The sequence below is a fragment of the Symphalangus syndactylus genome, chromosome 19 (assembly GCF_028878055.3).
Source record: "Symphalangus syndactylus isolate Jambi chromosome 19, NHGRI_mSymSyn1-v2.1_pri, whole genome shotgun sequence".
Taxonomy (NCBI): Eukaryota; Metazoa; Chordata; class Mammalia; order Primates; family Hylobatidae; genus Symphalangus; species Symphalangus syndactylus.
This window is the reverse complement of record NC_072434.2, coordinates 81110795-81237103: the sequence shown is the minus strand read 5'-3', so window position 1 is coordinate 81237103 and position 126309 is coordinate 81110795. Positions and strand designations below refer to the sequence as shown.

At 42.5% G+C, this 126309-nt stretch overlaps 1 protein-coding gene across 12 annotated transcripts; it reads right to left on the bottom strand.

The window, feature by feature from the left end:
- Window positions 1–28793: 28793 nt before the first annotated feature.
- On the bottom strand, window positions 28794–103785 carry ACTN2 (actinin alpha 2). 12 transcript variants are annotated; one of them, XM_055234430.2, is made up of 22 exons: window positions 103455–103785; window positions 73332–73446; window positions 72289–72408; window positions 71113–71199; window positions 65322–65409; window positions 63576–63654; window positions 60043–60124; window positions 56740–56825; window positions 54066–54158; window positions 51722–51952; window positions 48189–48336; window positions 46458–46608; window positions 43473–43581; window positions 41974–42114; window positions 39597–39779; window positions 37179–37313; window positions 36064–36243; window positions 35095–35241; window positions 34975–34978; window positions 32951–33093; window positions 31563–31721; window positions 28794–30277 (listed from the first exon to the last, which is right to left on the bottom strand). In XM_055234430.2, the coding sequence occupies exons 1-22, from the start codon at window positions 103578–103580 to the stop codon at window positions 30119–30121; spliced, it is 2766 nt and encodes a 921-aa protein (XP_055090405.1). In that variant the 5' UTR covers window positions 103581–103785; the 3' UTR covers window positions 28794–30118. The 12 variants fall into 12 exon arrangements, with proteins under 12 accessions (XP_055090405.1, XP_055090401.1, XP_055090400.1 ...); XM_055234426.2 differs by lacking the exons at window positions 34975–34978; window positions 56740–56825 and adding an exon at window positions 55561–55646 and having other exon boundaries at window positions 32951–33016; window positions 103455–103784; XM_055234425.2 differs by lacking the exon at window positions 34975–34978 and having other exon boundaries at window positions 32951–33016; window positions 103455–103762.
- Between the last annotated feature and the right edge of the window lie 22524 nt (window positions 103786–126309).

Below are 126309 nucleotides of genomic sequence, written 5' to 3'. Positions count from 1 at the left end.
TAGCTGGTGTCCTTATGAGAAGGGGAGACACACGAGGAGAAAAGAGCCACTTGCCAACAAAGGTGGAGACTGGAGGGAAGCACCTGCAAACAAAGGAACTCCAAGGATTGCCAGCAGACACCCAAAGCTAGAAGAGACAAGAAAGGATTCTCCCTTGTAGGTTTCAGAAAAAGCATTACTCTGCCTACACCTTGATTTGGGACTTCTCGCTTCCAGAACTGTCAGGTAATAAATTCCTGTTGTTTTAAGCCACTCAGTTTTTGTATTTCCTCGGAAACTCTAAAGCAATCCTTGGAAACTAATACAACTATATCCGTGGATGGGCTGGGACTAACGAGGCTCTCTATCTCTGTAGGAGAGAACCTGCTATTTTAAGTTGGTGATAGCCCGCTAGCCTGCTTTTTTCCCCCTCATTAAGCTCATCCTCACTAAACTCATCCAACACAAACCCATTGTTTAGAGGTTAGGGTCCAAACAACCTCTTGGTGATTTGGGACTTCTTTCCCTGTGGATTTGTCTTCATAGATAGAAGTGGAGATCAGTAAACCTAAATATCCAACTCCTACTGTATACCAGTAGCAAATTGACATTCCAGCTTTATGCATTATTCTCTGGTCTTGGTGGTTGTGTCAAACCCATTGGGTGGCCCTTTGTGTCCTGCTAGTCAAGAGTCTTGCAAATAGAAACTGTGGGCCAGATCTGGAACAAGGATGTACTACTGGAGTCTACTGGGGTGACCACGTGTTTTCCCCCAGAAGATCCCTCACAAAGGTGAGCCCTGCTATTTCCTTCCCTCAAATCCCTTCATAGTATTGTTGACAAAAAGAGTCAAACTCTGTAAAATATTTGAAGAGATTTATTAAGAGCCAAATATGAGTGACCATGGCCCATGACACAGCCCTCAGGAGGTCCTGAGAACAGGTGCCCAAGGTGGTTGAGGTGCAGCTTAGTTTTATACATTTTAGGGAGACATGAGACTTCAATCAAATACATTTAAGAAATACATTGGTTCGGTTCACAATTTAAGAAATACATTGGTTCAGTTCAGAAACACGGAACAACTTGAAGCCAGGCACAGGGTGGGGGTGGGGGGCCTTCCAGGTTATATGTAGATTTAAAAATTTTCACCAGGCGCAGTGGCTCACGCTTGTAATCCCAGCACTTTGGGAGGCCGAGGCGGGCGGATCACGAGCTCAGGAGATCGAGACCACGGCGAAACCCCGTCCCTACTAAAAATACAAAACATTAGCCAGGCATGGTGGCGGGCGCCTGTAGTCCCAGCTACTCAGAGAGGCTGAGGCAGGAGAATGGCGTGAACCCGGGAGGCGGAGCTTGCAGTGAGCCGAGATTGCGGCACTGCACTCCAGCCTGGGCGACAGAGCGAGACTCAGTCTCAAAATAAATAAATAAATAAATAAATAAATTTCTGGTTGACAATTGGTTGAGTTTATCTAAAGACCTGGGATCAATAGAAAGGAGATGTCTGGGTTAAAGGATTGTGAAAACCAAAGTTCTTATTGTGCAGAGGAAGCCTTCAGGCAGCAGGCTACGGAGAGAATAGATTGTAAATGCCTCTTATCAGACTTAAGGTCTGTGTTGATGTTAATGCTGGAGAGGTATAATGAGGCATGGCCCAGACCCTCACTTTTGTTCATGGCCTGAACCAGTCTTTCAGGTTACTTTTTTTTTTTTTTTTAGATGGAGTCTTGCTCTGTTGCCAGGCTGGAGTGCAGTGGCGCGATCTCCGCTCGCTGCAACCTCCGACTTCCTGGTTCAAGCGATTCTCCTGCCTCAGCCTCCCTAGTAGCTGGGATTAAACAGGCATACGCCAGCATGCCCAGCTAATTTTTGTATTTTTAGTAGAGATGGGGTTTCACCATGTTGGCCAGGTTGGTCTCGAACTCCTGACCTCAGGTGATCTGCCTGCTTCGGCCTCCCAAAGTGCAGGGATTACAGGCGTGAGCCACCACACCCGGCCTCAGGTTACATTTTAAGAGTGCCCTAGCTGAGCGGGAAGTCCATTTAGATGGTTGAGGGCCTTATCACGTAGGTCAACAACCATTATGATCACCCATATGGATTGTACTAAATAAGCTGAATTTTGAATCTGTGGGGTATGGCCCTGGCACCAGGTACAAGGTAAAAAGCAATGTCATTTTATTGTAACCAATAGCCCTGGAAGGTCTCGCTCTCCCTTTCTTCCTGCACTGAGGTAGAGACTTGCTGTCTCTCTCTCTGTAAGACTTGACACCGGAGGGTATCAATTGGCTGAATTTGTGCCACCTGTTCCAGGGACTCCAGAAGGTTTTTTTTTTTTAAAACTTCACCTGGACAGAAGCATTCTTAATTATCCAAAGACAGTTCATCTTTTACCTAGCTAACTATGCTAGCACCTAAATGTAGACAGGACTAAAATTAAATGCAAAAATGGATTTTAGCTTACATATACTGTCAGATGAATTTCTAAATTATGTACAATCTCATATTTAATCTTCACCCTATAACATAGAGTTCATATTGTGAAAGGAAAATAAACCTTGGAGTCAAGCACAGATTATACACCTGTAATCCCAGCACTTTAGGAGGCCGAGATGGGTGGATCACTTGAGGTCAGAAGTACGAGACCAGCCTGGCCAACATAGTGAAACCCCATCTCTACTAAAATTAGAAAAATTAGCCAGGCATGGTGATGTGCACCTGTGGCCCCAGCTACTAAGGAGGCTGAGTCAGAAGAATCCCTTGAACCTGGGAACAGAGGTTGCAGTGAGCTGAGATCGTGCCACTGCCCTCTTCCAGCCTGGGCAACAGAGTAAGACTCCATCTCAAAAAAAAAAAAAAAATCTTGGGACCCCAAAATTACTGAGCCAAAGGGAAGGTTAAAGCTGGGAACTCCATTGAGCAAGGCTGCCTTCCATTCTATTCCTAAATAAGATAGCTACAAAGATTTTTTAAAAGCTATGTACCTCCCTCCCTCACAATCTGCCCACAAGAAAATCTCAAAGGACAGACAGAACTCAAAGTCATCCCTCTGCTCGTGTGAGACAAATGCACATCTGATTGTTTGCTCTGCCCTGTAGTTGCACTAAGCCAGACTAGGCGTAAGTGACTATTCCTGTAAATTGTGTATTTGGTGAAAGGCTAGTCAGAAACTCAAAAGAATGCAACAGCTGTCTCTTACCTACCTATGACCTGGAAGTCCCCTTCCCACTTTGCATTGTCCTGCCTTTCCAGACTGAACCAATGTACATCTGACATATATTGATCGATGTCTCATGTCTCCCTAAAATGTATAAAACAAAGCTGTGCCCCGACCACCTTGGGCACATGTCGACAGGACCTCCTGAGGCTGTGCCATAGGCGCTTCCTTAATGTAGGCAAAATAAACGTTCAAAATTGACTGAGACTCGTCTCAGATATTTTGGGTTCACAATATAATTGCCCCTATTTTAGAGGAGCAGAAATTGAGGCTTAAAGAAGTTACTAGAAGAAGGATGGGCACGGTGGCTCACACCTGTAATCACAGCACTTTGGGAGGCCAAGGCGGATGGATCACAAGGTCAGGAGTTCAAGACCAGCCTGGCCAAGATGGTGAAACTGTGTCTCTACTAAAAATACAAAAATTAGCTGGGCGTGGTGGCAGGTACCTATAAGACCAGCTACTTGGGAGGTTGAGGCAGGAGCATCACTTGAATCCAGGAGGCAGAGGTTGCAGTGAGCCAAGATCGTGCCACTGCACTCCAACCTGGGCAACAGAGCAAGACTCTGTCTCAAAAAAAAAAAAAAAGAAGAAAAGAAAAAAGAAAACAAGAAACAAGAAGAAAGAAGAAAGTGCCAAGGCCTCATGTAACTGAGGAGTGTTGGAGTGGAGATTCAGGAGCCCTGTGCCAGCACCCAACACCGTAAATTAGGGGTTGAGTAAGCAAAACTTTATTTCCAAATACTGAAAATATCAGTATCCAAAACATAAAGGTGGGGGGAGCACTTATAGGATTAATTGCAAGGACTTTTAAAAGATTTTTTTTCAGAAAATCCACATAAGGTGTGACTGAGTGACTGGTTTTGCTTTCTTTTTGTTTTGGTTTGGTTTGTGGATTTTGTTTGGTTTGTGAATTTTTGTGGGGGCTTTTTGGTTTGGTTTGGTTTGGTTTTGCCTAAGAATACAGCCAAATGTTTTTGTTTAACAGGCAAGAATATGGTATTTAATCAGCTTAAAATGGTAAACTAAGAGCTAAACTTGATAACTGCTAAAATGTTTTACTTTGAAAAATGAGCTATAGGAGGGAACAGTACTCTTAAAACCACTTTTAAAAGTCTTACCTTTGAATCTTGGAAATGTAGATAATGAACATGGAGGAACATCAGAACTAATAATTATTTTTTATTTTTTAGAGATAGGGTCTCACTCTGTCATCCAGGCTGGAGCATAGTGGCACAACCATGACTCACTGCAGCCTCAAACTCCGGGGCACAAGTGATTCTCCCACCTCAGCCTCCCAAGTAGCTGGGACTACATGCACATACCATGGCAGTTGGCTAACTTTTTTTTTTTGATAGAGACAGGGTCTCACTATGTTGCCCAGGCTGGTCTCAAACTCCTGGTTTCAAGTGATCCTCCCACTTCAGCCTCCCGAAGTGCTGGGATTACAGGCATGAGACACTGCATCTGACCAGAATTAATTTTTAAATTGTAGAGAGTTTATTGAGAACAAATTCTCTTCTCATAACTACAAAAAGAGATTAATGTTTAATGATTAAAATGTTCAGTAATCTAATCCACGTTGATAGCTTGCTTTTGTTTGCCTCTAGACGACAAATTTAAAAATAGAGGTGATTTAAAAGAATTAAGGGAACTAGCCAGTATTGTTTTCTGGCCTTGCCTAGAAGGTGAGGTTCAATTAAGACAAACAAGTTGAAACCTAGAATATCTATCATATTTGGAACATAATTCAAAGTCATTAAAAGAAAGGTGTTCTTGGTATTCTTGTATTTATAGATCCAATAGTAGAAATTCTATAAATTTGGGGGACTATGACTTACGTATGTATGTATTTAACAAAATATTTATTGAGACTGTGATGTCAGACACTGGGGCTAAAATGATGAGATTAAACAGACTCATCCTGCAACCTAGTGGGTAAGACAGACAGTAATCAAATATATCATTATGAAATAAGATGGGGGCCAGGTGCGGTGGCTCACACCTGTAATCACGACACTTTGGGAGGTAGAGGCTGGTGGATCATCTGGGGTCAGGGGTTCGAGACCAGCCTGGCCAACATGGCGAAATGCTGTCTCTACTAAAAATACAAAAATTAGCCAAGCATGGTGGTGGGCACCTGTAATCCCAGCTACTTGGGAGGCTGAGGCATGAGAATTGCTTGAATCCAGGAGGCAGAGATTGCAGTGACCAGAGATCACAACTTTGTACTCCAGCCTAGATGACAGAGTGAGACTCCATTTCAAAAAAAAATTAAAAAATAAAATTTTTAAAAAACAAGATGGATGTGATGGAGAAACATCTCTATAAGCCAGGTGCTGTTATTATCCTTCTTTTACCAGTGAGAAAACCAAGATAAAGAAAAGCTAAATGACTTGTCCAAGGTCACACTTCTAATAGATGGTGCAGCTGGACCTCAAACCCAGGAAAACCGTGTCCTGCGTTCATGCACTTAATCACTAATACTACTCTTTGGGAAGCTGATGAAAGCATTTTCTCCCCAGAAAAATGGGTTCACCAAATTGCTTATAATTTCAATTCTTACTCAGATTTACTGGCTTCAATTTACATTATGAAATGAGTTTATAAAATGTTGCTGCATCCTTATATTTAAACGAAATTCATCTTAACATTAAATCCTGGAATTTTAAGTAGACTACCTTTTCAATGGGAGATAGTCCTACATGGCTTGTTTAGAAGGAGATCACCAAACATCATCCCCAGAATATTAGTACAAAACTTCGCTGAGCTCTGGTAGTGTTATGGGATCCTTGCAGTTGTTGCCTTTCTGGCCAGAAACCTCTGTGGCCAGTGGTGCCTTTGCCTGAGTTTTGCTCAGCCCTGCTGGGCCCACTCGTCCTGGAAGGCTGTACTCGGCTCACACTACCGGCCTGGATCCCATGCCTCCAAGGGAGAGTGTGAGTCAGGCGTAGAATGGCGAGGGGTATGTGAGTGAGCATGGGGTCTGGCCACTGTGCACAGTCAGACATGCCGGTTGCTCCAGGTGCCAGCATGGGTGCCAGATCTCTGTGAGGCTGTGGCTGAACCAGGTGCAACTCAAGCAGCTTCCTCAGCTGGCAGCAGGGAATGCGGTGGCACCCAGAAGCTCGAAGATGCCAGGAGCTGCGGGGCCCCAAAGAGGGAGTTACAACCCTGGCTTGGGGAGCTCCCAGGTCTGGGCCCCCTGAGGCGCCACAGCTCTTCTCTCCTTCTCTTCGCCTGCAATGTGGCAAGCAAGGAGCGCGTTTCAGCCCTGTTTGTATTATGGCTCTTTTAGCCTTGCTATTTGGCGAGTCCTGAGTTCTTGTCCTGCATCCAGGAAGAATGAGGTATGTAGACAAATGGAGGATGAGCAAGATGAAGAGGAGGTTTATTGAGCAATGGAACAGCTCAGAGGAGACCCTCAGTGAGCAGCTCCTCTCCATAGCCAGGGTGCCCCAACGAGTGTTCAGCTGTCTAGTTCCTTTCTGTAGCTGGTCCCCCATCATCTCCTCAGCTTTCAGCAGAGAGGAGACCCTGGGGTGGGCAGTTCCCCTCTGCAGCTGGTTGTCCTGTCCTCTCCCTATCATCTGTCTTCTCTCTGCCCTCTGTTCGAGTCTGGCTGAGTCTGGGGTTTTTATGGGCCTCAGAGGGGAGGAAGTGTGTGCTGATTGGTTCATGTGTGGGCCCAGAGTAAAGCACCACAAGTTCCCCCTCCAGTCTGTGGGACTGGGGGCCTTGCCCCTAGGCTTCAGGCCCTCCCCAGTTTGAAGGCGGGGCTTTCCTGGGCATCAGCCCCCTTCCACCCAGGAGCCTATCTGTCTTCTGCTATGGTTCATGGTGCCCAGGCTGTTCATGCCAAGGAGCACCTGTAGGCCAGCACCCAGCTGTCCTCAGCGCCCCCTCAGCCTCCCTCCCATGCTTGTCGGTGCCCAAAGTCTGGAGGAGAGCAAGGCAGCAGGGGGCTGGTGTGTCAGCACTGCCCCAGGTGTGTGCTCAGCTGGCCAGGCTGCAACAGCCCCCAGGCTTGGTCCTGACTCTGCTCTGAGATTGGAGTGGGCATCAACAGTGGAGAGAAACCAGGCAACCCTTCACAGAGGCAGGGGACCTTCCCAGGCCCCAGAGAGTGCAGAGATGCCGGGTCTGCAGCCATGGTGGGATGGCTGCAGCTGCACTTGGGGAGCTCCCGCCTCATCAACTCAGAAGAGGCAGGGTTCCCACTTGTTCCTGGCTCCCACAGACTCTGTGGAGCATGCAGCTCTGGCCAGACCAGAGTGGGCAGCACAGTCAGCTGCCTCTGGGACACAGGGCATGGGGGACACGGGGCACAGGAACCCATGGCCACCACTGCTGCTCCCACAGCTGCTCCTGCTGTCGCCACTCGCGCCTGCCTGCCGCAGCTGGCACCACGGCAGCAGCCGCTCTGGACAGACCACCACTGCCATCAGTAGGTAAGGTATCTTTGCCTGGTTCAATGTGTGGCCTTTTGCCTTGCATGCTTTTATGTCTGTTACTCTATTTAAAAAGTCCTATTTAGCCAGGCATGGTGACTCGCACCTATAATCCCAGCACTTTGGGAGGCCAAGGCGGGTGGATCACTTGAGGCCAGGAGATCAAGACCAGCCTGGCCAACGTCGCGGAACCCTGTCTATACCAAAAATACAAAAATTAGCCAGGTGTGATCGTGCATGCCTGAAGTCCCAGCTACTTGGGAGGTTGAGGCAGGAGAATTGCTTGAACCTGAGATGCTGAGGTTGCAGTGAGCCAAGGTCGTGCCACTGCACTCCAACCTGGGTGACAGAATGAGACCTTGTCTCAAGGAAATGAAAAATAAATAAATAAAAAGTCTTATTTCAGTAATGCTATGGTTGAATATGTCCCCCAAAGTTCATGTGTTGGAAACTTAATCCGCCATATTCATATGTTGATGGTATTTGTAAGTGGAGCCTTTGGGAGGTAATTTGGGTTAGATGAGGTGAGCAGGGTGGGGCCCCCATTATGGGATTGGTGGCTTCATAAGAAAAGAGAGAGGCCAGGTGCAGTGGCTCATGCCTGTAATCCCAGCACTTTGGGAGGCTGAAGCAGGCAGATCACCTGAGGTTGGGAGTTCAAGACCACCCTGGCCAACATGGTGAAACACCATCTCTACTAAAAACGCAAAAATTAGCCAGGCGTGGTGGCACACGCCTGTAATCCCAGCTACTTGGGAGGCTAGGGCAGGAGAATCATTTGAACCCAAGAGGCAGAGGTTGCAGTGAGCAAAGATCGTGCCACTGTACTCTAAGCTGGGTGACAGAGTGAGACTCCATCTCAAAAAAAAAAAAAAAAAAAGAGGGAGAGAGGATTGAGATTGTTGTTTTTGTTCTTTGCTTTTTAAATGGGATGTAACTTGAAAGCTACGATCATTGTCTAAAATTGGAAATATGATTCCTTTATTTGTCAGTGGTAAAATAAATCTCACTGGGTTAACATTACATAAAATAAAATAATCCCTAGGTCAAGTTGACTGTAATTTGGTGAAAGGTATTAATCCTGGTAAAGAAACACTGAGTCCCTCAGAAAATGAGGGGAGTGGAAATGAGTACTGGTTAGGAACAGAGGCACAGAGAAGGGAACTCAGCAATGTCCACCTTGCTGATGGGATCTTTAACCTTGTTCTTCAGATGAAGTGCAGCTGATATCTATAATGGAGATTGGATCCCTCAGGTTTTTGTGGCTTAACAATATTACCCTTCAAAGTCACCCAACAATTGCCTAGGTGGTGAGCTAGTCCTTCTCTGGTGACAGTTGACCATACTGGGATTGCTCTTTCCATTTAAAGTGGAACAAGAGTATATTTGGTGTAGGATTAAGAATACCCGCATGTATCATATACTTCTTTTCTTTTCTTCTTCTTCTTTTTTTTTTTTTTGAGATGGAATTTCGTTCTTCTCACCCAGGCTGGGGTGCAATGGCACAATCTCGACCCACTGCAACCTCTGCCTCCCAAGTTCAAGCAATTGTCCTGCCTCAGCCTCATGAGTAGTTGGGATTACAGGCGCTCACCACCACGCCCAGTTAATTTTTTGTATTTTTAGTAGAGACGGGGTTTTGCCATGTTGGCTAGGCTGGTCTCAAACTCCTGACCTCAGGTGGTCTGCCTGCCTCGGCCTCCCAAGTGCTGGGATTACAGGCGTGAGCCACTGCTCCCGGCCAACTTCTAAAAGTATGTAAGGTAGCTTTTACACCTGGACGGCCAGTTGGTATTAAGGACCCTAATATAAAGTTCTTATGAAAATTAAAACCATTAATTTGGATGTGGCACAAAAATGAAAGAGTGACTGAAACCGTTAAAATTAAATAGTGTACATATTGCTTCAAATAAATATTTAATCACCCGTTATTCATTTATTCTGTTTGTCAAACACTATTCATTTACATTGCAAAGTTAGTTCTGTAGAGTGTTACATCTTGGATTTTTTTTTTTAATTAAGAACTAACTCAACTGGATGCAGTGGCTCACACCTGTAATCCCAGCACTTTGGGAGGCCAAGGTAGGAGGACTGCTTGAGCCCTGGAGTTCAAGATGAGGCTGGACAACATAGGGAGACCCATTTTTAGAAACAATAAAAACAATTAGCCAGATGTGGTGGCGTGCACCTGTGGTCCTAGCTACTCAGGAGGCTGAGGCGAGAGGATCACTTCAGTGTGGGAGGTCGAGGGTGTAGTGAGTCTTGATTGCACCATTGCACTCCAGCCTGGGTGACAGAGGAGAGACCCTGTCTCAAAAAACAAAAAAAAACTAACAAACAAAAACTTAATTTCAAAGACATTGAAATACATGGAATTTTTCAGACTACGACAGCAGAGCTTCAGAAAATTCAATAAAACAAGGGTTTGTTGAGTGCCTAAAGTGAATAAGCACTATGTCAGGTGCTTTGGGGATAACAAGGATGTTCGAAACAGGATTCCTTCCCCAAAGAGGCTGCAATATATAGACCAAGAGTGGATATAAATAAGTAAGACAGAACAGATCATAATAAATGAAATAATGGAAATACAAATGAGAAGCTACTAAGTGGATAAAAGGAAGAAATTAATTCAAAATATGAAGTATTGAGAAGGATTCATAGAAGGAGATGGGTTTGAACTCTAATGCAAAAGAGAAGGAAGAAGAGTATCCCCTAGTTGCAAGTAATTTTTGAAGAAGGGCACATGCATGATAGATGCTTTAAGCTCTGCTATATATAAAAGGTCTTTCTACTGCTCATACACATGAACAACTAGTTGGCTGTCTATGAAATTCTTTTATTTTTAATTTATTTTTTGTAGAGATAGAGTCTGGCTATGTTGAACTCACAGCTTCAATCAATCCTCCCTGCCTTAGCCTCTCAAAGTGTTGAGATTACAGGCGTGAGCCACCATGCCTGGCCCTTTTAAATTCTTGAATGACAAACTTTTGCCTCTCAGAACTGATTGCTGTGTTATGATCACGGCTTGTTCCCCTCAAAGCTTTATTTTAAAACAGCTTTATGGAGATGTAATTAACATACCATGTAAAGTGTACAGTGCATTGGGTTTTGTTACATTACATTATTATTTTTATTGTGGTAAATTATATATATAACATGAAATTTACCCTTTAACTATTATTTAAATTTATTTTTATTTTTTTAGAGACAGAGACTCGCAATGTTTCCCAGGCTGGACTCGAACTCCTGGGCTAAAGTGATCCTCTTGCCTCAGCCTCTTGAACAGTTGGGGCTACTATTTTTAAGTACACAATTCAGTGATGTTAATTATATTCACAATGTTGTGCGACCATCACTATTTAGTCCCAAAACTTTTTCACCACCCCAGATAGAAACTCTGTAAGAATAAAGCAATAACTCCTTACCCCTAGCCCCTGGTAAATTGGTATTCTACTTTCTGTCTTTATGAATTTGCCTGTTCTAGGTACCTTATATAAGTGGAATCACACAGTATTTGTCCTTTGGTGTCTGGCTTATTTCACTTAGCATAGCATAATGTTTTCAAGGTTCATGCATGTTGCAGGATATATCAGAACTTTATTTCTTTTTATGGACTTACCTTCTGTAAGTCTATTTCTATACTTACCTTCTGTCTTCTAGTTTTATCAAATTATTGAAAGTGGAGTATTGAAGTCTCCAACTATTCTTGTAGAACTGTCTATTTTTCCCTTCAATTCTGTTCATTTTTGCTTTATATATTTTAGGGCTCCTTTGTTAAGTATCTTTATGTTTATAATTGTTATATCTTGTTGCTGTATTGACACTTCTATCAATATATAATGTCCTTCTTTGTCTCTTATAAACTTTTTAAACATAAAGTACATTTTTCCTGACAATAATGGAGCCATCCCAGCTCTTTATGGGCTACTATTTGCATGAAACATCTTTTTCCATCCTCTTACTTTGAACCTCTTTGTGTCCTTGTATCTAAAGTGAGTCTCTTGTAGATAGTATATACACAGATATACCATCAGTTTTCTTACCCTATCCTTACTTACTTTCTTACCCTTTTCTTACTATATCCTGTTTTCTTACTCAATCTACCAATGTCTTTCAATAGGAGAGCTTAATCCATTTATATTTAATATGATTACTGATAAGGAAGGAACAACTATTACTGCCATTTAGCTATTTGTTTTTTGTGCGTCTCATATGTTTTTTGTTCTTGATTTCCTCCAGTACTGTTTATTTTTGTATTTAGTTGCTTTTTGTGGTGTACCATTTTTATTCCCTTCTTTTCTTTTCTGTATATTTTTAGTTGCTTTTTTAGTGGTTACCTTGGTGGTTACAATTCACATCTTAAACTTATAACCATTTAGCTTTGAACAATACCAACTTAGTTTCAATAGTATACACCCTGCTCCCGTACATCTTTGTCCCTTCTTTTTTATATTGTTATTTTCAGAGATTACATCTTTATAGGTTGCATGCCTACTGACATTTATAATTATTATTTGTATATCATTTGCCTTTTCAATCACCTAGGAAAAAGAGAAGCTACGAACCAAACCAAAAGTACAAAAATACAGGCATTTATATTTTATATATACCTATGAAGTTACCTGTACTAGTATTCTTTGATTTTTTCTCATATCTTCAAGTTACTGTCTACTGTCCTTTCATTTCAGCCTGAAGGACTCCATTTAGTATTTCTTGTAGGGCATATATACTGCCATTTGTGTATCTGGAACAATTTTATTTCCAGATAAACTTGCATTTTTTTTATGTTGTTATTTTTGTGTGTGTGTGTGTGTTTTTTTTTTTTTGAGACAGTCTCACTCTGTTGCCCAGGCTGGAGTGCAGTCATACAATCTTGGCTCACTGCAACCTCTCTCTCGGGTTCAAGTGATTCTCCTGCCTCAGCTTACCAAGTTGCTGGGATTACAGGCATACACCGGCACGTCTGGCTAATTTTTGTATTTTTAGTAGAGATGGGGTTTCACCATGTTGGCCAGACTGATCTTGAACTCCTGACCCAGGTGGTCCACCTGCCTTGGCCTCCCAAAGTGCCAGGATTACAGGCGTGAGCCACCTCGCCCAGCCTAAACTTGTATTCTTGAAGTATCATTTTGCCACATGTGGAATTCTTGGTTGACAGTTTTTTTCTTTCATGACTTTAAATTTGTCATCCAGCTGCCTCTGGCTCATATGGTTCCTGATGAGAAATCATCTGTTAATCTTATTGAAGATTCTTTGTACTTGACTCTTAGTTTCTCTCTTGCTGCTTTCAAAATTCTCTCTTTGTGTTCAGGTTTCAACCATTTGACTATAATGTGTCTCACTGTGGATCCCTTTCAGTTTATCTTGCTCAGAATTTGTTGAGCTCCTTGGATGTGTATATTCATGTCTTTCATCAGATTGAGATCGATTTTGGCCATTATATCATAAAATATGTTTTTCTACCCTCTTTTCCCTTCTCCTTCTAAAATTCCCATAATGTATATGTTGGCACACTTGATGGTGTCTGATGTGGTTAGGCTTTGTGTCCCCACCCAAATCTCATCTTGAACTGTAATCCCCAGGTGTTGAGGGAGGAACCTAGTGGGAGGTGATTGGATTATGGGGGCAGTTTCCCCCATGCTGTTCTCATGATAGTGAGTGAGTTCTCATGAGATCTGATGGTTTTATAAGTGTTTGGCAAGTTCCTCCTTCACTCACTCTTCTCTCTCCTGCCATCTTATGAAGAAGGTGACTGCTTCCTCTTCCACCATGATTGTAAGTTTCCCGAGGCCTCCCCAGCCATGCAGAACTGTGAGTCAATTAAACCTCTTTTATTTATAAATTACCCAGTCTTGGGCAATTCTTGGGCAAATCACACTTGGGCAGTGTGAGAACAAACTAATATGGTGTCCAACAGGTCTCTCAGATGTGGTTCAATTTTCTTTTTTAACTTTGTGCTCCTCCAACAGGATAATATCAAATTTCTTAAGTTCCAGTTTGTTGATCCTTTCTTCTGCCTGCTCAAATCTGTTGAGTCCTTGTAGTAATTTTTAAATATCAGTTATTATAACTTTCCGCTCCAGAATTTCTGGTTGGTTTATTTTTATAATTTCTAACTCTTTATTGATACTCTCATTTTATTGATATTTTCATTAGCCATACATCACTTTTCTGATCTTTAGTTCTTTGCCCATGGTTTCCATTAGCTCATTGAATATATTTAAGACCATTGATTTAACATCTTGGACCAATAATTCCAATGTCTAGACTTCTTCAGGAATGTCTTCTGTCAAATTCTTTATTTCCTATGAATGGGTCATACTTTCTTGTTTCTTATATGTTTTGTCTTTTTTTTTTTTTGAAATTGAGAACTGGACATTCTGAGTATTGTGTTGTGGTGACTCTGGAAATATAATTCTCCCACTCCTCAGAGATTGCAAGGTTTTCTTTGTTAAGGACTAGAGCCATCTTTTTGTGACCCTTTCAAATTATTGTTGTAAATTGAATATTCCTTATTGTATGTGGTAACTGCAGTTTCTCTTCATTGTCTCGTCAGTCAACTAGTGACCTTACAAACATTTCCTTAAGTGTCTTGCTCTCAAAATCGGCAAAATAGATTATGTCTCTTTAAACTCCTCTTCAGTTCCTGTAGGATGAAACAATGCTGGCCCTTTAGCAATCAGCAATCAAAACACACAGCCCTGATTTTTGGAGGGCAAGGTTCTTATTGCCCACCTGGCTCCAGCAAGCCACACCAAGAATGCTTGCTGCCGTCCCTTCAGGTGCCTGTTGCCGGTTTAGGGGATAGGAGATGGTAGTGGCTACTGCTGGAAAGCTAAAATTGTCTGAAATTTACCATTCTCTTTATCCAGCCCTCTCTCCTGGGTGCTGCATATGTTCTACTAGAATCAGAATTCCAAAATACAGTTGATCTTTAACCAACATGGGATTCAGGGGCCCTGACCTCCCATGCAGTTGAAAATCTACATGTAACTTTTGACTCCCCCAAAACTTAACCACTGATAGTCTACTGTTGACCAGAAGCCTTACTGATAACATAAGCGTCCAATTAACACATATAATACATATGTATTCTTACAATAAAGTAAGTTAGAGAAAAGAAAATGTTATTAAGGAAATCATAAGGAAGAGAAAATATATTTCCTATTCATTAAATGAAACTGGATCATCATAATGGTCTTCATACTTGTCATCTTCACGTTGAATAGGTTGAGGAGGAGGAGAAAGAGGAGGGGCTGGTCTTACTTTCTCAGGAGTGGCAAAAGTGGAAGAAAATCCCTGAATATGTGGATCTACAGTTCAAATTAGTATCGTTAAAGGGTCAACTGTAGTTGTTTCAGACAACCTCTGCCAGTTGACTTGTTGCTTTGGTGGAGGGATAGATGCCTGGACTTCCATTCCAACATCTCCCCTGACATATGTGTTGTATTTTGGCATTTAATATGAAAGAAGAGAAATATGAACCTAGAATAATTTGTATTCTTTTGTGGATTATCTGTTTTTCTCTTTCTCACTTTTTCTGCCTGGTTAATTGTAGATTTTTTCCTTCTTTACCTTTATAAATTTTAAAGGCAGCGTGTATCCTAGGTGTTTATTTTAATTCGTTTTTTCTAGTTCATTGCATGTCCTTTTGCCTTGCATGCTTAAATCTTTTATTCAGTTCAAGCAAGTCTTATTTAATAATATCTTCAATTACTGCTTCTGTTCCAACTGTGCTCTTACTTCTTCTAAAATAGTTATTTTGGGTTTTTAAAAATTCAGGTTAGCTCTCCGTTTCTTATTTCTATTTTTTGCAAAACGATTTTTGTCTTTTAAAAAGCCATTTCCAAATGCATATTTTAGTTCTGCTATTGCGACATTAGTTTCTTTTCATACCTATCCTTTTTTTATGTCAGCGCTTTAAAAAAACCTTTCATCTTAATTATTTTCAACTCTTTATGATTCTTCCAAATGGCTTTCTGGCTCCTCTTCCATGTATTTTTGTAGTCTAGGATTACTTTTTCTGTGGTTCCTATATTATTTTATTTCATTGAATTTAAGACCCTTTGGTTTGTGCTTTAAAAAAAAATCTCACTAATGGGGCACGGTGCCTCACGCCTGTAATTCCAGCACTTTGGGAGGCCGAGGTGGACGGATCATGAGGTCAGGAGATCAAGACCAGCCTGGTCAGCATGGCGAAACCCCGTCTCTACTAAAAATACAAAAAAATTAGCCAGGCATGGTAGGACGCGCCTGTAGTCCCAGCTACTCGGGAGGCTGAGGCAGAAGAATCGCTTGAACCAGGGAGTCAGAGGTTGCAGTGAGCACGAGATTGTGCCACTGCACTCCAGCCTGGCAACAGAGCGAGACTCCGTCTCAAACAAAACAAAACTTACTGAAAGCTATCAACAGAAGATTTCACATAACTATGTCATGACTGACACCTGGCTAACAGCGATTTAAGACAGCATCAATTATAAGATGCATTCAGATTACAGAGATAGTAAAAATGGAAAAACCAAACAAATTAAAATTGGATCATAGAATAGAAACAGTGTGCCTAATTTTCAGAGTGGATATCTTTCTCTGAATTAATCAAGATTATATTATCTTTCTCTTTTACTGCCATTTCTTTCATAAGCTTTATTTTGTTTATTCTTTTAAAATTTATTAGTGAGGGACATCATAGCCTCAAAAGATCTTCCCTTTTGGAAATGGGCTCATGTGGGTTCAAATTAGAGCTCCGCTTCTTACCGTGTGACTAGACTAGTCTGGGTATAGGCTAGGCTGTTATGCAAAGAAACCCCAAAATATTGGGGTTTAGGTAAATCAGGAATTTTTTTTCTCATATAAGAGTCCAAAGGTGAGCAGTCCACTACTGATGGAACAAGTCTGCCATCCTCAATATCATAAGAATGTTTATATTGACGTCCTTAATACTGCTGGCCATCCAAGTATAAAAGCTACCTCAAATACTTTTTAAAGTATTTATAGTAGAAATATAAATACTTAACAACAAAATTAAGCATATGTTTTAATAAAACATACATCATTATCTATTCGGTAGCACAATCTATTGGGAGTTAGTTGAGATCAGCAGGCAGAAAAATATATAACAGCATTACAAGATGAGTGTCACCATGTGATTTATTTTGGGGTAAATCTACACGCTCGAGAAATGAGTAATGTAATAATTATACTTTTCTGTAATATAAAGAATCTTCAGCACACTCTGGCTGTCCCTCTGGGTCCCAAAGTACCCTTCAAGACAGGGTGACTTTGAGTTCTCATTTACCAGCCATGCTAGCAACTATATGCAGGATGCTTGAGAGGGAGATTGAGGTTGAGAATCCAGCAGGTGGTGCTCTCAGCAATTGGTACAAAGTGACCTCAACAGGATTCCATTTGGGAGTGATACAGCTCAGCCTTCACTGTCCACGTCTCCTAATTCTTGACCCTCAGCAAGTGATAATAGGCCCTAGTGAAAATGAGAAAGGTGCGCTCAGAAATTTTTGAATCCAAGCTTAATATCAAAGTTCAGGGTGTCTTCTTTTTGTTTAATTCCGTTTCTCTTTGCGACTAAGGTATTCAGGAAAAGGCACACTGAATGAAAAATATTGTTCATTTCACAAGTATAGGTTTCAGCCAGGTTTATCAGAGTGTAGATAGGTATGGGGCACAAAAATTCTAATTGTGAAATGAAAAGGCTAACAAAGTCTTTTTGTGTGTCAAGTGTGGGTGATAAGAAGAGAATTATAGGCGCAGTGGCTCGCGCCTATAATCCTAGCGCTTTAGGAGGCCGAAGCAGGCAGATTGCCTGAGCTCAGGAGTTTGAGACCAGCCTGGGCAACAAGGTAAAACCCCGTCTCTACTAAAATACAAAAAATTAGCCGAGTGTGGCAGCGTGTGCCTGTAGTCCCAGCTACTCAGGAGGCTGAGGCAGGAGAATCGCTTGAACCCGGGAAGCGGAGGTTGCAGTGAGCCGAGATCACATCACTGCACTCCAGCCTGGGCGACAGAGCAAGACTCCATCTCCATTAAAAAAAAAAAAAAAAGAGAGAGAGAGAGAATTTCAGCAGGTAAGAGAGAGATCCAGTATTAGTTAATATCAACTTTCAAAAGGAGTCTGTGTCAATGCAGTTCACTTTAGTCAAAGAAGATAAGACTAGTCAGGGACACTCAATTTCCAATTAGGATTGGAAGAATAAGCCAAGGTATCTTCTCTGTTCACCGTAGGCCAGGCCGTTATCTCAAATTTGGAATATTTCAGCAGCCTCCTCACTGAGTATGTCACTTTGTTGTCAGCAGATCTTTGGATAATTGTTATCACTATGCAGAAAGAATTCTGTGTTAAAACAGCCTTAGCACTCTATGGGCGTGGAAGGTGCGTGCTGTTGGTGTTTCTCTGCCTCTCTCCTGGTCATTTCATCTGCCCGCTGCTCGCTCTCTAACCAGCCCTCCTATAACCCATCTCATCAGGCACCTCCTTTTTTCGCCAGTCAGCCCTCGTCCTTTCTGGCCACAGTCTACTTTGAGGAAGTTGGCAGTGAGCTCAGAAGCATATATCATGTCTGCTCCACCGATGACTGACATAGAGACAACTCATGCCCAGGAGCCGTGGTCTTTGGGAAGTTACTGGGGTCCTAAGCCCTGGAACAAAAAAAAAGGCAAACAAGCTTTGGCTAATGGTGGGCATTGGCATGAGGCAGGTGCAAGCACTAACTGAGGCCATGTGTCCTTTGCCAAAGAAAACATACGTAGAGTAAGTTTAGATGTTATCATTCATTCAACAATGATTTCTTGAGTACCTGCTGATGTAAGTGTTGTGATAAGCAGTGAGGATTCATGGATATATCAAGCATGATCCCTATCTTTAAAGAACTTGCCATCTATCAGGCGTAGGGGCCAAAGGAAACCTTCCCTTTTGCACACTGAATGTTAGCTGAAAACTGAAAAAAGATTAATAGGAGAAAAGACCTTTTAAATTTTACTTGAATATGCATTCACAGGGGAATCACAGAATTAATTACCCAGTAATCCAGTGGGTACTCCAGATGCTTCTTCATAGGGGAGGGAAGGGGAGATAAGGGAAATGTGGCAATTTGGGGGATAGTAAGTGATTTTTAGGGGGAAATGAAGGGACCAGGAAAACATAGAATTGCCTGGACAAAGTCTGTTGGACTCTCAGAGCAGACAATGGCTGGTAAATTATTCTCTCGGAAATGGGACCAAAATAGAAGGCTATGATTTGTGACAAAAGTCTGTCCAGGTGTGTTGACAGAGTTCAGTCTTTCTTCCTGTGATATAAGTAGATGAAAACTCAGGGAAGGAAGTAGACGTCATTGTTTTCTTCTTTGGCAGGTCCAGACCTCAGGCAGATAAGGGAACAGCTTCTTTCAGCATCTGCTGGTCTCTAAGGGCCTTTCATTTAACATAATCAGCATAACTACCAGGGTTCCATATTTTGGGTATCAGTTTCTGAGGCCCAACACAGGGATAAAAAACTTCCAGGCTGGATGTGGTGGCTCATGCCTGTAATCCCAGCACTTTGGGAGGCTGAGGCGGGCGGATCACTTGAGGTCAGAAGTTCGAGACTAGCCTGGCCAACACGGTGAAACCCCATCTCCACTAAAAATACAAAAATTAGCCCAGTGTGGTGGTGGGTGCCTGTAATCCCAGCTACTTGGGAGGCTGAAGTGGGAGAATTTCTTGAATTGGGGAGGCGGAGGTTGCAGTGAGGAGAGATTGCACCACTGCACTCCAGGCAGGGACGACAGAGTGAGATGAGACTGTCTCAAAAAAAAAAAAAAAAAAAAAGAACTTCCAATTTAGTAATCTTGTTGGACACTAGAGTTTTAAGGGAAGACTAGTGGGTTGGTGGGTTGCATTATCTGAAAGACTTGGTTCATCTCTGATGCCCAGGCAGTTAAGTAACCCGTTTTATTGTTAACTCTTATAATAACTCTCATAATAGTATTGAATGTGTACATGTGTCAGGACATAAATAGAATGTAAATTTAATGTTTAAATTTAAATCCAGAGGACCCGAAGGGCTTTCATACATCTGAAATAAACAAATAGTCTGCTTTTTATGTATTTATTGCTTAAATGAATATTCCAACAGTCTAGGAATTCATTTGGTTTTGAAAATTTTATTTATATAGTATTTCCATTTAATATTTTTTCTCGCAGTGGTAATTTTTTCTACCTATTTTTTTCTATGCCATTAGGTATGGAACATTTCATGCACAAAACAGAGTTGGGTGATTTAGACACCTGACCCTATGGGGAAAAAATGTGGATTTTTGATATGTTGGAGGATGGCTTGCTCCCATAGTCTACACTTGGGAAGGAAGTGGATGTGTTCTGTGTCTGGTTTTAGAATAAGACTCAGAATCACTAACATTTAAAATTCATCTTGGGATAATGGGTAAGAACAGTCTTAGCTGGGCGTGGTGGCTCACACATGTAATCTTAGCACTTTGAGACTCTGAGGTGGGCGGATCTCTTCAGCTCAGGAGGTAGAGGCTGCAGTGAGCCGTGTTCACACCGCTGTACTCCAGCCTGGGTGACAGAGTGAGAATTTGTCTCAAAAAAAAAAAGAATAGTCTTAGACATCAGAGATGTGCTTTCTTGTCCTGACTTTGTTGCCAACTAGCTGGGTGACCAGCACTTACCCATGATTGTCTCAGTTTTCTAATGAATAAGGATAATAATATTTAACTCAAGGGGACTGCTGAGAGGAGCAACTCTGATAATATGTGTCTCTTGTCCTTTCTGAGCCTCAGTTTGTCAAATGAAGGAATTTGGATGAGACTATCTCTAGGCCATAATTTCCTGAAATCTTGATAATACCTTTAAATAGGTATTTCCCCAAATGCAGTTCCCAGAAGGATTTTAGATACGTAGAAGATAATTGAATTATTAGTTATGGCAGACATGTGCTCAGGGTGTGTGCACAAGGACTGGAGTTGGATTTGCTTGGCCTCACAGAAATCCCGGCTGCCTGTGTACCATGTCCCACAGCTTTGCAGAATTACCCAAATGAAGCAGGACAATGAGCAATTTTATGATAACCATTTGGGGGCTGTCAGATTTAGGAAAAGGCAATAAAGGTTGAATTGCACGGCAACTACTTGGAGCCCACACAGCTCCCCACTGGGATTCAGACATGAGACTCACTCAGCATATGAGCTTCCATGGGAACGCTGAAGTAGACCCCTTAACGGGAGGAGAGAGCTGTGTTCTGGGACCGCTGTGTACACCTCCTGCTCCCACTGTGACACCCACCACAGTGCAAGGAAGGAACAGACAGTAGCCTTAACCCTTGTGGTCAGTTTCTCAGGCTCAGGGGCTGCTCCTTGGCAGGCTAAAGCTGTACAGTCTGAGACCAGGAACATTCTGCAGCAGCGAAGGCACTGCAGCAAACAATGGGGAAAGGACACCACACAGGTAGGAGATACCTATGTATTTTTATTATAGTTACCTTCTATTTATGGAAAAGTAACTTTGCTTTCCCACTTACAATAACGATACATTTTTTTTTCTTCTTTTGTTGAGACAGTCTTGCTCTGTTGCCTAGGCTGGAATGCAGTGGCACCATCTTGGCCAGGCTGTTCTCGAACTCCTGGCCTCAAGTGATCCACCTGCCTCAACCACCCAAAGTGCTGGGATTACAGGCATGAGCCACTGCACCCAGCCAGATTTTCTGTTTTGATATAAGAAGTTAATTTAAAATGAAAATATTAAGAGTACTGGGTAAAAAATTGTGGTAGTGTACCAGAATGATTGGAGTTTGGGAAACACTGACACGTTGTTTGATTGGATTGAATATCACTTGGCAAATCTGTTGAAGAGGAAAAGGATCTTCAGGCAAATTCTGGAGATGGGAAAACAGGCAAAAACAACAAACAGGGCAGTAGTCTAGTCTATGGAACACAAAGCCAAGGAGGAGGAATGCAGGAGAAAATGAATCTGTGACCACAGAAAGAAGCAGAAAGTGAGAGGTCAAAGGGAAAATCAAAGGCAGCTTTTTCACACTGTGAAGAACCAAGTAACTCAGGAAACTGGGGCAGCAAGCCTTGAGGCTGCCCAGATACTGACATCCAGCAAGAGGGGGGCTGATTGAGCTAGGGGACCCAGGGGGAAGAAGTCTGGGTGTTATCTGAGAATGACAGAACGGGCAAGAAAACAACGAAGCTGTGAAATGTGAAGCCATTTTGGTATGTGTGTAATTGAAAACAAAAAAAAGTTACTATTGTTAAGCCTGGGAAAATTTGTTTATGAAACATGAGAAAATCCCCATTAGAACAGCCCTTAAGCCCCTAACATACTCCATACTCTAAAATGGCATTCTCTCTAATGCTTCCTTTAGTAGAAAGGAATTGACACATGTTCTTGTATCTCCACCAAGCTATGAGAACAGATCTCAGCCTTTGTAAGCTGCCAGTTTTACTTTTCCAGCCTGAGGTCCACACACATAGCCACAGTGCAGGGTGCCTCCAAGGGCATCTTCCATGGAGGATAAGGTAGTTTGATTCACCAGGGCTCTAAAATCACAATTCCTTAGGCTAACGTGCAGGCAAGAGTACCAGGCTGAAGAACATTTGTCATGACATGCCAGTATAACCAGTATCTCAGACACAGTGGGTTCCTGGGGATCAAAAAATAAAAATGACAAGATGTAAGGCAGTGCTGGCCAGGACCCTCCCCGTTGATGTTATCTGTAAATCTCATAAGAAAGCATTGCAGGATGGGCACGGTGGCTCACGCCTGTAATCCCAGCACTTTGGGAGGCCAAGGCAGATGGATCACCTGAGGTCAGGTGTTCGAGACCAGCCTGGCCAACATGGTGAAACACTGTCTTTACTAAAAATACAAAAATTAGCCAGGTGTGGTGGTGGGCGCGTGTAATCCAGTTACTCGGGAGGCTGAGGCAGGAGAATCGCTTGAACCTGGGAGATGGAGGTTGCAGTGAGCTGAGATCACACCACTGCACTCCAGCCTGGGCAACAGAGCAAGACTCCATCTCAAAAAAAAAAAAAAAAAAGAAAAGAAAGCATTGCAATGGAAGGTACAAGTGGGGGATAAGACATTTGGCATACTTGGTCTTTAAGACCCATACCACGTGTTGTCTCTTTCATTAAACAAAAAATGTTCATAAACTATGTTAAAGAGAACAAAAGGGTGTAGGTCGGGAAAGGGAAAGAATCTTGACCCCAGAGACATAGATACTCTTCAACAGCAAAACTGCTCACTTTGCTTTGATGGAAGAGTCAGATGGGTATTGAAGGAAAACTGTCTAGAAGAGAGGAATAAAGCATGTGAAGAGAAAACAAAGAGTGTCTTAAAATTGTGTTTAAATGATCTGCAATGCATGTATAAATGATTGAATGAATGAGTTGATTTAGTACAAAATATTGTTATCTTCCATGATGAAAATGCACATAAATATCCATTAAGAGGGAAAAAAATGTGAAAATGTTAATAAAATCTAAAATATCATCAACGTAGCTAGACAGGCTATGCTAAGTACACAACCAGGTCAGGAAGCTGTTGAAGTTAATTCTGTATTATTTAGGGTACAGCTGAGCTACTGTAACAGAGAGCCTGAGTAGAGTGGCTTAAAGAACATACAGGGCCGGGCGCAGTGGCTCACACCTGTAATCCCAGCACTTTGGGAGGCCAAGGCGGGCGGATCAAGAGGTCAGGAGATCGAGATCATCCTGGCTAACATAGTGAAACCCCGTCTCTACTAAAAAAAATACAAAAAATTAGCTGGGCGTGGTGGCAGGCACCTGTAGTCCCAGCTACTCTGGAGGCTGAGGCAGGAGAATGGCATGAACCTGGAGGTGGAGCTTGCAGTGAGCCGAGATCATGCCACTGGACTCCAGCCTGGGCCACAGAGCAAGACTCCGTCTCAAAAAAAAAAAAAAAACAAAACATGTAAGTTGGTTTCTCTTTCCACATGGCAGTCTTGGGGTGAGCTGGCAGGGGCCAGCTACTCCTCGCAGTCCAATGGGAACTGTGTTTCTTCTGAGCTGTAGCTGTGTCATCTCCTCAGACCTACCAAGTGACCACTAATTACACCTGCTGTTTTTCTCTTAAGGACTCCTTGTTTAATCCAATATAATCAGGAAGAGTTGGGGGAAATTGTTCATTTCAATACATCTTTGCTGATACTTAAAAAATAAAATAAAATGCTTTTATATTATTATGTGGTTTAATCATATTTTCATCAAAACATTGGAGCTGCAGATTTAGATAACTGAAAAAATGGAAAATGTTCCCCATGTAGCCTAATTACCAGTCTGTCTAAACGATTAGCTAGATTAGCCTGTCAGAAAAAAAAAAAAAAAAAAAAAAAACTGACTTCATTTTACGATTAAAATAAGCTGCTAACACATTTTGAGGAATAGTATTAAAACCACTGAAAAATAAATAATGCAACAACTTTTATAAAAGCAGTTAAGTCCGGATTAAAATGATGTTGTGCTAATACAATTAAACTCTTCACTAGGGAAGTCTTTCTCATTTATTCATGAAATACATGTAGCTAATCCCAGCATTTTGGGAGGCCGAGGCAGGCGGATCATTTGAGGTCAGGAATTCAAGACCAGCCTGGCCAACACGATGAAACCCCATCTCTACTGAAAATACAAAAATTAGCCATGTGGGGTGGTGCGCACCTGTAATCCCACCTCCTTGGGAGGCTGAGGCATGAGAATCGCTTGAACCCAAGAGACGAAAGTTGCATTGAGACGAGATTGCACCGCACTCCAAGCTGGCCAACAGAGAGACACTCCACTTTAAAAAAAAAAAAAAGAAATATATGTAGCTACAATTTTAAATTATTCATGAAGAAAGGAGGATGCTAAAAAGAATGGTATTCTTTTGGAAAACATGCACGCGTATGTGTACTGAATGCTAGTGTTTGGGAATAATTAAAAATCTTGTATGAAATTCAGAAATAATTCCATTATTCCATAAGTTTTGTTGGACATACTGATAAAAACTCTTTCCAGTGTATTTAAGGAAAGAGTATGGACTGCTACAAATTAATTGGCCTGGTATGTAGTAAAAGTTTTATTTTTGGCTAATATGAATTAGAAGATACTACTTTAAAAGATGAAATAAAATCAAGATTGTAATTGGAATATTTTATGTGCTTTGATAAATATGTTTTGAGAACTTTCTTGTATAAGACATGCCAAATCTAAAATAAATCATGTAAAAAATTACCGCAGGTTTTTTGTTTTTTGAGACAAGCTTTCACTCCGTCACCCAGGCAGGATGGAGTGCAGTGGCATGGTCACAGTTCACTGCCACCTTGACCTCCCTGGGCTCAAGCAATCCTCCCACCCCAGCCTCCCGAGTAGCTGGGACTACAGGCATATGCTACCATGCCCAGCTAATCTTTTTGCATTTTTTGTACAGATGAAGTTTCACCATGTTGCCCAGGCTGGTCTTGAACTCCCGAACCCAAGCAATCCACCCAACTCAGCCTCCCAAAGTGCTAGGATTACAGGTGTGAGCCACTGTACCTGGCTACTGCAGGTTTTATCTCTAAAAACCTGAACACTATGGTGGTCTCAGAAGCACACTAGCCTATGCTGTTTGGTTGTCCAATGGTGATCTTCTAATCGAATAGCTAAAAAGAACTGCCTATGTTTAAATACATTTTTAAAAAGCCATTTTGATGGTTAATATCTCTTGTTGATGCTCTGGGATTTTCTGTTATTAATCTCCCTCATGATCAATTCATGCTTGTGACAATAACTGAGGGATAGAAAAGGTGAAATAAGCAAAACCTGGTATCACTGCCACCCCTAATCCTTTATAATACATATATCGGATTTCAGGACCATAATACCATTTCGTTGTTCATACTAAGTATGCATATAGTCCCCTTTTTCTCCCCTCTACAACTATTTACAGAATTTTTCTCCTCTGGTAGCTTGTCTTGCAAAGACTGTTAAATAAAGGTTAGCCTAAATCTGCCTCCTGACATATTTTAAGTTCAGCCTAAAGGTTTCTCCATAAACAGTGAACTGCTACCTCACTGGACGTGTAAACAGATTGTAACCTACTTTTGTACTGATCACCAAGTTTTGGCGAATGAAAGGCAGCCAACTGTTCAAATTCTGTTTACATAAGGCAAACACCAAGCTGTAACCAATCCAGTGGTTTCTGTGCCTCACTTTCCTCCCTCAGTCCCCAGGTCCTCCCATGCAGCGGCACCAGAGCTGCTCTGTACCTGTTCTGATTCAGGGGCTGCCCAAGTCACAAATTGTTCTTTGTTCAACTCAACTCTGTTAAATTTGTCTGAAGTTTTTCTTTTAACAAGACCATGGCAATTGGTTTTCTTAGATCTTATATATCTTATATTGGTTTTTTAATATCTGCCACTGTAGTTTCTTGGAAGTTCCCAGCCACGCAAAAAGATTTGCGAGTATGCCTTGGTGTACTCCCAAACATTCCATCCATTTTACCACAAGGAAGTCTGCACTGCTGGGGAGGTAACTCCTAAAAGACTTAAATCCCACGGGGAATTCATGGCCAGGGGTCACTGACACATTGCAACTCCTAGCACCTTAAAAAGAATAATGGTCTGTCAGTTGCTTAAGGATTGAGTTATTAATTAATGAATCTAAGAAGGAAAAACAACGCTGTCTTCTCTGCTGACTCCATCTGAAATATGAAAATGTCTCAGAGCAGTATAATTATTGTGTAGGCTCCAGGGAGCCCGAAAGAGCTCAAGGACACAGTGGGAACACTCAGTGTCTTCTTGTCAAATAATCCAGGGAAGCTGTGGGTGAATCTTTGTCAGCCTGGTAACAACTAGCAACTTCTGAAAATACGTTTCTGACTCTGTATCACTTAGATTTGTTTCCTTTCATATGAAGGCTGTAAAGCGCTCATTTCCAGCTTATTTCCATGAACACAGATGAATCTGGTATACAGCAGGAATGAATACCAAGCCAAATGCTCTCATTTAAAACTCAGTCATGTCAAGCATTTCTGTATTACCAACCAGATGGCACAAGGGTTTGCCTGGCCATTTGTATTGCTCAACTATTAGCCTTGCCAGTAAGGTGTTCTCTAATCGTTTCAGACTTTTTTTTTTTTTTTTTGAGACGGAGTCTCGCTCTGTTGCCCAGGCTGGAGTGTAATGGAGCGATCTCGGCTCACCGCAACCTCTGCCTCCCAGGTTCAAGCGATTCTCCCGCCTCAAACTCCTGAGTAGCTGGGACTACAGGCACACACCACCACGTCTGGCTAATTTTTGTATTTTCAGTAGAGATGGGGTTTCACCACATTGGCCAGGACGGTCTCGATCTCTTGACCTGGTGATCTGCCCGCCTCAGCCACCCAGTGTGCTGGGATCACAGGCGTGAGCCACTGCGACCAGCCATTTTAGACTTCTTGATTCCTAATGACCTTTCCTTTGCCTCTAATCCACCGGTTCTCAGTGGGGGGTTATTAGAAATTCCATGGAGTTTTAACAAACTACAGATGTCCAAGTCTTAACCTAGACCTTCACAGCTTGAGACTCTGGGATTAGGGATGAGTATGCATACATTTTAGAAAATATTTACTGAGGATTCTGAAGTGATCTCTTGGTTAAAAATTCCTTCCCGGGCCAGGCGAGGTGGCTCATGCCTGTAATCCCAGCACTTTGGGAGGCCGAAGTGGGCGGATCACGAGGTCAGGAGATCCAGAGACCATCCTGGCTAACACGGTGAAACCCCGTCTCTACTAAAAATACAAAAAATTAGCCGGGCGTGGTGGCGGGCGCCTGTAGTCCCAGCTACTCGGGAGGCTGAGGCAGGAGAATGGCGTGAACCTGGGAGGCGGAACTTGCAGTGAGCCAAGATCGTGCCACTGCACTCCAGCCTGGGCAAGACAGCAAGACTCCATCTCAAAAAAAAAAATGCCTTCCTAACCTATTCATCACTGGCTTCTTTTTTTTTTTTTTTTTGAGATGGAGTTTCACTCTTGTTGGCCGGGCTGGTAGTGCAATGGCTCCATCTCGGCTCACTGCAATCTCCACCTCTTGGGTTCAAGTGATTCTCCTGCCTCAGCTCCCAAGTAGCTGGAATTACAGGCACACGACCAAACCCAGCTAATTTTTGTATTTTTAATAGAGATGGGTTTTTGCCATGTTGGCCAGGCTGGTCTTGAACTCCTGACCTCAAGTGATCCACCCGCCTTGGCCTCCCAAAGTACTGGGATTACAGGCGTGTGCCACCATGCCCCGGGCCATCCATCATTCACTTCTAAATGGTTGTTAATTCTTCATCTTATGTTCACCCTCTACCCAATAAGCCTGTCTCTAATTCTTTAAGGGAGGCAAATACTGACCCAATGACTGTTTTTAATTCTCATGGAACCTTTAAGTGAAGAAGTCTGTAGTTAACCAAAGTAATGGTTATTTTTTGAAATAACAAAAATAGGGATTCTTTTTTCTTTTATAAATTAAGTTTAATTTAGAAACTTATAAACGTTTTAATTTTTGAGCATCCAGCTTCAGAAATAAAAATAATGCCTAAAATGAGAGTATAAACATGTTTATTGTTTTTCAGAGTTTACTTCCTTTCTTCATTTATCAGCAGATAGAGACTACTGACCCCCTCCTCTTGCTGAATGTTGTAAAGAAATTAAAAGTTCAGGTAGATGAGTTACCCACACCCATCCTAAAACACCACAGAGCCCCCTAATAGCCTCAAAGGAAGCACAACTTTCTGGCTTTTCTATAGGGGTTTATGGCCGGGATATAGCACCTACTTGAAATAAAATAGTCAGAGTTCATCTAAACCACCCCCAAAGTGTTTGGCATTAAACTCAAGGATTCAAATATTTCAGGAATCTGGAAACTACCAATTACTTAATAATGAAGCAAATTAAGTGAAATTCGTAAAGGCTGAAGGTTCTAAATGGCCCAGTGTAGGAAAAAGAGTCAAGCTGTCAGAGAGCTTGGAATGGAAATATCACATTTCCAGCTGTTGGTGGAAATCTATAAAAATCTGAGCAAACAGACTGTAGGTAACAGGCATGTTACTGCTTCTCTAGTAATGCTTTAATTGCTGTTTGCAACTGTATTTGTTTGTTTGTAATCCATTTCCTGATCATTAAGGACTCAGATATAAAAAGAATTCCTGCTTTATTCTCTACAAGCTGTCAACAAGATGGAAAAACAGAGGGGGGAATTATAGCCTACAGCAGTATGAGCACAAAGAAAGAATGAACATTCAACGGATCAAGATGTGCTAGCGGGAGTGCATGTTGCATCCTGTGTCACGGAGCAGGCCTTTAGACACAGAACCAGACATGGGACTTGTTAGGATACACTGTCCAATTCCAGGGGTGAACACACACCGCACACTAGCTAAAATATCTAGTTATTCCTACTACGCAAAACACATGTAAAGCTTCCACAAAAGAAAGAACGCACCTCCACTGCTGCTGAGAATTAGTCCTTTCCTACCATAACTCTGGCTTCTCCTTAACAGGTCATAAAACTAGAGGCATAAGGAAGTCCTGACTGGTGAGCTGGAAGGATACTGGTTTCTGACTTGCCTCGTGATGAACCAGTCAGTACTACAGAAACCTGCTTATTTAAAAACAGAGCACTTTTATGTGGTCATCTCTTGAGAACCTGTGCTAATAAGCTCTAACAAAAAGCATGGGAACCTGGAATCAATAAATAATCCTAAAAACCTCATTTTACCTAGCGACTGCATCCTTCTCTCTGGCAATTAAACTGACTTCCATGTTTCCTTAGGTCTGTATTCTGGAGGATAAGAGAAGCATCAAAAAATCACTGACTGAGTCGACCATCCAGCCCTAAATAATGAAGAGATGACCATAAACTCTATTTTAAAAATTGTAAGTGCCAAAAATCTTTTGGGTAGTCTTTTTAATCCCTGGCAGTTCTATCTCACAATATTAAATTCATTTGAAGACACAATAGTAATCTTTGATGAGCATGAAAATAAAACATTAGAATCCCAAATATACTCCCTTGGGGCAATCACATTTCATTAGAGATAAATGAAATTTTTTGCAAATAGCAAACCTTTATTTACCAATTTGTGGTTTTTTTCCCCTCGGTCTTAAATCTTGGGTATTTTGTATTTTCACATTTTTCACTTTCCTTCTGTCCCTAGATCCTCCTAATTTCCTATTACTCAAGTAATTTGTTCTGTTTAATCAAAGAAATCAACCCGATATTTCATTACATTTCACTAAAAACTCAGAAATAAACCTATTTATGAAGCGCACTATGTCATATACTGTAGAAACTTCATTTTAGCCGTGTTATATTGCTGGCAATTCCTGAACTTCAAAAGGCTTTTTTTCTCCCCTCTCTCTCTCAACTTAATAAAGCTTGTCAAAGTTTCCAGGAAACAAACTGTGACTTCTGCTTTTATTGCATTCTGATGGGATCAGTGATTACAGAAGCTCAGCATCACAGATCGCTCTCCCCGTAGAGTGCGGAAGAGAACGCAGCGTAATCCAGGGCGCCAGGCACACTGCCTGGGCCCGAGTAGGCGGGCATCCTCTTGATGCAGTACTGGGCCTGATCCGGGGGCAGCTCCCGACGCAGCTCCTCCGCCAGGATGTACGGCTGGAAAAAAATACACGCGTGTTTGCAGTCAGTTGCAGAAAACACCACAACATAAACAGTCTTCATACTTACATATTTCTTGCATCTGTTTACTTTTTTAAAAGGACTAAAGAGTAGGGAGTCTATTGGCATAGTAGTACCAGACAACCAACAGAAAGCCGAGTTTTACTTGTAGGAGAGTATCTAGAAGCTGGCCTGGCCAGCAGGAAGGGTGATATGCTTCATAAAGGCAAATGGAGCATTACTAGTAGTTCTCAAACTGAGCCACAATGCGAGGATACATGCTATGATCTGCAGTTCATACCAGAAAAAATGAAGCTTTTAAAAAAAAGTTCAGTGGGAAATAGGACAATTCCAGCCAAATAGTCTGGTTGGTAAAAGTCAAAATAAGTAAATCTCAAATATCACATTATAATTTATATCATTATAGTTTGTATATTATATAATTTATAGTAGAAGTTTCTTAGTGGGGTTGGAGGAGCCATGGTTTCTTACCTTCTAAATCAGCTGGGCTATGTCCCATCCACCCTCACCCCATGGGTAAATGATTCATTTTAAAGAAAACATTATTTTAAAAATAATTGGTATTATCTGATTTTTAAAGTAATACATATGGCTCTGTTAATGTGTTTTAGCATGCTAACCTCCTTGTGGTAATGTTCATTATCCTGTCAGCCAGAAAACAGGGTAAAAGAAACCTGCCCCAAATTGAATTTCTACATAGAGATGTTTTAATTGTTTGGGGGGTAAAATATTACAATTCTGAACTGGCAATTAAACTCCTCCTGAAGGTCTAGGCTACATGTAATGAAAAGCTTGCTAATTTTTTACTGACTGAACGGCTATATTTAACTTTGCTCCATGGCTGGGCACAAAGTCAGGGTCATTGATCCTTAGGAGAAGGTATCCAGTTTTGTAACATCTAAATTGCATAGTTTCTTCTTTCTGAGTCACATCTACCAAACTGGAATGTAAAACAGGGGTTGAACCAGTAACACACACACACACACACACACACACACACACAAAAGTACAAATACACTATTATCCCTTCTATAAAAACTCAACGCAAGGCCAAGCGTGAATGCCAGGAATGGCCTGTCTGTTTCCTCTGTGCTGAGTGCGCCATTGTTGTGTGTCTACCTGCCGCTTTCTGAAATCGGTGCCAATGTTGTACAAAATACACTGGCATAAAAATGGTTTTTATGTACAACACTGTTGCCTTTTTTGTTAGAACGATGTAGCGGACTCCTGCTAAAGCAGAAGCAAATCTGTCAATGCGGACCTTATCAGAAGCCAGGATCCGGAAGGAGGCGATGACCTGCTCGGCGGTGTCGGTGTCGGCCGTCTCTCTAGTCATGAAGTCGATGAAGGATTGGAAGGTGACGGTGCCTTGCCCGTTGGGATCTACCAGGGTCATAATGCGGGCAAATTCGGCTTTGCCCTGGGGCAAAGTAGCAAAGAAACATGTATACGAATGGTACACAACTCTCAACAGAGCCGTTTTCATTCTTTCCCTGGTGACATGCCAATTCCTTTAGGTCTGAAAACTGAATTATTACCTGCGTTTCCCTTCAGTCTTTGGACGAGATTCCCCTTAAGGCTGACTAAGGTTTACTGCTATCAAACAATTTTAAAAGTTGCTGGAGCTTCAAACCAGAAGCTTGTAAATGTCAGAATTCTTTCCTCTCTGGGACCCACTGCTGGCCTTGATGGGTCATGTAACGTAATTATGAAAGAGTAGGACAAAGCGAGAACTGAGCCCTTTTCTCAGATTAGAACTAGGAAAGCGATGCTGCCAAACTGAAGGCGCTCTGAACATGGCTGTCACGACTGTAGCTTACAGTCCCAAAGAGAATCAAGGCAGGCCAGGTTAAAAATACTCATTAATGGGTAACAGAGAAGTGTTGGATATACTAGGACTATCCCAGCCCACAGGGAAATGTAAGTTTATCTTGGCGGATTTACGACTAAACCTTTTTTACCTGTCAACATATTAGAGGAAAAAGCACTTGAAAAATCATCAGGATCCTACTGAAAGCCACTGAAGTGTACACTTTAAATGGGTAAACCGTAGTACGTGAGTTATATCTCAGTAAAGCTGTTTAAAACAATCAAAAAGCCTATGTTCTCATCTCCTTCACTAGAAAAAAATAATCTGACCAATTATTGAATAAAAATAAGTGCTTTGGTTCTGTGACTTTTTTTTTTTTTTTTTTGATGGAGTTTCACTCTTGTCATCTAGGCTGGAGTGCAGTGGTGCAATCTCAGCTCACTGCAACCTCCACCTCCCAGGTTCAAGCCATTCTCCTGCCTCAACCTCCCAAGTAGCTGGGACTACAGGTGCCCGCCACCACAGCTGGCTAATTTTTGTATTTTTAGTAGAGAAGGGGTTTCACCATATTGGTCAGGCTGGTCTCAAACCCCTGACCTCAGGTGATCTGCCCGCCTTGGTCTCCCGAAGTGCTGGGATTATAGGCATGAGCCACTGCGCCAGGCCCCATGACTTTATTTTTATATAGTAACAGTGAGACCTTCAAAAATATTATCCTATATAATGAAAACGAACCAATCCCAGATGCACTACCTTGGTTTGAGCTTGTCGTCTTCTATAATAGAAATCCAAACTCAATAAAATATCAAATCTTAGTACAATTTCAACTTCTGTCTTACCAGGTCATAACCCATGGAAATCAGGCAGGCTCTGAAATCCTCATGATCCATCAGGCCATTCTTCCTCTGTTGGCAAAAACAAAGGACAGAGCAGGTGAGCACAGGGCAAGATGAGAACTCTACTTGACCAACTGAACAAAGATCTGGTAAGAGAAGTGCTTTGAGCTCTGCCAAGGTCGTAAATGTCACCACCGACTTGCAAGAAGGATGGAGCCAGCACAAGGATGTTATAAACTAGTTTCTTAAAAACAAAAAAGAGGGGAGAGGAGGATAAAGACCAGACAAAAATGAAAGGAGGCCACACACTCAAGAAAATAGCAAAAGGAACTAGTCGGGAGCTCACTACTGCCACCTACTGACAAAGAATCATTCATGTTTAATATGAACAAACTTCTAAACATGGTTAAGTTCTGCATTGTACTCCTTGGACTTTTGTCGCAAAAGACTGTGATCACCTCGGATTCAAATCAATATGCTTTCTTCCTATAAAGCAGCCTCAATGAGTGAGAGTGTCTTTCAACAAGAGATGGTTGTGTACAGGGATGACGATCCATCATTTCCCTCCTTGGAAGAAAAATGACTTGGGCTTTAATGAACGCAGTTAGGTCAAATCACAGCATGCTTCTGCACAATAAAGGTGTGCTGAAACTATAAGAATGTCAATATCCATCTCTGTGTATAATTTTTTACTTATGCCTAGCTCTCTGATCAGAAGTCCACTGTCTGAACCCTCTAAAAGGCCCAAATCTGACTGGTCTGTCTAGCCCAGAGGCATTTCAGGAACCACTGATGGACATTTGCAAATCGTAACAGGGCTCCATACAAAGTAATAGTACATCCCTTTTAGTGATCTTTAAGAACTGGAATGTAGCTAGGTGTGGTGGCTCACACCTGTAATCCCAGGACTTTGGGAGGCCGAGGCAGATGGATCACCTGAGGTCAGGAGTTCGAGCAGCCTGGCCAACATGGTAAAACCCTGTTTCTACTAAAAATACAAAAAATTATCCAGGCATGGTGGCACATGCCTGTAATCCCAGCTACTTGGGAGGCTGAGGCAGGATAATCACTTGAACGTGGGAGGTGGAGGTTGCAGGGAGCCGAGATCACACCACTGCACTCCAGCCTGGGCACCAAAAGCACAACTCTATCTCAAAAACAAAACAAAACAAAAAAAAGAGAAAAAAGGCCAGGTGCAGTGGCTCACACTTGTAATCCTAGCATTTTAGGAGGCCGACGTGGGTGGATCATGAGGTCAGGAGATCAAGACCATATTGCTTAACATAGTGAAACCCCATCTCTACTAAAAAAAAAAAAAAAAAATTAGCCAGGCGTGGTGGTGGGTGCCTACAGTCCCAGATACTACGGAGGTTGAGGCAGGAGAATTGCTTGAACCCAGGAGGCGGAGGTTGCAGTGAGCCGAGATCATGCCACTGCACTCCAGCCTGGCGACAGAGTGAGACTCCGTCTCATTAAAAAAAAAAAAAAAAAAAAGAATTGGAGTATGCCTTAATAGTCACTCACTTTCAGCCACAGGATTAGTAAATAGTATTTTCTCATAAAGAATTGGTTTTACTCAATATTATTCAAATCAAAATACTAGATGATATTTTTAAAGCAGCACTTAACTTTTTATATGCTTTTATTATGAAAATTATCACCATTTTATTGGTGCGTGTCCTTAAAAGAAAGCATGCATCAATTTTGTTAATTAAAACAGAAAACTGAGTTTTAAATGTTGAAAGAACAGGTTAAATTATGACCAGATGCTTTTCCTAAACAGTTGCTTAGGAAAAGCATATCAGAGTTTTGTATTTAAGTCTTTACAAAATGACCTAAAGCCAACAATCACATTTTGTGAAGAATACACTTTGACTTAGAACAAATCAGCTTTGATGTCAACTACAAATGCATTCTTATTAAGTGATCTGTATGAAACAGCACACAAACCTGGACTTTGTGTCACCTTGAGCAACATCAAAGCTTAGGACACTTGGTTTTAGTGGCTATTATCTTTTGTCATTAACTATCCTGTTTCCCTGTAAATGTTGTGGAGCCTTAAGACTTAAAACGAGAGCATGCATATTATTTCAGATACATTGTTTAATGTCCCCAGTATTGCCCTTCAAATAAGTAGAGAGTGGTACCCTGTCAAAGTGGTTGAAGGAGGCTCTGAACTCATTCATCTGCTCCTGGGTGATGCCCTTTGCGTCTCTCGTCAGGATCTGAGTCTCCACCTCATTGATGGTTCTGGCGATGGTTGTCAGCAGCAGCTCCCATCCAACACGAATGTGCTATTGAGGGAAAAGGGGAAAGATCAGTTCTAAGTCTCTCCAGCATGTCAACTCTGCCTCTTTACTTTCGTAACAGTACAGCCGACTCAAAGGGCTTACTAAGCAGGGTTCATGACAGCCTTCCCTACACCTGAAAAAAAATTCTACTTTGTCATCTGTTGCAAGATTCTGTAGTGAGAAGTACTCACAAGTACCCACCAGGGTTCTAACAGTGGCAGCGGGCACTCTGCAGTATATACTCTATAACCAGGGTTCTAACAGTGGCAGCGGGCACTCTGCAGTATATACTCTATAACCAGGGTTCTAACAGTGGCAGCGGGCACTCTGCAGTATATACTCTATTATCAGGATTCTAACAGTGGCAGCGGGCACTCTGTAGTATATACTCTATTATCAGGATTCTAACAGTGGCAGCGGGCACTCTGTAGTATATACTCTCTTTGTCACTAAAAATATTTTCCTGTTTACCAAGTAGCAGGATGAGCCCTGAGTTACACCTGCTGGCTCCCAGGGAGATCAATTTGGGCCTAACTGGCAGAAATGCAACAGTCCAGTTTCTGGCACCCACCTTGAAGAAGTGTAGTGAATTTATGGTGGTGATAATAATAATGATAATATCACTGTTGGTAATACCATATAGTCCTCGATATAGCTCACGAAGCATTTCCACAAATAGTGACTGGAAAGGCTTAAAGATCCCTAACTTTCATACTTGTAGGTCTTAACAGGAACAAAGAAAGACAAGTGCATGAAGAAAGCACCCTGAGGAGGTGGCATGGTCCCCGGGAGAAGTGAGCGGCGCACGCCCGTCTGGCTGCGTACCTCCATCGTGTAGTTCGTGTGCTTGTTGTCAAAGACGAGGGCCTCCTGGATGAGCTGATGGTCTCCCTCCAGCTTGTCGATGTTGTTCTTGTAGTTGATGATGTTGTGCTCGTACTGCTTCAGCTGATTCATCTGGTCTTCCAGGGCTCCTGTGATCTGGATGGAGCTCCGGGCAATCTCCTGAGGGAGGCGAGTGAGCAAGCAGACAGAGAAGAAGAGTGAAGTGCCCCCTAAGGGAGCTCGGCACGAGGCGCCGTTCCAGACCCTGCATCGGATGCTAGGCCAGCGTCAGGCAGCGGCCAGTGTCACTCGGTTCACTTTCCTCAGAGGAAGTGGGGACTGGATAGCATTGCAGAACAAAACAAGGTCTAGTTCTAGCCTGTCTAGAGAATGGGAAAAAAGTCAACCAAGATCCAAAACAGAGAGGCAAGAGGGGTCAGAGATGAGTCCTGTTAGCTTCTTGCTGTGGGAAGGAAACGCCCTCGGGCAGAGCTGCCCTGCCGTGGAGGAGGCTGGGGGTGGGCTGCCTGGGTGGAGCTGCCAGACAGACTGAAGACCCAGGGGATGCTTCCTCCATCAGAATTTCTTATATTTTCAGATGGTCTCCCCTTTAAGAAAAAAGTCAGTATTTTAACACCAAAAGGGTGGTGGGGCAAGAAAGAAGTGGGTCAATAAATGTCTCCTGGCTGTTCTTGGTGATCAAAGGACAACAGTGTTAAAGACCACTGTCTCTGAAATGTTCTGAAAATGCAAAGTATTTGTGGGCCTTCACGGGTCCTCCTTGTAGGGACAGATGGTTTGAAATCCAGGCCCTGCAGAGGCCAAACACTGAGAAAAAGCCCTGTCACCATTTTTAGTGAGAAAATAAACAGAACCCAGCAAGACCCCCCTCCCCTTCCTTGAGTGCCCCCTTCCTGCATTCTGTATTGTGCCCCGGTTTGCACACTGTCCCCAACAGCCAGGGGCTGAAAAATAAAGCCGGGGTGATAACAGAACGGTGCTCCCACCTGACGGAGTGGGTGGCTGGAAACCACAGCATGTGCGGTGTCACTGCTGCGTGGCTAAGGGACTTATCGCAAGGCTTGTCAACAGCGCCTGGGAGGGCGCTGGCTTACCTCCATTTTGTTCTGGATCCAGGGCCCAATGGCATTGGCTTGTGCAGCAAACTGGCGCCTCAGACGCTCGTTAGCATGCTGGCGAGCCAGCTCCTCCTGCAGGGACTGATCGCGGATGGGCACGAGTTGCTTCACCTGTCAGGGCCCAAGGACAACAAGGGTTAGAAGCCAGCTGTGGTCTCATAGGAACGACCACAGAATTCGGGAATAGTCCAAGGGGTGGGGGTGGGAGTGGAGAAGGAGAAAGGAAGGGAGGAGGGTGCGGGGGGAAGGAAGAGGGAGGATAGGGAGGAGGAGTCCCTAGTCTAGGGACTATAGGATGGGCTTGATTTAGCTTTGACTGCCATCTAGTGCCACGAAGTGCCTGCTGAAAGACAGGATGAGCTGGAGGGTATTTAAGAGCCTGCATTAGGAGCAGGGACCATTCTCCTCCAGCCAGAGGCTCTCAGCCTGCTGCGCAACTAAGGCAGGGCCAGGGCCAGAGTACAGAGGATTTGTGAACTTGGATGAAGGGAACACTGACATGTTTATTTTCACCATCTCAGATTAAAATTTAGCACTCCCTTTGTTTATGAATGATGTGGACAGCAAATCTGCAGCAGTATTTAGCAGTCCCTGTAACCTTATCACAACATAAATCATAGACATTCTGTACTAACGTTACGGTTATGCCTGCCTCTTGCAATAAATATCACATACACTCAGCACTACTCCAAAATTATTGGACCTGCTGTTAGATCTTGGTTTTAAATGTGTTAATAAAGAAGCACATACAATAACTTTAAAGATATTTGAATAACTACATTTCAATATAATTTGTTTCCTTTGTAATATTAAATATTTTTATAAATTTACAAACATTATAATCAGAAGGAATCCACAGGCTTCCCCAGACTGCCAGAGGGGTTCATGACACCAAAATGTGAAGAGCCCATGCTGGGTTCATGAGTTCGATTCTTATACCTTCTTGGCCCACAGAAGAGTATACACCTGGTCTACCTGCTTTCTGTTCCATTTATGAGTTACATTTTAATGCTATGCCTCCATTCTCTTTCAATCAATGGGAAAGAAAAAAGCTACTTCAAAAATCTTTCTTTATGTCATCTGGAAAACTGCTACTAAAAGCATTATTATTGTCTTTTTTTTTTTTTTAACAAAAATCCATTTGCTTTATAACTTACTGATGGGAGAAAAGTTTGTCTCACTTTAAAAAATGATATATTTCTGCCCAGGCGTGATGGCTCACACCTGTAATCCTAGCACTTTGGGAGGCTGGGGCGGGTGTATCACCTGAGGTCAGGAGTTTGAGATCAGCCTGGCCAACACAGTGAAATCTCATCTCTATCAAAAATACAAAAAATTAGCCAGGCGTGGTGGCGAGCACCTGTAATCCCAGCTACCAGGGAGGCTGAGACAGGAAAATCACTTGAACCCAGGAGGAAGAGGTTGCAATGAGCTGAGATTGTGCCTCTGTACTCCAGCCTGGGCAACAGAGTGAGACTCTATCTCAAAAAAATAAACATAATAAAAATGAAAAATAAAAAATGATATATTTCCTTTATTTCCCCCCTAAGAAAACTACTTAAATCAGTTTGGTTCCTTTCTCTCTTTGGATGTTTGTTAGGAAGACCAGAGCTAAATTTAAAGCTCAGATGCACTAATTAACTACTATTTCTCAGATGAATACTCTCCTCTTCCTCATACCTGTTTTTGTCTTTTGCCCTGTTTATAACTAACTTGCAGCACGTGTGTTTTTATAGTAAAAGCCACTTCAGACCCACGTGGTGGACTTATTCCTCAAAGACTATGATTGGCATACTGAGATGACTAATTGTGCTATAATTTCAACCATGAAAAGAAATGTCTCAATCTTAAAAATGAGACAAAAGGGCTCAAATTATCCCATTTGGACCATAATTACATATGTCGATAGTTGCCCAGAATTTAAAAGGCAGCGAGTTAGTAAGAATACTTTCATTCCCAAGATGAAGTTTTCTAAGCAATTTTTCTGCATTTAAAATCATACATATCTGGGACATGTCTATATCATATTCTAAAAATTCTTTTAAAAAGTACTATAAGTACTTGTAACCAAGTTTTTAACCAAATTTCCAGTTGGGGCTTTAAAAACCATTTCCTTCATGGTATTAGGATCATAACCTATAGTGGTTGTGTCAACGTTTATAAGAGTTTCCTTAAGTAAAATAATCTCTGCTTTCTTTCCCCACAAACTGCAGAAGCTGCTGAAGGGTCCTTAAGAGTTTATCACATTTTGCCTGTGAAATTTGGGATAAAGGAAAATCCTGATCATGACGCAAAATGAGGCTGTCACCCTAAGTCCCCAAGGCGTTAACTTCCTCCTTTGACGTCAGCTTCAAGAATGCCCCCTGGTCCCACACCAGGCCCTCAGCCACCCACCTTGTCCCACTTGGTCCGGAGCTCATCCATGGTGACAGTGCTGTACGGGTTGCTTGAGCTGATTCTGATGCTGTAGCTCTGAATCACCTTCTCCACCTCGTTCTGGATGGCCATGATGGACTGCCGCTCTCCGTCCGCCTCGGGCAGTGTGGCCTTGAACTGCTCATGCGCAGTGATCAGACTCTACACCCGAGACACAAGTGGAGAAAAACAATGTGGCTTGAGTGTTAATTTCAAAGGCTTTGATATTCCTTTCTGCACACAAGTAAATGCCTTGATAATTGCAAGAATCTCTGGAGAAAAACACATTCTGAATGCTTTAGAAAAAACTCTTTAGGTACACAGAAGTCAAGTTCCTGGAAAATGGAAAAAGGATATCATGATGACTATTAATTTAATTGATGGCTATTCATGTAGAATCTTTTAAAAAATAATTTTTTTAAATCAGTTTTCCTTTCACTGTTTTTGATCACCAGCTATTGTTTAGGTCTTTCTTATTTTCTGCTGGCGAGCAGAACTTAACTTAGCGGCACTTCCTTTTTTTTTGAGACAGAGTCTCGCTAGGTCACTCAGGCTGGAGTGCAGTGGTGCAATCATGGCTCACTGCAGCCTTGAACACTTGGGCTCAAGTAATCCTCCTGCCTCAGTGTCCTGAGTAGCTGGGACTATAGGGTACACATCACGATGCCTGGCTAATTTTTTTATCTTTTGTAGAGACAGGGTCTCATTATGTTGCCCAGGTTGGTCTCAAACTCCTGGCCTCAAGTGATCCTCCCCGCCTGGGCCTCTCAAAGTGTTGGGATTACAGGTGTGAGCCACCACGCTCAGCCCTTAGATGCCCTTTCTAATGGCCAGTGTTACCTTTGTAGTCCTACAAAAGCATCTAACATTTGCTACCATTATATCTAAAGAAAACCAGGAAGTATATCCCTATTCCTCAAAAAGAAAAGGTCACAGAAACCAACTCTTCCCAGAAGGCTCTCTAAAGAGCCATTTATCAAACCTATTCTTTGACCTGAACATGAGCAGCCCCACAAATTCAGCTGCTCAAAGACCTCACTGCCTCGTGGAGCACCTTTGAGTGTGAAGCTACTGTTCTCTTTAGGTGCAGCAACAGGTCAGCTGCCAACAGAGTTTTGACAAACAAAGAGTGTGACTTCCAAGGCGTGCTTAGAGGTCTCACTTATTCCAAAAATAAACAATTTTAGACTGTTGGCCTGTGCTTAAGAGTGCATGCAGGAAACACCATCAGAGCCTCTTTCAAAAGGCAACTCCAGTGTTCATGGAAGCACTTTCTTTCCCCTGGCATGCAAGTGCAAACCCTTCTAGACGGCTCCTGGTAGGGAGGTGTGGTTTCAAATCCCAACCTTCAGGATTTCCTTTCTACTTGGATTCTTTTTGATGACATATCTATTTTACAGAAAAAAAAAAAAAAGAGTAAAAAAAGTATTTTCTCTTTTTATTCTATAATACATAAAATTCACTGTAAAAATTCTCTAAATAAATTATTCCTGGCTAACCGAGATTAACTTTCCTCCCTAACATCACCACTTAGAAGCTTTGTTTATAGTTCTGAAGTTCCAGAAAAAACTATAAGCAGAACATTTTAGATTGGCAGTAGGCAAAAGGTAGGTGCTGATTTGTGGCTTCTTATGGTTTATGATCTGGCAAAAAACTGTAGATCTAAATAAACAGTAATATGCACACATTTGCAAAGTAGTTAACTCAGCAGCTAGTACACTTATAACTTTTTCATGAATAACTCCAAGAGCATATATGTTTATATTGCTCAATGATTCAGCAGTTGTTGTTGTTGTTGTTGTTGTTGAGACAGGGTCTCACTCTGTTACCCAGGATGGAGTCCAATGGTGTGATCTTGGCTCACTGCAACCTCTGCCTCCCAGGCTCAAGCGAACCTCCCACCTCAACCTCCCCGGTAGCTGGGACTGCAGGTGTGCACCACCACACCCGGCTAAATTTTCTGTATTTTTTGTAGAGACAGGGTTTTGCCACATTGGCTAGGCTGGTCTCAAACTCCTGAGCTCAGGCAATCCACCCGCCTCGGCCTCCCCAAGTGCTGGAATTACAAGCATGAGCCACTGCACCCGCCCTCAGCATTCTTTGTTAAAGAACAGAGCTTTTGAGACATATTCAACATTACTTGATTGATTTTAACGGGTTTGCAACACAGAGTAGTAAACACATTTTTAAGCTAAGGTTCAAGGGTAATTTGGGCTTTCTAGCCACATCTGTTTTTTTTTTGTTGTTGTTGTTCTGTTTTTAAAGAAAGAAGACAAGAAACCAAATAACAGAACTCTAAGTTTAAATGACAACTCACTTCTAATGCATAGGGCATACAGAGTTGGGGTTCCATTACCTGGATCTCCTCAATGCTATGGACAATGAACATATCTTGCAGATCCTCCATAGCGCCCTCCATCCAATTGTTGAAAGGAGCAGCTCTCTTGGCAAACTCCAGGTGAAGCTGATCAATGGTTTCTAGCAATTTCTCCATTCTCTGAAGAATAAAGAGAAGCAAGCATTATCATAGACTAATTAAAAAATTCACCGAAAGTGTAAGTATGTGTTCCATAACAACAGACTATTCTCTGACATTCCGTTAATCATATTAGCATGTGTCTACAAAAGATTACCTGATGCTCAAACAATTAGGCTGAGCCCTGCAGGTCTCTGAGGTGCCTTCTGAATCAAAAAAGGATTTAATAACATCCAGAGCAGCCTCATTTGGAAAGTGTCTAAAGTACTTCACTACATGCTACTTTTCTGAAAACTGAGACTCCACATACAGCAAAATGTAACTTGCTTTCAGCTAAAGCAGGACTTTATAAGAGGACCTGATTCCCTAACTGTGCCAGATTAACAAAAATGCAGGGCATCTTCCACGTTTTAGAGTCAACATGTGCAGAGAAGTTGTATGCCTTTCCCAAAGTCACCTGCCTAGCGGAGAGAGAAGGAACTGCAGGTTCATGTTCTCAAATCCTCATTCAGGATTTAACACAGATCACCTCTTGCCTTTCTGGGCATATGAAAGCACAAGGTTTCAAGCAACAGGATGACCCTGCGCTTGTTTCCCATGGCAGACAAGTAGGGGCAGAAGGGGAAGGCATCTCCGTAGCTTTAAGCCTTCCATAATTAGGTTCATTTTCCCCTCCTGTTCTAAAATGTTTTGCGCTGTCTCTGTTACATGTCTGGTCTTTTCTCTCTCTCTACATCTCTTTCTTTAAGCAGTTTTGTCACAGCCATTTTGCATTTGGGAAGCTTGATATTGCGTTATCTCAAAAGTCAAGGAGTCAAGGAGAAAAGACTCAGGGAACTGGTAAACTGCTTATTTCTCTCACGTGGGAGATGTCTTCCACGGTTAAAGACAATTGGGGCAGTTAAACACCAGCTACCTACTATGTCTTACACTTAGTCTTACACTTAAATAAGGCCAAATTCGTCCCAATTCTGTTTCCTATCAATGTACTCACTTCAACACTTGGTTCCATCTTCCCTTTGCACATCTCTGATTTCCTGACTCACTCACAGCTCAATTTACTCAGGTAGAAGGACTTTTGGAAACGTACTGTTACTACCAGATACAAAGCAGATTTATGCCATAATCGCATCACCCCTGGATTTTTTAAAATTGAAAAATCTACTTCGCTGCTGTCTGGATAAATTACAGCACAAAGCTCCCAACTTCCCATTTCCCTCTTTCTTCCACTTTTCATGTTTTCTTTAGAGATTCCTTTCACTAGACAACCTGCTTCATGCAGAGAAGCATGAAGAGAAATAGACAATGAAACACCAGTGATTTAATTAAAGAGCTTCTATTAAAAGATTTTGTGTCAACAAGTGGCTTCAAGACTTCACCTCCAGGGCTTCTCTCCTCTTCTGAGTAAGCGTTCCCAGTCGGTCCCACTGGTCACAAATTTTCTGGCACCGATCATTGACATTCACAGCGTCGTGATAGTCCAGTTCACTATTAAAAGTGAAAATAAATGAAGATTAACTTTCCCAGATGATGAGAGAAAATGAACATGGGCTAAAAAAGAGAAACAACAGGGAAGTTTAAAAACAAAAACATCTGAAATGTATCCACATGGACACAGAGAGTGGGCTGACAGACAGTGGAGGCTCAGAAGGGTGAGGGGGTGGAAGGGTAGGTGGATGATGAAAAATTACTTAGTATGATTTCATACAATGTATGTTATTTGGGTGATGTCTACCCTAAAAACCCTGACTTCACCACATGTAGCAAAACCGCACTTGTGCCCCCCCCAACATTTATACAAATAAAACAATAATAAAAAATAAAAATCTGATAGAGAACTGGGATGGTATTTCAGGGTTTTGTTAACTGTCATCACTGTAAACATCATTCTTCTCAGATAAATCACAAGAAGAATTCTTAAAACTTTTGCTGGCCAACAGATTTCTAAACAGAGAGAACTGCTGTCTTCTTAATGCCGCAGGCTCAATTTCTTTTCCCTTCCTTTTCTTGGAGAGGCCTCCAGAGAGCATTATTTCTAAGTGGCAATGTCCCTGTGAGTGAAGGTCAGAAGACAGGTCTTTGACCTGGAGGACAGTCCTGTGGGCCAGGATGCAGCCACAGTGACTGGGAAGGGAAGAGTCAGCCTGCGCCACATTGTGTCCTTGGCTTCCCCAGAAGGGCACTTGGCCTCACCACTGGGTAGAGTATCAGGTCCAGAACGGCACCGTGACTTTATCTAACATAGCGGGATTTCTGAAATGGGGCCGAACTGAGCCCTTCCACTTAGAGACAGAGAGGTTCTGACTCATCTGATGCCACTAGAGTGACAAGCAAGAGCAAAATGATCTCTCACTAAATCCTTACTTTTCCTTGCCAGATCCATCTATGCATTCTACCTGGGATCTTTCTGTGCACACCACTGAAGCACTTTTTTTTTTTTTTTTTTTTGAGACAGCATCTTGCTTTGTCACCCAAGCTAGAGTGCAGTGGGGTGATCATACATTATTACAGCCCCAGACTCTTAGGCTCAAGTGATCCTCCTGTCTTAGCCTCCCAAGTAGCTGGGACTACAGGCATGTGCCACTACAGCCGGCTCTTTTCAAAAATTTTTTAGAGATGGAGTCTTGCTGTGTTGCCAGGCTGGTCTCAAACTCCTGGTCTCAAGCAGTCCTACCTCCTCAGCCTCCCAAAGTACAGGGATTACAGGTATGAGCCACTGCACCCAACCTAAAGCAAATTCTTAACTAGAAGCTTAACCCAGTACCTCCAGGGATAACAAGTTTGAATCCTGTACAAAACTTAATCACCTTTTTCATTCAGATATAAATCAAGAACCATGGAAGTTTAAAGACATCTTCAGGAGGCTTCTTCAAAAACAGTCCAGGATTAGACAACTTTTGAAAAGTCCCCTCCTACCCTACCAAATCCATTTCCTTAAAGCTTAAGTTCGTTTACTTTTTTTTTTTTTTTTTTTGAGACGGAGTCTTGCTCTGTCGCCCAGGCTGGAGTTCAGTGGCCTGATCTCGGCTCACTGCAAGCTCCGCCTCCTGGGTTCACGCCATTCTCCTGCCTCAGCCTCCCGAGTAGCTGGGACTACAGGTGCCCGCCACCATGCCTGGCTAATTTTTTTGTATTTTTAGTAGATATGGGGTTTCACCGTGTTAGCCAGGATGGTCTCGATCTCCTGACCTCGTGGTCCGCCCGCCTCGGCCTCCCAAAGTGCTGAGGTTACAGGCGTGAGCCACCGCGCCCAGCCAGAACATGGCAGCTTTAAAACGTAATATATTGAAATAAATTTTTATTATTTAAGTTTTGAAGTTACCATTATGGGACAGGCTCTAAACATTCTACAGATGTATCAGTGATTATAATGGTGGGCAAAGGAGTAGGAAATAAAAGGTTGTCTTTATTACAAGGGAAAAGGACCTGAAGAAAGCTCAGAAACACAGCATGGAGGCTCCTCTCCCCAAGGGCAGCCGCGCCCCAGAGCTCACACTACACAGAGCGGGAACTGAGAACATTCACTCTGTGCTAAATCCAGCCTAGGCTCAAATGTCGTGTCAGTTCTTCCCATAAAACCAAATGCATGAAAGTGAAACAGCGCTTATGGGATGATAAAGCAAAGTGGGACCCTGACATCTCTTCTGCACACATGAGGCAGTGCCCACTTTTTTTGTTTTGTTTTGTTTTTTTGTTTTTTTGAGATGGAGTCTCGCTCTGTCGCCCAGGCTGGAGTGCAGTGGTTGGATCTCGGCTCACTGCAAGCTCCGCCTCCTGGGTTCACACCATTCTCCTGCTTCAGCCTCCCGAGTAGTTGGGACTACAGGCGCCCGCCACCACGCCCAGCTAATTTTTTGTATTTTTAGTAGAGATGGGGTTTCACCGTGTTAGCCAGGATGGTCTCGATCTCCTGACCTCATGATGTGCCCGCCTCGGCCTCCCAAAGTGCTGGGATTACAGGCGTGAGCCACCGCGCCCGGCCAGTACCCGCTGTTTTGCATTGGTTTTATGTTGATTTCAGGACAGGCTGTATTCTGCCTCTTGCACCTCGCCCGGGTCAAGCCGCCTTCCCATAGCTTTCTGGGCCCCAACATTCCAGACTTATTTCTCATCTTCCTGGAAGCAGAGCTGCCTGTGCTGGGGGCCGGGGTGCTGCTGGATGGGAGGACATAGGGATTCTACCACAACCTAAGATCCGAAATCTGTTTCTACATTTAAAGAAACAAGGAGAATCCCTGCACAGAGTGCCTCCAGCCTGGTTCCCTCTGCATTTAGTCAGGAAAGGAAAGGAAAGGCAGGCCTTCTTCTCCCCTCTCTGTGGAATCCCCGGGGCTCCCGGGAGGACAGAGGGCATCTGCACGTACTTCAGCTCCTGCGCGATGGCTGCGATCTGCTCCACGCGGTCCTGGTGCGCTGCCAGGTCGCTCTCGAACGCCTCGTGCTTCCGCAGCAGAGCCCGCACCTCTGTCAGCGACGCCGACTCGTAATCCTTCTGCAGCAAGATCTGCTCTTTGCCTGCAAAGGTGGTAGCAAGAAAGTATGAATATGCTGAGGGCACAGTGGCTTCCTCATGCCAGCAACGTTCTCAGGGAGTGTTGAGATTCCAAAGAACCAAGAGAAGGGGATAGAGAGGGGCAGGACTGAAGATGCAGGCCAGGGCTGTGATGGAATTCAGGCTGTTACCTGCTGAGGATGCCCCAGCCCCTTCTCAGTTTTGAAAGCTCATGTCTCCAAATAAAGGGGAAAGGAGAGCATGCCGAGTGCGTTTTCAGAAAAAAACAAATTTGTAGTCTTCATCATTCTAAGTCACAAATTTCTGATTCCTGCGTGATCCTCAGTTAAGTTAGTAATTATTGACTCCCAAGAGCTACTGGGGATGCTTAGATAAAACCCTGGTGCTCTATTTGTCTACCCATGAGTTCCACCCCACCCTAGTTCCTTTTGTTTGAAAGCTATACTCTGTGTGCTTAAATAGAGCCTGTGCTTTGTTTTTCCTGATAATAAATATTAGAAATTTTCCTCTCTGACCCTCCACTTATATTTTCCCATATAAATATTTCCTAAATCCAGTAACTGCTGTGGTCACGACTGGATCCACATTTATCGCCTGGCTAACGACCTTTAAGAATTCTATGAAATTGGAAGTGGAAAGCAAATGTTCATATATTTAATGATGACGATGTACCACTTACTGTGTACTAGACGCTACTCTAAATGCTTTCTAAATATGAACTCATTAAATCTTCATAGAAACCCTATGAGGGAGGTATTACTGTGATTCCCATTTCGAAGAGGACACTGAAGCCCTGCTAGATTAAGAATTCATCTGGGGCACACAGCTGCTATGCATCAGAGCCGTGCCTCCAACCCACCAGCTTCCTTGCTTGTAACTACCTGTCTATGAAATATTAAAAATCAAGCAACAATAAAAGCAAAAACCATAAAATGAGGAAAAATCTCCCAAATCTCAAAACAGATTATTACATGATGGGGAAAATGCTTTATTCTTCTGCCTTGGCAAGAAGGACTATTTAGTCCAGGAGACAGTTAAAAAAAAAAAAAAAAGTTAGGGCCATATTCTTATGGCTATGGAAACCGGCATGTGTGTAAGGCCTGAAAAAAGTAGACGAATGCAAGTGAAATAAGAACGTTAAGATTATAGACCATATCTTGCATCCTTCCTCCAGATTTTCTACATAGGATATTATGCTGCTCTGTGGCATTTAATATACAGTCTACTGGCAGAAGCTAGTGGTTGGCTCAGGGCTATGTGACCACCAGTGAGGGAATGAATGGATACTTGAGGAATCAAATAGAAAACATGGAAGGAGGCCAGGCCTTATGTACGTAGGTATGTAAAGAACACATTTTGGGTGCCATTTTGGGAAGAAATAGATTATGTGCTTGATTAGAAACTAAATTTTCATGTCTACCTCTTAAATAAATTTGGCACTGAGACAAGAGCAGAGAAAGGTGACGACACCTACCTTTAGTGTCACAGACATTAGGCACAGAGTTAGTAAGGATGCATTATGGCTCTGTGCATGGCTCAACTCTGGTTTTTCAAAAATCCAATCTGACTCCTGTCTACTTACCATAAGCCCAAGTCTCGTGCGTTGAGGCCTTCTGCCGGAACTTCTCAGCCAGGTGTTCCAAGCGCTCCAGTCTCCGAATCTCATTGAGCAACCACTCCTCGTAACCCTTCTCAGCCTGCTCCAGCCTCTGCCAGGCACCAGCAATATCCTGGGATGGTTGGAAGCCAAGGGAAGCGAATGTGTAACAAGCACCTTCGTTACATTCTGACCTCCCAGGCTTCTTCTATAAATCCCTCCACTACATAACTGATGGTGTTTTCCTTCTGTTTTCTTTTCCTTCCTTTCCCCCCACCTCAATAACCATTCAATTATTTGGCTTCCAAATGTCTTCATTATAATTCACTGGGATCTTTTAAGACTAACATAGTTGTTATCAGCGATCCTGACACTTCTCCAGATGTGGACAAAGATGTAGAGGGCTGACAATTTCTGGCTACAAGAAGATAAAGCCTCAAGATGACTCAGTTCAAAACAACCCTTTTATTATGATTATTAGGTTTTTTTTTGTTGTTTTTTAGAGAGATGGAGTCTCGCTCTGTTGCTGTTCTTTAACTCTTGGGCTCTGGCAATCCTCCCACCTCGGCCTCCCCCGTAGCCGGGATTACAGGCATGTGCCACCACACCCAGCTTCCAAAACAACTCTTATTCAGTGACTGGGGTGAATTGTCCAGCCAGCCAGCCATCAACAACTAATTACTGGGCATCTAGCATGTACCAGGCACTAGTGAGAAACTCTGTAAGGGTAAACAACACCTCTAAAGTTCCCTGTTCCCATGCAGCTTCCATAGTGGTTGGGGGAGAGAGACAATCATTAAGTACTTAAGCAAGTTCATTTCAGAAAGCAATAAACGAAATGCTGTATGGGAAAAAAAAAAAAGCAGGGTCAAAGGATACTGCCAGCCCTGCCCGTCAGGGTGGTCCCTGTGGCAGGTTACTTAGAGAAGACCCCTCTGAGAAGGGGGCATTTGAGCTGAGTCCTCAATGACAGAAAAAGCCAGTGATATGACGAAGTAGGAAACGAGGGCTCCTGGGCAAGGGAAAAAACTCAAACGCCCAAGAGGGGATGTGCTCTGCGTGCAGGAAGGACGGCAGGCAGGGTGGTGTGGCAGCGGGGGAGTGAGTCAGGGCAGAGTGAGAGATGCGTTTGGCAATCATGCAGGCCCTTATAGGCCAGGATAATGAACCTGGATTTTACTCTAAATACTTTGGGGAGTCACTAGAGGGTTTTGAGAAGAAAGGAGATGAGATCTGATTCACATTTTTAAAAGACGACAGAGGCTGATGTATGCGGGATGAATTTTAAGGGGCAAAAGAAAAAGAAGAACCAGTCAGGAGTTACTTGCAGGGTCCAAGGAGAGAGAATGGTGGCTTAGCATGGGCCAGTGGCCGTGGAGGTAAAGAGAAGGGGATTAAGAGCGTTTACTTAAGATGTATTCTGGAAGAAGAGCCAATGGGATTGGCTGAAGAACTGGATGTAAGAAAGCCACAGAAAGGGAAGAATCAAGGATGAAACCTGGGTTTAGGGGTTAGCAACTTAAGAGGACAGTAATAGAATTTACTAGGATCGAGGAGACCGGGAGGAACTCTTTTGGATATGTTCAGTTTAATATGCTATAATATATCCAGGTGGGTATATTGGCCTGGAATTTGGGGAAAAGTCAGAGCTGGAAATGTAAAATTTGAGAGGTATTGGCACTTAGGTGGCATTTAAAACCATGGGCATGCCCAGGCATGCTCGCTCAGGCCTATAATCCCAGCACTTTGGGAGGCTGAGGTGGGAGGATTGCTTGAGCCCAGGAGTTTGAGGCCAGCCCTGGCAACACAGCGAGACCCCATCTCTACAAAGAAATAATTAGCCAGGCATGGTGGTATGCACGTGTAGTCCCAGCTACTCAGGATGTTGGGGTGGGAGGATCGCTTGAGCCTAGGAGATTAAGGCTGCAGTAAGCTGTGATTGTGCCATTGCACTCCAATCTGGGTGACAGAGCATGACCATGTTTTAAAAAAAAAGGAAAAAGAAAAAACAAGCCAGGGGCCTGGATGAGATCACCTGGAGGGTATAAAGATGAAGAGGGCTCAGCACCAAGCCTGAGAATCACCAACATCTACAGGTAGAGGGAGGAGGCAAGGCCTTGAGCAGAGATGGAGAAGGCCTGGCTGGTGAAGGAGGAAAACAGGAGGGCCAAAGTAGAAAGAACTTCCAGAACAGGGAAATGGGCAGCTGGGTCAAAAAAACTGAGAATATAAAAATAAAAATGATCCCAGCACTTTGGGAGGCCAAGGTGGGCAGATCACACGGTCAGGAGTTCGAGACCAGTCTGGCCAATATGGTGAAACCCCATCTCTACTAAAATTACAAAAATTAGCTGGCCGTGGTGGTGGGCACTAGTAATCCCAGCTACCTGGGAGGCTGAGGCAGGAGAATTGCTTGAACTTGGGAGGCAGAGGTTGCAGTGAGCCGAGATCGTGCCACTGCACTCCAGCCTGGGCAACAAAGTGAGACTCTGTCTCAAAAACAAAAATAAAAAATGACTTGCTTTGACAACATGAATGCCATTGACTTTGACAAGAACATTCTTGGTGGAAGCAGGGACAGAAGCCAGTTTACTGCAAGTTGAAGGGTAAGAGAAGTGAGTGAGTAGGGGCTAGGCGTGGTGGCTCACGCCTGTCATCCCAGCACTTTGGGAGGCCGAGGTGGGTGGATCACCTGAGGTCAGGAGTTCAAGACCAGCCTGACCAACATGGTGAAACCCCTTCTCTAGTAAAAATACAAAAATTAGCCGGGCGTGGTGGCGGGCACTTGTAATCCCAGCTACTCAGGAGGCTGAGGCAGGAGAATTGCTTGAAGCTGGGAGGCAGAGCTTGCAGTGAGCTGAGATCACGCCACTGCACTGCAGCCTGGGTGACAGAGTGAGACTCCGTCTCCAAAAAAAAAAAGTGAGTGAGTGAGTGAGTGAGTGGGGGAGGGAGTGGAAATAGGTACCACGAAGAACTCCTTCTAGATGTTTTGCTGTGAAGGGGAGCCAAGAAGTTGCTCGTGGGAGATGCGGAGTCCTTGGTTTTAGCTTGTGACTGGCAGATTTGAGAGCACTTTTGTATGCTGGTGAGCATGATTCGGTGGAGAGGGAGAAAGTGACAATGTGAAAGAGAGGGAGGTAAATGTAGGACTCTGACTTTGCAGAGGTGAGATGGGTAGCTTGTAACAGCAGGGAACAGAAGAGACATGATCTAGATGCTGGTGGACATGAGGGGCCAAGGCCATGAGGAGGGAGGAGAGAAAAAGGCCGTTCATCGAGCGTTTCCTAAAGGTCTGCTCTTTGTGGGACACCATACCCCAATGGCAGCTGGAGTCAAGAAGTGCATGGTGGTTGGGAGAAAAGTATTAAGAACAAAGTGGTTACAGGGCCAGAATGATATTCACACAACTAAAAAGATTCAAGAAGTCAATGCCTCCTTCTGACCCAAGTCAAACGCCTTTAGGCTAGAAGGAGGACTTCCCGTGGGGCCAGGAGGGCTTGGTGCTCGCTACTCACCGACACCATCTTGCCCTCGGAGGGCATGAAGGCAGGCCGGTTGCTGATCCGCAGCTTGGTCTGCAGCGTGTTGAAGTTGATCTCCAGCTGGCATTTCTCCTGCACCTTGGGCGGCTTGTGCTTCCGGCGGTAATCCCGGAAGTCCTCCAGCTTCTTCTGCATGGCTTGCATGGTCTTCTCGGGAGTCCGGTTCTCCAGCCAGGGGATCGTGCGACGAATCCATTCCAAAAGCTGCTCCCCAAACACAAAAATACTGCTGAAGACACCAGCAAACCCCCTCCCGCAGTTTAGAAAAAAAAAAAATGAGGCATCCAATAATTTGTAAAGGATGAATGTTGCTAAAATCACTGAGATGTGGTACCTCTACGCACAGAGGCATGAACGAAATGTTCAGTGTCCACCCATGGCCACTAGTGATCACCCCAACGATACCAAACACAGGTCGAAAACTTAAAGTGAGCACGTAAAGTCGTGTCTTACAAAAATGTGACGTTTACAAGAAACTCAGGGACCGGACGTTAGCAGACAAATGCTGGATGGAGCTTTCAAACTAAAAAAACAAAAAACAAAACAAAACAACCCCAAAATACTTGACATGGCAGAATTGTAGTGTAACAAATTCAGGAAAGAACTGGATTTCACCTAAAATGTGTTTTTAAAAAATAAGCTCAAATCTAATTAGATTACTTACTACACAATTGTATTGTAAGCCTGGGCCTAACTCAATGCCAAAGTGTATTTTAACGTCTAGCTTTTAAGTAAATCTGCATGATAGAAGCGAACGTGGTAGTGAATTCCTAAGGACAAAATACACACGCACCTCTTGAATTACTACCTAGGTCTTAGAAATGACTTGCTGAAAACCCCATCATTTACACTTATGCCTACTGAGCACTTGGAAAATGACAGCAGATTCGAATGAAAAATAGTTTAAATGGTGATATACCTAGAGATGAAGGGTTTTAGGAGGATAAATGAAGGACCCAGTAAGAAAAGGAAGGATTGAATTCCTAAGGATCCTCTGGCCTTCAGTACTGGCCATGCTTCATGTCTGGCAACCCTGTCACTGCCATTCAACAATGCCATCAAGCTTAATTTTTCTATAGCAGCAGTATGAAAATATGAACTCAGTATCATAAAGTTACACTACTATTTATTGGAACACTTATTCCAAATGTCCTGATACTTTTCCCAATAAAGACAAATATCAGCTAAATTAAAAAGCAGGCCGGGTGCGGTGGCTCACGCCTATAATCCCAGCACTTTGGGAGGCCGAGGTGGGTGGATCACCTGAGGTCAGGAGTTCGAGACCAGCCTGGCTAACACGGTGAAACCCCGTCTCTACTAAAAATACAAAATTAGCTGAGTGTGGTGGTGCAGGTCTGTAATCCCAGCTACTCAGGAGGCTGAGGCAGGACAATTGCTTGAGCCCGGGAGGCAGAGGCTGCAGTGAGCCAGGACTGCCCCACTGCACTCCAGCCTGGGCCAGAGAGCAAGACTCTGTCTCAGAAAAAACAAAACAAAACAAAACAAAAAACCAAACCAAAACAAAAAAAAACAAGGCAGAGCAAAAATTATTTGGTCTGAAGTATGTGTCACTGTACTTGAGTCCAATTTAGAGAGGAGGTGGCTGGGGGCCTCATGCAGCCCATGCTTGTATTTGGGAAAACAGTGCAGATGCAGCGAGGACACTGCGTAGTCGCTACATATGCTATAACAAGAACAAAAAGAAAAACAACCTGGAAACTGCTGTCCTAACCAAGAGTCTAGCTGAAGAGCTCTGGAAAGGCACCACAGAAACTCATGCTCAAATATCCTGCAGGGAGGGTTCTGTCTTCCCAGATTTCCTCTGGATATTTATACAGACACACAAGCCCGAGCCAGCACCGCACACCAGGCTGGGCCAGTTCCTTTGACACTGGGTCCCTATGTGGAGTGAGGCTTTTGCATATGGAGTGCATCCTATGTGATGTTGGTAGCCAGTGAACAGGAAAAAAAAAAAAAAACAAGTAACGCAAGGTCGTCTAGGGGTGTCCGACTCTGGGGGTGCAGAGCTGAGCAGAGAATCGCATTCTCCTATCTTCAGACATGCAAACTACACCTTTCTGCTTTGGGATCGTTGGAAAGACCATCGGGGATTATGTTTTTGCCAAAAGTTACATTACTACAATAGGAACAACCTCGGAGATCAAGTGTGTTTTCCTACTTTCATCCTATCTGAGATGAAAAATGCAAAAAAAAAAAAAAAAAAAAAAAAAATACCCCCACGGAGTATTTTTTCACCCTCTGTGCCTCAGCCCCTGCGTGAGGATGGACAGAACTGCAGGTCACCAGTTTCCTTTACCTCACTCGCTAGCCTCTCATATTCTTCCATCAGCCTCTCATTCTCTTGATTCACAGCAAGAACCTTACATATCCTGTTAGCCGCTGTCTCGGCCTGTAAAACACAATAGGTAAACAGGACGGCTCTGCCGACGGGAATGCGCGCACACAGCATGGAACGAGGCGGGTGATGAGAGGGGACGAGGAGGGTGGCGTGCTGTAGACGGTGCAGAGTCTAGGTTAGGGTGCGGTCAGACTGAGGGCATGGCTTTTGCGTACTATGAGTCATTTCACACCTTTGTTACAGTTTTCACACAGACTTACACGGCAGGCTGATTAGACTGTAGGGAATAACGGGGAGAGAGCATTAGTCTAAAACACAAACTCGGTAAACATCCAGCAAGTTAGTCACAGAAATATTTGGGTCCAGGAAACCAAGATCTTGGGTCCCTGAATGTCCACCTGAACTCTCCACTGATCTCATGACGATGGGATGGAGACTCCCTGAATAATACTAGCCTTTGGAAATCAAGGCAAAAATAACTGGGTCAGGAAAATCCAGATATACCATTGCACTTGAATTTACTGAAGACCTCCTCATCTCCTGATGTGAATATGTAGAACTTTCTGGAGGGGATCCTTCCATAGAGCTGAGTGTGCTTTAAGACTTTGTCTAACCTAGATGAGAAGTCGTTGAGGTAATACACAATTCTCTATCATCTTTCATGGAAAGGAACTTGGGGCAGGAGTGGCAAAGCGCCTTGAACCATAACTGTCTGATGGAACAAGAGAAACTTGCCTATCTGGCTTCTGGGCCCACAGCCTGTTCCCAGGCCTTTCCTTTAAAGCCCTCGTCAGCCTGTTAGCATCCTTCCCCAGTGATGGGCCTCACAGCGGTCACTGAAATAATGCATACTCTGCCCACTGCACTCCATCAAGATCTTCCAAGCAGAGCAACAGAAACAGGTGAATATGCAGAAAGCTGAGGGCCATTCCTCCTCAAGGTCCCTTGGGCTATTTGTCTTGAGAAATGTGAAATTTTTTGAGGTTCCAACTCTGTTATCCCTTCCACTATTTCACTTAAAATAAGATTAGTCTTGAAGGATGTTAGGCCAAATCACGGAACTGTGAAGGCAATTTCTAAGCAGAGAACAAGGCCGGGTTGGAAAGGCATTCATTTCTCCTTGTCACATTCCCCCTTTACCACTCAATGCATGTGGCTCAATTTTCATGGCATTTTTTTTTACTAAAGCACAAATACTTTCCACAACTTACTAATGAAATAAAGGAAATACATTAAAAGTAAAACACATAAAAACATTTCAGGAACTGTCTAAAGTTAAAGCTGTTAAAAAAAAGTTTCCACAGTTTAGAACTTGCCATATGAGGTTATTAGAAAACACTCAGAAAGATTCCAAGGTAAGATGTGAAGCGCACAAACACACACTCAAGTATGCACACACAACTAAAACCAACAGACAGTAACACAACAGCCCAGACGGATAAGTGTTGAGTACCTGCTCCGCGCCCGCAAAAGCGTGGTAGAAGCAAGAGACGTACGTCATGATGGCTCTTTCATCGGGTTTAGGGGTGTTCACGATGTCTGAAGGGGGAGAAAATAACACAGGACGCGCGCGCGCACACACACACACACACACACACACACACAGACGAAGGAGAGAAACCAGGGAGAACAGAGGGAAGAACAAATTGGTTTACACTGACCAGTTTTCTGTGTTTCATGGGCCCGCGGTCCTGAACCTCAGGAAGGCCGTTATCGAAATGATTCATGAACAGGATGGTTTGAGCCAGCATGTTTTTTAAGGATCAAACTGAGGGCTTGTTTTCTCCCCCACCCCTTGATGGGCTTTTAAAGGTGCATTCAATGCTTTCACATGGAAACCTGGTCTGTTGCAGATCAGAGCTTGTTACCCCTTCCTCGTGACTCTGGTCCTCCGACCACATCAGGGCACCCAGCCCCTCTGCTCTGGGGAACGCAGGTCGCTTTGCAAGATGCGGGGAATGTTCACAGGGCTGCACTGGGTTGTCTGTCTTCCCACTTCCCCTTCCCCACCCAAACAACTGTTGGGGATTTCTACTCTGTAAAGTGCCTTGCGTGAGGATGAAATTCACTGGAGAGGGCAGCTCTCTCAATAACTTCGATACATACTTACCATACCGCTTATAGAAATCACCAAGAATAACAAAACATCTATAGCCATCTACATGGCTTTCTGCTAATTGCTGAAATCGCCAAAAGGAAGACAGAAAACAGAACCATGAAAACCTACATCCTTTCTTCCTCCACCTTGGCAACACCATTTTTTGGTAAGTGGCTTTCTAACCTCGTTCATAAACTTGGGTCAGTCAATGGGTCACAGTGAAGTTAAAAAGATACCTGACAATTCCCTATGGTGAAACCTAGTCATTGGGTTTGCAGAGACTATGAACAGAAAGGATGTGGGGTTGTGTAACTATGGAATCTTCCGGAAAACAAACATGAACGGCATACCACTGCATGAACAGAAAGTAAGTTTCAAAGAAAGCTTGACTAAAAAAGACAAACAACTGCCTCCTCGAAACCAGACAGTCTCCTTACTTGGAGGAGAGGGGGGGAAAAAAGAGGAAAACAATTGAAAAAAAATTAAGACACAGAAGGTGAAGGGTGAGCAGTGACTCATGGTTTACATCCTCACCTTCTGTGCACCAGCAAAAGCATGATAGTAACAGGAAACATAAGTCATTATGGCTCTTTCATCGGGTCTGGCAGTGTATACTAAATCTGTGTGGAGAAAAGAAGGTTAACTGCGTGGATGTTCTAATACCAGCAGGCTTCTGCTAAGCGCTTCCTCAGAGGTGTTGGAATCAGGAATCCTCCCCCCTCGCCCCCATACACTTATGTTGCTAACATTTTGGCTCAAATCAAAGAAGTCACACCGGCAAAGTGATTACTCTGTGTGCACTTTTGAGAATAGTCAAAGGAAACAAAGGAATTGCCAAAGAGAACGGCAAGGCTAACCCAGAAGAGCCCTAACCTAGCAAGAAAGGCACATCCATGGACAGAATTAGGCCCTCGGAACTGAACAGAGCGCACGCACCAGCACACTCACCAGGACTTTGTATTACTACACACATGGAGGGCCCAGGGGTCCACAAGATCCCTTCTGCAGGTTCTCATGGAACAAATGTACCCACAGATCCAAACCTAGTCTGCACCTCAAACAAAGATTTGTGGAGGGAAATAGAGAAACAATTTTTACAACCTTTTAAAAGCACAGTAGATAAGTTGAGGAAGAGTTTCACCAGTTTTTGCCACAAATAACAGTTCATGGGTGAGTGGGCCAATGAGTCACTTGAAAATCCCCACTTGGGTTCAGAGACCAACACAAATGACAGGAATTAAGGTCCATGGCAGCAGGCGGGAAGGCAAGGATTTACCAAAAGGCACTCATATCTGAGGAGACCTGGACCTGACATTACCATCAAAGAGCAGCAGAAATTTTAAACTGCTGATAGAGGGCATGGGAATACAGGAATACAGGGAATGCGTGGCTACATCTGTTAGGCAGTGATGCCACCGCATGCTCTGCACGCTAGGTGGCCAAATTTAGAACTGTTTGCCGGAAGATTCTTTTGAGCAATTATTCTGTAAAGATAATAATGCAGCGTGTGAGCATTCTTCTGAAGCATTAAAAGGGAAAGATGAAGAAAAGTATGGAAGATTAGGAGGAGGAAATGAACACGGTGCGAACACACCCCATCTGTGGAAGGATGAGCGGAATGGACATCCGCCCAGACCAGGACTCAGAGACTAAGGAAAAACCAAAGAACTGAGGAGAGAATATTAGCAGCGCCAGAGTAACACTGATGATGATCCTGCCAATAATTCTACGTGAGTGTTTGAATAGGAAACTCACCCCCAGTGTAGGATATTAGGGAGGCATGAATAAACTGGAAAATTTACTAACTGTTGCCTATTTTCTCCTCTCTTTAGTACCCTGGCTATTAACCCAAGCGGGAAAACTCTAGATAGTTATTTATCATATGAAAGATCAAAAGAAAGAGCATACAAATATAAACTTAGCTTAGGACAGATGGAAAAAGAGGAAAGGAAATTTCCTACGTTCCTACTTCAGTGTTTTATAGACTTTGTCCCTCTAATGACTTTTAGAGAAACTATAAGTAGAATTCTGAATAATGCATTCAAGTGTTAATACCCAATAATACAGATGTTTGATTAAAATGATTAATTAATGAGCAAAATTAGAGTTCTAATTGAAAGATTGCTGTTTTGGGTTGAACTGCATTTCCCAAAAAGATACAGTGAAGTCTTTACCTCCAGCACCCCTGTGAATGTAACCTTATTTGGAAGTTAGATCTTCGCAGATATAATCAAGTGAGGATGTGGTCATGCTGGAGTAGGATGGGCCCTTAAGGCAATGTGACTGGTATCCTTGTAAGAAAATATTCACAGGCCAGGCGCAGTGGCTCATGTCTGTAATCTGTGCACTTTGGGAGGCCGAAGTAGGTAGATCACCTGAGGTCAGGAGTTTGAGACCAGCCTGGCCAACATGGTGAAACCCTGTCTCTACTAAAAAAACAAAAATTAGCTGGGCATGGTGGCGCATGCCTGTAATCCCAGCTACTCAGGAGGCTGAGGCAGGAGAATCTCTTCAACCTGGGAGACAGAGGTTGCAGTGAGCCCAGATCCCACCACTCCACTCCAGCCTGGGCGACGGAGTGAGACTGTCTCAAAAAAAAGAAAAAAAAAAAAAAAAAAACGAAAAAGAAAAAGAAAAGAAAATATTCACAGAGCGGAAAAGGCCGTGTGAAGACAGAGGCAGAGATTGGACTGATGCTGCCACAATCCAAAGAATGTCTAGGGCTTCTAGAAGCTGGAAGAGGCAAGGAAGAATCCTCCCCTAGAGGCTTACGGAGCTGCCTACTCCTTGATTTCAGACACAGCCTCCAGAGCTGTGAGAGAAAGTTCTGCTGTGTTAGGCTGCCCAGTTTGCAGTAATTTGTTACAAAGGCCATAATACAATTACCAAAAGCAAAGAGGAATGGAAGATTGACAACTGACTATAACCAATTTCCTTAGTTTTCCCCAACATCGCTAATTAGTGGAAGTAATGGACCACTAGGGAATAATAATATTTACAATAACAAACAAAGTAATATATGAATATAAGCTTCTTGAGGGCAGGGTATATATCTCATACATCTCATCAGCTCCTGCAGTACCCAGCCGAGGGTCCTGTTCATGGTAAGTGCTCAGTAAATGTCTGTTGAGTGGTAAACGAATCATGACTAAATAAAATGAGTGAATGGTGTCCACACATTTGTGCTTTCAGTGGTCTGCTGTAGGTACAGCTCACACAAATGCACCATATAAAAGGGACAAAAAAGTATTTGAAACAAGTCCCCAGAATGGGTGATACTGAAGTGCAAAATATATGGAAGTTCTTTCAGCTCTAAATAAATTAAATTTAGATGAATTAAAAACAATAGGTGAAAGTTTGGATGGTACACTGATGGTTGAATGCTCTATATTCTATATTTCACTTCTCTAAATTCTGGTTGGAAGGAAGGAATTTTTTTCTCTTAAGTATGTCACAAAGGGATTTATTTGCTACACTTGTCTCTAAGTGGTTAGGGGGAAAACATTATGTTGTTGGAAAAAATAAATACAGGAAATGTTTTTTTAAAATTATAAATAAAAGCATTTTGTTTCTTAGCCAAAGCTGAACTTTTTACCAAATCCTTTTCCTGTAATTTTGCTGGCTTGTTTGAGGGTACAATTTTTAAAAACAAATTTTATGAACAAGCTACACATGAAAATCTCTACTACTCATGTGGCCAGTGACAGAAATTTGTTAGGAATCCAAAGTACTTCGGATGTAACTTAGCTATAAAATTTTGCAAGGTCCCAATGTGTGGCCATAACATTTGTAGTCTTCAAATTCTCTATAACTCAGCAAACACAATTTTCATCTCACCTTCAGCATCCAACATTTTAGGAATATCCAGGTGCTTCTCAGCGATTTCCATGGCCAGGTTAATGTTTCCTATGGGGTCATCCTGTATGAAAACCAAGACAATCAGATTTTTAAAATATATTTTGAAACAAGACTTATGAAGAATGTTTTCTATATACCTCACTTTAGGCCGAACACCTTCCCACCCACACACAATCATAATAGTGTAACTTTCCTTTTCATCTTTTCCCAATCACTTCAAACATTTAGAGAAACATCAAAAATGACAGAAACCACAAAATTCATGCACACTCCAATCATAAAGTGTGAACAAAGGGTTTAAGAGAACAAATGCATTGACAAGAAAGGACACACTGAATCCATCAGAACTGATCTTCAGGCCTAGAAATAACATTTAAATCATTCTAAATCATGAACATGCATTTTCCAGACTTGGAAGGGGATCTTGGAGAACCAGCACCCTGATTTTAAATATTGGAAAGCTGAGGGGCAAAAAGATGAAAGAAAAATGTTGCTAGCTAAAACTTTTAGCTGACTAAAGAGTGTTACTAGTGTTACAAAGGGCAAAACTCATGGTAAAGCAAGAAGAAATGACAAAACCTGAAAATCATTAAGTGAATTCATGAAAAAAATTTTGTTCTTAAAATTACATTTACCTTCCACTGTAAAAACTAGTTAAATATATGTAACATAGCAAAATAAACTTAACCAGAGGTATATAACTAAAATAGTGAAAACAAAGAAGATGCAACATTTCTTATTTTGATCTACTAAAGAAATTAACCTATTAAGAATTTCAAAAGAAATGGAGGTAAGATAGAAAAATCAAAATGAAATGTAGTGTTAGCCTGGGGGTGACTTTAATGAAATTTAATAACAAAGCCATTTCAATATTTTAGAAACCGCAATGTTTTCCAATGAGCACAATCATTTTTATACAGTGAAACACTGAAAAAGTGCAAGTTTCAAACATATCACAGTGCTCAATGAAGAAACCAAAGTCAGCTTTCTGGCCTCACAGAGTATACAGCGATTTCAGTAAAAAAAAAAAAAAAAAAAAGTTTTTAACTAAAGTTTCTTTTAACAAAGCTTATCACCTGAGACTTTGTGAAAGCCAACTCATGTAGAGTGTAATTTAAATGATAAAATGTGCCAATTAAGTATTTATTTCCTACCTCAGCTATTGGCCATGTGACCTCTGGTAGATTACTAACTTCCCACTTTCTTCATCTGTAAAACTGGGATAATAATAATACCTACTTTATAGGGTTACTGTGCATTGTGAAAATTAAATGTGTATGTGGGAATTCATATATATGCATATGTGCATGTGTGAATATACATGTATGTTTATTTGTTTATAACAGTGCCTACTCTGGTGCTATATTAGTTGCTATTGTATTATCATTTTTCTACTTTCTTAGATGACCAATTACTACAGATCTACTGATGTTTTGTAATACAAACTGACCATAATAAACTGCTAATGAAACTGGGTCTATGCGGTACAATCCCTTCATTTTGCAAATGAGATTACGATTAATTGAAAAGAACTGTACCCTGTCTATATGCTTGGAACATTTCAAAGTAATTCAGGGGATAAGAAAATACATCCATTGAAAAGCTGGGAAAAAGTTCCGTTTTCATGGGCTACCTTAAAATATTTCATTCTTAACCTTTAGGATACCAGTAAACTCTTCACATGCTACCCTGTATGCCATGGAGGCAGGCTGGGGGCAGGAGGTAAGCAAGGGATAACGAAAAAGGTGGTGGAAGCCAGGACACTCTTCTTACGACCATCCATGCCACACAAGTGAGGTCAGCATGCAACAGGGCTGGAGTCCACGCCCAAACACAGCAACAGCACGTGAACGGTGAGCTCGGCACACCAGCACCCAGCAGGAAACGTGTAGTGGCTACTGCAGTAATGTGTAGTAAAGGTGGGCCTTGCTTTTACCCTTAAGTCTTTACACACCATTCTTTCCTTTTCTTTTCTTTTTTGAAACTAAGTCTCGCTCTGTCGCCCAGGCTGGAGGGCAGTGGCACCATCTCGGCTCACTGCAACCTCCGCCTCCCGGGTTCAAGCCATTCTCCTGCCTCAGCCTCCTGAGTAGCTGGGATTACAGGTGCCTGCCACCACGACCGGCTAATTTTTGCATCTTTGGAAGAGGCAGGGTTTCACCTGCCACCACGCCCAGCTAATTTTTAGAAGAGTCAGGGTGTCACCACCCATGATGGAAAGAGAAATCAAGGTCCCTTCTGAATCTTGTGGATGCTCTGTGCTGCCTTACACACCATTATCTCTGAGGCAGCACAGAGCACCCATAAGACTCAGAAGGGACCTTGATTTCTCTTCCCATCACAGGTTACACTGTAAAACTACGTTTTTGTTTGGGAGTCAGTGTGTTACCCTGTGGCCCAGGCTGGAGGGCAGTGGCGTGATCACAGTCCACTGCAGCCTCAAACTCCTGGGCTCAAGCGAGCCTCCTGCCTCGGCTTCCCACAGTGCTGGGACTACAGGTGTGAGCCACCACACCCGGCCTTAAAACTACTTTTAAAGAAAGAATTTGAATACTAATCTGAGACTTAAACACACTAAACTTTTACCTTAAAGGGAGAATTGCAGTTTTCTAAGTTAAATTTTCTGAAAAAAAGCAAAACTCAAAAAAAAAGCCTGCCCCAAAAACTTCTTTTGCAAGGCTACAAATGATATTTTCTACCAATAATAAGATAGTTATGAAGTAGCCCTTGTGTGACAGATTAATCAATTCTGAATAAATATGTCTGCAACTAAATCCTCCAGAAAAAGTCAACGGAATTTGACTTTAAAAAGGCTTGGATGGGCCAGGCACAGTGGCTCACACCTGTAATCCCAGCACTTTGAGAGGCCAAGGCAGGCGGATCACGAGGTCAGGAGATCGAGACCATCCTGGCTAACATGGTGAAACCCCGTCTCTACTAAAAAAAGTACAAAAAATTATCCGGGTGTGGTGGCAGGTGCCTGTAGTCCCAGCTACTCAGGAGGCTGAGGCAGAAGAATGGCGTGAACCTGGGAGGCGGAACTTGCAGTGAGCCGAAATCGTGCCACTCCACTCCAGCCTGGGCAACAGAATGAGACTCCGTCTCAAAAGAAAAAAAAAAAAAAAAGGCTTGGACTATCTGAACCTTTCTTCCCTGCAAAAATAGAGGTTTCACTTCTCATATTTAGAATCCAGGAATGTAAAATCTCTAAGGAACATATAGAAAGTCTTCACAGTAAATAAGCCAAATCAACAAACATATCTTGATATGGGCAAAAAGGGATGACTTAATTTTGGGTCTTGTTTTCCCTGATTTTAAGAGGTAAGTGTTTTCCTGGCCACCCTTCATATTTGGATCATGGGAAAGGCTAGCTGGGAGAATATGCTTTTTCCTGGTGGCCATTTCTGCCGGTGGCCCTGGGGTTTGTGCTAGGCTAGTGCTGATGTGCTCATTTGCAGGACATGCTGAGATGTGTGGCTGGGGACACTGCATGCCAGGCCACCCAGAATAACCTTGTTAAGCTTTGAGTAGTCAATGAGGTCAGGCCGGTGTCGGTGGATGAGGGCACAGAGTCCAAGGCCATCTTTCCAGCTTCACAACCGTCGAGAAGAACAGGAACACGTGTTAGTGGAGAGAAAGAAGCAGCCAGCGTCTGCACTCGGTCAGATGTTGGCCTTCCTTCTGTCTGACTTAATGCAAGAAAGGCCCCAGGTAGCTTCCTCTTTACCCCGCCCAGGGAGCTTGAACACTCATCTTCTTCCCGGGGTCCACTGGACTCCTCTCCTTTCGACTTCCTTGCCGGAGACTTGCCCTGTCTCCTGCCCCGGTCTGGTCTGTGCTGGCACAGGCAGTGACAGGAAGGGAGATGTCTCTACTGCTGTCCCTGCTCGGCTAGTCCCAGGGTTCCTCTCTCTTCTCCAAGTCTCCTTTCTGGCCCTTACCCCTGAGTCTGCCCAATAAACACACACAAGGACGTCTACCCTGAAAATGTCCAGAACACACTTTCTCTAAAAGTTCTTAGGATGCTTCAAAAGCCTCCGTTAGCTCCCAGATACTCCTCTGTCTTTCTTTATAAAGTTCTTTTCTTTTTCTTTTAAGGCAAAGGCATGTAGGTGAAGGAGGACTGCAATTAGCAACGCAGATGTTTATTTCTGATCTGTTTCCCCATAGACACCAGCTCTAAATGCCCCATAGACAAGGGCAGGCCAGAGCTTGCTGGCGACAGTGGGTTCAGTGACAGCAGAGTGTGGGAGTTCTGTTCCTCAAAGGGTCTGGGGTAGGAGACTTCCGTGAGAGTTATCAGTGCTACAATGCTGAAGTACTTGGGCCAACTGGGAGCCAGAAAAAGAAAAGCAAGATGAGTGGATGCAGATCTGGGCACTCCGACTTTGACACCTGCAGAAGGTCCCAGCCCTTGATAGCTCCTCTCATCTGCCAAACAGCATGTTGTAGGGACAAAGAAGGATTCTCTTCCCCTTTGTCTTCCCAAGGCCTGGCTTAGTGCCTGACACTTGGTAGACATTCCGAAAATATTTGTTCAACTAGAAGAACCTCCCCAATTTTTCACCGTGGTTCATCCTTATCTTTCCTTTTTCTGATTATCGGTGGCCAGTGGTGGGCCTGTTTGCATTCATGGGTAACCTAGAATCCAAAGGTGAAAATATAACCAACTCTTTTACTTCAACATCATAATGACCACTCTACATGAGAAAGACTAAAGCAAGTGACAGAATCATGCTCTCCCCTTATGTCGAGATTTCATTCATCTCACTTCCTACAAGTTTTCAAACATAATTTTTCTACATCTTTTGAATTTCAGCAGAGCAAAGCTGATGGATGAAGGATCTTTCTATTTCTTTCAGGGCCGAGGGCTGAAGAGTCGCTAGTGGGGGGTACGCAGACTCTGCCAGGGTCTCCCTCATCCCTGAGAAACAACAGCCATTCCTGCTGCCTTTTCCCAATACCAGGGTGAAGGCTAAAGTAAGATGCATGCTTACACCCCCAAACTCAGTAGCATCCTTCTGGCACTGCAATACCATTCACTTACAAATATAGTGCTGTTTACCAGCATGCTAAGGCTTAATCCAATGTTTTCCTTTGGGAGACTTTAAGCATCAAGAATTCTACAGCCTGAGTTCTCCTCGATACATAAAAGGTTTCTCAGACAGGAGGAAAACACGGGTGCACACAAACACTGTTCCCCATGCTACCCACGGATTCCACTGAGAATACAAGGACCAGGGGCCCTGGGTGCTCACCTAGTATGGAAGTTCTGAATGTTCACATTTCTATAAGGAGCGGTTTTCCTCTGACACCAAAGCAGCAGACCTTCTTTGGCAGATGTTTCTGTAATGACAGCCAAGAAAAAGTGGCCCCAGGGAAATGCCGCTTAGTTCACTTAGCTCCTAGTCACTTTCGAAACAGACCTCCCAGGGAGTCGATCACCAAATACATCGTCTCTTCCTACAGCCTCTGCAAGTGCATAGGAGCCAGAACCCTGATCTTTGTGAGTAACTTCTGATGACACTTAGGGACTTCAAAAGGACGATGCAGGAGCAATCACAAGCTCCAACATAAAAAGATACTAAAACTAGACTTCAGGGTGGTTGGTGACTTGCCCCTTTTTAAATGAAAATAATTTTTTTTTTTTGAGGCACAGTCTCACTCTGTCACCCAGGCTGGAGTGCAGTGGTGGGATCTTGGCTCACTGCAACCTCCACCTCCCGGGTTCAAGAGATTCTCCTGCCTCAGCCTCCAGAGTATCTGGGACTACAGGTGCCATCACAATGTCTGGTTAATTTTTGTATTTTTAGTAGAGACAGGATTTCGTCACGTTGGCCAGTCTGGCCTTGAACTCCTGACCTCAGGTGATCCACACACCTCAGCCTCCCAAACTGCTGGGATTACAGGCGTGAGTCACTGTGCCCGGCTGAAAATAAATTTTTAAAAACTGTGCGTACCCCATTGTGTGAGGTGACCCTGAGGGCACCTATTATTCAGGACCAGAGACTAAGTGTCCAATTTGAAATAGAGACTGTGGATGCTGACAGACCTTTCCCTGCCTCTTGATTGACTGCATCCTTAAAGTACTAGCAAAGCTTAATACTGAGCACAATCTGTAATTGAAGTGAGTCTTACAGGACAATCGGATCCTTTGCATTCGCTAAATGTTTACTGTACACAATCCTGAAAAATATGCAAACATAAATAGTCTACAGTGCAACTCACATGAAAAAATGAACTGTGTGTAGTTGATGACAACTAATCTGTCATTCATCTGGTTTGTAATTCATACTCTTAGGTAAATGGAATTCACAGATGCTACCACATCTCAAATGTATTCCTTTGCCCAGTGATTTTGTAACACTTAAAGGGTTTTATTGGTAAATTTCAAGTTTGGCCAATTGACATCTCACCAAAAAAAAAAAAAAAAGGAAAAACCCAGCACCATCTGTGATGACCATAAAAATGTGCCGCTCAGACATCCCACAGCTTCAGCTGCAAGCACAGGGCAGGCAACTGACGTGCCAGCTGCAGCCCCCTGAATGCACCACACCCCTGCATTCCCACTGAGGCCACATTCCCCAGAGCTGCTCCAGCCAAAGACTGGGGGGTTAGCGGCAGAGCTGAGACACCCCATGCGACGCGAGACTCCTCTCAGGGCAGCCTAGGATTAAAGACCCCACCAGCCTGGCGAAATTAACCTCAGAACCGCACTGCAGTCCGAGACCTTCTTCCCCAAGCCTCCTCCCTTCCTCTTCTCGGCCCAGGTGTCAGCCAGGAGCTCTGGTCTGAAGGCTCCTCAGGCATCTCCTGCTCCCTCCCCTTCATCCTGCATAGGCATTTTCCCCCAAAAATCTCCTGCACTTCTGGTATAGCCTGAATGTTGGTGTCTTCCCGCCCATCACCAAATTCATATGTTGAAGCCCTAGACCCTAATGTGCCTGTATTTGGAGATGGGGCCTTTGGGAGGTGCTTAGGGTTAGATGAGGTCACGAGGGTGGGGCCCTCATGATTGGATTAGTGTCCTCATAAGAAGAGACACCAGGGAGCCTGCTCACTGGCAGGTTCTCCACCACCCCCACCCACCATGTGCAGCACAGCAAGGCAGCAGCCATGTGCAAGCCAGGAAGAGGGTCCTCACAGAACCAGACCGTGCTGGCACTCTGATTTTGGACTTCCAGCCTCAAGAACTGTGAGAAAATAGAGGTCAGCTGTTTAAGCCACCCATGCTATGGTATGTTTTTATAAAGGCCTGGAAAGACTACAACAATTTCTAGTAAGTCTTGGCACTTGCTTCCTGGAGGACCCAAACCGACACACATCTAAACAGCTCCTCAAAAGCCACTTATATAACTTAGGATTCTGCCTATATTTAAATGCTAACAATTTAGAAATTCCCTAAAGCATGCGGACTCCTAACTAACATGGGGCCTTCCATCTTAGGAAGCGGTTGAAGTTGATTTTTTCAAATCAAAATAATTTTGTAATTATTTATCTAAATTGTCCATTTTAGGCTGGGCACAGTGGCTCACACCTGTAATCCCAGCACTTTGGGAGGCCGAGGCTGGCAGATCACCTGAGGTCAGGAGTTCAAGACTAGCCTGGCCAAGATGGTGATCCCATCTCTACTAAAAATACAAAAATTAGCCAGGCAGGGTGGCGGGTGCTTGTAATCCCAGCTACTTGGGAGGCTAAGGCAGGAGAATTGCTTGAGCCTGGGAGGCGGAGGTTACAGTGAGCTGAGATCGCGCCACTGCATTCCAGCCTGGGCGACAGAGTGAGACTCTGTCTCAAAAACAAAACAAAACAAAAAACTGTCCATTTTAGTTCACACTTTCTTGGACCCATAACCCAGATAAAATACACACACCCCTAAAGTTCCATGTGCTATAACTTGAATGACTCCTGTGAATGTCTCTTAACTAGCAAGTGCTAGTTAAGGGAAAATAAAGTGAAACTGTTAAGACTTAATTAAAATGTGAATTGATATGGACATTGAAATCTGGAACTGCACAGCCAGTTGTTCTGCCTGTCTTTGCAGTCCTGACCAATGTAATTAATGAGAAAAAGTACATCAAGAAGAAATAATGTGATGTATTTAATAGAGTTTAAATAGAATTTACCAGGTTAGAAAAGCAAACAAAGGTATAGTATATCTACAACATCTTAATATTGCTACTGAAGTTTAGATTTACAAGTCACAGAGTTTCACTTAATTTCTGCCTGAATACGTGTGAACACTCTTGGGCCATGAATGGTGAACAAGGCTTTTTCCTCTTTCAATTGGTTAGTACAATCAAAGCCGACCCTCCTCCAACCCCAAATCCATTTTTAGGCTTTCAGCAAAAGGTTAACAAGCTTGTGTGAATTACGTACATACATTACTGGAAAACCTACTCCCGAAAGATGTATGGGAAAGTGGAAATGAGGCCATTTGGCACAAACAGGTCCACACACAAAACCCTGATCATGGGTATAAAAAGCATGTTACAGATTGGCAGTAACATTTGTCATTGCATCACGAAGCACTGAACGACACCCCAAGGAGCTCCATCATCTACTTACATCTGCACTGCCTTCATCAACAGATATATTAATCTCTCATTTTAATTTTTTTTTTTTTTTGAGACAGAGTCTTGCTCTGTTACCCAGGCTGGAGTGCAGTGGTGTGGTCTCAGCTCACTGCAACCTCCACCTCCCAGGTTCAAGCAATTCTCCTGCCTCAGCCTCCTGAGTAGCTGAGATTACAGGTGCACGCCACCACACCTGGCTAATTTTTGTATTTTTAGTAGAGACGGGATTTCACCAGGTTGGCCAGGCTGGTCTCGAACTGCTGACCTTATGATCCGCTCACCTTGGCCTCCCAAAGTGCTGGGATTACAGGCATGAGCCACCGCACCCGGCCTAATCTCTCATTTTCTTTCTTGGAAGTGGCCCATCATTTTGTTGAAGGAAACTCATTCCTCAAAGAATTTGTTTCTAATAACAATGACTTTTTCAACATACCATGCATCATTAAAACAAATAAAGATGATTTTTCTGTAGACTTACAGAAGTTAAATGAGGTTATTAAAAAATTACTCCATGAAACTAAAGCAAATAAAAATATAAATTAGCAAACATTATCTACTGTGTCGGACACTGTAGAAACATCTGAAGAGATCTAGGTACTTTGCTAATAAAATTATAACTTTTTAATGTTTAATTTCTTAGTCTTGTGAAGAGCAGATTAATACAGGCTTTTATCGCAAAATTTTACAAAATATTGTGATTTAGCTATCTTGCTTTGGGCATGTTAATACCAATTTTGGGGAAAACTCTAATGGATAATACCATTCATACCTACACTTGAAATATAATCAAGTTTAAATTCACATTATCACTAATTTAAAATTTGTAACCAATCAGAAACAACTTGAGGTCAACTTCACCTCTGTAATATTTGTGGAAAAAGGATTTGCTAGACCGGCAACAGTGTGAACAAGATTTCTAAAAGTAGTATTTATTTAAAGTGGGTTCGACAGTTTAAATATTTAAATTTAGAAGCACATAAAAACTGATAAAATTATTACAACTTACAATTTTTAAATAAAGCAAGAATTTTAGGAAGCCTCTTGTTTCTTTCATTAGCATAAAGGAAGGTACTGTAATAGAACCATATTGTGCAAAAGTTTTCAAAGTCAGACTATGTATTAATTCAAGCTGGCTGTCATTCCTGAGTTTGAATTGTTTTAATGCCATTAGATTTTAGTTTGATTTTTAGATGACATAAGTGGGTCTCCGGTGCCAGAAGGGAATAATTAAAGTGAATTTGAAGGTCCGTAAGGGCAAGTACTGCAGACTTCATGTCAGCTGGTACAAGTAGGCAAAGTGTTGTTTCTTAATGTTGGTTGATGAGTACCTAAAATCACTTAAAAAGACCAGAGTCTCACGCCTGTAATCCCAGCACTTTGGGAGGCTGAGGTGGGCACATCATGAGGTCAGGAGATCGAGACCATCCTGGCTAACACAGTGAAACCCCGTCTCTACTAAAAATACGAAAACTTAGCTAGCGTGGTGGTGGGCGCCCGTGGTCCCAGCTACTCGCGAGGCTGAGGCAGGAGAATGGCGTGAACCCGGGAGGCGGAGCTTGCAATGAGCTGAAATCGCGCCACTGCACTCCTGCCTGGGTGACAGAGTGAGACTCCGTCTCAAAAAAAAAAAAAAACAAAAAACAAAAAACCAGAGTGAGAGGCTACTCTGGCCTGGCCTGGGCAGAATTATAAATAACGTCTCCACCCCTTACCACTCAGGTACCTGGTTACCTACTAGATTACAGAGTCAGAAGGGGCCAAATAGTTGGGCAATGCAGACAGCCCTGAAACACATTCTGCAGTTACACACTTTGTGATTTAAGGGCCAAACAGGCAAAGTTCTAATTTTAAGAATGCCAATTTGACACTTTTCAACAGTGCTGAATTCATCAAAATATTTGGGAGTGTAGTTGGTATAAAAGACTAAAGATTTTTATCTTCAGTGGCAGTGTTAAGGATTAAGATTCTATGATAATGATGAAACAGTAGTTAGGCCAAAAGATACAGTGACAATAGAGGTCTTGTTTAAAAAGAAAAAGAAGAAAAAAGAAAAAGAGAGGGAGAGAGATAGGGAGGAAGAAAGTGAAGGAAATAACAAACATGGGTTGCAACAGATTCTTTTTTTATACCGGGGGGAAAAAAAAGTGTTTCAGTTGTAAGACTAAAGAACTCTGCCATAGCTGTAAATTTACTAGTATAATAAGCAATCAAGAAGCTCAATAAATGCTCATTTTAAAAAGCGACTTCTGTTCTGAACATGTGCTCATCTTTTGCAAACCTATTCCACCCCCATGAATGAAACAGTGCTGCCGAGGTCTTTTCCTATACGCATACAAAATTTATAAGAACCCACTTACATGTCTCTCATTCAATCATGTAAATGACTGTTGGACTTTAAAATATCTTGCTCAAATTTTAATTCACAAGCTCAATTTACAGATTATACAATTAGACTTTTAACCATGTCTTTTACCTTCAACCGAAATATCCTGAATAGCAAAGCGAAGGATGATGGTCCAGATCATACCCAGGGTCATTTTCACGTTGCCATCAACAATTTCTGCAGGTAAGAAAACAACAAATTAATGTAAAGATAACATAGTCAGTACATAACTTTTTTCCTATATATAAATTTTGACTTCAGAGCTATTGGAAAATGTGCATATGGGAAGACCAGTTTATGTTTTTATAAGCATTGCAGTGTGCCTGGTTATAAATACGGTATTCATAACCAAATGTCTCTAGTTTAAATAAATTCTAAGTTAATAATAAGCACAAACCTTGCATATGTATTATCAATGAAAACCACCCAGGAGTTTCCAAAGTTTTAAGATGCAATAGCTAAGGTTTTTTGTTTTTTTTTTGAGATGGAGTCTCACTCTGTCGCCCAGGCTGCAGTGCAGTGACACAACCTTGGCTCACTGCAACCTCCACCTCCTGGGATCAAGCAATTCTCCTGCCTCAGCCTCCTGAGTAGCTGGGACTACAAGGACTACAGGCATGCACCACCACACCCAGCTAATTTTTTGTAAATTTAGAAGAGACGGGGTTTCACCATGTTGGCCAGGCTGGTCTTGAACTCCTGACCTCAGGTGATCTGCCCGCCTCGGCCTCTCAAAGTGCTGGGATGAGCATGAGCCACTGTGCCCAGCCATGAGCTAAAGTTTTAAATAATCAAATAAAGAGAACACAGTCTCATCTTTACCCTGACCCTTCTTACAGCATTCCGCAGCTGACAAGTAGCAGGACTTAGTTGTGCATACGGAGATATGGGTGGTCATCTCAGCTCCTGCTGACCTCACCAGATTCCCAGTCTCCCACAGAGAACAAAAAGGCCACTTCCTTCCTATTAGTTAGTTCTTATTAAGAGTCATTGGGATGTGTAAGTTCTTTCTCAGTCCTTTAAGTGTTCTGAAGATGACAGAATTATATTTAATTCTATGCTTTACAAAGAACCTAGAGCTTGGTCTCCCACTCATGGTACCATTTGTTCTTATCTTTGTGCACCGAGCGCCCTAGGAGAGAGCCTGATACAAGGCAGGCACAGTAAATGGTGAAAGAGAGGGAAGAAGGGGAGATTTCAAGTTGTAGCCCATACCTACGCTATGAGGTCAGTGTGGCAGACAGGACCACCCACCACACCTCTCACCTTCAGCGCCGATGGACACCAGTTTCACCCCTTTGCTGGCTATGTAATCCAAAGCTTTGTTGACATTAGCAATTTTGTGGAACCGCATTTTTCCCCGGTCAGGTTTGGGCAGCCTTTCTCCTGTTGGATAAAAAGAGAATCATGCAGACATAGAGACAGTGACCTCTTGATGCGGAATCAAGATGCCAAAACTAAGCATCCATTTTTCCCTTAAAAAGAGATGGTTACATGACTATTTCTGAGATGTGTGCCTGGTCTCTCTAAATCACAGCAATGAGGGAACACTAACCCCAAAACTTTCAGAATCAAATGGACCAGCAGGGAGCCATACCATGAAGGACGTATGCTTTTCAGATCTGTAGGGAGAGTCTGGTTTGGCCCATGATCCAACTTACAAATGAGTAAAAAGAGAAGCTGGTTAGAGTCCCTGGAGTATTCAGAGTTGCTGGCTAACGGTTGGAGGAAGTCAGGATGGCCTAGTTAAAATCACAGAGGTGGCTGCCAGGGCTCGTTCGACACCTGATTATGAAGATATATGGATCAGGGCAGATCTGCCATAATCCTTCCCAGTCACACTTCTCCAAAGGTGATCCATTCTCTAGTCCAAAGTCTAAATCAGCCAACTGAAATTCAGGACAAATCATAGCCCCACTGGGATTTTAGCTTATATGTTCAGAGTTCTGCCAACAGGTACAGTAGATTTTTGAATACAAGATGACTTCTGGAATACACTCTAGCTGGACGAAGAGTAGAAAGGGCAGCATGGAGGGAGTTGTGTGAAGTCATTTTTTCTTCTCTTATTTTGTTTCAAGCTTGGTGGTATAAACATTATTTTAATAAGTGATTTTTAAAGAGAATTCACTCCTTTTTTAGAACAGAAAAATAACTCCGGGCAGATTGTTCTTTGGAAAGGTTTTCTTTGGCAATAATACCATGTTCTTGCCCAGCCGAGTTCAAAGCAAACTTCTGATGTAGTCATCTTTAAATAGATGCTCACCTATTGATAACACATAAAAGCATAGGATGGGATATATAACACCAACCTGAGATGACTTCCAAAAGCAGCATGAGCTTCAGGCCATTCCTGAAGTCTTCTTCAATGTTCTCAATCTGGGTGCCGGCTTTCCTTAGGTGGGAGTTACACCAGGCAGTGAAGGTCTGCAAAGAAAACCAAACACAGTTTAGCACAGGCTCATGGGATTTCAGATCCCTTCCTCACAGACAACACTTGACACCTTACATGTTCTTGGAAATCTACAAGGCTGGGGCTGCTTGGGCTTCTAGAGGATGCAGAATTTGATGGAAAGAAGAACTGGAAACCCAAAAGAACGATTTTAGTAAATTTTCCACTTTAGAGACAAAAACTCTTTTATTGGATATTCCAACCTGAAGAATTTTTGCCTTCCATTTAAAAAGACACCACATTTATACCTGTATCTTCACCTTTTGAAAACCTTTTACTTTGTAGAAAAGATAGATTAAATTAAGATGTGCTTATTTCTTGCTCACAAATATGCAAAATACGCTTGCTTGCAGCAGAATAGACGAATAAATAACAGTGTTTTGTTTTGTTTTGTTTTGGAGAAGGGTCATCCAGCTCTGTCACCCAGGCTGGAGAACAGTGGTGTGATCATGGCTCACTGCAGCCTCGACCTCCCAGGCTCAACTGATCCTCCTGCCTCAGCGCCCTAAGTAGCTGGGACTATAGGCATGCACGATCACACCTAGCTAATTTTTTTTTAAGAGATGGGGTCTTGCTATGCTGCCCAGGCTGGTCTCAAACTCCTAGACTCAAGCAATCCTCTTGCCTCAGTCTCCCAAAGTGCTGGGATTACAGGCATGAGCCACCGTGCCATCTAAATAATGTTTAAAGAATGTTCAAAGGCCAGGTGTGATGACTCAACACCTGTAATCCTAGCACTTTGGGAGGCTGAGGTGGGTGGATCACTTGAGGTCAGGAGTTTGAGACCAGCCTGGCCAACATGGTAAAACCCCATCTCTACTAAAAATACAAAAATTAGCTGGATGTGGTAGCATGCGCCTGTAGTCCCAGCTACTCAGGAGGCTGAGGCAGGAAAATAGCTTGAAACCAGGAGGCAGAGGTTGCAGTAAGCCAAGATCATACCACTGTACTGCAGCCTGGGTGACAGAGTGAGACTCCGTCTCAAAAAAAAAAAAAAAAAATGTTCAAAATGTCTTGCTTTAGAGGAGAGGGTGGGTGATATTGTGTAGCAGAAAGAATAGAGAAGGGACCCATAACCAGTGATAACCTACAACTAGTTTATCTTGGGTGAACAACAGTTTTAAGCTACTAATTAAATCAATTAAACAAATTTGCAGTATAGTCTATCATTGAAAAAATAATAACAATAACCTCCTACAAGCATATTCCAAGCACTGGAATAGATCCTGGATCTCAAAGGTGACTATATTCAACCCTGCCTTTGGAAGAGATCACAGTCCAGTCATATTAACAAATTACTAGGGCAAATCTTCAGCTGAAAATGGACCATATATTAAGTGACATCCAAAGTTATTCTGTTTATTTTTCCAGCTTCTTTTAACTTGGCTTCCACTTGTGCCCTATTTCCTGCCAAAACCAGATTAGAAATGTTTCTGGCAGCTGCTGGCTAAGCATGCAAAATGTCCCCTCATCCCACAACAGCTGCTGGGCTTCAGAACAAAGTGCCTGGCACATCAAACTGGGGAGTAGGGGACAAACAAACAGGGTTTGTGTTCAAGATGAAAACGTCAACCTATCAAAAACAGGGCTGCTTCTAAGTCAGACTACAGAAAGAAAAAAGTGTCCATAAAAATGATTTTCCTGGGTAATAAAGAGGATTTTCAAATCTGACTAATAGTTCCTCCTTTCAAGAAGGAGGTGACAGCACTTAATTCAAGGACAAAAAAAAAAAAAAGAAGAAGGGATTTTTTGGATTTACATAATAAATTTTACCCTGAGAGCCTAAACTAACAATTATTTCTAAGCTTTAGTCAGGTCTAAACAGAAAAGATACTCTAAGCCATACACTTTTTATTTTTTTTTTTTTTTTTGAGACGGAGTCTTGCTTATCTCCCAGGCTGGAGTGCAGCGGCGTGATCTCGGCTCACTGCAACCTCCGCCTCCCAGGTTCAAGTGATTCTTCTACCTCAACCACCCTACTAGCTAGGAATACAGGTGCCTGCCACCACACCTAGCTAATTTTTGTATTTTTAGTAGAGATGGGGTTTTGCCATGTTGGCCAGACTGGTCTTAAACTCCTGACTTCAGGTGATCCACCTGCCTCGGCCTCTCAAAGTGCTGGTATTACAGGAATGAGCCACCACACTCAGTCTTAAGCCATATACTTTAGATCTATACCCAATCAATGTGGTAGCTCCTAGCCAGAAGGAGCCACTTAAACTTAGACTAATTAAAATAAAATTTAAAAATTAGCTCCTCAGTTGCACAAGTAATGTTTTAAGTGATCAAAAGCCACATGTGGCTAGTAGTATTGGATGGTGCAAATATACAACATTCCTATCGTCACAGAAAATTCTATTAGACAACACTATAGATAATTAAGTTTTGTTTTTTGAAGGTAAGATTATAAGAATTCATTACTTATTTTTTAACATATTAATTTTATGTATTTATTTTTTGAATGAGTAATAGGTTTCCTTGGTTCAAAAATTCAAGTGGTAATGGGGTGGGGGGAGGGGGGAGGGATAGCATTAGGAGATATACCTAATGTTAAATGACAAGTTAATAGGTGCAGCACACCAACATGGCACATGTATACATATGTAACAAACCTGCACGTTGTGCACATGTACCCTAAACCTTACAGTATAATTTAAAAAAAAGGAAAAAAAATTCAAGTGGTACAAAAGGATTTAAAAAAAATCCATGCTCTCACCTTTGTTCCTTGGCTACCCAATGCCCTACCCCATGAGGAATGAAGCTATCAGTCTCTTGCATATCCCTTCAGTGGTATCTGTGTATACATAAACACACAGACACACATGTCTTTTTTTTTCCCTTTGGTCCCTTTAACACAAATCATAGGATATACATTGTTCTATACTTTGCTTGGCACAGTGGCCCATGCCTGTAATCCCAGCACCTTGGGAGGCCAAAGTGGGTGGATCACTTGAGATCAGGAGTGCGAGACCAGCCTGACCAACATGGAGAAACCCTGTCTCTACTAAAAATACAAAACTAGCTGTACATGGTGATGCACACCTGTAATCCCAGCTACTCGGGAGGCGGAGGCAGGAGAATTGCTTGAACCCAGGAGGCCGAGGTTGCAGTAAGCCAAGATCGTGCCATTGCACTACAGCATGGGAAACAAGAGTGAATCTCCGTCTCAAAAGCAAAAAAAAAAAACAAATGAACAATATATATAACCTAGAGATCATTCCATATCAGTATAAAGTCTTTGTTTTTATGGCTGTATAGTATTCCACTATAGTGTATAAACCGTATTTTATGTAACTAGCTCCCTATGAATGAATATTTGGGTTGTTTCCGGATAATTAAGTTATTACAGTAAAATACACCCCAGGCCCCATCTTCAGCAAGTAAAATTACTTTAAAGGAATTTTAAAAACTGACAATATTAAGACTAATCACATACCTGAGTTTCTGGGAAAGGCACAAAAGAATAGTAGGTTGTTAAAAAAAAAAAAGCGACTGATGGACAGAACATATAATGATATAAACAGTTATAAAGTTTTTAAAATTTAAATTCTACTTAAAAAGTGGGCAAATATTGCTGGTGAAAGTCGTCATACTTTGTCTGTTATTTAAGTCTTTTCATAATACAGGCATCAGAAGCACTTCTGGATATATCCCTAAAAGCTGCTCATGAAATCCCAAGCTTCCTGACCCCACACCACAGAAAGTCTGTTTGAAACTACCTGTTTTTTGTTTGTTTGTTTGTTTGTTTGTTTGTTTCTGTAAAAAGATAAGAAGGTCTTGCTCCGCTCCGTCACCCAGGCTGGAGTGCAGTGGTGCGATCACAGCTCACTGCAGCTTTGAATTCCTGGGCTCAGCGATCTTCCCACCTCAGCCTCCTGAGTTGATACTACCTTTTTATAGTACATACAATGAAGGTAATTTACCATAGGTAATTATCTACTTGTACAAATCCAGAGAAGGTCAATTTATTTAGTTAAGCCTAATGAAGTTTCCCTATCTTTAATGAATACTCCTAAGAGTCAACAAAGGTGGTGACTAACTTAAATGCACAAAAAAGACTCCAGCTGTTCTGTGGTAATAGCTTATAAAAAGCCCAGTGCCCTCTGAAAATGAATTTTAAGCTTTATTAGAATGTTTAATTTTTATCCTATTTCCTGTTTTAATTACCATTGCCTAGGGAGACTGTTCCTGTGCATCCCCTAACACCCCTGTTTCTGTGAAAAGTCTGTCAACCATGGAGAAGATAAAAACAACAGTAGCAACAAAACCCCACACATTTGACCCAAAGACTTCTTTGTGAACTTTCTTATTGTTTGTATTGCAACATGCATCTTTAGGGTTCTTGAAAACTAACCCTTAGAGAACTAAAGTGGGAATGAAAGTGGGTCCGTGCGATTCTGGAGGCAGGCTCCTCGGCTTAAAACAGATTACCAAGCCATATGTCCTTTCTTAAGGGAAACGTGCTTTACTGAATCAGACACAGACCATAGAGGAAAGAGGCCAACGTCTCCTCAACTTATAGCTCAATCCAGAAGCTGCTCTGGCACATGCGGAACACTCCAACCTCCCCTCTTGTTTTCAACTTAAAGCCTCCTCTACCTCTCTCCTGAACAACAGCTTATTCCCTGTTTCTCTGCACCTAGCCATAAATATAAACACTTTCAGCATCCCAAAAGTAGGCACTAAAAAGTTTCAGAGCCACAAAAAGAAGACCGAGATGGGAAACCACAAAACCATCTATCCCCAGAAAGAAAAGACAGATGTTTGTAGTCCTGGCCAGGCGTGGTGGCTCACACCTGTAATCCCAGCATTTTGGGAGGCCGAGGTGGGTGGATCACTTGAGGCCAAGAGTTCAAGACCAGCCTGACCAACACAGTGAAATCCCATCTCTACTAAAAACATAAAAACTTAGCCTGGCATGGTGGCGCATGACTGTAATCTCAGCTACTCAGGAGACTGAGGCAAGAATTGCTTGAACCCGGGAGGCAGAGGTTGCAGTGAGCCAAGATGATGCCACCGCACTCCAGCTTAGGCAACAGAGTGAGTCTCTGTCTCAAAATAAATAAATAAATAAATAAAAAGACATGTTTCTAGTCCTTACCACCCACCACAGAAGTTAAGACAAAGCTAAGGAAAACAGTGTTCAACAGTGTTCTATAGATGGAAATGCGGTGGAAGACAGTCTCACTATGTATATTCCTTAGACAGCTGGAACAAATATTAGGATCTCTTTCCTAAACATAAAGAATTGCAACCAGTGAGTCCCTGGCCAGGGTGGGCAGTCTGCGGGTGCGATGCTCCCCACTGGCTATACAGGCCTTCCCTGGATGCAGATGGAAACTCTTCTGGGCACCATGTTCCTGTGCCTTGGAGTCATACAGATGCTTTCGTGTGTAAGGACTGAAGGATACTCGAATGATCAGCAGTCTCTGCCTCCATTAGATTCCTGAACATGATCTAGAACAGTGGTCCCCAACCTTTTTTGGCACCAGGGACTGGTTTCATGGAAGACAATTTTTCCACGGATGGGGGGGTAGGGAAGGGGGATGGTCTCAGGCTGAAATTGTTCCATCTCAGATCATCAGGCATTCGATTCTCATAAAGAGTGCACAACCTAGATTTCTGGCACACACAGTTCACAGTAGGGTTTGCACTCCTATGAGAATCTGATGCTGCCGCTGATCTGACAGGAGGCGGAGCTCAGGTGGTAATTCAGCCATGGGGAGCAGCTTCTGCTCACTTGGTCATCCGCTGCTCACCTCCTGCTGTGCAGCCCGGCTCCTAACAGGTCACGGACCAGTACCAGTCCACAGTCCGGGGGTTGTGAGCCCCTGATCTGGAGACCCAGAGGATGTTCTTCAACCTCCAAAACATGGTGGTTGAGGAAATATCAGTTGAAGAGGTTTTCCAGAGCATTTGCTGGCTACAATGGTCAGTCTCATTCAGTGGCGGAAGACACTATTGCATCTTTCTTGGAGGACTTGCTAGCAAAGTCCCTAATCCGTGGGAACTACAAGAGTATTGCCTTTCTCAAAGTGAAATTATGTAACAGGACAATCAGCACAATGTGCTTAACGGCAAAAAGAAAATGTGCATGTCCTTACTGAATTGTTGAGACAAACCAGTGTTATTCAATCGCTAAGCATCTGTATTTGATTTCTTTTTAAGTTAATGAAGGCTACAGTCACATCAACCTACATTCCCTAAGGTAAAGGTAGGAAAAGTCTTTTAATCAAAATGAGTGAAAAATATGATTATTTACATCATCCTCTTTGACTACGCATGTGCACAATTTTACCTAGAAGAGATTATTACCTAGGTACACAGACGGGGACGCGAAAAATCAACCATGAGTCTGACACGGTTCCCTGAATATCAGTCCATTTCACTTTTCAGTGAATTATTAATTATTTTAGTAATACGGTTCTAAGTCTGGGCTGGCTTCTGTAAAACTATCTGTTCAACCTTCATCATTCCATTTTCTCCAAAAAAAAAAGAAATTTGGCAACATATCTATACATTTCCTTTATACTTCTTTAACCAGCTTTTTCTTTAATAATAATTACATAAAACAATCATTTCAGATCACATTTCCTAAAATGGAAACTCATCCCAGATGTAGGGCTTTTCTGAATGAAATGAACCAGAGTCTGCTGAGGACTGGGATACCTGGGCACAGCAGAAAACTCAGGGGTGAGCAGGCCTGAAGAACATGTAGCTTTTAAACCTACCAATTATAAGACAGTATTGTCTGTCAGGTGAAAAATGGTCTGGGGTGCTGCTGAGCGTTCTCTGTTGAAGTTGCATATCATTTACTTTCCTCAGGGAGCTGAGACATCAAGAGGTCTGCTCAGTCAATTCCAAGCCTTCCCCAACACTCATCATGACCTGCATCCTGTAGGGTGGGACAACTAAGCCCCAGCTACAGCGGCAGTGGTCCCCGAGACAGGGCACGGAGGACAGGCAGAGCTCGGTCCAGCCTGCAGTCATGGCTCAGAACTCGAATCGTATTTCTGACTCTGACACCATGCAATTATTTGTCCTTCACATCCCGATCCTTTCCCAGATATATATATATATATAGACAGTCATTTGTCATGATCAGCGTTACGAAATAGTTCAAAAGATTATTGTGAGGAGAAGAAAGAGGCCGGCCAACACTACCTGTGTCACGATGGTTCTGAACACCCTCTCGTGTGACTATTGGAAACCACTGGAAACCACAGCGCTAGTAAACTGCTGTTCTAAAAATGCCCCATTCATTTTTCTATTTGCAGCAATCACTTTAATAGTGTTCTTTTCCACTTCACAAATTCCCAATTTGCCAAGATTACCTCTAATCGGTTTCCTGGTTCTTTTTAAATATTAGAAAAACAAGGAGGCTCTGGAAAGCTGAATATGTTGTAAAAATCATTGACTAAAGTGGAAGAGGAAGGTCAAAGCTATCTCTCCAAAGTAAATGCAATTTCAGCTTTACCCTTAAGAAAGGAGGCTCTGCCCTCATAGACAGTAGATGGCCTAACCGTCTGTGAGGGCAAAACGTCCTGCAATCTGCGTGGAGCAGAACATACTGGTTCACTACAGAGCGTCTCAATCCCCCTGGCCAGCAAGGCCCGAAAGGTACATACATCACATGAACTGCACTGGATGCGGTAACATCTCAACCAATGAGCTGCCCCAGAATCACCAGCAGCAACCTTACATTTAAATGTTCAGACACTCAACCATCTTGAAAAACATTTAGAGAGTGTTGGCATCTACACTAAAATCAAGAAAGTCTACACTAACATCAAGGAAGTTCTCTAGATCCAGAAGCCACTCACAGTGGTGACTAACCATTCAGAGTAACGAAAACTGAATAATCATGACTTTGAAAATATCCCTCCAAATCTTCAATGTTGCCAAGTACTCAGATACACCTTTCAACTATCTACACAAGATTTTAAAAATTTAATCAAAGTAAGGATTATGTAAATGAGTATGTTAATCCCAAGGATTTTGCTTGTGCTACAATCAATTATCAGGATGTCCTGGAAGTCCATTTGGGGCCTTAATGTTCTCATAACTTACATAACTAGGCATCTAACTATGCAGCAGCCCTTTTATTCTCTGCCCACGAATCTCTGCTTGGTCTCCAAGGTCCTGTTAGATAACATGGTATGCAACAGCTCAGTTCAGCAATCCCTAAAACACACAGCCCTTAAATCTGAACCCTGGCTTTGTGACCACCTTAGTGTCTAGTGTGGGCAGGTCGGCTCATCTCTCTGTGGCTTGTTCCCTCCCCGAAGAAATGCACTATGATGGCTAGGTGCAGTGGCTCATGCCTGTAATCCCAGCACTTTGGGAGGCTGAGGCAGGTGGATCACGAGGTCTAGGAGTTCAAGACCAGCCTGGCCAATATGGTGACACCCCATCTCTACTAAAAATACAAAAATTAGCCGGGCGTGGTGCCTCACGCCTGTAGTCCCAGCTACTCAGGAGGCTGAGGAAGAAGAATCACTTGAACCCAGGAGGCAGAGGTTGCAGTGAGCTGAGATGGTGCCACTGCACTCCAGCCTGGGTGACAGAGTGAGACTCCATCTAAAAAAAAGAAAGAAAGAAAGAAAGAAAAAAGAAAGGAAAAGAAAAGAAAGGAAAGAAAAGAAATGCACTATGAATCTAACTCAGTTTGCTGTGAGGTATGATGGATTATAAGAGACTAGGAAACATTTCTATGTGCCATAGAAATATAAAGAAGAGCAATCAGTGACGGCAATTCCAAGAAACTTGAGCAGTGCTGTGGGGTTTAAACTGAAAGAGAATTAAATCATTCTAAAATCTTACTCAGGTAGGGCGAGATTGCTCAGAAAAATAAAGACAGCCTATAGTCACGATTTAAGCCTACTTGAGCATAGGAGATATTCCGCCTCCAATAACTAAGGAAAAACATGCTGTTGCTTAGCACAATTCATGGAATGTTGCTGCAGACAGAAAAGGGGTGCAAGAAGGTCTGTGATCTAAGAATCCAGAGTCCTGCCAATTCTTCATCTTTTCCAGATTCATCACAAGTATTCATACCCCTGCTGGAGAGCAAAGAGCATCATTAACATATCTTCATTTCCTCTGGTTAGAAAGTGTTCAGAACATCCTTTTTTACCTATAGGAGGCAAAAATATTGCCCATGCAATTGAAATAAACTTATTATTAAGGGACAATTAAAATAATGGGTGACATTTGAATCAAGACTTGGTTCATAATACACCAGGTCCAAAGAGCCTTAAAATTAACTCTTGTAAAAAGGCAAATCCCATTACTTTCCACTGCAAAAGGAAGACCCACAACCGGTTTCCCAGGCTGTTACATGTCTGTGTGCATACATATTATTAATCAAAAAACCCAACACAAGGTAGTCTCTAATCCTGCCTTATTCACCTCTGCCATCACTCAGAAAACCCAGCACCCAGCAGGTGCACCTGCATTCGCACACAGAGCTTGTATCTGTTAAAGTTTTCAATACTTCCAAGTTTAAACTGTGATGATCTCAGTTATAAATAAAGCAGAACTTCAACAGTATCAAAAGGCCGTTTTTATTAGGTTGGTGCAAAAGTAATTGCAGTTTTTACCACCAAAAGTAGTGAGTAAAATAATAGCTTGCGTGCCAGTTACATTGATATAGACACTGATATATACCCAAAGACAAGGTAAGAGAAAGAGAGGCAGCCTTTTGTTCTGTTGATTCTCCCGACAAACTCTGCCTGTATGCAGGATTCAGAGTCTTTTTCTACCCAATGCCATTGTATATCTAATGATCTCAAATTAAAGGGTAGGAAAGCTCACAAACAAGTCAAGCTTTTTCCAAGGCACCACGACCACCACCATTTGAACATTCTAAGAAATGCTGGTGAAAGTGACACACAGAGAAGCAATGATGTTTGTTTTGTGCTCTGGACAGTGCCCAGAACACAGTGGCATTCAGTAACTATTTGTTGAATAAGATCTCATTTGTCACACTTTCTGGAACCAATCAAAGAGGATAGAAGTCAAATTTTTTTTTAATAAAAAGAAACCTGAGAAGCTAAAAATGTGTATCTGCTCAAGTTCCAGGTTTTTAAAATTTATTATTATCACGTCAAACTTAACTACAGAATCCTTAAACGTTAAGAAAGATTCTATAATCTTGCCAAGAAAAAAAAAAAGAAAATACCTTGCAAAAATAACAGGCAACCTCACAGCTGAGGGTATGTAAAAATAGAATCAGGCTAATGGATGACACTTTAAGTGGAGAGGTTAAAGATGGTTCTCCCAGCACTTGAAATGATTGTCTTATCCAGGTCTGGTTTTAATCAAATTCTGCACCACAAATTTCAGGCTTCCACTGCCAGGCTCACAAGACTGATTTCCATTTAGTCCATGGGCTGTTCAAAATACAGAAAGAAAGGCACTAAGCTCTGAGACTGTGTAACAGGAAACACTCTTTTCAGGGTTTTCAACAAAGCCAAATCTAGCCCCGACTAATACTGGTTTGAGGAATGACCTCTCCGATACATGGAATCACCCCCATAACTTCCAGAAAGGATGGAAACTATGGAATTTGGAAAGGTGAAATGTCCGACAAGGCTACTTTATACAGGGAACAATCTATGCTCCAATGGGAAGCTTGTGCATTGTCCATAAGCAGCCCGGTTAGGCTCTTCTACAAATCTATAGGTCACAGACAACTGAGAGCAATGCAAGATAATTCTGTCTACAGACATTCAAATACATCAAAGTAGAGGGACACTCCCCCTCCCACAGAAAAAAGGGCCCCTCCAGGTGCACGTTCATTTCATTCCCGCTCCACAAATGTGTCTTACTCTTTGGATGCTCTTTCGGACTGGTTGTAATGGCTTACCAGTTTTCTCATTAATCAGTTGAAGAACAGCTTTAAATATTCATCTTTATATTTGTATGAGAGTCATGATTCTACTTTTATTTGAGAATTGTACTTTAATACTTTCTGGGTCTTTCTTCTGAGAAGAGTCCAACATTCCAATAAGCTAAAATATTCATTTTCTGATATAAATTTTATTAGTTTTTGTGATATTATATATATATTTATACACACAGAGATATATATATATATATATATGTTTTATCCATTGTTCTTGGCTCATAACTCTCATAGCCCTTGTTACAGTCTTTTGCTGTCATGCTAGGGTGGCTCAGGCCTCAGGGGCAGGCTTTCCCTGGAGGGACTCTAATTTTCCCTTGCCTTTCTGGCTTGGAGCTGGCCGTAAAGCAATGATCTGACCTACCTTGTCTGACTGTAGGTCATAAGACCCTCATTTCAGAAGGAGTCCTGCCACAAACCTGGGAGAAAGGAGGCTGCACAGAGAGGCTAAGAAGAGTCTGAACAGACAGGCCTTGCGGGGATTTCCCACTCAGCCTACTAGTATTAGATCACAGCCTTTTTGTCCAATCGCATTTCCCCACGGTTCTCCAAGCTTCAATTATGTCTATCCAATGAGGTCTCCTTCAAAAGCCCAAGAGGATGGAGTTTGGAGAGCTTCCTGGTAACTGAACACGTGGAGGTTCCCAGATGGTGACCTGCTGGGGAGGGCATAGAAGCTCTGCACCCCTTCCCCCCCATACCTTACCCTATGCATCTCCTCATCAGTATCCTTTTAAATCTCCTGTATCATAAGCCAGTAAATATAAGTACCTGTTTCCTTGAGTTCTGTGAGCTGCTCTAGCAAATTGATCAAACCCAAAGAGGCATGAGAACCCCAATTTTAAGTTGGTTGGTCATTAGTTCTGGAGGCCTGGACTTGAGATGGTGTCTGAAGGGAGGCAGTCTTGCGGGACTGAGCCCTCAACCTGTGGGATCTAATGCTATCACCAAATGGACGGTGTCAGCATCAAATCCACTGGAGCACACCCAGCTGGTGAACGGATTGCCTGCTTGGTGTACGGGGTGGTGGAAAGCGGGAGCAGACCATACACATTTGGTCACAGAAGTCTTCTGGGTTGACTGTTGTGGTGTGAGAAGAAAAAAACAGTTTGAGTTTTTTCCACACTCAACTTCCATGAGGACAGTGACTAATACACAAGAATGATACACAGAACTGAAGCCCATCATATGTTGATCTCAAATTACAGTATGCTTCCCTTGTCCTGTGAAACTAATGACTGTCTTAAGTTGAAGCTTATACACTCCTTTTCCACATCAAATTCTACATTTAAAACTCCGTATGCGTCCTCACGTTCCCTCTTATCTTGATCACCATAAATAATACTAAATTTGGGTTCAATTATTTAGCATTTTTCCTGTTTCATAAAGATCTTACATTTATCAAGAAGCTAAAGTATTTCCATCTGTTAATTTCCTTCCTGCTTAAGAAAATTTCCTACAAACATTTTATTACCATTTGCAGGAGTCCTTAATACTCAGTCTCCTAATTCTGATTTTTCAGCTGCAATTACTTATCTCTACCTCTCTTTAATCCTCAAATTAGAGTGAAGCAACATAACAAGGTCACCAAACATTCCGAGCTGTGGATTCCTGAAGCTAGTTTACAATTCAATCTAGCTCTACATTAATTCCAAGGTGTTTTAAAATTCTTGAAACAAGATTATAATTATTAAAAAAAAAAAAAAGATAGAGCATTCTCTCTCCTAAATGAGGGTTAGCAAATGATCCTGATGAAACCCTCCCGCAATCTTTTAACTGTTAAATTCAAGAGTGAAGACTAGAAATATGAAGATTCTTCCCAAACTATTTTAGGGCTGGAAGCATATGTTAAACTAACCAAATCCAATTATCTTTAGAATCAATGTCTAAGTCATGTTTGCTCTAAAAGGCAAAAAAAAAAAAAAAAAAAAAAAAAAAGGTAGTACGCCCAAAGGAACGCATGAAAGCTATTGGTGCCTGGTCATCTGAGCTTCAAGATTTTCTAAGCCAGGAGCCTGACTTAGCCACTAGCTGAATGTTGTGTGGGGTCACACCTGCCTCCCCGAGGCTGGCACAAACTACGTGGAGAATTCCTCTGAGGACTTTCTGGTAAGTAACCATATTAAGGCTCCCAACAAACAGCCTTACATCTGATTGATCCAGAGCTATGCTTCTCAAAATAACTTGTTCCCTTGGAGCCTGGGTAATTACGTGCAAGATGTGGCTCTGTGACACGGCAGACCCAACTGTTGCTCAATTTTAGGCAGCAGCAGCAACAGCAGCAGCATTCATTGTACTTTCCTCATTCTCTTCTTAGGGATGCATTCAAGCTAAAAGAAAAGCACACTGATGATTCTCCCCTCAACCCATCCAGCAACTGGGGAAGCAGCTTGTACTACACAGACAACAAAATAAATATTCTTTGATTTAAGTTCACCATACTGCTACTATTTTCAGGGACCCAAATAAATGGCTGCCTACACACAGAGATGCAAGCATTCATTTAGAATGAAACAGCTCTCTGTAATACACCATATTCTCTGCATTGCTGTCCCAGACCAGAGAACAATTCTAAGTAAGGAACAGCCCACAGTCAGGTACATCTATAGCTTTCCCCTACATATGGGGAAAACTCTGATTAACATATGCAATTAAAACAGAGAAGCTGGGCATTTCCAATGTTCCTGCCAACTCCACACCGGAGGGAACCAAGCTGGGATTTCCTCCACCAAGAGTTCTTCCCCAGGGCTCCGGCTGACTGGTATTCAGGAAAATGGGTAATAAAGTCTTGACATCCGGAGCCATTTCAGACCATAGCATATTAGAGTATAAAATACACAAATAGATGCTTCTAGACTATAGCATAAAGTGAGCTAGTAGGCACTTGGCAAAATGTACACACTTGTTTTCTCCAGGCTGTGACTTCTTTAATATTTAAAAACTTCTAATTTTAAAAAGTAATGTTTCCTAAATATTCTACAATAAACAGGTATTTCTTATGCAATTATTTAAATACATATCTTTAAACAATAATTCAGGAGAGCATAAACATTCGTTAGCCTAGACTTCTAAGTTACTTTCTTTGCCCTTCCCTAGTTGTCTGTAAAGATGCCGGCTAGCTTTACTTCACTAATCGTCCATATTCCTAATGGAAGGGGAAAAAAACGACCTAACTTGGATCCAATCCAGCAGTCCTAGAGTTCTGAAGTTAATTTTGCTCAATGAAGTGCTACTTCAAGACTTTTTTACAGCTTCACATTCAAATCCCTGTTTTGACATCACATTTTAAAATCCTACTGGAAAGGGTACACACTGCCCTATCCTAGGACTACAGAACAGAAATCCTTTAGAGTCCTTAATATCCAGTTACCCAGATACCAGTTACAGCAGTAGAACTCACCGTCACACATCAGGCATTTCTGACACGATTTTTCCTGCTTCCCTACCAAGTCCTTAAAGGCCTCTCATGGTGACAGCCCTACCTGTGTCTCATTATAGAAATGAGGGAACATGTTCTATTCAACATGATTTATCACACAGTAAATACATTTGTCACCATTTCACTGCTAGATTTTCAAGTGCCTAAACATGGAAATAAATTCTTATAATTTTCAGAAAAGACATACTGTCGAAAGAGCAAATCTACAGACAGGACTTTGGTAACTGGTCCAGATCTTTAAGTAAGGTTTAACTCTTAGTTTTGCAGATGTGTAAAATAAGTATCATTAATGCCTGGCCCATATTAATAACAAATTGTCTAAAGTGTAAGTATATATGATATTTATGAAACCATATACATAGCATATAATACAAAACCAAAAGTATAACAGCGACCCCCATTTCAGAGGGCAACCTGGCCCACAGGAGGACTCAGGTGGGCTGGCGGCCCCACAGCCCTCCAGTCACAGGGCTCACTCTCACGGTGTTCTACAAAGCTTGGTCTTCTAAAAGATGTATGAATTAAAAGGTTCAGAATTACTAGACTATATATGAGATATATATACATATATCTCAAAGTATTAAAAATCTCACTTCACCAACATTTACTTTTTTTTTTTTTTTTTTTTGAGACGGAGTCTTGCTCTGTCGCCCAGGCTGGAGAGCAGTGGCACGATCTCGGCTCACTGCAAGCTCCGCCTCCCGGGCTCACGCCATTCTCCTGCCTCAGCCTCCCGAGTAGCTGGGACTACAGGCGCCCGCCACCACGCCCGGATAATTTTTTGTATTTTTGGTAGAGACAGGGTTTCACCGTGTTAGCCAGGATGGTCTCAATCTTCTGACCTCGTGATCCACCCGCCTCGGCCTCCCAAAGTGCTGGGATTACAGGCGTGAGCCACCGCGCCCGGCCAATTTTTAAAGTTCCAGAAATAGGCCAGCACTTTCAGAAAAGGCATTACTACCCTATGTATAAATTACTTGGGGAAAAAAAAATCACTTAGGTGTCAGTATGATTTTAACCTTCCGTGAGGCTGCCTGTGTATGCCCGCAGAACAGGGAGACCAAAGTTTGTAGTCTAAACTGGGCCACTTCTGAGAGTCAAAGGAGGTGCTATTTATAATTCATCTGGGACAAAAGCCACAAACTGGGATTGTCCTGGACAAACCTGGAGGTAGGGTCACCCTACCTCTGAAATTACTCCAACCACCTTGGTGTCAGTTCATTTCATAAGGAACAGAAGTCCTGAGAGACGAAGTGACTTGCCCAAGGTCACCGGCTACTGTGCTGCTCCTCACACCATCTCTCATCTTTCAGGGTTAAAATGAAAGCCCTCCCAGCACTTTTCTGGGGCTATCCAGAACATTCCCAGATATATGGGAATTCACATCTCTAACAGGGCAGGGGCCTGCTCTGTCTAAATAAATTCCCCGGAAGCAGTCTTGGCAAGACGGCCCCTAAAAATAACCTTTGCCAGTCTTGGCAAGACGACCCCTAAAAATAACCTTTCCCGAAGAACCTTTTCAATGTCTGTTCTGCTCCTTCCTCTGGCTGTACTCCGTGGGTGGTGGAGGAAATACAGATGCAGAAGTATCAAATGCAGCATCCTCAGACATTGTTCCCACCTCCTGTCTCAAAGTCAGGCTTATCACTCCAAGCAGTAACAGCAATGGTCAGTGGAGCTAAGAGAGGACTCATCTCAATAAACCTGATGGGGATGAAGGTCAGTTTATAAGATCAGGGTGCAGTACGAGGAGAGGGGTGTGCCTCACATACAGTAAATATGCTACCAGTACTGACTTCACACCTGGGCAGTGTGGTAAGCCATCCACATATACAGGCCTCCCCATCTTCTGCTGAGCCTGAAATTCACTGGAATTAGACAACAGGGTTATTGTCTCAGAAAAGTCACCTTTAAAAATATCAGTGACAATTAGCTGGGTGTGGTGGTGCGCACCTGTAGTCCCAGCTACTCGGGAGGCTAAGGCAGAAGAATGGCTTGAACCCAGGAGGCGGAAGTTGCAGTGAGCCAAGATGGTGCCACTGCACTCCAGTCTGGGCTATAGAGAGAGACTCCATCTCAAAAATAAAATAAATAAAATAAAATAATAAAATAAAAATATCAGTGATCCCTAGAAAGGCAGATCTTGGGAATCTTTCGTTTTTAGGCATAGACAATGATGACAGTAAGTGCATGAAAAATCACAAGGAGAATATGGGGCTTGGGGGTGGTGTACAGGTGGGGCAGGCCTAGGTGGCCAAAGGCAGCTGCGGGAGGTAGGGGGCCTTGGGAAAGAGGATTTTGAAACAGGGTAAAGCAACAAGCAGTACTCATCAGCCTACTTCACAGTTTTACTTTGTGCCAGTTTCTTTCATAGTAAAGTTTTTATTAGCCATTCAAACTTATTTTCCTTTTAGTCATCCCCTATTCATGAAGCTTGGTTTTTCCCTGGCCTACTGGATACAGAGAGATTCATTATATTCTCTCTGCTTTGGGGTATGTTTAAAATTTCCCATAATAAAACATTAAATAAATAAACAGGACTTTTTAAAATGCAAAGTGAGTTCTCAGTACTCTGCCATTTCAAAACACGCTAGGCTCAGGCCCCATGGAGCTGTGATCTGAGAGGGCATTCCTGTAGATAAAGACACGGCACCCGTAGGAGGATAACTCTAATCTATGCTCCTGCCTCTGAAAGTCTCATTTTCTAGTTCCAAAAGGGAGTTGATTCAGTATCTCAGGCATCCTGAGCTCTGGTTTCTTTTGGAAGTGCATCAGACATACCAGCGTTCACTCCGATAATGTGCCCTTCATGGCACAGCCCCTAAAAGTACTGAGAGGTTTAACTGACTTCTCCTGTGGCCCCTTCCCTCCTACTTTGGTATTTCTGTTGGACAATGCAACTGCTAAAGCTTGACGTGGGGAAAATCTTGGAATGACAATATGGACCATGCCTCAAAATTCCGTTTTCTCACTGTTATCAGACGTTCCCAGTCGTACCAGTTTAGAAATTAAAAAATTCACACACACACATATGCCCTTCCACAAAGGCAGGAGGTTTGTAAGTGGAAAATCAGAAATACTGAATCCCAGGCTTCTGCTCTGGGTTGGTTACAAATTCGAGCAGAAAGCAACAAAAACAGATAAAGTTTAGTGATAAAAATCAAGATCCTTACAGTTAAGCAGCCTGGATCTGAAATCCAGCTCTACCACTTTCAGACCAAAAATATGCAATAAAATAATTAGTATCTCCATATTTATAAAATTTCAATTATAAGAGAGAACTATTTCTACATACATTAGACAAAATTCTGTGTGCATTTTTCCAGCTACCACTTCCCCACCCTCAACCACTGCTGGGCAACTCACTTAACTTGCCTAGCTAAAATAATGAAGATAATATTCGCCTTTCAAGATGGCTGTGAAAATCCAGTAAAATCATATATAAGGTTAAAACAGTGCCTGGAATTTCTCAGTAATAGTTGTTTCTCTGTCTTCTTCAGCAAATCATTTGGGATACTAGGAATAATATGTGAAAATCTCTAATTTTTTAATTCACTGGTAAAAATCCATATATTATCACTTTTACTGTCTGATTGGAATATTTTTTGGCTTTAGTGTTAGACTGAAAAAAAAATTACAACGTCCTCTGCTCCAAATTCTAACATGAAAGACCAAAGTATGCAATAAAATAATCAGCCACCTCATATTTCATAAAATTACAATAACAGAATAGAAATATTACAGTCTCTAAAACACAAAACACATGGTTTGTATTTTTCTAATCTGATCACCTGAATACCTGCCTCCCCTCAAAAATGTGTTTGTTTCAAACCAGAAAAATACTACTCTCTACGCATAATCTCTAAGTGGATTACAGTTTTCTTTTTTCTTTCTTTCTTTTTTTTTAGTAGAGATGGGGGTTTCACCATTCACAGGATGGTCTCAATCTCCTGACCTTGTGATCCGCCTGCCTCAGCGGCTGAGCCACCGCGCCCGGCCCCAGTTTTCTATATGTCTTTTACGATTTTCATGACTGTTCTTCTCTGACACCCAAAATATCTATAATATGTTTCAAAACCTTAAAACAAAACATCTAAATGAGAACAACAATTCATTTCCTTAATTCTATAAATGATACAGCTGAAAAAGGAAGTCCTATCTTGGAGTTTAATTCTACATTATGTAATTTTTTTTTTCAGGCATCTTACAAATGTTCAATAAAGCCTTCTTTAGCAAAGCCTATCATTGACCATCCTGAGTGCAGAAGAATTTTATGTCACAGACTTGAGCACCATAAGTCTGTTCATACAGTTTTTTGCTTCCTTTGAAAATATAATTTGTCTGGGTCAGGTGCGGTGGCTCACACCTGTAATCCCAGCACTTTGGGAGGCCACGGCAGGTGGATCACCTGAGATCAGGAACTCAAGACCAGCCTGACCAACATGGTGAAATCTCATCTCTACTTAAAAAAAAAAAATACAAAAATTAGCTGGGCATGGTGGTGGGTGCCTGTAATCCCAGCTACTCGGGAGGTTGAGGCAGGAGAATTGCTTGAACCTGGGAGGCGAAAGTTGCATTGAGCCAAGATCGTGCCAGTGCACTGTAGCCTGGGTGACAGAGCAAGACTCTGTCTCAAAATAAAATAAAAAAAGAAAGAAAGAAAGAAAGAACTTGTCTCATGAGCTAAAAGATATTACATTCCACAGCACCAAAGCTCTGGTTTCTGTTCCAGCAACTAAACCAACTTAAATGCCAGATTCAGGCTGACTGGCAAAGTTCCAATAGAATACCAAGGTGAGATTTCTCCAGAAAGAAAATCAAAGACATCTTGACAGTTCAGGTGGTTCCAAGTTGTCTAATACATGATGTTTTCATCCAGAAAAGCAAGACTTCCAGGTTCAGTTCCCATCACCGCTTCCTCTAGGAGTCCTCTATTCTTAGCTCATTTTAGTGCCTTCTGGGTAGATCCTCTTCCACTTACCCCCTCAGAGTTGCAGCCATTGCTATATGTAGATAACTTCCATACCTAAATCTCCAGCCTTGACTTTTCTCCTTTTATTTATTGGATATCAAGCCCTCAATCCAAAGTCCCCATTTTTTTTTTTTTTCTTTTTTGAGACAGGGTCTTGCTCTGTTGCCTGGGCTGGAGTACAATGATGTAATCATGGCTCACTGCAGCCTCAACCTCCCCGGCTCAAGCCATCCTTCTGCCTCAGCCTCCTGAGTAGCTGTGCATACAGGCACACACCAACACACCTGGCTGACTTATGTATTTTTGTAGAGACGGGGTTTCACCAGGTTGCTGTACCTGGCTTCAAATCCCACATTTTTAACTTCTACAAAACTCAAGAGCCCCTCTACTTTTACAAATGAATACCAAAGACATTAGAGATAAGGCTAGAAATGATTAGAATTCAGTTTTACACCCTGGCTATTTTGTAGTATTGGTCAAGGGCATCAAATATAGTGGGACAACAATAGCCGGGCATGGTGGCTCACACCTGTAATCCCAGCACTTTGGGAGGCCAAGGTGGATGGATCATGAGGTCGAGATCGAGACCATCCTGGCTAACATGGTGAAACCCCATCTCTACTAGAAATACAAAAATTAGCTGGGCATGGTGGCGCACGCCTGTAGTCTCAGCTACTCAGGAGGCTGAGGTAGAAGAATCGCTTGAACCCAGGAGGTGGAGGTCGCAGTGAGCCGAGATCGCGCCACTGCACTCCAGCTTGGCAACAGAGCAAAACTCCGTCTCAAAAAAAAAAAAAAAAAAATAGTGGGGCAACAGCCGTAAAGTTGTTTGAGTTGACATAAAGAGACTATAATTTTTGGAGGTCAAAATGGTCAGCATCAAGTATTTCATATGGTTCTATCTTACATATAAATTATCTTAAAATTCTCATAAACAGCAGGGAGATTACCTACCTTCTAAAAGTAATTGTCATCTTCACATCTTGTTTGACTACAATAAAATAACTTAAAGACTCCACATGACTTTAGAAGACAGGATTTCTTGATTTGTCTTTGCAATCTCAATTATAACTACCTTTGCAAAACTCAATCATAGCTTCATATTAAATACTGCTCCCATTCCCCCAAAACAATCTTTTTTTTTTCTTTCTGAGACAGAGTCTTGCTCTGTCACCCAAGCTGGAGTGCAGTGGCACGATCTCACTGCACTCCAGCTGTGAGTGCAGCTCACTCACTCCAATTCCGGTGAGTCTCCTGCCTCAGCCTCCATAGTAGCTGGGATTACAGGTGCACACCACCACATCCGGCTAATTTTTGTATTTTTAATAGAGATGGGGTTTCACCATGTTGGCCAGGCTGGTCTCGAACTCCTGACCTGAGGTGATCCGCCTGCCTCGGCCTCCCAAAGTGCTGGGATTACAGGCTTAAGCCACTGCACCTGGCCCCAAAACAATCTCATATTCACCTATTTGTACATTTGGTTCTCATAATCACTAATAAAATATAGGTCTTTTCTAAGATAGCATGGCTTGTTACGAAAAGGTTGTAATGGATACTAATAAGAATCTATTTTCAGTGTATAGTAATTTCTAAAGACTATGACCAACACATTTACCCCCTAGCAAAAACACAAATAAGACAAATCAAAGTTATGCCAACTTCTTCGTCTAGGCCTTGGCATGTATGAAGACTGCATATGCCAGTTCTTTCCCAGGACCACAGAATCACTTGCAATCTTATCTCCATTTTCCAATTCCACCACCGTGAAGCACACTGCATCTTCAAAAAAATTTTCCCCATGTGTTCTATACAAAAACAAATTTAAATTTATACTTCTCTGAATCATAAACGAACTTAGAATTTTCTTTATTAAGTGGGTGAAGGTTTTCAATCTGGGGGGAAAAAAGAAACTCATTTCAAATCAGATTCAGGTTACCAGAACTTTTTCTCGTAAATATAGTGACAAATTTTATTATGATATACATAAATCTGTATAATTATTTTTTCAATTCTAAAAGCTCTAAATTCCAATTATTTAAGTTCTTTTTTTTTTTCAGACATAGCACATCTCTTAACTTTTTTTTTTTTTTTGAGACAGTCTCACTCTGTCTCCCAGGCTGGGGTGCAGTGGCATGATCTTGGCTCACTGCAGCCGCCACCTCCCAGGTTCAAGTGATTCTCATGCCTCAGCCTCCCAAGTGGCTGGGATTATGGGCAGGCATCACCACATCCAGCTAATTTTTTTTTTTTTTTTGTATTTTTAGTAGAGACTGGGTTTCGCTGTGTTGGCCAGGCTGGTCTCAAACTCCTGGCCTCATGTGATTCACCTGCCTCAGCCTCCCAAAGGGCTGGGATTACAGGCATGAGACACTGTGCCCAGCCTGAACATTTTTTAATGAAAAGCTTATTTGTCACCCTGTCACCCAGAGCGGGAGTGCAGTGGTGCCATCACAGTTCACTGCAGTCTCAAACTTCTGAGCTCAAGCAATCCTCTCACTTCAGCTTCCCAAGTAACTAAAACTACAAGCACACACCACCACACCCGGCTAATTTTTTAATTTTTTTGTCGAGACAGGGTCTATGTTGCCCAGGCCAGTCTCTAACTCCTAGCCTGAAGAGACAGCCTTGCCTCAGCCTCCCAAAGTGCTGGGAATATGGGCATGAGCCACCACACCTGGCCTCGACAGCTCAGACTTACAATAAAAATCAAGTCAGGGAACTCTTTTTGGGGATCTGAGAAAATACTTCAAGAGAATATTTTTAAAAAGCATTGAGTATGAGTTGCGAGTTAACACATTTAGAGCTCAAAAAGTCATAAAGACTGTCAAAAAAGATCTTAATTGTTAAAATGAAAGTTTTTAAAATTTAAACAGTAATTGTACTAAACGTTTTTTATAAAGGATTCATAATTTCTTCATTCAACAAATGTCAGTGCGGGCCGGGCATGGTGGTTCACACCTGTAATCCCAGCACTTTGTGAGGTCGAGGCGGGTGGATCACTTGAAGTCTGGAGTTCAAGACCAGCCTTACCAACATGGAGAAACCCTATCTCTACTAAAAATGTAAAAAATTAGCCAGGCATGGTGGCACATGCCTGCAATCGCAGCAACTCAGGAGGCTGAGGCAAGAGAATCACTTGAACCTGGGAGGCGGAGGTTGTGGTGAGCCAAGATTGTGCCATTGCACTCCAGCCCGGGCAACAACAGTGAAACTGTCTCAAAAAAAAAAAAAAAAATGTCAGTGCAGACTGTGTGTGAGTCCAATGAGGCACAGGGACCTACAGAGAAGAGCTACTGCTCACAGCCCTTGTTGGGGAGACAGAGCATCAGGTGACCCCTGCTCTAGAAGGCAGGCCTCTCAGTGAAGCAGCTGCAGAAGGAGGTACTACTAAGATAGGTGGAGGAGGGAGGGTCTATGGAAGAGACAAGGGCTCGAGTCAGACACAGTGACAGGCAATCAGGGACATGAGATCTTTAAAAACCTGCAGCAGGGATACTGGGGTGGTGAATGAACAGACGATGGGGCTAGTTCAGGCCTGGCCTCACAAACCACCATAAGAGGCTTGAACTCTCTCCTGAAGGCAACCAAGAACCATCGAGACACTTGAATCAGGAAAATATCACAACCAGGCTTATGTCTTATTAAGATCATTTTTGGCAGCATCTTGGAGAAAAGCCAGCAGACGAGCGTGACCCTTGGAAGGGTGACAAAAAGGGAGGCCACCACCCTCATCTCCGCAGGGAAGACGGAAAGCCTGAAGGCCTTGGAGCACACAGGGAGGGGAAGAGGCAGGGTCCAGAGAACTCCATGGGAGGTGGTGGCCCAACAGCCATGGTATGGGAGAGGAGGCGGCGTAAAGGGGAACACCTGGGTTTCTGGCTTGGGCGCCTGGGAGAAAGACATTTCCATTCACCATGAAGGGGAACCAAGCAGGAGGGTCTGAAACACCTTTGGCTTTGAAAACAGCTTCCTTACAGCAGCCTGGCTGAAGCGGATGCCCCTCCTCTGTGCTTCTCACAGACCACTCCTGTCTCTTGAACTAGGCTGTAAGCTCCTTAAGGGCCATGGTGGTGTCATCAACTCTCTCTGCTGGTCCCTAGAAGGACTACAAAAATGTTTGCCAAATGAATGAAAGAATGAACAATCATGCTTGTGTTCCATTTATATTATGCTCCTCACTAGGGTTGCAGGTAAAAACACCTTCTAGTTTCCAATCTAGAAAACTGTGGAGATGGGAAGTGGTGTGTGTGTGTGTGTGTGTGTGTGTGTGCATGTGTTCAGATATGTTTGTACCAAAAATTTTCCTCAGTCTTCTTCAGAAAGGCCAAATTCTTGCACTTAAGGTTTTCCTTCCTTTGAAATTTGTCTAGCATAGTAGTTTGCAAGCTTCTCCCCCAATCTCTGCTTTCTGTTCTTTCTGGAAGACTTAGTGCCGTTCCCAGGGAAACGGCGGTAGGATTCTGACTGTCCTCCAACGCGTTCCGTGTGAACTCCTCTGCTCATCATGGTAGCACCCTCACCCACTCCAGAACTGCGCCTTTTCTGTAGGTGTCTCCCAGCTGCAGTAACCGACTGCGGTGCTTTCTGACAGTTTTCTGAGGCTGCGTTAATTAAGTTTCCCCGCTAATAGTTATATTCCTCCTCCCACACTCCCGGAAAATCTTATTATGGGCTTAAGTTTCTTACCTGGTGAATGTGGCTGAAGGCCTAGGGCAAGCCCGGGACACATCACAGTGTCCCAAATAGGATGTAAAGGCAAGGAGTGTTTTTTGTGCCTCAGAACTCCTGCAGCTGTGATTCTCCATAGCAAACCACATGTATATTTATTACAGTCCCTCTGGGTGCAGAGGTTTCTTAGTGCCCACACAAGACTCTGCCTTTAACCTCTTCCTTGACACTTCTGCCCATTAAGAACTTTCTCTGGCTCTCAAAGACTATCTACAAGTCCACCTCTCCCTCCCAGCAATGGCCACATGGACACCGGACTTGCCATCTCAGCACGGTGGCTCCTTTCCCTGCACGGAATAATGACACATCCTGTAAATACTTAACTTCTTATCCAGACACAATCTCCCAGTGGATAAACAGACTCTCCTCATTAGTTTGGTTGTTACTTGTCAATACCACTGTCCTGACATTAAAGTCCAGGAGCTCTAATGGGGAGGATCATACCTACTTAATTGGACTTATACCACAGCCTACTGGGGAACAACATGTGGTTATTTAATACTTCGTATAATCCCTCCTGCTCACTCTCAAATTGATGTCTTCCTCACCATTGCTTCTAACAGCCCCCTTGTTCTAATCCTCACCACTTTATCTGGATAGTCATAACGGGCTTTTGCCTGGGTCCCCCAGCCTCAGGCCCTTGTCCACTCAGATTTATCCCGCCAACAATACTAGTTCTGTAAGCATGGGTCTTCCCAGCTCAAAAAACCTCTGGAGCTCTGCATGTCTTGGAGAATAAAGTCTGCACTCGCCTTAGCATCCCAGGCCCTCCATAACCTGGCCCTTTTTCGTGGATCCAACTTTCTAAGTTTGAATATGCATCTTTAGCGTCAGGTATTATCTCCCTACCACACGTACACAAACACACTATGAGCCACAGACATATCCGATATAGAGCTAGGCTTTGGGAGACCTGAGTCCTGGTCTGGCCACCTTGGTTACTTTCTCCTTCTATACTCTTAGCTTTGAACTTCTCCCACCTCTTGATGAAAGGGTGAGTGAAGGGATGCAAGGGTGCTTTGATAGTGCCAAAGGTAAACACTTACTATATTACACTTATTTTTTTTTATTTTTTCAGATGGGGTCTTGCTCTGTTGCCCAGTCTAGAGTGCAGTGGCATGATCACAGCTCACGGCAACCTCAAACTCCTGGGCTCAAATGATCCTCTGGCCTCACCCTCCCAAGTAGGTAGGATTACAGCTGTGCACCACCACACCTGGCTAAATATTTCATGTTTTTTGCAGAGACGGGGTCTTGCTGTGTTGCCCAGGCTGGTCTCAAACACCTGGGCTCAAGCAATCTTCCTACCTTGGCCTCTCAAAGTGCTGGGATTACAGGCATGAGCCACTGCATCTGGCTAACTTTTATTCTTGCACTTATTATTAAACAATTTCTTATTAAATACGCACTTATTATTAAACAATTTCTTATGTTCCAAGTGTTCCAGTGTATAAATCTTATCTTTAAAACTACACCAGGCTGGGTACAGTGGCTCATGCCTGTAATCCCAGCACTTTGGGAGGCCAAGGCGGGCAGATCACAAGGTCAGGAGATGGAACACCATCCTGGCTAACACAGTGAAACCCCATCTCTACTAAAAATACAAAAATTAGCCAGCTGTAATCCCAGCTACCCAGCGCCTGCAATCCCAGCTACTGTAAGGCTGAGGCAGGAGAATTGCTTGAACCCGGGAGACGGAGGTTGCGGTGAGCTGAGATCGCACCACTGCACTCCAGCCTGGGCGACAGAGCAAGACTCCGTCTCAAAAAAAAAAAAAAGGACACCAGAGGAGAGGGGAATGGGAAGCTAGTTTTTAATGGGTACGGAGTTTCAATGTGGGATGATGGAAAAGTTCTGGAGACACATAGTGGTGATGGTTGCACAATAATGTGAATAGACATAATGCCACTGAATTGTACACTTGTGATTAAAATGATAAATTTTTTGTTATGTGTATTTCCCCACAATTTTCAAAGTACATCAAGGTCACCAAGGGCCAAATCTCACGCTCACAAGTCCCTCACAAGTCTAAGTGCAGTGCTGATTAACAAATACTCGGCACACAAGGATGATAATATTTGAACATTTACAGATCACTTTACAATGTATAAAGCCCCTTCACCATAAAACAGTTTAACCATTTGATCCAGACAAAAAACCCTGTGAGTTAAGAAAGACAGGTATTTATCTTCATTTTCTAGGTGAAGAAATGGAGACTTGAAACATTTAGTGATTCAACTGTAGTCGGGTACCAGGCAGAGCTTCAATTCATCTGGGTCTCATGAATCTGAGAAATGTCAGAAGCTTTCTGTTAATCGTTGGAACAATTAGTGCCTTTTCTCCTAGGAAAAATTCATGCAAGAGTATGTGTCATTAGGCAGGAAGAGCCTTCACCTTGTGCTCTAAATCAGCAGCTGCTGCCCACAGAACAAGGGCAGGGGCAACTCGAAGGCTCCCAGGCTCTCTATTTAATCCGGATCCCGTGGGCGGCTGCCTCTGTACACGCATCCTGCCAGGCTGCCTGACCCAACATGGCAACACATTCGCCTAAATGCCAGACTGACAGGAGGTGCTCCAAGGTGAATCCAGCCATCTCAACTGTGAAGAGTGCAGAAGAATCTGAATTTCTTTAGGGACTATTAAAAACAATCAGAACACCTAGAAAAGTTTATCGATCATCAAGCCATGGACCGATTATGGACATAAGGACACTTTACATATCGACACATATTTCGTTTCCTTAAAAGGTCTGCTCCAGCCTCCCAGTACAGTTAAGGACAGCGCCCTGAGCTTGTGAAGATAGCAAACATATTCGGCATTGCTGCTCTGACAAGTCACCTCCCAATTAGGCTTCAGTTGAGGTACAAGCTCAATGTGTTCCTTGGTTCCAGGAGACGTTTACTTCTAGACGCCAACACTCTAAAAGTTTCAACAGTCCACTGAAGAGGTCCCAGTTTACTTAGAAATTGATATCCCTAAACTGTGTTCTATATGGTAAAACATTCTAACTCCAAGAGTGTGCCTCAGCATTTCAGTGTCTTAGAATATTGTATCTGGGGCTGAGCATGGTGGCTCATATCCTTAGTATCAGCACTTTAGGAAGCCAAGGTGGGAGAATGGCCAGGAGTTCAAGACCAGCCTGGGCAACACAGTGAGACCCTGTCTCTACAAAAAAAGTTTTTAAAATAAAAAAAATTAGCCACGTGTGGTGGTGCAAGGCTAATTTGGAGTGCATGGAGGTCACTTGAGCTCAGGAGGTCGAGGCTGCAGAGAGCTAGTATCATGCCACTGTACTCCAGCCTGGGCAACAGAGCAAAATCCTGTCTCTAAACATTATACATTATATTTTATATATATATATATATATATATATATATATACACATATATATAATATACGTATGTGTGTATACATATATATATATCTCTCACATCTGTAATACTGCAGGCATTTTTCTTCTACCCTTGAGTTGAATTTAAATACTTCTTTATAGAAAACATAAATATTCCTAACTCTATTAACACACTTGTGTGTAACACTCTTCCTAACACACTCTTGAAAGAGAGGGTAGACACGTTGAAACGCCTATTCGCACTCAGCTAAACCCACTATCTTCTGGATTCCCTTCTCTTATAAAACACATTACACTTTTATAAAGTCCTTCTACAGCAAGGCTTTCCTTCCACACCACAGAGCAAGGATTACCATAGCCCATGAGATTCTCTGAACTGTAGATATAATTAGGCATCACATCCATTATAACGCCACGGACGTCATCATGTGCTACCAGCATCTGTTGACAGATCTCATACCCAGCATATCACTGAAATGGCAAGTGTGGAGAAGGTAGCCCACAATAGAAACAATGGCATTTTACCCTTGTCCGGTTCCAGCAGTTTGTCTCACAGGACATAAATAGAGGCCACTGCTCTGGCTGCACTGAGCTCACAGTTCAATATTATTTTACTGACTTGAGCAGGGTCTATACCAAAAGTAGAAATAGAGAATCTTCTAGATTTGTCCTAATGTAGTTTTTGCCCCCCAAGCATGTACAACATTCAAACTATCTTAAAAAAAATTCTCACGTTAAACTTTTTAACATTATTTTGGACTGGGATCAGGAAGTATGTTATTTTTAAATAATAAACTTTACTTCAAGTGCTATGCAATTATAATAACACAGTCAACACAGGAATCCCAAACCTAAAAGAATTCAAAGCCATATATCCAAAAATACTGCAAATATATTAAAAGATTAAATATGGCAGAAGGAATGTCAATGTGGCCTCTGGAAACTTTCATTACCTCTATCCTGCTATTGTACTGTACTTAAAAAAAAAAAAAAAAGGCAACAGAAAGCACTGTGATTAGACTATCACTTTCCAAAATGATGGGCAGACTACCTGTCCAATTCCTTAGCTATTTTACAGTTCCTCATAAGAAAGCAATTTTTAAAACAAAGACCTGGGAGTTATCTTTTTTTTTAATCCATGAAAAGTGCAGTAATCAAAATTTGGGGAAATTCTTTTAAAAAAACACTCACTGCTAAAAATTAAAGTCACTTTTTAACTTCGTGCTGATGGATGATGCATCAGCTGGTCCAGATGACACATTAGTAATCCTCATGCCATGTACTTCCTTCACAATCAGTCCTCTAAACAATAGTAGACGGCTTGAAGTTTTGTTTTTTTCTATTTATTACTCCTATTTTCTAAGAAAGGTAGGGATGGTAAAAGCCTTAAGAAACTCGGGGAGAGACTGAAATGTAGCTAAATTAGAGCTTTAAAATAATAATAGTAAATGGTATTTTAGGAGAGAGGGTAGACAAGAGATACAAAAATCCTGATACAAAAATAGTGCTTGGTTATTTGATAATCATCTCTCCTTCCAGCTAACGCTGTTTGCTGCTAGACGAGTTTGGGATGTGTGTTCTCCATCATCATACCCCTATTCACCAAATACTATCGCACAATCAGCTACGGTGCCAATCATACAGAGATTCCCGTACACACTATGGTCACCACAGGCTATCCACTTAAAACAGGCCCTTAGAAGGGAAATCTATCTTGCCCCACGCCCAGAAAAACAGGGGGAAAAAGGTTCAGAGCGTTTGGCTTTTGCCATAACCCTGTTATCTTAAGGTTGGGTTGGCAGGTCTCTGTTGTCAGGCCTGACCCAACCAGGCTCCCTGCCTAGTCAAGTAAGAGGCGGGATTAAGCCTCCTGGTGAGCATTCCCTATTTATTCCAGCCAAGAGGATCAAGAGGAAACCTTGAAATAGTGGAATGTTCCACTGGGCCCCCCGAGAGCGCCAATCAAAATGGGGAGGGAGCTTTTAGAAGCTGGCTGACTCCTTCGTCCCTGTGTGCTTACCTCAATGAACTATAAATAGAGTGTGAAATAATTGTCACTATCAGTAAATGTCTAGTGTTCATACAACATCCCTCTCCAAGGAACCCAAAAGATTGAATAAATGACTTTCCATGACTCTAGGGGCAGCCCGGTGGAAATTGCAATGAAGCTGATGTTCTTTTGCTTCTTTCAATGGGGAAGAGAGAGGCTGGGGTAAATGGACACAAACGGGCCAGGAGAGTATAACTCGGGGGCCAAGGTCACAGACTCAAGGGGTCAGGAGCAGACCAGAGACCCCTTCAGATCCTGGTCTAACGCGGGTTGGTGTGAGGAACAGAACCACATCTGTAACTCCGATGCTGCTAACGCGCGCGCGCGCGCACACACACGACGCCCAGTGTCCTGCCTGTCCCCAGACGTGTCCTCTTTCCTAAGGGGCCCCCGGGGCTGCGAGGGCACAGGACAGCACAGCACCTCCACAAAGCGCCCTCTCGCCAGTCGCCAGGCCACGCGGCCACGCGCACGGGAGCCCCGCGGGGGACCCGGCCCCACCACGCGCGGGCGGCCCGCAGGCCCCTGCTGACCTTCCTCTGCTGCTTCTCCCAGGCCGGGTCCAGGAGCAGGTCGCGGTCCCACTCCTCCTCCTGGATCATGTACTCATCCTCGTCGTACACGTAGTTGTACTGCACGCCGGGCTCTATCTGGTTCATGGCGCTCGGTTGGCCGGGGCTGCGGCGGGGCGCGAGGGGCTCGGACGCACGGGCTGACTGGCAAACGGACCCACGGAGGCGGCGGGCAGCGGGCGGCGGGCGGCGGGCGCGGGGTGACCTTCGCGCGGCTCCTCTCGGGGCGACACGCCTGGGCGCTGGGTCTCGGGCGAAGCACCAGCTCCGGCTGCGAGCAGCTGCCGCGCGGCTTAATAGCCGCGCCGCCCGTCACGTGGCCGCCCGGCCGCGCCCCCGCCGCCGCCGCCCCCGGCCCCGCCCGTCGGGCCCTAGCCCGCCCCGCCCCGAGCACGTGCGGGCGGACAGAGGCGCCGGGCCCCTCCACGGTCTCCCCTGCAGCCGCCGCCCAGAGGCCGCCTGCACGCCTTCAGCCAAGGCCTCCGGGAACGTGCGGGGGGCGGTCGGGCCCGCGCAGAACCACGCCTGCCACCCACGCCCTGAGAGCGGCTGGTTCGCGGCACGGGGTCCGTCGGTGTCCCGGGTGGGTGATCGCGAGCCAGGGGAGGGACGCCTAAGAGGCTGGGTCCGTGACCACCCGAACACAGCCAAGTTTTCCAAATATCATTTGGATATTCGCGTTTTCCATATATTCCCACTTATTCATTGGAGACTTCGATCTCTCTCTCGTCTGTCTCTATGCCTCTCTTTCTCTCCGCTCATCTGTCCCTCTCTCCCGTGTCTCTCTCGTCTGTCTCTCTCTTGTGTCTCTCTCTCATCTCTGTCCCTCTTTCTCCCGTGTCTCTCTCTCATATCTCTCTCTCATCTCTGTCTCTCCCGTGTCTCTCTCACATGTCTCTCCTCTCATCTCTGTCTCTCTCTCTGGTGTCTCACTGTCTCTCGTGTCTCTCTCCTCTCCTCTCCTCTCCTCTCCTCTGTCTCCCGTGTCTCTCTCTCTCGTCTCTCTCTCTGTCTGTCGTGTCTCTCTCTCTCTCATCTGTCTCTCTCTCCTGTGTATCTCATACCTCTCTCATCTCTGTCTCTCTCTTCTCTCTCGCTCCCTCTCTGTTTCTCTTCCTCTCTCTCACACACACACATACATACATACAGCCCCCTAAGGAGTAAAGTTTAAAAGCTACAGAGCCCCCTCTTCTTTCTTTCCTCCCCACCCTCACCTGGGGAAATCAAGGCACAGGATTTGGATCCATCCTATTAAAATGTTAGGAACCAAACCAAAGGCAGGAATTGTCAGCTCTCACCTGCAGGGCATAAATTGAAGAGAGCCAACAATGAAGGGCAAGCGGCCAGCTTCGTGTTATATTTCCATGTCGCCCTGTGGGTTGCACTTAACGCCTTTTCATCCCACTAGTGCTGGCTAGCTGTTCCCTATCAGTTATGCCGCCGCAGGAAGCAAAATGAGGACCCTTGGGACCAGTAGGCTGAAATTTTTAAATCAAATATGTACTAAGCAACTACTGTAAACCAGAGGTTGCCTTAGGCACCAGATGAGCTGATGGGATGCCTGCCTGCAATTCAGTTTATATCTCAATTGAATAAACGTTGCCCACAGATGCTACAGAATTTTTTGTGATTCAGAGCTACTGAATGTTTCAAGTTGAGTTTGTCTGGATTTATCATTGTTCCTTAGAATTTTTACATCACTCACGGTTACTGTTTGGGGCTTTATGCAGAAAGACTAACAATTAGCAAACACATTGCATTAACTTTTGTTTTGTTTTGTTTTGTTTTGTTTTGTTTTGTTTTGTGATGGAGCTTCGCTCTTGTTGCCCAGGCTGGAGTGCAAGAGCGCAATCTCGGCTCACCGCAACCTCTGCCTCTCCGGTTCAAGCAATTCTCCTGCCTCAGCCTCCCAAATAGCTGGGATTACAGGCATGTGCCACCACACCCGGCTAATTTTGTATTTTTAGTAGAGACAGGGTTTCTCCATGTTGGTCAGGCTGGTCTCGAACTCCCAACCTCAGGTGATCCACCTTCCTCAGCCTTCAAAAGTGGGGATTACGGGTGTGAGCTACCACGCCCCGCCACATTAACATTTTCAAAAACATTCTCACTAGGATGTAAATTCCTCGAACGCAGGGATTTTGTCTCGTCCACGGTTGTAGACCCCAGCAACTACAGGCGTGTCCCCCGCATAGTGGTGCTCAAACATTTGTTGAGAGAAGTAGTATCCCTGGAAATAGTGACTGAGCTAATTTACTTGGATTTAAATTTACAATTTAGAGTTTATATTTTGGATTAAAATCATACTCTTGAAACAAGTCGATCAATAAATTTGAACTATTAGAAACTGGGGCCCAGCACAGTGGTTCACGCCTGTAATCCCAACACTTTGGGAGACCGAGGTGGGTGGATCACCTGAGGTCAGGAGTTCAAGACCAGCCTGGCCAACATGATGAAACCCCATCTCTACTAAAAAAATTTAAAGGCCAGGCGCGGTGGCTCACGCTTGTAATCCCAGCACTTTGGGAGGCCGAGGCGGGCGAATCCACGAGGTCAGGAGATCAAGACCGTGGTGAAACCCCATCTCTACTAAGAATACAAAAAATTAGCCGGGCGTGGTGGCGGGCGCCTGTAGTCCCAGCTACTCGGAGAGGCTGACGCAGGAGAATGGCGTGAACCCGGGAGGCGGAGCTTGCAGTGAGCCGAGATTGCGCCACTGCACTCCAGCCTGGGCGACAGAGCGAGACTCCGTCTCAAAAAAAAAAAAAAAAAATTTAAAAAAAATTAGCTGGCTGTGGTGGCATGCACCTGTAATCCCAGCTACTCAGGAGGCCGAGGCAGGAGAATCGCTTGAACCCAAGAGGCGGAGGTTGCAGTGAGCAGAAATCGCACCACTGCACTCCAGCCTGGGCTACAAGAGCAAAATTCCATCTCAAAAAAAAAGAAAGAAAAGAAAAAAGAAATTAGATGTACAATTACAAAAAGCGCTAGATCGTTCAACTTCGTTTTCAAAAATTAACGTGGGGACTTAAAGTTCTAGATGAGATGGAAAAAACAGCACCTGATTTACCATCCTGCCTGAAACAGCTAAAGCCTGGGGAAAAACACATAAAACAACGGTTTTCAAGACATTAGACATCAGGCAAAGAGGGTTGTATTTGCAATGTGCAGCCTTGACAAATGCAGTAATATCTACTCCCAAGCAAAAAAGTCTTGCTTTTGGTTGCTATAAAAGTTCCTGTGGCACAAGCTCGGTGTTCCTCTTCTATAATGAGACTCACTGTGTGTAGCCTTTCATTATGAGCCCTTTGCTGTCACCTCAATGGGACTTGGAGGTTATGGGGAACCCGCATGAAAATTAAGACAGGTCATTTTCAGGGCTGTAAAATAACTCTCAATAAATTTAGAAGAATTCAATCATAAAGTGAGTGTTCTCAGATAACAATGGAATTAAGTTAGTAGTCAGTAACAGAAAGATCTCTGAAAATTCCTTGGATACTTGAAATTCAATAACACGTTTTTAGTTAACCCATGGATCAAAGAAAAAGATTTTAAAGAATTTTAGAAAGTGATTTTTAACTACATGAAAATTAAAGAATTTGCAGGATATCACTAAAGCAGGACTTAAGAGGAAATTTATAGCACTAAATGCCTATATTAGAAAAGAAGGATTTTGTATCAATGACCTCAGCTTCCACCTTAAGAAACTAGAAAAAAGGGGCAAAGTAAAGTATGCAAAAGAAAAGGCATAATAAAGATCAAAGTAGAAATCATTGACATTCATAAACCCAGGAGACAAAATCAATAAGGTCAAAGCTGGTTCTTTGAGGAAACCAATAAAATTGATATGCTTCAAGCCACACTGAAAAAAGAAAGAAGACACTAATTACATATATCAGAAATGAAAGAGGTGACATTACTGCAGTTTCTATAGATATTAAAATAATAATCTGTGAATATTACTATTAAGAATATACTTAAAATGTGAATATTTTAATATTCACATATTATTCTTTTATATCTATACTATACGTTCATACCTATACTGTATGACAATCAATTCAACAACTTAGATGAAATGGACAGCTCCCTTTAACAACACAAACTACAGATCAATGTCCTTCATGAAAATAGTTGCAAAAATTCTTAACAAAATTTTAGTAAATTGGTTTCATGATGATCAAATGGGTTTATTCCAGAAATGCAGGATTGGTTTAATATTCAAAAATCAATTAATTTATCATATTAGTGGACTAAAAGAGTAATACCATATGATCATCTCAATAGATACAAAAAAGCATTTAACGAAATCCAACATCCATTACAGATAAAATTCTCAGCAAACTAGAATAGAAGGGAGCCTGATAAAGGGTATCTGTGAGAAAACCTTCAACCAACACCATTCTTAATGTTGAAAATCTGAATGCTTTTCTCCTACAATCAGGAATAAAACCATATGTCTGCTCTCACAACTTCTATTCAACATTGTACTGGTATTGAAAAAGAAATGGAAAGAAAAAGGCAAGGCAAGTAAATAGCCAGACTGAAAAAGAAGAAGTAAAAATGTGTTTATTTATAGACATAATCATCTATGTAGAAAATATGATGGAAACTTCAAAAAAGCTACTAGAACTAATAAGTTGGTTTATCAAAGCTGTAGGTTGAATATAAGATAGATGTACAAAATTCAACTGTACTAAGAAATCTCCAGGTTCAGATGGATTCAGTGGCGAAATCTACCAAACATTGAAAGAAATAACTCTAGTCCTGCACAATCTCTTCCAGAAAACAGAAATAGAAGGAACACTTCCCAACTCATTTCAGGAGGCCAGCATTACATTGGCACCAAAACCAGACAAAGATAATGCAAAAAAAAAAAAAAGAAAGAAAGAAAGAGAGAAAGAAAGAAAGAAAGAAAGAAAGAAAGAAAGAAAGAAAAACAGACCAATTTTCCTCATTAACACAGATGCAAAAACCCAAAACAAAATATTAGCAAATTGAACACAGTAATGTGTAAAAAGAATAAAAATATTTTCAAATCACATATCCAACAATGGACTTATATCCAAAATACATAAAGAACTCTCTAAATGCAACAGTAAGAAAATAATCAATCCCAATAAAAGGTTGGCAAAAGACTTTAAAAGATAGATCAGAGCATACACTAATGGAAAATAAGCATAAGAAAAGATGGTCAACATTATTAGTCATTAGAAAAATGCAAATTAGAATCACGATGAGCTGTAACTACCCACCAATAAAAATATCTAAACTCTAACAGTCTGAACATATCAAGTGTTGGGAAGGTTATGGAGAAACTGGAAATCCCATACATTGTCGGTGGGAATATAAAATGGTAGAACTACTTAGGAAAACAGTTTGACAGTTTCTCAAACAGTTAGACACATGCTATACGATTTAGCCGTTCCACTCGAGGTGTTTATCCAGGAGAAAAGAAAGTGTGTGTGTCCATACCAACATTTGGACATCAATGTTCATAGCAGCTTTATTTGCAATAACCAAAAACTGGAAACAGTCTGAATCTTCATCAATGGAAGAACAATCGTAAATTCATGAATAGAGTACTATTCAACAATAAAAAGGAATGAACTATCTCAACATTATTATTTGGAGTGTAATAAGGCACACGTAAAAAAGTTCATACCTTGTGATTACACTTACATAAAATTCCAGAAAATGCAAGCAAATTTACACTGACAGAGCACAGATTGGTGGTTGCCTGGAAATTGGGAAGGCCTGGGTGTGGGTGGGAAGGAAGGCTTTCAAAGTGGCATAAGAAAACTTTTGGGTGATATGTTCAGTATCTTGATTGCAGCGATGGTTTTGCAGGGATATATGTACATATCATATTGTACATTTTAAATATGCACAGTTCATTTTATGCCAACTATATCTCAACAAAGCTGTTTAAAAATGAACTGTGTGTTTCTCTGTTGCCCTAACAATTTGGACTGGATCATGATTCTTTCAGTATATCTCACAAATTTTAATGTTTAAAATTCTGCCTGTCTTTGGAGGCCCATCTGAAATGCCTTCTCTAAAACACCTCCTGATAATTTTAACCAGAAGTGCCTCACCTCTGTATTTCAAAAACCTTTCGAATGCCAGTTATGTGTAACTAACAAATACTGCCTTGAACCATAAATAATTATATATTATTTCCCTTAGAAGATTATATACTCCTGGAAAGCAAGGACCTTACTTCGTACAGTTTGAATTTTCATTACACTTGGTACCAAAACAACAACAACAACAACAACAACAACAAAAAACAGTGCATATAGATGTCCATAATTTTTTTTAAAAGAAACTAACAAATATAGCTAACATTTATTGGACACTTTCTGCAAGGCACTCTGGGAATGCTTTGAATGCTAGCTAATTAAATCTCACAGCAAGTTTATGTCTGAAGCAAGTATAACCATCCCCCATTACACATGAGGAAACTGTGGTTTATGGAGATTAAGTAACTTGCCCAAGCTCATACAACTCATAGTTGGTAAAACCTAGAACTTGACCCCAGGTCTGTTGCTAACCACTGCTAAGGGATTATGGGACTTAGTTGAGATCTACTAGTTAGTGACATAGCCACAGTTGGAGGTCACAATTCTATTTCCACAGGCTCCTCTTCAGGCCTTTGTTTCAGGTCAACTGCCCAAACTCTCACCCAGCCATTTCTTCACCTCAAGGTAATGGAAAATTCCAGGACCCAAGAATCAGAATCAGAATCTCTTCAATATCCTTGACATGCATAAGAATCCCACTCCCTGCCAGGGATACTCAAACCTTGCTTGTCTGCTTCCCTGCTGCCTTCTTCCTTCCATGGTATTGATCTTCAAGGCCCCCTCTCATCTTGCCCAAGACCCCCTCAGTCTTCTTTCCAGTTCTTCACTGTACCACATCATCTTGCAGTCCTTGTTCCTGAAAGAAACTTTCATTTTAGGTACTATTAATTATTTAAGGAAGAATAGCTCATGTTGTAAATTACCTGTTCTTTCTTCTCCTTCAGGATACATAGATTTAGGGTATTTTGATGTATATCAACAACTTTCAGATTCAGGAGACAGAGACATTTAAGAGCTAGTAAATGTTATCTAGTCTGAATTCCCACTCAGTATAGGAATCAACTAAAGAACACTATTAAAGACAAAAAAAATAAAAATAAAAATAAATAAATAACTTGCTGACTTGCATTATTTCTAGACCTCTGGCATAGCTGCTGTGACCCAGAATGTAATTTTTCAGTCCTAGGAAGTTCACTCTCTCACAGTGACTCATCTGAAGGTGGATTTACTGAAGCTTAAACTTTAGAGACCCTCACTTGCATGGCCCCTTCATGACTCAGTACCAAGTTTAGGAGTCATAATTTCGTATCTTTTGTTTTTAAAGTTCACCAAATTGAATAATCTATGGTCCCCTGAATTCATCTTAGTTTTGGAAGAAGTGATGTAACTTCTACCCATTAGTAGCTCCACCTTTCTTCTGGAGCTCCAGAGAAGACGTCTAATCTGATTCTAACATTTTAAGACAATCAACAGTACACACAACTTCTTTGGTATTATATCATGATACTTGTTTTCCAGGTTCTTCACCATAATAGCATCTATTAAGAGCTCTCTGTGTGGTAAACATTGTGGTCATCATAAATTATCTCAGTAATCTGCACAGCTGCCTAGGAGGGAGAAACAAAGATTCCCATTTTACAAAGGAGGAGGCCTGATGCTATGGCCCACACCTGTAATCCTAGTGTGTTCAGAGGCTGAAGCGGGAGAATTACTTGAGGCCAGGAGTTCGAGACCAGTTTTGGCAAATAGTGAGACCCCATCACTACAAACAGAATTTTTTAAAAAAAATTAGCTGGGCATAGTGGCACGCACCTGTGGTCCTCCTGACTCAGGGGCTGAGGTGGGAGGGTTGCTTGAGCCCATAAAGTTGAGGCCACAATGATGCCACTGTACTCCAGCCTGGGTAACAGTGTGAGACTGTCTCCAAAAACAAGCAAACAAACAAATTAGGGAACTGAGGGTGGGAGATGTTATATAATAGGTCCAAGGTCAAACAGCTTGTAATTTAGGAGTCATAATTTCATATCCTTTTTTCCTAAAATTCACCAAATTGAACAATCTATGGTTCCCCGAATTCATCTTAGTTTTGGAAGAAGCGATGTAACTTCTACCTATTAGTCGCTCCACCTTTCTTCTGGAGCTCCAGAGAAGTTGTCTAAGCACCTGTGGTCCTACTGACTCAGGGGCCGAGGAAGGAGGGTTCTTCACCATAATAGCATCTATTAAGAATTATCAATTATTACAAAACCTATACATTCCACAGCTATGTCGTATTGCCTTCTTAAATTTTTTCTGGACAAACTTCTGCATGTATATATACTGTTTCTAAAAGGTGATTTCGATGCAACCTATTTGGAAAGGATTTGTTACTCATCAAAAATTGTAATGGTACCATTTGACTCAGAAATTCTGCTTTTTGAATCTACTGTACAGATCCAGACAAATGTCCATGTGTAGGGGACTGATTAATGATTATGAAACATCTCTCAATTTTGATGTTTGTGATTTAGAAATGAAAAGCAAATTGCAAGATGAAATGTTTGCATCTGGAAGAAAATATCCCAAACTCTTCCTGTCAGAGAACTGTGGGGAATAGGTAGGGGTGGAAAGGCGGGGGAACTACATTGTGTTTATTTCATACAATTTCGTACTATTTGTTTTTCTTTTTACAATGAGTACATGTTACATTTATAATAAATGGTAGCCTTTATTACTAGCTGTGTTCTTGCCAGCTGAAAGAACACTCATTATCAACAACTGAACGTCACATCTATTAGTGCAATTTAACTTTGCATTTGATTTTTTGGTCCGCCTACAGAAGCTTCTATTGAACTTGCCGTCAGTTAAGACACCTAGGTCTTTTTCACAGAGTCAGAAGGCAGTATAGGTAAAATAACAAAAGATAAAATTCAATCCAATAGTTGTTACTTGTTGTTAAGCACAGACTTAATACAAGACATCCTTGGCATTTTCAGTACTCGTTCTGCATCAACCCACATTCTCTTTCCTATTGATGATGTTTACAGTTCTCTTGAGTTACCATGAAGTGCAGAGCCCCTTTAAAGAGTGAAAAAAGTACAGGTGGGTGGTATGCGAATGTGGCTGTTCAATAGTGCTTGATCTAGTGCAAATGTGGCTGTTCAATAGTGCTTAATCATTTGTTTTTTATAAGTGTGCATTTATAAATGTAATGCTTTTTCCTAACCATACAAACAACCGATGTTAACAGATTCTTGTGATCCTTTCAGAATTTTTCTATGCATATTAACTCATAACTATTATGTTTTAAAAACTTAAATAGGATTAAACGATACAAACTGTGGTACAGCTTCCTTTTTTAATGTAACACTGCATCTTGGATATCTTTCTATATCCCTGCCTGGAGATCCTCATTCCTAAATGCAGTGTTGTCTCAGTAAGGTTGATTACTTTTTTTTTTTTTTGAGACAGAGTCTCACTCTGTTGCCCAGGCTGGAGTGCAGTAGCACAATCTTGGCTCACTGCAACTTCCGCCTCCCAGGTTCAAGCAATTCTTTTGCCTCAGCCTCCCAAGTTGCTGGGATTACAGGTGCACACCACCACGCTCAGCTAACTTTTTGTATTTTTAGTAGAGATGATGGTTCACTCTGTTGGACAGGCTGGTCTTGAACTCCTGACCTCAAGTGATCCACCCACCTCGGCCTCCCAAAATGCTGGGATTACAGATGTGAGCCACCGCGCTCGGCCTGAACTTTTTTTACCATCCGCCTTTGCATGTATTTGGGAGAGATGGAGGTGAAGGGACAGCAAGGAGGGAAAGAGAGGGGGAAGGAGATAGGTCCTTTTGAAATTTCAGATGGCAAGGAGTATCAGAAGTTTATCAGCTCAAAAACTGTGTTCCAAACATTCCACTAGCTGGAGAGCTGTTTAGATGGCTAAGTTCTTCATTTAGGGTATAGATGATTCTACAGGTTACCCGTGTTATCACAGCCCAGTAAACACTTGGGCAGCAGCAACCTGAATGCCTGGGAACCCCAGGCATTCCCAGAAGTCTCCTCCCATTTGCTCAGTCCACCCAGGTTCTAGTCCCATTTCCTTGGTTCCTGCATTCCTTGGTTTTTTACTCTATCTCCTAATGTCAACCTCAGTTATTCTCTCATTTTCTAACAATGTCTCCCACCTGACTTTACTTCCTTTCCATTTTGATAGACTTGAATCTCTAGGGCAGCAGCCCTCTCCCTGCCGGACATGCCCTTCAGGATCCACTCAAGCAAGGATAGCCCCAGGAGCACACTCTCACTTTCCAGTGGAAATTGGGAAGTTGGAGGGCATATAGGGGTTAAGTTTGCCCATTCATGAATCTCCATTTGTGCCAATTGTTTGATTCAGGCAATGTCTGAGACAGACTTGATGAATCTGAGTTTGGGTTCTGAGTAGGGAGATGTAATTCAGACTTTTGAAAAATGGAAGGATATATGCACTGTTTTTAGGATGTAGGATGTTTTTAGGATGTAGGATGTTAGACGATGAAGACCAGTACACAGTGCTGGAAGGCAATGAGGAAGTGAGAGAGGTGGGCAAAGACTTTTTAACTTTGACTGGAACTCTGGTGGTGGCTCGAATAATTCCTTAAGAACATCTTTAATGCCACTGGTATATTTATGGTTTCTTGGTGCATCACTGTCTGAATTTTGGATGTCTGGATTACTATGGATTTACTAATAATAATATCTACCACATGTTAAGAGCATGATATTTGCCAAGTGTGTGCTAAATGCTTCACTAATGTTAGCTCTCACTGTCCCCAGAATCTGGAACTATGCCTGCAACATAGTAGGCCATTAAAAAAAATCACTGTGCCATCAATAAGTAAATCAGCCTACAACTAGTAAATGTTGCAGTCAGGATTCAAACATAGATCTTTCTGACTTCAGACTTCTGAGTCACTATAATACTGTTTCTCAAAGCAGTATTCTCAGTCTATCTCATTTTAGCTGGTTGATTCTGATCCAAGGTATTCAAATCTCCTCTGATGCAACTCTTGTATTTAGTCTAATGACTCTCTCCAGAGACCATAAGGAAACACAAGGCAAAAGAATTTTCCAAACACGAGCTTGAGGGAAAGTAGATTCAACTTTTGTTTTTGAATGACCACACCCCTGGGCTACTCCGATTTAGGAATATTCCCATGTAACAAAGGTGGAATTTTTAGAATTTTCTCCTAATCAATTCTGGCTCTGCCAAGCAATTTGGATAAGGCAGGTTAAAAAGGAATGATGATGAGTGATATATATCAATATCATTCATTCATGTCTCTATTCAGCAAATATTTTTTACGCTTATTCTAAGTACTAAGCACCATGGTAAATGCTGGTGATACCAAGAAGAAAGTAAAGTGTTCTCACCTTCAAGAAGCTAGTGAGCTAATGAGGAGTGAATCACACACATGAAGAGCTCCAATGCAATCATTTAAGAGCATTAATGGGAGTGTGTGCAAATGTGAGGTTGTATAGGAAGATTGGAATCAGGTCTGACTCGATGGGACAAGACAGGCTTTGCAGAGGACGTGGGATTTTAGCTGAGATGTGAAAGATAAGCAGGAGTTTCCCAGGTTAGTAAACCAGGGTTAGTGTTTAGAAAGAAAGAACAACACATGCAAAGGCATGGAACCCCTTTACAGCCCTGAGCCTGAAAGGTGGCACAATGGGGCATGGCAGGAAATAAAACTGGACACATGGGCACGTGGGCTGGTGCAAACCATGAGGAGGGGCCTTATATGCCACACTGCACCATAAAAATCGGTTCCATGTGTCAGGAGGAGCTACTAGAGAATTTGCTCAGGTACACATGGTTGGATTACTGTGTTAGAAAGATCATTCCAGTGGCAGAGGATAAGAGGGAGCTGGAACAATGGCAATGGGGATGGAGTCAAGGAAATGGGCACCAGAGACATCTGGAAGGTGAAAGAAGGGGATGTTTTCCTGGTTTTTTTGTTGTATTATTATTGTTATTTTTGAGATGGAGTCTCTCCCTGTCGCCAGGCTGTAGTGCAGTGGTATGATCATAGCTCACTGCAGGCTCGAACTCCCGGGCTCAAGCTGTCTTCCCACCTCAGTCTCCCAAGTAGCTGGGACCACAGGTGTGCACCACCACACTTGGTTAATTTTTTAATTTTTTTGTAAAGACGGGGTTTCATTATGTTGCCCAGGCTGGTCCCCAACTCCTGGACTCAAGCGATCCTCCTGCCTTGGCTTCCCAAAGTGCTGGAATTACAAAAGTTAGCCACTACACCCAGCCAGAAGATAATATTTTAATTGATTTGATGGAGGCAGAGGAAGATAGAGAAAGGAATCTAGGTTTCCTCTTAGGTTCCTTACTTGGCCAGTGGGTGGATGTACCACTCCTTGAGACAACAGAGAGGAAGGAACAGATATAGGAGTATGCAGAAGTTATAGGGAAGATGGTGAATTCAGTATGGGGACAATAGTCAGACCCAACTTGTGGATCTAGGCCAAGGAGAGTGATTTGGTTGGAGGAGAGATTTGGAGGGCATCAGCCCTGGCATAGATGAGATGGCCTTTTGAGAATCTGCTACTCAGGTATGTCATATAGATAAGGTTATATAGGTATGAAGATATGTTATGTAGATAAGGTTCTATGCTTGGGACAAAGCCTATTGGCAGGACAAACCTTCGTCACAATTTAAGTGGATATTTAAAATGGTTATTATGGCCAGGTTTGAGTCCAGCCTGGGCAACTTAGCAAGATCCCATTTCTAGAAAGAAGAAATAGCCATTGTTTATTCAAATTGTAATCAGGATGTATGGATCTACCGAATGTATCAAAAGGCTAGTTTGTTTCATTTTGGCAGAAAGCCTGAAATTTTGCCATTCTATTTTAATCTTCTTTTTCTTAATTTTGTACGTTATATTGAGTAATGTGCTTTCATTATCTTTGTCTGAACATTCATACAAATACACTTGCTATCTGAAAAATCATAAAATTGTTAGAAACTTTTATTTTCTTTATCCAAGAGAAATCTCCAAGCACATCTTTTGAAGATCAATTACACTATGAGTGTCTCTTTTCCAGTGCTCCATAATGGACCCTGAAGATCTAAACAGAAAGAAGTCAGGTGCTGGAGGAAGTGTAGGCAGCCCAACACTGAAGGGTTATTAAAGGTTCCTTCTGCGGGACTTGGCAATGATAAAGGGATTCGATGATGAGTTTTGTTGTCTCTTAGTCACAGAAAGTAAGCCAAGTTCCAAGTCTCCCCCAGTAATTTAGTCCTTAAGGCAACTTACCTGAAAATAATACAAGTGTTATGCGGTAAAAGGCAACACAATTTTCTCACTTGATAGAGTCGGAGAACCAGAGGACTCTCTTCTAACTATGGACAGGGTACATTTGCGCTTGACATTTTATTTTAAACACTACTTTGTGCTTGGGTTAATTGTCTTTGGTCTAAAGTTCTACAGCAGCGGACAGATTCATTTTGTCTCTCTCTACTCTTCTCCAATGTGAGAAATAAGGGAGATTAACTATTAGCGAGTATTAGCAATAGGGGAATCTTAGTGTTCATATCCAGGCCTCTCATTTTAAAGACAAGGATATTGAAGCTAAGAGATTAAGGAGTCTGCCCCAGCTCTAATTATCACTACTGTCTGGAGAGGCAGTGTGCTTCGTGAAAAAGAACTGATATTAGAACCAGGTTGACCCAGGTTCTAGTTCCCTAATTATATGACTCCAGGCAGCTTTCCTTATCACTCTGAGCTTGATTTCCTTTTTTTTTTTTTTTTGAGACAGAATTTCCCTCTTGTTGCCTAGGCTGGAGTACAATGGCGTGATCTTGGCTCACTACAACCTCCGCCGCCCAGGTTCAAGTGATTCTCCTGCCTCAGCCTCCTGAGTAGCTGGAATTACAGGTGCCCGCCACCACACCCAGCTAATTTTTTGTATTTTTAGTGGAGACGGGGGTTTTGCCATGTTGGCCAGGCTGGTCTCAAACTCCTGACCTCAGGTGATCAACCCACCTCGGCCTCTCAAAGTTCTGGGATTACTGGCATGAGCCACCACGTCCGACCGAGCTTAATTTCTATACATGTAGAAAATGAAAAACTTGGGTTAGAAAACCGCTAACGTCACTCCAAGTTCTAGCATCTGCAAGTGTTTCCTTAAGATTAGAGCCAACATAACCTGATCCCTAGTCCAGGATATTTTAAATCACACTTTACTCCCCTTTGCATTTTAAGTCATTGTTTATTTGGCAAAAATCTGCTAAATCCTTGCAATTTCAAAAGCTTCTGTCTGCAGACCTGCAGCCTCGGCTGGTAGCTTTACACAGCAGAGCCTTGAGACCTCGCAAATCAGAAACTGCATTTTAACAAGATCATCACTGGCTTGTATGTACGTTAAAGTTTGAGAAGCACTGAGTTTAAACAGTCTGTGCTTGTAGTATCGATCATAACACCTTTAATTAACCAATTAATGTGTTTAAGCTTAAAAATATACATTGGAGGCATATATAAGCACACTATTAACCATGAAGATCAAACTCACGTCTCACATCAGCAGGACTTCAGAATTTATATTCAAGATCTGGCATTATCACTTATTACCAGCGTGATGCTAGACAAATTATTCTTCAAGCTTCAGCTTCCCCAGCTGTAAAATGTAAATAATTCTTGCCTTGCATACTTCACCAGGGGTATCATGAAGAACAAATAAAATAATGTATGAAAAATAACATTGTAAATGTTTAATACCATAGAGAAGCGACTTTTAAGAAAGTGAATAGTCCTGACTCTACCGATAATAGAACAAAATGCCTTTGAGAAGTTGATAGGATGGATTTTGTTTATAGAGAGAGGTAATTGCCTGCATACTGAGGTCTATGAAATAATGGGAAGGTCTCTTCCATCCTCCCTCATTATCTGTCACCTGAGCAATGTTAAAAACTTTTCTAGTGGGAGCTGAGATTTTTTAAAGTTCAATACAATAAAAGGCTTGGCCAGATGTGGTGGCTCACACCTGCAATCCCAGCACTTTGGGAGGCCGAGGCGGGTGGATCATCTGAGGTCAGGAGTTCGAGACCAGCCTGGCCAATATGGTGAAACCTCATCTCTACTAAAAATACAAAAATTTGTCAGGCGTGGTGGCGTGTGCCTGTAATCCCAGCTACTCAGGAGGCTGAGGCAGGAGAATTGTTTGAACCTGGGAGGCAGAGATTGCAGTGAGCTGAGATCATGCCACTGCACTCCAGCCTGGGTGACAGAGCAAGGCCCTGTCTCAGAAAAAAAAAAAAGAAAGAAAGAAAGAAGGAAGGAAAGGAAGGAAGGAAGGAAGGAAGGAAGGAAGGAAGGAAGGAAGGAAGGAAGGAAGAAGGCTCCATCTTAAATCACGATACTGAGCAAAAGAGAAAAAAATCCTCCTCTAAGAATTTATAAATGTAAGCTGGCCCTCACATCTGTTTGGACTTTCAGTCCAAAATCATACTTCCAAAAATCTCAAGCCAACAGTTTAGCTTTAAATAGTCATCAGAAAGATTAGGGAATTTGAATACTTAGCAAGAGAAATTATTAAAAATTTTAAAAAGAGAGAAAAGAGAATTAAAAAACAGAAACAGAACATCAGTGAGTGGTGGAACGGTAAGCAACCTAATAGACCAAGTAAGTGGAATCCCAGAGAAAGAAGAGTTAGAAGAGAGCACAGGAAAAACATTTGAAGAAATAGTGACTGAAATTTCCCCCAATTTAATGAAGACCTGTAGAGTGAATATATTCTGTGAAGATGAAGCAGAAGAAACATGAAGAAAACAACATCAAACTGCTCAAAATTTGGGACAAAGAAAAAAATCTTAAAAATAGCCAGGGGAGGCTGGGTGTGGTGGCTCACGCCTGTAATCCCAGCACTTTGGGAGGCCGAGGCAGGCGGATCACCTGAAGTCAGGAGTTCAAGGCCAGCCTGGCCAACATGGTGAAACCCTGTCTCTACTAAAAACACAAAAATTAGCCTGACGAGATGGCTGGTGCCTGTAATCCCAGCTACTCAGGAGGACGAGGCAGGAGAATCACTTGAGCTTGGGAGGCAGAGATTGCAGTGAGCTGAGATTGCACCACTGCACTCCAGCCTGGGTGGCAAAGTGAGACTCAGTCTCAAAAAAAAAAAAAAAAGTAGCCAGGGGAGAAAAAGATGTGTTATACACAGAGAAGAAAGACAGGTTATGAACAGATAAGAATTATAACAGAGTTCTCATCAGAAACAATGCAAGCCAAAAGGCAGTGAAATAACATCTTAAAGTACTGAAAGAACATTGTAAACCAGGAATCCTATACCCAGTGAAAGTGTCTTTCAAAATAAAGGTAAATACTTTTTCAGACATACAAAAACTGAAAGAACTCATCACTAGAAAGAAATGTTAACATCCTTCAAGCTGCAGGAAAATGATGCCCCATCAAAATTGTGATCTCTACAAAAGAAAGAAAAGCGTTAGAAATAGTAATAACATGAATGAACATAAGATTTTTTTATTGTTGAAATATCTCAAAATGGATGAACAGTTTAGAAAAATAATAACAATGTAGTATGAGATTTATAATATATAAAAGTAAAATGTATGGCAGCACTAGCACAGAGTTCAGAAAAAGAGAAATTAAAGTATATTATTGTAAGGCTTGTACATTGCATGTGAAGTAATAAAATATAATTTCAACATAGACCTCTGATAAGTTAAAGATATATACTACAAGCCCTAAAACAATTATTAAGATAACAAATCAAGGAGTTAGAGCTAAAATACCAACAAAGGAGGTAAAATCATTAAGAATATTCAATTGATCCAAAAGAAGGCAGAAAAAAATAGGAAAAAGAACAGATGAAACAAATAGGGAACATTTGGAAGATGATTGACTTAAACCTAACCATGTTAATAATCACATTAGATGTAAATGGTCTAAACTCCCCACTTACAGAACAGATTATCAGACTGGACAAAGAAGTAAGACCCAACTGTATGCTGCTGTGCAAATACACTTTATATATAAAGTTACACAAAGGTTCAAAGTAAAGGACATCAAGAACTAAAGTATGTAAGATATTTACCCCACTTGCAAGTTAATAATCTAGACTGCTCCAGTTTCATGGATGCTGGTAAAAGACATGAGACTCCTGGGTCAGAGGCAAAGGACTTTATTATTCTCATCAATAGCAGTAGCCAGAGTATCAACATTTTTGCACTGCTTTCCTGAGTTTCAAATGCGAGATTCTATGAACATTAGAATGATAATCAAGGAATATTTTTTAAAAACTGTATGCCAAAAATTTTGAACAACTTAGATAAGATGGGCAAACTCCTTGAAAGATATAAATTACTAGATTTTACTCAAGAACAGACACTCTAAATAGCCTGACTGAGGAAATTCAAAGTGCAGTTTAAAACCTTACCACAAAGAAAGCTCTAGACTCAGATGGCTTAACTGATGAATTATACCAGAGACATCATTTCTTTTTACTTTTCTTTTTTTTTTTTTTGAGACAGAGTTTTGTTCTTGTTGCCCAGGCTGGAGTACAATGGCACGATCTCGGCTCACTGCAACCTCCGCTTCCCGGGGTCAAGTGATTTTCCTGCCTCAGCCTCCCGAGTAGCTGGGATTACAGGCATGTGCCACCACACCCGGATAATTTTGTATTTTTAGTAGAAACGGGGTTTCTCCATGTTGGTCAGGCTGGTCTCGAACTCCCAACCTCAGGTGATCCACCCACCTCGGCCTCCCAAAGTGTTGGGATTACAGGTGTGAGCCACCATGCCTGGCTGACATCATTTCTATATAAACTTCCAGAAGTTGTAGAAGAATGAATAGTTTCTTAATTCATCCAGTGGGGCCAGCATAACTCATACCAAAATCAGATAAAGTCATTATAAGAAACAAAACTATAAGAAAATATCTTTTATGAACTTAGATGCAAAATATTCTAAAATAAATTGTGTAAATCAAACACAGTAATATGTAAAAAGAAGAATATATCATGACCAAGTGGGGTTTATTCAAGTATACAAGGCTGGCTTGATGTTCTAAAACAATCATGTAATTCACTGTATTGAAAAGCTAATAAAGAACAACCGGCCGGGTGTGGTGGCTCACGCTTGTAATCCCAGCACTTTGGGAGGCCGAGGTGGGCGGATCACGAGGTCAGGAGATTGAGACCACGGTGAAACCCCGTCTCTACTAAAAATACAAAAAATTAGCCGGGCGTGGTGGCGGGCGCCTGTAATCCCAGGTACTCGGAGAGGCTGAGGCAGGAAAATGGCATGAACCCAGGAGGCGGAGCTTGCAGTGAGCCGAGATTGCGCCACTGCACTCCAGCCTGGGCGACAGAGCGAGACTCCATCTCAAAAAAATAAATAAATAAAAAATAAAGAACAACCATAGGCCAGGCATGGTGGCTCATGCCTGTAATCCCAGCACTTTGGGAGGCCAAGGTGGGCAGATCACCTTGAGGTCGGGAGTTCGAGACCAGCCTAGCCAACATGGTGAAACCTCATCTCTACCAAAAATACAAAAATTAGCTGAGTGTGGTGGCGGGTGCCTGTAATCCCAGCTACTCAGGAGGCTAAGGCAGGAGAATCACTTGAACCCAGGAGGCGGAGGTTGCAGTGAGCCGAGATCGTGCCACTGCACTCCAGCCTGGGTGACAACAGCAAGACTCCATCTCAAAAATAAAACAACAACAACAACAACAACCATATAATTATCTTGATAGTTGTAGAAAAGACAATCCAAAATCCATTCCTGATTAAAAAAAAAAAAAAGTCTTCATAAGCTAGGAATATAGAGGAACTTTTTCAACCTGCTAGAGAACAAAACAGAAAACATCATACTCAATGGTGACATATTGAATCCTTCTTTTAACTAAGATCCGGGAAAAGACAAGGATTTTATGCTTATAAGTTCTATTCAACATTGTACTGGAGGATGTATCTAGTGTAAAAAGGCAAGAAAAATAAGTAAAAATTCATCCACATTGGAAAGGAAGAAGTAAAAGTGTCCTTATATAAAAATGACTTGATTGTGTAAAGAATCTGATGGAAACAACAAAAAAGCAACTAAGACTAATAAATGACTCTTATAAAGTTTCAAGATGCAAGATTGATGTACAAAAATCTAGGCCAGGTATGGTGGCTCACACCTGCAATCCCAAAACTGGGAGGCCAAAAAGGGAGGACTGCTTGAGGCCAGGAGTTCCAGACCAGCCTGTGCAACATAGTGAGACCCCATCTGTACAAAATTTTTTTGAGAATCACCCAGGTTTGGTGGCATGTACCTGTAGTTCTAGCTACATAGGAGGCTGAGTAAAGAGGATCACTTGAGCCCAGAAGTTTGAGGCTGCAGTAGGCTATGATCATGCCACTGCATTCCAGCCTGGGTGGCAGAGTAAGACTTTGTCTCTAAAAAAAAAAAAAGTACCATCAATGAACAATCAGAAAATGCATGACAATAATAGCATAAGTCAGGGACAGGTGCTCAGTGTTGCAGCGGTCTTAAGGTCCTTGTATTGTCCTGGAGGAGAATAAAGTTGTCTATGACTTTAGAAGTTGATTCCTTACATGTCATGTTAAAATTCCCATGTTGACTACCAAAAGAATAGAAATAGAATGTATAGCTTTCAAAGTAGAAGTGGGGAAAAATTGGATTGAGGAAAAAAAATACTTCCTTTATCTATAAAAAGACAAGAACAAAGTGAGGAAAACAGAAAATTGGAGCATATTAGAGCAAATGTGAATGTTGAGGGAAGTAATCCAGAAAAGAGGGAGGGAAGTAATGATCTGAGGGATAAACGGGAGATATGGATCAAGGTCTCTATGAAAGGAAGAAAGGAATGGGATCAGGGAGCACGAGAAGGGGACAGACAGGGACTCACTGAGGGAGGAGGGAAGATGGAGATGTGTGCAAGGAGGCTTGGGAGTTTGGTCTCAGGGAGATGAGATGCTCGTGTTTGATGGCTTTTAGAGCCACCAGGGAGGAAAGGGCATCTATCTGCTGAGGGTACCAGAGGAAGAGGGTGGGGAGGTATGAGGAGCTGAGAAGTTCTGCCTGCTCAGGAGGCATGGAAAATACCACAAATGGCAAGAGAGGCAAACTCACCCCTTCACATTGTGCCTGGTTTCCTAGAAGCCTCTTTCCAGATGGTAGGACCATGCAGAAATATATCTGAGACTGATTTGAAATGATAGAATGGAAACTGAAACCTTTCCTTTCATTTTTGCTTCATGAGCCATCCAACCTCCCCATTTTGCAAACATCCCTGTGAAATCAAGTCACAGAATTATGGAAGCTTAATATCTTCCAGCTTGGAGATCATTTTTACAGATGGGAAAGTCCCAGAAATATTAATCCAGTTTTTCTTCTCCAGACTCCTGCTTTATTACTTTTATTTGAAATGAACACTGTGGCCGGGCGCGGTGGCTCACGCTTGTAATCCCAGCACTTTGGGAGGCCAAGGCAGGAGGATCACGAGGTCAAGAGATCCAGACCACGGTGAAACCCCGTCTCTACTAAAAATACAAAAAAATTAGCCGGGTGTGGTGGCGGGCGCCTGTAGTCCCAGCTACTCGGAGAGGCTGAGGCAGGAGAATGGCAGGAACCCGGGAGGCGGAGCTTGCAGTGAGCCGAGATTGCGCCGCTGGACTCCAGCCTGGGCGACAGAGCGAGACTCCATCTCAAAAAAAAAAAAAAAAAAGAAAGAAATGAACACTGTGGTAGCACTAGATGATTAGCAGTTAGCATTTCTGCAGGATTTCATTCATTTTACTTATTTATTCTTTGAGACAGGGTCTTGCTCTGTTACCCAGGCTGGAGTGCAGCGGCGTGATCAACCTCAACCTCCCAGGCTCAAGCAATCCTCCCACCTCAGCCTCCCAAGTAGCTGGGACTACAGGCGTGCGCAACCATGCCCTGCTAATGTTTGTATTTTTTGTAGAGACAGGGTTTCACCATGTTGCCCAAACTAATCTCGAACTTTTGGGCTCAAGTTATCCTCCTGCCTTGGCCTCCCAAAGTGCTGGGATTAGCCACTGTGCCAGACCTTTTTTTTAAAAAATTGTTGTGGCAAAATACTCCTAACATAAAGTTTATCATTTTAACCATTTTCAGGTGTGCACGGTTCTGCGGCATTAAGTACATTTACATTCTTGTATAACCATTGTCACTATCTTTCTCTGGAAGTTTTCATTTTCCCAAACTGAAACTCCACACCCATTAAACAGGATTTCATTCTTAACCGAACGTTGACTGGCTCAGTAGACATCATGTGCAGGTTCTCAGGCCCCCTTGAAGTATCCTACAGTTATTTCTGGAGAACTTAAAGAAACGCACACACATAACTGTATTGTATGTAAAACTTTTGAAAGTACAATTTTAGGCCGTGGTGGTGGCTCACGCCTGTAACCCTAGCATTTTGGGAGGCCGAGGCAGGTGGACCACCTGAGGTCAGGAGTTTGAGACCAGCCTGGCTAACATGATGAAACCCCATCTCTACTAAATGTACAAAAAAAAAAAAAAAATTAGCGGAGTGTGGTGGCGTGTGCCTGTAATTCCAGCTACTTGGGAGGCTGAGGCAAGAGAATCACTTGAAACTGGGAGACGGAGGTTGCAGCGAGCCGAGATTGTGCCACGGAACTCCAACCTGAGTGACAGAGCGAAACTCTGTGTCAAAAATAAAGTATAATTTTTAAATTTCATGCTTATTTTTGAGCAATTTTAGATTTACAGAAAAATTGAACAGAAAGTACAGAGAGCTCCTATACATACTCTCACCTACATCCTCCCTAACAGTTTCCTCTATTATCAACTCCTGATCTCAAATGATCCACCTGCCTCGGCCTCCCAAAGTGCTAGGATTACAAGCGTGAGCCACTGTGCCCAGCTGGTTTTGGAAAATGCATAATGACAACTATCCACCATTATAGTATCATAATGAATAGTTTCAATGCTCTAAAATTCCCTGTGCACTCTCTATCATTTCTCCCTTCCCACAACCCCCTGGCAACCATGGATCTTTTTACTGTCTCCATAGTTTTACCTTTCCTAGAACTTGTATAATCAGAGTTACATAGTATGTAGCCTTTGCAGATGGGCTTCTTTCGCTTAGTAATATACATTCAGGTTTCTGCCATGTCTTTTCATGGCTTGATAACTCATTCCTTTTTCGTGCTAAATAATAATGTATTTCATTTTCCAGATGTACCACAATTTGTTTATTCATTCACTTACTTCAGTAAGCGACATCTTAATTGACCCCAAGTTTTGGCAACTATGAATAAAGTTGTTATAAACATTCATGGACCGGTTTTTCTAAGTACGTAAGTTTTAAGCTCATTTGGGTAAATACCAAGGAGCACTATTGCTGAATCATGTGGAAAAAGATGTGTAGTTTTTAAAAAACCGCCAAACTGTCTTCCAAAGTGGCTGGACCATTTTGTATTCCCACTAGCGGTAAACAAGAGTTCCCGTTGCTCCTCATCCTCACCAGCATTTGGTGCTGTCAGTGTCTTGGATTTCAGTCACTCTAGTAACTGGGTAGTGGTATCTCATTTTTTAAGTGTTCAATCTTTAATGACATTTGATGAGCCTCTTTTCATATGCATATTTACCACCAATTATCTTCTTTCTGGAGGTGTCTGTTCGGCTCTTTTGCTCATTTTTTAATTGAGTTGTTTGTTTTCTCATTGTTGAAGAATTCTTTGTATATTTTGG

Excerpts from the sequence above, each read along its gene's own strand:
- ACTN2 (XM_055234430.2), bottom strand. The coding sequence starts at position 103,580 with ATGAACCAGATAGAGCCCGGCGTGCAGTACAACTACGTGTACGACGAG. Across the intron at positions 73,447-103,454 it reads GGGAGAAGCAGCAGAGGAAG|ACCTTCACTGCCTGGTGTAA; the intron begins GTCAGCAGGGGC and ends TTTTCTTTGCAG. Across the intron at positions 42,115-43,472 it reads AGAGGAGAGAAGCCCTGGAG|AGAATGGAGAAATTGCTAGA; the intron begins GTGAAGTCTTGA and ends TTTATTCTTCAG.